Consider the following 144179-nt stretch of genomic DNA (forward strand, 5'->3'; position numbering starts at 1 on the left):
TAGATGTCCCACTTGCCAAGGATAACGGATAACGTGTCAGGCAAGAGGTGACATCCCCAAAGTCGACTTTTTGAGGGAGGGTGGCGGTCGTGTACAGGCCGCCCTACACGACATTATCACAACCACTTGTGATAGGTCCCACGAGATTGGAAGGATGCCACTGGCGGCGCCAATGCTGATTGTCAAAACTGGCAGGGCAGACTTCCTCTTCAATCTGCTGGGAAAGGTCCCCGCAAGGGTTATGCAACATCAAATTGCCAAGCACATTGCATTGAAGCCCGCAGAGCCCCTTTGTGGGTTCAGACAGGGGTGGTCTTTCGTTTGTATCCTTTATTAAATCGGTAGATGAAATAAATCCAGTGAGACACACGAAGCCGCATCGCCTCTGTTGCTTGGGCGTCCTGGGTTACATGAAGAACAATTCAACGACACAGAATATATTTCCTTTAACGTTTTAATTAAGAAATACTGCGTCGATTAAAGTTAACAATACTGCAAATTGACTCGGTACAATGTGAACAAGGCTAATTAAAAATGTTTTTACATCATTGCTGTGGTAACGAAACGTGCACTGGTCAATTTCTATCAGAACATATACTCCAGATATACTGGCGACAAAGACAAAGATCCCCCGTGTAGCCTTACCAGACTGTTGGGGCAAGTGCTGTGGGTGGCCAACACCACGCCCGGCTGCCCCAATACTGAAGTTTACACACCGCACCGGACACTCATTTCAGGCCAACGCGACATCGGGGAGGCCCAGGACTGCTTCGTATATTTCCCACTGTTATTAGCCATGAGTGGAATCGAACTTGGGTCGCTGGGTTCATGGCGCAGTGCACTGAACACACACCGCGCCACTGCTCCCCACAAACAAATGCATGAGCATATGATGCAATTCATCTGGGCAGCCGTCGAGACTCCTCTGGTGCGGGGGCGGCCTGGCTTGGTGGGTGAGTCGAATTGACGTCTCTTTTGTGTTTTAAAGCGATGAATAACTTTGGTCTCATCTGACCACACGTTCTCACACAAACAACACATGAGGCTCACACGCACGCACACCGCTTAAATCTCGATTGCAAACTCATTTCCTTCGAACTGATTTTTGAGTCCAGTTTGTTGTTCTTCCCCAAGCACCTCCGATGAACACGGCTGGCTACGTAGGGTGCGAAATAAATTCAACATACGTACACCTTTAAAGTCTGCGACAACGCGTGAAGATATACAATGGCTATAGCGGCGTGCATTCCCGCTTTTGTATCCCCAGTGCTGATGTGTCCACGGCGCCCTATAGATGCTCATTTGAGACCGAGTGAACCTAGGAGGGGCACATTAGTCAATGGTATCGATGTTGCCGGGATGAGAGTGAACAAGGAGGCACGTGTGATGCCGCCGCCACGAAGCCGTTCGGCAGGCACCAAATCCCCGACCTCGCCACCACCAAGCAACGGAGCCGACCTCACCTCACATGAACACACCCGCACTCATTTCCCCCCCCCATAGAGCTCCGAGGGGAGGTCGCCTGGCCGACCGGTTTTTATCCGAGAGACCCTTATCGGGATTAATTCTCACGGTTTCCGGCGATCAGGGAATTGGATGACCTCCCCCGTGCTACGTGGCACCGCGGCGCTGCGGCCGGCCTTAATATGGTGTGGTCGCGGCGTGGGGCATTCGGCCACCGCGGTTGAGGCGCATTTCCCCCCACACACACTCCCACGGGTCGACGGGGCAAGCAGGGGAGGCACGGGACAGCATGAATAGCGGGGTCACAGGGGCTGTTGCGCATAGTCATGGAGGGTTGGGATAATTGCGCTTGAGCGCGCAGGCCCCATTGTTAGGAAGGTTAAGGGAGTAATTAGAATGTACGCCGCCAACGTCGCTCACTGATTAGCATATCAACAGCGCCCGGGAACCGCCGTGCGCGGGCTTGGGGTGCACGAGCCCATTGTTCAGCGCAGCATCCCCTTTGAGGTAGGGAGGATAAATAGAGGAGCGCAGAGGGGAAATCGCTCTCTTCTCTCCAGTGCCAGGCGACAGGACGCTCTCCAGTCCAGCGACCCGATCGTCCGTGAGACGCATCGAGGTACGCTGCGAGCACGGGATCAACGAACCGCCGTGGGCATCCAGCAGGAAGTAAGTAGGTGAATTAGAATCATAGCAGATAAATCGGGAATAGGTATAAAGGTATCAGCGTAGGCCAGCCTCGTCGACTCACTGATTTAACATTAAATTACCAGGTATCAGATAATAAATCATTAATAGCGAAGCGTGGTCTCGCGTGATATTGTCGTGCAGTGTGAGCGTGTGGGTGCGCGTGTGTACACTGTGGTTCACCACGTGAGTGAGCGCTGCGTAGAGCGGCGCACGAGTGGGTGTCGCGTGTGTGCAGGTGTGTGCGCTCGTAGTGTGGGTGAAGGGGTCGGTGCGTCCGCAGGTCCCCGATCCGTCTGTCGCCGCCGGGACTCGCGCAGTGTGAGGGCAGCGTCGTTCGCCCCCGACCCCCGTTTAATAGCGCGTGATCCGTGGAGAGACAACGCAGCGTCTGCAGGTGAACGAGGGCGTGCGGCGAGCTATGCCTCTCACACGAGCTCGCGGAGGGACGGACCAGGGAGGGGAGCCGTCGGGCGATGAGCCCAGCGACGGCAGCAGCTGCTCGCAGAGCAGCGAGGGGTCGGCGCACGGCGGAGCCCCTGCCATAGGCACGGAGCAGGGAGGGACTCCGGGGACCAGCGGCCCCAACACACGCTCACAATGACTTTATTTGGCAGGAGGTGCTCTACCCAGCCCTGCATTTTTTGCTGCATTCTTCCGAGCACATCTGCGGACGTAATTACCGTCACTTTAATTCCTGAGCGGTCTGCACTAATTGTACTTTGTTCTTCACACTTGACCACCTTACACGTCAGCAGGGCACACAGAAGGCGCCACGGGACGAATTAGGAGGCGTCCTAAAATCGCAGCGCTCTTGAGAGGGTGCGGGACTGTCTTGCGAACAGCGGCTCGCTGATGACACTTTGGCACAGGGCGCCGACACGCAGACACGGGACATCTTGGCTCTCGATGGCTCGCCAAGGAGCATGACTCTGTGCATCGATCGCGTGGGTCTCTGTGAACATCCGGCCGGCTGAAGGAGGAGGAGAAAAAAAAGCAGAGCAGTAATTGTCGAGATCTTCCGAAGAAGAAGAAGAGACGTACTGTGCAGAACACCTGTGCACAATTCTGTCCCCCCGGGCACTGCACGGGCTTGCGTGTTATGTTGTAATAATTACACACACGGTATGTTCTCGAGTGTGCTCGCTGTTGTCAACGCCTAATTCATTCATCTTGCTTTGCTCACCGGCCAGGAATTCCGTTATCTGCGAGTAACAACACTTCATTAGAGTGAGCGGAGTCGAAATTAAAGCCAAAGCAATGTGTTTTGAAATGCACGTCCTGCGTGTGTGTTGGTGCGTGTCGGTACGCGCAGAAGTTAACGTGCATGCCGTCCACCTGGTTCGGATTCCTGGCGATGAACATCTGAACCTGGCTTTCATTTCTCCAAGGTCAGCTCAGTATAAATTTACTACTTGGTACATGATGTCAATATCAGCAACTGTGGAGATAAAAGTAGCCTGGCATTTATGGGGCTGACCAGACCAACGAGCGCCTTGTGTTCCATACCGGCCCTAATAGGTGCTCGCTAATATTACCGTACCCAATAGCCTGCAAGGTCAAATGAATTGGCTGTGACACACGCCACGTGTGCGTTCGAGTGTGTGCATGCATGTGTGTGTGTTGGGGGGGCGGTGGTGCAGTGGTGAGGGCGCTGCGCTATCAATGACGAGTATCTGAACCGGTCCTGGGCCTCCCGTAGGTCGACGTAGCCTCAAATGAGTACCTGGTAAACATTGCAACGAGGGGACAAAGGCGGCCGGGCGTGGTGCTGGCCACACACTCCCTCGCACTTGCCCCAAAAGTCTGTTAAGGCTATACAGGGGATCTTTGTGTTGTGTGTCTATGTGTATAAAGTGTGTGAGACATCTGTGTTTGAATTGGCAAGAGTTTTTTTTTCAGAGGGCAGTTAAAATGTTGGCACGTGCATGATTGGTCAGTGTCACAAATCACACTAACGGCTGCAGAACCGCAAAAGACAAACAGTATAACATGCCTCTACATAAACACTTATAGATCAATCACTGCTCGGATTATTGCCGAGTAACCGGTGTCTTGCTACATTGTGTTCAGGTATTACCAAGTTCCATCATTAAACCACAAAAATATCCCGTGCAGGATTCACGTGCCATTGCGTACGGTTAATTTCTTATTTAAGCGCATTTGTTTTTTAGTTTTGTTTTTGCAATTGGATCCTATCAGCACCAGATTATGTACAATGCATGCTGGATAAGGCTAATTGGTGAGGCAGTGGTGCAGTGTTTTAATGCCGTGCAATGAACACGGTGACCTGAGTTAACTTCAGCGGCGAGTTGAACTATATGTGATTTACGAAGCAGTCCTGTCAACCCAGCCCCACTGCCCCCCACCCACAAACTCTCCGATCACCAGTGTGGTGAGGTAGAGCTCAAACACTGCCATGACTAATATTGCATGGCAGAGCTTTTATCCAGCATTGGGAGGTCAGTAAATTATTATAATTATTGAGACTTATTACACAAAATGCTTAATCAGGAACGTTTATATACAATGTAGCAATATCTCATTGAAAACACCAAATTCACCACATGACTTAGACGTTGCTACTCAAGTGCATGGCTACCGATTGTCTTTTGATTGTTGGCACATGTTGAAATTGTTTTTGCAACTCTTTATCATCGCCTTCATCCACGTTTTTACCTGGGTTACCAATTTCCTTTCACATAAATTAAACTGTCGGAATGTGGGATTTTCACCGTGACTCAAGACCGGCAAAGGAGATGAGCGTCAGCCCAAGGGGCCGTCCATAAATGACGTCAGCCACCTAAGGGGGGGGGGGGGGGTCAGACATTTGTGACGATGTGTGACGAGCGGGGGGGGGGGGGTAGTTGAGAAATGTGACGTCACATCAAAATGCGCAACTTTTAAATAAATATAGACAACACGTTCTGCTTTATTAAATTGACTTTTTAATAAATGTTTTTTCCTATAACATCAGAGTGCAGCGGCACATTAAATACGCACTACAATAACAATAGTTTAAAGCGATTTGAAGCATGTTTTTTTATTTTGGGGGGGGGGGGGCAGAGCTTTGTGACGTCATATTTGAGGGGGGGTCTGACTTTTTGTGACGCCGTGTGACGATGGGGGTTGGGGGGGGTAAAAAATCGTCCAAAATCGCGTGACGTCATTTATGGACGGCCCCCAGGTGCACACCTCTGTCTCTGGGCTTTGTCTTTTGTAAACCACGAAGTGTGCATTGTAATCTTGCTCAAAGATTACATTTTTAAAAATAAATTGGCCACTCACGAAGTTGACCTCGTCTCGCACTAATGCCTCGTGAGTATAATGCACCTGTGGCCTATGACCACATCGCCTGAAATGCCCCGAATCCTGTCAGGATTATGCCTTCATAATGCCTCAATGGGCCACTACTGGACACCAACAAGTTGCCATAAGGCTGTGGAGCTCCAGCGTGGACAGCAGAGCAGGAACATCCAATGTTGTCCTATAGTTCTATGCTTCCAAGACCTTCACCCAACAACCCCCACGACTTCCACACAAGTGGGGGGGGGGGGGGGGGTCCTCATCCAACAGCAGTGGGTTGACTATAAAGGGGTCGCACAATTTCAGTGCAACTGTGATTCAAGCTGTAGGCCACACGGCACAGCGCCGGTGATGCCTCCGAGGCTCTGAAAATAAACACTGCGGCCTCAGCGTTTACAGCGAGGGTTGATCTTGGTGCAGTAAAATGCAAGAGCAAGCGAAAGCCAAGGCGCAGTTTCTCCGCAGCTGTGATGTTCACGGCAACGAATGAAATGCGCGCAAAAAAAATCACAACTTTTATTTTACAAATCCAGGTTGGCAGGGTACTGAGTGGATTTTCTACAGTTTGCTTTGAAAGCTGCTGCTGCTGTTGCTGCAACGTGGAGTGAATTGGTCCTTGTTGGGTGGACAGCGGGCGATGCTGACAGCGGGCAGGGCGGATCGGGCCCTGTGTTGAATTGACTTTGAGCAAACGCACTCTGCTTCTGAACACACGCAGTGCTGCCATACACCGCTTAATAATAATAATACTACAGTACTACACGATGAGAATAATTCTAGATTTGAAGTTTTCGTGACTGCAAGGATCCATACTCTTTGGTTCTTTCGGTAAAGTCACGTAGGTGAAAATAAAAATAAAAAATAGAAATAAAAATAACAAATAAAATAAAAAATGAAAATAACTAAATTGAGAATCATAACGATGTACACATATCCCGTGCCAATCTACCGGTGGATGAACGCATCCTCACACGGTGTCAGTCATGGGCGACTGTGGTACGCGTCGAGGCAGCGAGGGTTGGTGGACCGCCGCACAAACGCCGTGAAACTCCCTTCACCGCTCGCCACGAGAACGCGATACGGTGAACGTATGGGCTCCACCGGTTCCGTCTGTATCGGGCAGTGTTACTCCCTCGCACTCGTGGGCTTTCTCCGGGCGCTCTGGTTTCTTTTCACATGTGAGCACTCAATAATTGGCTGCAAACATGTTTATATATATAGGGGACTGCAGAGCTTGGGAAATTGTTGGCGCCGACTCACCGCCTGGCTGTCTTCCCACTTGTTCCGTGGTTGGACGCGCCTCGGAGTCTGTCCCTCTGTCTTCGGGAGAGAGCGGCGTGTTACAAGTTGAAATGATTGTTACGGGAGGTTATTTTTTAAATCCTTTATATTAAGTTCACTTGCGCGCTTGCTTGCTTGCTTACGACCGTGCAAATCTTTCGGTCGTTTTTTTTAACCCACTTCCCGTGATCCAATCGAGCTGACATTTTCCACACAGACTCGTTGTGCGTGACAATTAATGTTCGTGAAATTTTTTTTCCAACATTTTACACTTTTTAGGACAAAAATATTATATTTAATTACCAATTGCTTAATGGTGCCATGCAATCATCTGACCCATAGGTGGCAGCCATCTCAAGCCAGAGGACGAGAGGACTCTAGCCGCCACGCATATAAAGGATTTATAGTGAAAAACTTAGTTTTTACGGGTTATACTTGTTACAGTACTTCACCACGCCGGTCAAAGCGGGATGGTGACGATGTGGTCCAGGTGCGGTTCAGATACCATGTTGCACCGATGTGAGCCACGGCGAGAATTCAAACTCACGTCACAAGTTTCATGGCGTAGTTCGATAACCACTGCGCCACTCTTTAGCATTGTTGCAGTGTCACTTGGTGGTTTGTTCCACCAAGTCTAAGTGTCTATAATCTCAAACAAGGGATGTGGCGGTGGCATTCATCTTCATTTGTGGCATTGAGCGAGTTGTGGAAATTCAACATTACCATGACAGGAAGCATTCAATGTCGTATTTACTGTTGTGCTTGTCCTTTACGATGTAAACATGCTGAACTGACAAATGGTTCCTGAAGTTTTCAGATTATTTGTGTAAAGTTGAATCATCAACTTAACGACCACCCTTGTTGATGACTTATCGCTTAACGACGGACCTCCATAGACCCCAATGTGTAGTGTATAGTGTAGTGTATAGTAGTGTATAGTGTAGTGTATAGTGTAGTGTATAGTGTAGTGTATAGTAGTGTATAGTGTAGTGTATAGTAGTGTATAGTGTAGTGTATAGTAGTGTATAGTGTAATGTATAGTAGTGTAGTGGTATAGTGTTTAGTAGTGTAGAGTAAAACCCCTCTTAACGACCACCCCTGTTAAGGACTAATCAATTAACGACGGGTCTCCATAGAGCCCAATGTGTAGTGTATAGTGTAGTGTATAGTAGTGTAGTGTATAGTGTAGTGTGCAGTAGTGTATAGTGTAGTGTATAGTGTAGTAGTGTGTAGTGTATAGTGTAGTGTATAGTGTAGTGTATAGTGTAGAGTATAGTGTAGTAGTGTATAGTGTAGTAGTGTATAGTGTAGTAGTGTATAGTGTAGTGTGTAGTAGTGTATAGTGTAGTGTATAGTGTAGTGTATAGTGTAGTAGTGTATAGTGTAGTGTAAAGTGTAGTGTATAGTGTAGTGTATAGTGTAGTGTGTAGTGTAGTGTATAGTGTAGTGTATAGTGTAGTGTATAGTGTAGTGTGTAGTAGTGTATAGTAGTGTATAGTGTAGTGTATAGTGTAGCGTATAGTGTATAGTGTAGTGTATAGTGTAGTGTATAGTGTAGTAGTGTGTAGTGTATAGTGTAGTGTATAGTGTAGTGTATAGTGTAGTGTATAGTGTAGTGTGTAGTGTAGTGTATAGTGTAGTGTATAGTGTAGTGTATAGTGTAGTGTGTAGTAGTGTATAGTAGTGTATAGTGTAGTAGTGTGTAGTGTATAGTGTAGTGTATAGTGTAGTGTATAGTGTAGTAGTGTATAGTGTAGTAGTGTATAGTGTAGTGTGTAGTAGTGTATAGTGTAGTGTATAGTGTAGTGTATAGTGTAGTGTGTAGTGTAGTGTATAGTGTAGTGTATAGTGTAGTGTATAGTGTAGTGTATAGTGTAGTGTATAGTGTAGTGTATAGTGTAGTGTATAGTGTAGTGTGTAGTAGTGTATAGTAGTGTATAGTGTAGTGTATAGTGTAGCGTATAGTGTATAGTGTAGTGTATAGTGTAGTGTATAGTGTAGTAGTGTGTAGTGTATAGTGTAGTGTATAGTGTAGTGTATAGTGTAGTAGTGTATAGTGTAGTGTGTAGTAGTGTATAGTGTAGTGTATAGTGTAGTGTATAGTGTAGTGTGTAGTAGTGTAGTGTATAGTAGTGTAGTGCCTCCATAGAGTCCAATGTGCAGTGTATAGTGTAGTGTATAGTGTAGTGTATAGTAGTGTAGTGCCTCCATAGAGCCCAATGTGTAGTGTATAGTGTAGTGTATAGTGTAGTGTATAGTGTATAGTGTAGTGTATAGTGTAGTGTATAGTGTAGTAGTGTGTAGTGTATAGTGTAGTGTATAGTGTAGTGTATAGTGTAGTGTATAGTGTAGTAGTGTATAGTGTAGTGTGTAGTAGTGTATAGTGTAGTGTATAGTGTAGTGTATAGTGTAGTGTGTAGTAGTGTAGTGTATAGTGTAGTATAGTGTAGTGTATAGTGTAGTGTGTAGTAGTGTAGTGTATAGTGTAGTGTATAGTGTAGTGTATAGTGTAGTGTGTGTGTGTATAGTGTAGTGTATAGTGTAGTGTATAGTGTAGTGTAGTAGTGTAGTGTAGTGTATAGTGTAGTGTATAGTGTAGTGTATAGTGTAGTGTGTAGTAGTGTATAGTGTAGTGTATAGTGTAGTGTAGTGTAGTGTGTAGTAGTGTAGTGTATAGTGTAGTGTATAGTGTAGTGTATAGTGTAGTGTGTAGTAGTGTAGTGTATAGTGTAGTGTGTAGTAGTGTAGTGTATAGTGTAGTGTATAGTGTAGTGTGTAGTAGTGTAGTGTATAGTAGTGTAGTGCCTCCATAGAGCCCAATGTGTTCGCTTACCCACCATTCCCCTGCTAACGATGTTGTGGATACAGTAAATATTAATGAGTGCATTGATTAACCACGTTTCTTTTAATGTTATGTGTTTATGTTGTTAGCATTTTTACGTGTTAATATCCATTGTTTAAATATTATTAATTAAGTGTTTTGGGTGAAAAGGGTTAACTTTCGATGCTATCGGAACGAGATAAGCCTTTAACGTGTATTTCCTATACTTGCTTAATGACCAAATAATTTAACGACCGGTTTCGTGGAACCAATTACCGTCGTTAAGAAGAGTTTTAATGTATTTAAAATAACAATAACAATTCCCTTTCCTGCACCAGAAAAGCTTTAATACGCCTGAAGACCTTCTCGGGAAGGTTATGCATTGCAAAGTATGGTTAATTTCACTTTTTGAGTATTGGGCATTTGAGTCGTACCCGAAGAATCCCACAGAAACCCACGCATATCAGGGGAGAACACTCACATGTCTGCACAGATAGAAATAATTAACCCACTTGCTGTACTGCCACCTCTTGGCTACATGGTGAGCCGGCACCAACAATTCCCCAAGCTTTGTGGTCCTATACATAGTAAAGTGTTATAGCCCAATTAACGAGTGTTTACATGTTGGAGGAAACCAGAGCACCTGGAAAAAAACCCCACGTGTGAAAGGGCGAAACACTCTATCCCATACAGGTGGAACAGGTGGAGTCCACATTTTTCTTGTACCGCCTTCTCCCGGCAAGCCAGCGTATCCGACCTCGAAGCCCAAGGGAAGGGAGCTTTGCAACATTTGTGCGATCCACTAACCCTTGCTTCCACAGTGAGGAATTGCAGGCGTGCATCGCTACCACCACCTGGCCAAAGAAGATAACAACGCATATCAACAGGAACAGGCCATCTCTATTAAATCCTGGCCTCCTTCTCGCTCTCTTAAACTGGTGCAGCACAAATCGTTCATCATTTTAGCCAAAAAAAAAACCTTATGACCGAACTAAGTGCAAAATCAAATTCATCAAACTTAAAAGAAGGGATGTTTTTGTGCATTCATTTGTGACCCGGTTGAGACCACAACATTCCTTACACTTGAGAACCGAGGTTAAACGAGTGAACAACAAACTCTGATAAAGTAGGACATCTGCTCACTGAAAGCACAACCTCCGCTGCTCGTGTATGAACACTGCTTGTAGTAGGGCAGCAGGGTATCACAGTGGTGATACTTGTGCCCCACAGCAAGACGAACCTGGGTTCGATTCCCCACTTGGGCACCTTTCTGTGTGGAGTGGGTATGTTTTTCCCCTTTTCTCCGGATCTCCGCTTTCCTCCCCAAGCTAAAAGACCCCCCCCCCCCCCCATACAATGAAACTGCTATTGGCCAAAATATTTCTCATATTGAAAAATTGCCTGCAAATTATTCTTTTGGGATTACTCGTTGCAAACTTCATCCCTTTACTGTGAGCATTTGGCAGGAAACTTCTGAACAAGAGTCTTGCGATCAAAGAGGATTTCTTGGATAAACAAACGTAAAAAACACCCTCTACCACATATTGTAGGGTCAAACATTGTTTGATGGACTTTTTATTTTATTTATGCTTGCATTTTGTCAAATGGTTCAAGTGTGTCCTTGTTCCTATGAGCATGGAGTGATGCTCATTGGTGTCCAATGGAGAACTTTCACGACTTATATAGCGGGCACAAATAAAATGTAATTTTCTAAAATAAGTTTGGACAGTTTTAATAATAATATTTACAATTATGTACCCTGGAGAGCTTCAGTCATATCCAGTTTCCCTTTCAGGAAGGTCCTGCATTGGAATGTTTTGCCCAATGCTCGTATAAAGTATTTCGCATCTGAGAGTAAACCGCAGTACCCATATAAAACGATTACCCAGAGGAAACACTCACAGTTCCGAACTGATATGATTCAAGAATACATTCCTGTGCAACCATCTCCTGACCACGGCACAGCCCAAGCTCACAACACCTCCGTACGTAGCCAACCGTGCTAATTGCACCTCTGATTAGCACGGTTGGTTATGTACGGTGCGAAAAAAATTCAACATGCATACCTTGGATTCCATGGCAGTCTCCCAACAAAGTAAGAACCAGACTCAAGCCTACTTAGCTTCTGAGATCTAATGAGATTATTTTATTTTTGATTAACTAAAGTCAGTCATTGGTCATACGTTGTTGAAATAGCATAAGTGTATGACTAAGTCGGTGGGTCATCATAGGCTTTTGTGTCTCGAGAGGTATAAGGAAGCAAACCCAAATGCTTCAACACAAGGCAGACGATTGTTTCAGTAACTGTGAGCTATCTTTGGAACTTTCCTCCACATGCTCCACAGACATTAACTGTAAAGTTGGATCATTTCTCAGGAGGCACACTGGCAACGCCAAGATCTTCCTGCTGTGCTCATTCAGTGACCTAATGGAATGACATCGCGGGACGAAGGGTGACTCCGTATTTCTTCAGGTTCAAGAAACAAAGAGACCGACAGAGCGAAGTCACTTGAGAGGAGGCATCTTTTGTGCGTGATGATGATGATCATGATGTCGTGTTACTGGAATTTACCACTGGCAGAATGTCTCTGCAAACCACGTGGAGTTCATCATCCTGGTGCCACTTGCCAAGGCAGCAGTGTTATTGAATTTCCCTTTGAATTTGTTTTAAAACCATGGAATTTGGAGCTATTGCCACATCAATTTTTTCCATTATCAAATCAATTTAAAAAGTCGCAGTGTCCCATTACCAGGTCCGAGTCATTGTTGACCTCCCACAAAGTGGTACTTGTTGTTTTATCAACCCTAAAAGGATGATGACCTCCAGGCTTACAGATATTACTATGGTTCAGTGTTAGCGTCCGAGGTTCAGCGAGCCAGTTGCAAGAGCAACAGAGCCACAGTGGACAATATAATGACATGAAAAATATTCAGAGTCCATATTCACGTCACAGCAAACATGGGGGAGCCCCAGTCCTGAGCCCCTGGCTCCAAAACCCAGCAGGTCGTAATTTTTGTAATGTATCTCGCGGTGGCCTGCCATGCACACATGTAGGTTGTAATTGTGGCAGGGCCAACTGACTCAGCCAAGGGGTTTATTTAGAGTTTTCTCTGGAAAAGGCCACCAGATGCTAACAAAAAAAATACACGGCAAGGTGGGAATAAATTATTCTGTTGACAACCTCTGATTTAGTCTCGTGTTTGACTTAATATTAAAAGGTGCATTTGTATTAAATTAATCAGAATGTTAAGGTATACTGTATTTCTTAAACAGTTGGTGGTCTGCTTCCACAAATAATTTCCTCCACCTCGGTGCGTCTCTATAAACCGCAGCAAGAGTTCTTTATTTGCCTAGAAAAGCCTCTCTTCAGTCTCGGTGCTCGTTTTCATGGTGGCCTTGCTTCGAGACATTTGGCGAAATTTTACTTTTTGAATACACACGTATGTGGCAGGAAACTGGAGTGTGGGGAGAAAACCTACACATACGAAGGGTTAACGCAAATGGCAAACGCACGGCTCAGCAACCCACTTGCTGTTCTACCTTATGCAGGAAACAGGAGGGATGTCATGCACAAGATCTACTGTATTTGTGAACCACCAATTTCCGACCCTTGAGCGAAGCCTATGAATGTGTTCGGTAATTTTCGCTAAACAAACTGGCCCCAGCCTAATAATGTGGACTGAGCACCATTGAATCAAGGAGATGAGCGTTATTTACTAATGGAAATGAGCATCAAACGATGCTCGTTTGAAGCAGGGTGACACCCTGACATGACCTGCCTCTGACCGTGAACTGATGATGACTCAACTCTGCAGCTATTAGAGTGTGGCCACTTTACAGCTGGCACGCTTCAGCAGTTCCCCATAAAAGTTCACGAATCCTACCGCAAATATTTATGACGGTGGCACGGAACCCGCGATTCACGTCACGTGGGCCGAAGCTCTTTGTGATTGTCCACTCGTAGCGGCCCCGCTGGGCCGGCGTGCGTGCGTCGGGAAGTGTGTGGGGGGGGGTGATGCGCTTCCATGATCGGTAACGAGCCGTGTGTCATCCGTGAGTCGATTTCTTCGAATGACGTCCACTTCAGCTGGAAGCGATGTTTATTGCCCACAGAGGGAAATCTGACTTTTCCACTGACGTGCCTGCCCCTGCCGCGCTCAAACAAGAAATAATGGAGCGAATGAACTTTAAAGGTGTCTCTAAAATTTTTATTCTAACGTCTCAGTTTTAAAACAAGCTCCTGGCAAGTGCGGTGGTGGTTCTTAGCAATTGAAGAAAATGCCACTTTACTTTATCTGTGGTTTTTATATTTATATTATTATTTTTTTCTATCAACGTGACTTTACAGAAATAACCAAATAATACGATAATCCACCTTACAATCGAGAGCTGATTTCCTGCATAGGAGCTCTCACAAAGTGGTATGTATTTTATCCACCGTGGAGGGATGATAATGAGCTGAATCTGTCGCTGCGTTGGATTTGTACGCTGTGACTTGACTGTCGGTGAAGCACTCGAACCACGGTGCCATCTGGCTGGATGTAAAATAAAAAGTACTCTTTGTAAAACATTTCAGTGAGCGTAAATATTTCAAAGTTATCCACTAAATGTGTTTACATGGCTTTTTCATGGACGTATTCTTCATTGACGTTGAGCGGCCGAGTCGTGTGGTTGTCAACGTGATCAATTTGCGAGGATTTGACGATTTTATTCCTGCTGCCTCCTGGGGATTAATGTGGGGAGTTCGTGATGCCGTGCCCTCCGCTGGAAGGCAGATGTTATTTTTAACAAGCCCATGACATCATTCACAGGAGCAGGCATCTTTGTATTGCCAATGCCACGCCCCGTAATTTACCATTGAAGATTACCCAAAATTAAATGCTTCGAAAAATAGAATGCACTCGCTTGATACGATGTAGATTATCCAGGGCTCCAATAAAAACAAAACTGTCATTGGGCCTTAACCTGGATGAATGATAGCGAGTCTCAGTTATGATTGGGGCATTTGGATAAATCTCATTGAGTGTACCTGTATGTTGCAAGTTGACTCGGGTGTTTCTGGAGGCAACCCATGCAAATGAAGGGATAACCCGTTTTAAAACTATGCGCAGAATGGAACAACGTACTTGCTGTACTGCCTTACTTCCCGAGTTGCCACCTTGCTTCCTTGGTGAGTGTCTCATATTCACAATGAACCTTGCGCGAATCCATGGACCTCATCTCTAACAGAATGACCCACAGGCTTTTCAATGGCAGTGTTAGTAGCAATCTACGCCTACATTTTCTGAAATGAACTGCAGGGCTCCGTGGCTGAGAAAACTGGGGAATGGTTGCGTCTGCAGATTTGTCTGAACCTCAGCAATATAATCCGCAAAACATTTACCTTTTAAACGCCTTCAGCTTTCCCCCAGTTTCCCATGTTTAAGTCAAATTTCTAAAATAAATAATGAAAAAACTATTAAATTAAAACTCTGCCCTACATGGAAACATTGCATGGTTTTTTTTATGCGACCATTCAACATTTTCATTGGTTTGGGTCCCAGTAAAACACTGCGTGCATACAGGGAGCTATTGCTGGTGGCAAGTTGATGTCTTACTCCTGAATGAACAGCCAAATTGTTTTACTGCAGCCTGGTGCTAAAACAAGGCACTCACAGGTCCAATTGCGTGCGAATAGGAAAGTTCCCACTGCGTGACCAATACCCGCTCAATGGATCGCAATCTGATTATTCAACCTGATATTTTACCCTACCGTCTTTAAAGATGATGGTCTCTCCATTGAAAGGTTTTCGGTGGGGGGTGGCGGAGCAGTGGATAGCGCACTTTGCTATGAGCCCGGCGACACGAGTTCGATTCTCAGCCGCAAATAACATCAGTGGCGAGTGACATGTTGACGAGTGCGGGAAAGTATGGTCAAACAACCCCCATGCCTGACAAAACATGGGGGGGGGGGGAGGCTTTATCCTGCAATAATAGCGAAAGAAAGTTTTCATTATATTGTCATTGTATACGAATGCATGTTGAACTTCTTTCGTACCGTACATAGCCAACCGTGCTAATCGGGGGTCCCAATCTCATCGGATCTCGGAACGCGAAGCAGGTTTGGAGCCTGTTGAGTACTTATTTAACCACAAGGGCTTGCCAGGTGTTGTAGGTGTGTGTTATTCTCTGCTGGTTCGCCAGCTTCCTTTCGCATGCCAAACGCTCACGAACGAAATTAGTCCCACACGACAGTGTATCAGAACCCTGCTAAAACGATGATGATTACATCACTAATAGCCATTCTCCACCCACTGTCGGATGAGACCATGAACACAGCATGTTTCCTTATGCAAGCCTCTTCAGCAAAAATCACAACGTTGTTTTAAAAGGATTAGCAAGGAGCCTACTCAAACTCACTCAACCTCAACCCTTCGTAGACATAATCCACACTTTGCACCAACCATGCAGTGTGCATTAGCGTCACACCACTTAAGCGGTCTCTTTTTTTTCCTTCAACAGTTTACATCCTAATGTGCAATCGGCACCATAAATTAAACTGGAGTGTAAATCTGCATTAGTACTGGAAACGAAAATGAACATAAAGTGCTGCAAATGTCACAATAATAACATCAATAACAATGCACGGTCCTTTTTCCATCCACTACTGGATGAAAGTCGTCCCACACCATGCCGGTCATGGTTTTTTGTTTAACCATACTTCACCACGCTGGCCAGTGTGAGTTGGTGAAGCCGGGGCGTAGAGGGACCGGTTCAAATATTGCCGCCGATGTTAAGCACGGCGAAGAGTTCAATTGAGGTTCTCAGGGTTCATAGCGTAGTGCGCTTATCAATCTGTCAACGTGAATGAATATTACCTTAAAATCCCAACGTCACGCCCACCATCCAGGCTCGGTGTAAACATTTTGAGCCCCCCCCCCCCCCTAACATGAGCGGATGAAGGGGGTGAACTATGTTATCGCTGCCAACAACATAGCCAATTTGACCTCTCAGAAGCAGACCTTCGGGAGGTATTCGGACATTGCCTGCCAATGCCTTTTAAAAATTAAACATTTTCCCACGACAAGCGGAGTGAAAACCTGGCTATGCCTTCCGCTATCACAGACCACCGCCAAGTAACATGTCAAAATAAAAAGGCCCCGTGACGCACAGGCAATGCTCCTATTGGCACATATGACCGCCGAGCAGCGTGGTAAATGTTCAACCGCCGTGGTGAACACTTAAACGTCCTCATATTAGGAGACACTTAGCGGATGGAATGGCTTGTGAAGGAACGGTTCGTAATCTTTTGAGAGAATGCAGACCCGAATGCTTTTGACCAATGGTGGCTGTGAACGAAAGTTATTGCAAAACATTGCCAGAGAGATCTGGGAAATTATGATAATTTCAAGGAGAGTAATACATTTCGCCGAGTATTAGTTTTGAGGGAAGGGAGGCATAACGCAAACCGCGTTATGAACCCCGTAACCTGAATTGGATTCCCCGGGCATGGCTGACATCAGTGGCGAGTGATATTCAAACCAGTTCTGGGTCTCTCTTTCACCAACCTGCACTGACCTGCATGATTAGGTATGGTCAAACTAACCTTATGACTGAATGGTGTGGGGAGGCCTATATCCAGCAGTGGATTGGCAAAGGCCGCAAGCTATTAAGTGCCTGAGTGTGAGAGATTTGGACTAGGACACTGACACAATGGACTGCTTTTATAAATTATATCACAAGGTCTTTTAACATTCACTTTAGGGCTTTGGTAACTCCCTGAAAAAATACCATAACAATGTGTTGACCAATTCTAACAATGTAAATTAATGCTTTTAAATATTCCATTGTCAATTTTAAGGTGTTATGGGAACTATACACATTTATAACTGGTAGAGACAGCTGTCATTTTCCTACACGTCTCGCAATCCTGTACTCCAGGGGACTCAAATTAATCAGATTTTTTACGTAATAATAAAATGGTCAAATATTGTATTTTAGCATTGAAATAATAGTTTCGTGAAATCATGCATTAATAGCAGCACAAATTTAAAAGTTAGAGTTTTTTAAATTACCCGTGTCGCTATTGTCTTCTGAAGTTCTTTCGGCGTTTCAATTCAACTTTTATTTGTTACATCTAAAATCCCATTTAGCCACTTACCCAGTTAGTTTAGGTCGCAACAGCCCGCAGCCACTAACAACGGAGCTGTCGTTAGGGTGGAGAGGAGCCCAGCCAGCAGCCAGCAAGGAGGCTTTAGGTAAATATTATTTTAATAGTACAGGGACTCCTCTATTTACCAACGACTCAGGTTCCAGAGGTCTGTTCTTAAGTCGATTTGTTCGTAAGTCCAACTTTACTCCTGTCGATTCCTAACATGTTGTGTGGCATGTACACTGAACACGGGGAATCGCTTTAAAAGTTGTATAATCTCATGTAGATGGAAATGCCACCGGTTCTTCATATTCTGCAGATGTAGATGTCACTGGTTCTTCATGTTCTGTAAATGTAGATGCCACTGGTTCTTCATGTTCTGCAGATATAGATGTAACTGGTTAGTCATGTTCTGTAGATGTAGATGCCACTGGTTCTTCACGTTCTGTAGATGTAGATGCCACTGGTTCTTCATGTTCTGTAGATGTAAATGTCACTGGTTAGTCATGTTCTGTAGATGTAGATGCCACTGGTTCTTCACGTTCTCTAGATGTAGATGCCACTGGTTCTTCATGTTCTGCAGATGTAGATGGCACTGGTTCGTCATGTTCTGTAGATGTAGATGCCACTGGTTCTTCATGTTCTGCAGATTTAGATGTCACTGGTTCTTCATGTTCTGCAGATGTAGATGCCACTGGTTCTTCATGTTCTGCAAATGTAGATGCCACTGGTTCTTCATGTTCTGTAGATGTAGATGCCACTGGTTCGTCATGTTCTGCAGATGTAGATGCCACTGGTTCTTCATGTTCTGCAGATGTAGATGTCACTGGTTAGTCATGTTCTGTAGATGTAGATGCCACTGGTTCTTCACGTGCTGTAGATGTAGATGCCACTGGTTCTTCATGTTCTGCAGATGTAGATGGCACTGGTTTGTCATGTTCTGTAGATGTAGATGCCACTGGTTCTTCATGTTCTGCAGATGTAGATGTCACTGGTTCTTCATGTTCTGCAGATGTAGATGCCACTGGTTCTTCATGTTCTGCAAATGTAGATGCCACTGGTTCTTCATGTTCTGTAGATGTAGATGCCACTGGTTCGTCATGTTCTGCAGATGTAGATGGCACTTGTTCTTCATGTTCTGCAGATGTAGACGTCACTGGTTCTTCATATTCTGCAGATGTAGATGTCACTGGTTCTTTATGTTCTGTAGATGTAGATGTCACTGGTTCGTCATGTTCTGTAGATGTAGATGCCACTGGTTCGTCATTTTCTGCAGATGTAGATGTCACTGGTTCTTCATGTTCTGCAGATGTCACTGGTTCTTCATGTTCTGCAGATGTAGATGTCACTGGTTCTTTATGTTCTGTAGATGTAGATGTCACTGGTTCGTCATTTTCTGCAGATGTAGATGTCACTGGTTCGTCATGTTCTGTAGATGTAGATGTCACTGGTTCGTCATGTTCTGTAAATGTAGATGTCACTGGTTCTTCATGTTCTGCAGATGTAGATGTCACTGGTTCGTCATGTTCTGTAGATGTAGATGCCACTGGTTCGTCATTTTCTGCAGATGTAGATGTCACTGGTTCTTCATGTTCTGCAGATGTAGATGTCACTCGTTCTTCATGTTCTGCAGATGTAGATGCCACTGGTTCTTCACGTTCTGCAGATGTAGATGCTACCACCGCCATCTATTGCACAGTGGTTGAACTTACGACTCTCAGTCCGAACAGGCAACTGAACATACGGACAGGTTTGTTTGTATCTCCGAAAGTTCGTAAAATCGAATGTTCGTAATTAGAGGAGTCTCTGTAGTACATATATGTAAACCCATTTTACCTGAAAGAGCTTCAACAATCACATTCTATAGGGTTGTGCAATTTGATTGAGTAGCATATGGTAGGAAACCAGAGCATCTGGAGAAAACTCTTACAATTCAATGGGGTAAATCATTAAAGCTGCGCACAGGGTCAGGAAGCCATTATGATAATTCCATATTCTGGACACCTTGCAGTAAACTTTTCTCTCTCACAAAACCTGATCGGGTGGAGCTGTAGTAAAAGGACCGGCTCACAATCACAACGTCGCGACTTCAAATCCCGAGGAGAGTTCCGTCCAGCTCGTCTTCCCCCCGAAGCAATTAAATAAGCATCACTTCGTGCTAAGTCAGCAGCTGGTGACTGCCACAGCAATGTGGGAGTCCCATCGCTGGCTCAGCTCAGGATCGCCTAGGAAGATAAAGCGTCTCGTCGCACTGCTGACCTTAGGGACACTTTGACTTGGCTTGAGCAGTGGACACAACATTGGTTTAGAACTTTACATTTCGAATGTTGCGTTTGTGATTATATTTGGTTATTATTGCTTTTGCACATGAGAGCGGTTCTATGAGAGAATATTTTCCAAATTGCTCGCTGCTACACCCCGCATTGTATCCAGGTGATGGGCTGAGCAGGAATCCTTCATTGTCTGCGAGCTAATGAAGTGCATGCCACGATGTTTTGTCAAGGATAATAGTAAATTCCCTTCTACCCCATGTTGATAACACAGCCGAGGAATCCTTTATTATTAAGCCAAGCCACACATTAGTCACCCACCCACTCTTCTAAGCCTCAGTGGCAGTCACCAACACAGTGCACTGTTTTGATGCGTGATCATTAGGGCTGTAAGAATTCGTCGGTTCTACGCTTCCCCTTGGTCAACTCAGCCTTAAATAAGTACCTGGCGCGGTGTGTGTAACTGTTGCGACTGAGTTGTCCACACTAAAATGAAGAGGATGTAATGAGGTTGGAGATCACAATGACGATGATGATGATGTGGAAAGGATGACCGGGGGTCATGAAGGGGAGATGACTGTGAACAAGGGGAATGATGTGCGGCTGTAACCACGCGGTGCTTCGTGGTGGGTTTCGTGGGCTCGCGGGGTTGGTCAGGGAGCCCTCCCGCAGGCAATGAGCGAGGGGAAAAAGTTGATCGCAGTGGGGAGCACAAAGTGTGAAAAGAAGAATGGGTTTTTACCCTTGCTGACAATTAAACAGGAGACGTTAAGATATTCAAAGACCAAATAGATACCTTTTGCAAAGAATAAAGTCCGCATTCACCACACACACAGTAAACAAAACGTGCTCTATACTCGCATTGTCATTGGAACAGATTGGCCTACACCTAGGATCTGCATCGGTGATTGTTGGCTCTATTTTCGGTGTGAAATAATTTCAACATACAGTACATACGACTGGCCGAGAGTGGGGGGATCTCGGGGGAACCGATCGACATCAATTCGTAATCTGTTGCAATCCCCAGAAATGCCATACGAAAGAAGACGAAGAAGGGGAACCGATGGCTGGAGAGTGAAGCGAGTTGGCGGGCATCGAGAGGCGCGAGCGGTGAGGGATGAGTGTTGTTGATGCTCCTCAAGAGTTGCGACCATCACGGGACTGAGGACCGCAAGCATCTCGAGGAAGAAGGGCCGAGACAATTTGTGGAGGGGCAGTAGCCCCCCCCCTCCTCCTCTCCCCCGAGACGCAAGAGCGTAATGGGAAAATACGGAGGGCCCGAGTGGACATTGAGGTGTGGGCCAGGGTCGCAGAGGCCGAAGTTAGGTGGCAAGCAGGGGCGGTTTCTTCATTAGGGCGATTGGGCGACGCACCACCAATGTCATTCAACCACAGAGTCACGCTCGCCGTCACTGTGCCTCTGGATATAGTCCAATCAGCGTCATGTCACGTTCTGTGGAGTACCACCTCTTTTTGGGCGATTTCACTCCGGCTGAGAATCGCCCCGAGTGGCCCCATAGACTTACATTCAAAGATGTTTTTTTTCGAACGGGGGGCGCTGCAATGCATTCTCTATGGCTTCCGGGAAGGCTCGCACTAACGTGCTTACGTCATCATACGTGCTTACATCATCATACGTAAGCACGTTTCATCCAACAATATAATTTGTCGCCACCTAGTGGAATCTTTAATAAAAGAAACTTGAGTGGATTGTATTAATAGTGAGTATAGAAACAAACAATATGTATTGTAAGAGTCACTTTATTTTTCATTAATATTAAAAAAGTGAAGTTGCCTTTACATGCTTAAGCTGTTAATTTTTCCATTGCATGGGTGGACCTTATCCTTATCAATCATCCAGACATTTGCCCCCCCTGAGAGATTTTGCAGGAGCCGCCACTGGTGGCAAGCGGTGGCAGTGGCACTGGAGCGACTGCGAACTTTGGGGTGGGCGATGCACCGTGCGTGTTTTGAGTACGCTTGTCGCGATTGCCGATTAGTAATCGATAATAATCGAGAAGTCATCGATAGTAATCGATTAGTCATCGATAATCGGTTACTGTTTACGGCGGTACGAGGGTGACCTTAGCGAGTTCGGAAAGGAGTGTATGTGTAGCGACTGACTTGGAGATGTAACTTCTTGGAGGCAATTATTTAATTAAACATCGAGCACACTTTGTAGACTCAATACACACCCTACACCATTACACACTCTCTGTCTCTCGCTTATACGCAACTCTCCACTGGTTGCTAGCCTACACACAACGCTAGCCATCTGACACTGACGGCGCTGAACCGAGACAGCCAACTACGTCTAGCAGCGCAATTATCAAGTGCAGACGACAGCGATGAAGGCACGAGACGACAGCGGCGATGGCGACGATCTTCAGCAGCAACGACGACAACGGGGATCCCACTCCAAACAACAGCCCCGAGCTCCCGCTCGGGGTCCCCTTTTATCCTCCCAGCGTGATCTCGCTCCGCCCTGGCCATGCCCCCTTTCTAGAACCTACTAGCGGGTTCCCGACGTGTCCCTTCTGTAACCTTTCTCCTGGATCCCTCTCGGGTCTATCACGTGGCCTGCTGTCAGTCAGGGCTGCTTCAAGCTGCAGATTCTCTTCCCGGCCAGCAGCCAGTGCTATGCTACTTAGTGACCAATTCTATTTCACTACACATGTATGTTGAACTTGTTCGCACCATACGCACACAACCTTGCTAAACGGAGGTGGATTGAAGTTTGAAGAAGGGTATGTCTATAACCCTAACCAAACTCTCACCAAATTTAATAAATATTTGAGATGCTTTTATTGCATGTGTGTCTGTGTGCCATGTCAGTGGTTGAGGTGGGTTCACCATACTTCACCAGCACGGTCAATGTGGGTTGCTGAAGGAAGGGGGAGGCCCAGGGCTTGTTCAGGAATCGCTCGCCACTTGACGTTAGTCGTGGCCTCGACTCGAACTAAGGACACCGCACCCCCGATTAGCGTGGTTAGCTACGTATGGTGAGAAAAGAGTTCTATGTGCTGGACATGCATACGCCGGATTCGTGCTTCACGACAGGAACCGCTGTCAGTTTAACACGTAGTCGTAGGCTTTTGCGACCAATATTATCCATAATACAGGTTTTTGGGTCAGATCGCGAAAATACAAAACGTGTTGTTAAACTCGTCACCAGCCGACAATTAGTAAGGTTTGTCATGTGGCTATGTCGTGTGTGGCGGGTTTAACAACACATTTACACGATCTATAAACCCAAAAATCTACTATAGTAACCACTGTGCCCCACTCTGTCACTGTTCATACACAGCGCTTATATACGCAGCGTATATGAAGAGGTACATGTGAGTCACTGGCGATTGAAAGTGTTTTCTTAAAAGGACACACTGCCCCCCATTAGCACACACGAAGCACCCCGGATAAATCGCGCGCGCGCACAGCACGGCAACAGAGTCAACAAACAGCGAGGGTCCTTCACGAGTCTCTGCACATTTCCCATCGTTTAGCTGAACGAGTGCGGGCAGGCTCTATCCTCACGCCAAGTGTCGCCGCACCGTAAGTCGAATTCTCAGAATGACAACAACCGCCACAGCAGGAACTAGACCGAGCGCTCTTTGACCGGGAGGAGTCTCGCTCAAGGTAGCCATTCATTAGATCGTGTCCCGTTCCTAGAAGCGAAACAGCCGCTGACCGTGAAGCCTGCACTCTTACTCACACACTTGAGCCCTGTTATCGCTCTCCTAGACACAACATCAGCCCCTTCGTCAGACGGTTCAAGTTTATCTCGACGCACTCTTAAAACAGTTACGCATCGACACACTGTGACATGATCTGAATTCCTGGGAGCACATTATTCAGCGGGGCGGTGAGTAATGTGCACACGCCTGTAATCCAGCACTGTGGAGGCGATGGTTGGTGGATCGCACAAATGTTGTGGAACTCCCTTCCGTTAGTTAGCGAGGTGACATACCATGGTGCAGTCCAGCAAGTGGGCTAATCGCCACCGGTTTCCATCTGTACGGGAATAGTGTTTCCCCCTTGCACACATGGGTTTTCTCCAGGTGCTCTGGTTTCCTGCTACACATATAAACACAACTCATCATTAATTGGCTGAAAATATTTTAACCCTTTCCCGTTCCGAGAGGTCTGCCAGTTGCAGGGTGGGTCCCGTTCACCGCTGAATCTCGAAATGCGCAAGGGGCTCAGCGTAAATTTTATTTTGACAGGCATAGTGCCGCTGTTTTTAAAGACAATGTACTCACCAAAGATAACTGTAGCGACACAACCACACTATTTTAGCTGGTGCCAAATTGTGCCACACGCCTGTACCACATGGCCTTGTGAGAGCCTCGGCCACTTATAAAGCTATTTTACTTTCTTACGATTCCGTTCCGATGATGTACGTGTCCTGATGACGTACACATACATACACGTATATCATTGGAATGGGAAATGATTAAAAATAAAAACCCAACGCAGGACCCTCCTGAAAAGAGTCCCACGACTCAGTGTGGCTCTCCGGGATAAATAAGTAAAAAACACGATTTGAAGCTTTCGTGACTGCAGGAATCCATACTCTTTGGTTCTTTCGGTAAAGTCACGTAGGTAGAAAAATAAAATAAAACAGTCTGCATCAGCAGCAGGCCACGCTTTCCCACCTGATAACGGACGCTTGTGTTGCGCCTGAAACATCGTGATTCATTTTATTTTTATACCTACGTGACTTTACCGAAAGAACCAAAGAGTAAGTAAAAACGTGTTTTAATTATTACATGACAACACGTTATTGAGTGCAGCTCTCCGATGTGTTTTAGGGTGTTTTTAATTATTTAATATTAAGTTCGCTTGCTTGTGTAGGGCTGTTACAGAGGGGCTGTTTGTGTAGGGCTGTATGCATAGGATCTAACGGATAACAAACACAGTGGGCGGGGGCTCCGTCAGTACACGGGGTGGTGCCCGCAACGACGTCCGCACCGGGCGGCGTGGGGGGGTTGTGATCCTCTGGAGGGGTATAAAAGGGGATGAGCCAGAGAGCTCGGGGTTCAGTCTTAGAGTAAATAGGGGAAGACGGAAGATCGACCAGCTAGGCCCTGGACTCCCCTGGGACGCCGCCCTTATCAGGGCCGCGCAGGACCGAGCCAGTGGCGTGGTCCCGTGAACCAGAGTTAGTACTCTGGGACTCCGGGTACCGTAGCCCGACTGACCAGTGTCGGGCCAGATAGCCTCCCCGTTAGTGGAGGACTAGGGATAGGTCAGGGGTAGCTAATAGGATATTCCCAGCTATCCGGGTGAGGGGGCCGATACACCCCTCTAGTGTTGTACGACCATTTGTATAAATAAATACGTGTGCCTTACAACGGTGTCCAAGCGTCCTCAACGGTACTTCATCTGGTGTCAGAAGAACTATGAACATGGACACGCGCCAATCAGCTCGGGCCAAAGTACCACAAATGGAGGACGCCGCCGAAATTGTCGAGTCCGTGACGGCTCAACAAGACATCGTGCAGCCAGGGCCGGACGCGTTCTTACCGGAGCGTCGGCATGAAGAGGGGCCGCAGACAGACGGGCTGAGGCTGGCTCACGAAAGGCTGGCTGAACTGCTTTACGCCGCTGCCGCCACGCTGGAGAACATCACGCTGCTGGGGGCTGGTGGTCCACCACGGGGCGAGGGGAGCCGGCGTCCGGAGCGCCTTCCCGCCATTTCCGAAGATTCAAACTTTGAATTTCCCGCCATCGATGCGGCGGCTGCTAGGGGCGTGGCCAGCCTGAACCTCGGGTCCGACATCGGCCTCGCTGGGGCTGCCGCGTCAGCGCCGGAGGAGGGCGCGTCATCACGGCTGCGACAGGCGATACCATCTGCCGTTCGCGCCGAAACACAGCCGAGTCGTGGAGACAGCAGCCTGCGGGGTTCCACAGCAACCGCTGCGCTGCACCAAAGACTGCCTCCGCTTAAAGAGTTTGTTGGCGCAGAGGGCGACTGGGGCGGCTTCCGGCGACGCTTCCTCGCCCACCCAGAAATGGCTAAATGGTCGGATGCTGAAGCTCTCTGCGCGCTGCCGGCGCTCCTCGACGGCGACGCACTCGCCGCCCTCACATCGGCGCCGAAGGAGAAGCGCTCTACGCTACCGATGGCGCTGCAGCTGCTGGCCGGGGTCTACGGACCTTCAGCAGAATGCAGGCAGCAGTTTTACGACCGACAGCGGGGCGCGAAGGAGTCGCCCCTGGCATACAGAACAAGTCTCCTGGCGTTGGCCAAGACAGCCTTCCCTCGCATGGACGAGGACGGCGTCGACGCCATGGTGACTAAAAAAATCCTCCTGCTGACAGACGACCTGGACATCGCCGTCGTTGCACAGGAGGACACGGAGATGACTTCCCTCCAGGCGGCGCGGCTCCTCCACGCCAACCTGCTGTCACAGCGGCGGAAAGCCAGCAGGGCAGCGGCCGGGCGTGCGGTGGCGGCAGCCACCCTCCCGGCGGAGGAGGTTTTCGCCGTCAACCATTGTCGGCAGCAGGGGATGGGAGCACGGTTGGGCCGGGATGGGTCGAGCCGCTTCGACCGTCCGTCATCGCCGCCGGCGCTCCCGCGTTGCTTCAACTGCGGCGTCCGAGGCCATGTCGCCTCGGGGTGCCGCTCTCCTCGACAGCGCGGGACGACGCCTCGTCAGGACGCCGGCCCTCCTCCTCCTCCCAAGCTCCATCAACATGATCCGGCGAGTCGCGGCACCACACATGTTTGGCCTAAGCACACACCTGTCGCACACTCTCGCACCACAACGAATGGGGGACGACGTTGCATCGCGACGGGTCAGCGCGCACCACTGTGGGGACTCGAATCGAGCCCGGGCAGTGGTCCGTGTTGGCCCATCGCGTTGTGGCCGCGTCGTCGGGGTCGTCGGCCGTCGTGGGACACATTGACGGGGTTGAGGTACGCATCCTGGTCGACACGGGGGCATCAGTGACCATCATTTCCGAACTAATTTACAACATTTTACCTGTCCAAAGCCGTCCCTTACTGCCAGTTAGCGTCCCATTCTATGCTGCTAACGGGGGCTCCCTTGGCATCATTGGACAGATTCGAGCGCAAATTTGTATCGGGGATATCAAATTGTCGGGCCCGATTTTTGTTTCCTCCTCGCTGGCGGTTCCGTGCCTGCTGGGGACGGACTTCTTGGGTAAAATGCCGATTCGTATTTTAATAGACCAGGGATGCATTGAGCTCCCGTCGGGACGGCGCATGGCGTTCCTGCCTTCTCCTACTGTGACTCGGACGGCATTCGTAACTATACCAGCGTCCGTCGTTAAAACGGTTCGTGTGCCGCCGGGAGCTCAAATGTTAGTGCCTCTAAGACTTCGTCGGCCCTTCACTGAGGGCATCGGGGCCCAGGGAATCCTGTTAGGACCGTCTAGGGCCGGGGTTAGTGGACCGCATTTGATTCCGGCCCTGACCGTCGTGAGGGGGGACGGGGACCCTTTCATCGCGGTCCTCAATGTGGGATCGCAAACTGTTGTAGTTCCTCAAGGGACGGTGCTTGCGCACGCGACGCCGGTGCCCTGCGAGGAACCAGTTGCGAATCATGTCGGCACCGCTCCCCGGCCGCACCCACATTCGGACAGCGATGAAGGGTGGCTCGACGCGCTTTGTGCGGGATCGACGGACCTGTCAAATTCTGAACGCCAACAGCTTAGAGCGCTACTGCAGGAATTTTCCGACGTTTTCAGTCGGAACAAATACGATTTGGGTTGCACTCCTCTGCTGCGTCACCATATTGACACGGGTGACAGCGCGCCAATACGCCAGAATCCGTTTCGGTTGAGTCCCGCCGAAAAGGACCATGTCAAATCGGCTATTGATGACATGTTAGCCGCCGACATTATTTCTCCCTCTACCAGCCCTTGGGGAGCGCCGATCGTCCTGGTTAAAAAGCAGGACGGCTCGTTGCGGTTTTGCGTTGATTTCGGCGCCTTAACAAAATTTCGGTTGCCGACGCATACCCGCTCCCACGGATGGACGAATCGCTGGACGCCTTGGCGGGAGCGCGATTCTTCTCCACGCTGGATTTACTTTCGGGATTCTGGCAGCTTCCTCTGGATGATGAATCGAAACCTAAAACTGCTTTCCGTACACCGCACGGCCTGTTCCAATTCAACCGGTTGCCGATGGGCTTACACTCAGCGCCGGCAACCTTCCAGCGTTTGATGGAATTGGTTTTGGCTGGATTGCAATGGGAGTCGTGCCTGATTTATTTGGATGACGTTATCGTCTTCGGTAAAACTTTTGACGAACATCTCCAGAGGTTACGGGCGGTTTTCCTAAAGATGCGGGCTGCTAATTTGAAGTTCAAGCCCCAAAAATGTCATTTGTTACGCGATTCCGTGCGTTATTTGGGCCACATCGTAGGGCGCTCGGGTATTGCTACCGATCCCGCCAAAACGCAGTGTGTCAGCTCCTGGCCGACTCCCACCTCGGTGGGAGAGGTCAGGAGTTTCATCGGCTTCGCGTCGTATTACCGACGGTTCGTCGCTGATTTTGCAACGATTGCCAAACCCCTACACGCCTTAACATCTAAAGGGGTTCGGTTCCACTGGGGTCAGGAGGAGGAGGCTGCTTTTTGCTCCCTTCGGGACGTCCTGGTAAAAGCTCCTCCCTTGATTTACCCCGAATTTTCTAAACCGTTTCTGCTCGACACCGATGCGAGCAACACGGGTATTGGGGGCGTGCTTTCCCAGGTGGTTGACGGCGTCGAACGGGTGGTTGCGTACGGCAGTCGGATGTTGTCTCCAGCGGAGCAAAGATATTGTGTCACCCGCAGGGACGTGTTGGCAATTGCCTATTTCATCCAAAAGTATCGCCCATATCTGTACGGTCGGCATTTCTCCGTCCGCACAGATCATGCGGCACTGCAGTACGCCCTGCGAGTTCAACAGCCATCGGGACAATTGTCCCGATGGTTGGAGATCCTCCAGGATTTTGATTTCGAAACCACCTACCGTAAGGGCGTTCGCCACACCAACGCGGACGCTCTGTCGCGCATACCAACCACCTCAGAATGTGCATGCCTCCTGGGGTCGGGACGTTGCAAGCCAGCAGGGGACATGTCGGTTCCGGTCCTTGCGGCCGCCGCCGACGGCGAGACAGTTGTTCCAAATTCTATTGAACAACAGGGGAAAGATTCCCTGCTGGGTTTGCACATTCAGGAATGGGGGCGCCTCTAGATGGAGGATACCTCCCTCCTCGCGTTGCGTCGTCGCGCCGGGGAGGCGGGGCGGGGGTCGGGTGATGCCGACGCATGGGAAATGCACGCGGGGTTGCTGATGCATTGGGACAGAAAATCCCACCGACACCGGCTGGTGGTCCCTTCTGGGTTACGGGGTAGGGTGGTGTGGGCTGCTCATGAGCGCCTTCTCCACCTGGGTACCCAAAAGACCCTCGCCTTGCTCCAGCGTGATTTCTTTTGGCAAGGCATGACAAGGGATGTCTCAGATCTGTTGGCTTCATGCCCTCGGTGTGCGCAGCGAAAACCACCAGCACGAGAATCAAACCCGCCTTTGCAGTCTATCAGGGTCTCCAGAGTGAACGAACTTGTATTCTGGGCCCATTCCCCGCCACCCCTAGGGGTAATAGATATTTGTTAACCGGGGTCGAGTACTTTACGCGCTGGCCTATGGCCTGGCCCCTGGCCAATCAGTCGGCAGCAGCCATTGTCGACGCCTTTGTCCAAGGTTATGTCATGGACAAAGGTGCTCCGGAGCGGCTGCTGACCGACCAGGGTAAAAATTTTCCGGAAAACTCCTCCAACAGGTCTGTGAGCTCCTGGGAACGAAAAAAATTCGTACCTCCCCCTATCACCCGCAAACTGACGGGATGGTCGAGCGTCTGCATCGCACCATCTCGTCTATGTTATCACAGCAGGTTTCGGACTCACAGACCGATTGGGACTTGCAAATCCAAGGGGTCTTGGCGGCATACAGATTGGCCCCCCATGCTGCAACGGGATTTTCACCCTTCTTCCTCATGTATGGCCGCGATCCTGACCCACCCGTTCGGGCGCAGCTGCAGATCCCCACGCCGCTGGGTTAAACTAAATTAGTTGACCATGTTAAATTCAACCTTGCTAAATTGACTGAGGCACGGGATGCTGCCATGCTAAATTCCGACCAGCGTCAGAAAGCAAATGAGCGCCTCAGACTGGGTCGCGCGCACGTGCTGCAGTGGAAGCCGGGGGACAGGGCATGGCTGCACTGCCCCCAGGTACCACTCGCGACATCCTCTAAACTGGTGCGGCCGTGGAGGGGTCCTGTCGAGGTGGTCGAGGTTTTGCGGCCTCAGTGCGTTCGCATCAAATGGGGGAAGCGCCGGTGGTTTGTGCACCCCTCGAGACTTAAACCATTCGTTGCGGTGCGAGGCCCCACTCCACACACGCGTGGCCAAACATGTGGGGGGTCGGCCGACTCAAAGGGTCCGTCTCTGCTGCTCTCGCCTGACGTGTTGCCGGCTGTCCCGCCCACAGGTGCACCGGGATTGACGGGCTCGCACCCAACCACCGCTACGGGGGATGCCGAGGGTCTCGCGACGTCAAGCGCGGACTCACTGCGGAATGGACAGCTGCCACCGGGCGGTCCGCCATCCGGGGTTGCCCCGTGTGACGGCCCTGTAGCAAGGACGCGCGCAAAAATGCGCAGACTCTTGTGATGCATTAAAAGGAAAATTATTTCTCTCGTGTATGGTTGCGGGGTGCTGCGTCGGTGGGGTGCTCCTGCCACATTGTGTTGTGTTGTGTTGCGTGTGTGCTAGGGGTTCCCTGCTAAAATTGTATATACGTCGCTCTTACGGAATTCGTATTTATTCAGGGGGGGTGCGTCGGGTTGTTTTCCCTTCGGGGTTTGTTGGTTTTTGTTGTTGTTCCCTTCACGTTATGGTTAAAATTGTTTTTGAGGCACACGCGGAGGTCAAGGGGTTAATAAACCTTTATTGAAGTTGTTGCAGCCGGGACGGCTGCGAGCTGTACAGGGGGGGGTGATGTAGGGCTGTTACAGAGGGGCTGTTTGTGTAGGGCTGTATGCATAGGATCTAACGGATAACAAACACAGTGGGCGGGGGCTCCGTCAGTACACGGGGTGGTGCCCGCAACGACGTCCGCACCGGGCGGCGTGGGGGGGTTGTGATCCTCTGGAGGGGTATAAAAGGGGATGAGCCAGAGAGCTCGGGGTTCAGTCTTAGAGTAAATAGGGGAAGACGGAAGATCGACCAGCTAGGCCCTGGACTCCCCTGGGACGCCGCCCTTATCAGGGCCGCGCAGGACCGAGCCAGTGGCGTGGTCCCGTGAACCAGAGTTAGTACTCTGGGACTCCGGGTACCGTAGCCCGACTGACCAGTGTCGGGCCAGATAGCCTCCCCGTTAGTGGAGGACTAGGGATAGGTCAGGGGTAGTTAATAGGATATTCCCAGCTATCCGGGTGAGGGGGCCGATACACCCTCTAGTGTTGTACGACCATTTGTATAAATAAATACGTGTGCCTTACAACGGTGTCCAAGCGTCCTCAACGGTACTTCACTTGCTTAGGACCGTGCAAATCTTTCGGTCGTTTTTTAACCCACTTCCCGTGATCCAATCGAGCTGACATTTTGCACACAGACTCGTTGTGCGAGATAATTAATGTTCGTGCAAATTTTTTTCCAAAATTTTACACTTTTTAGGACAAAAATCTTATATTTTATTACCAATTGCTTAATGGTGCAATGCAATCATCTGACCCATAGGTGGCAGCCATCTCAAGCCAGAGGACGGGAGGACTCGAGCCGCCACGCATATAAAGGATTTATAGTGAAAAACTTTGTTTTTACGGGTTATACTTGTTCAGCGTGATATCCGACATTTCACTCCTCATGCTGGGAGCTCCTTCAGAAACTGAATCGGTTCAACCTGAAAAAACGCTGGAGAGCTATACAGCACAGCTGTAAACATTCTACGCAGTCTTATTCAGTTTGCACAAATTCCCAAGAATCGGGCACACACACTTCATGTTTTATCTCCACGCTTGTTGCACAATGTTGGTAGCGGTGCACACTTGTTGTAGCCTAGCAATTGAGAAGCAAGGTCCAGGGAAACAAGCAACGGGTCAGTGGCCCGGAGATGACTGTACAACAAATGGATTCTTGAAACCATGTCTTTCAGTGTCATCCCCTCTTCGGCACGGACTTTTCTTCCATAGACATAAAACACATTGGAATGATTGATCAAACATTCTAAACTAGGACCGTCCTTCAGAAGAGTCTTAAGACCCAGTGAGGCTTTCCTGACTAATGTTACTTTGCAAGTACAGTCGCAAATATCAAATTGTGAGTAACTCTCATATCGACACAATATACTACTATTGCGTGTCAATATAAGAGGACATCACTCTGCGGTCGTGATTACATGACGCCTCACACTGAGCTATGCCTATGAGTTTATAAGGGTCAACCCAGGCCATCACAATTCCCGGGGCCACCAAAATTACGACCACTTTTTGGGCAGTCAACGGTGGTGGGTCTATTAGAGACACTCGGTGCCTGACGTGGGAATGTGAAATCGGAACTGCTGGGCTTAGAGTCATCGGGAGAGTTGAGCACGAGAAATGCAGCGAGGCACTTTGATTTTAAAGTAGACCTTGGTGCGACACTACAATCAGAAATCAATAAGTCTATCAGACACGCTTTCATCTTAATGACACCTTTTTTTGCCAGTACTGTATTAAAGTATGAAAAATAAGAATCTGTGTGTGCATTGTCCGAGCACGTTTGTTAGCATGTTCACCACAAGTGCTGTGTGTGTGGTTCATGCGGACTTGATTCCGTGCAAAATGTATCTATTTGATGTTTGAACATCTTAATTCCTGTTTCATTGCCGAAAGGATTAAACCTATCCTTATTTATTAAAAGCTTTAATCTTATTTGCCCATTATATACCACAAATGGGGGGTTTGTAATTTTAACAGATGGCCTAGTTTTACAAATGATAAACAAACGCCACTGAACCATGAAGAGCCTAACTGCGTCTGAGGATGCTCAGGCGATGCCTGCATTGGAATGCCAGTTCTATTTGTGAATGCTGGGACATAGCAGGAAAACGGAGTACCCGGAAAAACACCACGAATCCAAGGGGTAACACTCAAATCTTCGCAAGGGGCGGGCTTTTTAAACATCCATTGCTGTATTGCCATCTCCTGGACACCTCGTAGCCGACAACACGTGACATTCCCCGACTCCCAGCCTCACTGCCTCGTTTCTGAGAACAGACGTGATCGGCAACATTCAGGATGATTTGGTGGAATGCAAATTGTCGTCGGTATAAACGGCCGTCACTGCTGCGACTGCTGCTGCTGCTGCTGTTGTTGTTATTGCCACTGCTCCTACTGCTGCTGTTGCTAACAGTAGCAGAAGAGAATCACACTTAAGCTCCTCCTGGATTGCCGCTGTCAAATACGCAGGACGCATTGCCCAGCGCGTGAGTGTCGCAAGTGTGAAATAAACGTGCCCAGGCAGAACAACGTGAAGCAATTTGGGCTGCCTTTGCCACCATACGTACATGCACAGCTCTTTTGAAAATCCACTGCTGGATGAAGGCCACATCCAGCAGGGGGCCCTGTGGGGATTATTTGGCCATACTTCACCGCACTCGTCAGTGTGGATAGACAATGCAGCATGAAGCACACTAGGGCACGTTGCTGCCCTCTGCTACCCACAAGGTGTCCCCGCAGTAGCCTATAGCACCTGCATGCATGGTCATCGCCCGTGCAAGCACCACGCAGATAAAACCCCGCTTAGTTTCCAGTATCCGATGACAATGGGCACCTTCTGGGTGCTTTGGTCACAAGTATCACCTTACGAGGTTTCTGTAAATACATTCTTATCTCCCCTTAGCTAAACTACCGAGTTCCGGCCTGCTGTGCCTATGCACAGGAGTCCAATTGATTCAAGCTGTTGCCAGGTTCGGCCCCTTTCTTAGAAAGAAAAGGGCCTAAGAACTTTACAAGGCACGCACCCATCTTTTTTGTTTAATGCTCTATGGTATTGGGCAAGTGATGGGGAAGCTCTGTGCTGCTGCACTTTAACGTCCCTCTTAGGAGAAGGAAGGCCAGATCGCGGATGAATGGAATGTTTCCATAAATCTCTCGCGGAATGCAACGCTGTTGCCATCAGCAGAGCGAGGCTGCGGGCCGTGAGCAGTGCAGTCTATGCGTGAATAGCGGTCTTCAGACAGACGATATACGTCTGGCTTCAATTATCACGCATGTCTTGCAGGGGTTATATGCACATCAAGAGCCATTGTTGAACCGGTTCCCTGCCATGGGAACTTGGAATTTACACCACTGGCAGGTCAGGACGTCCAATGCAGAAAACCGTTGCCAAAGGCTTGGCGGAGCAGTGAGACGCATCGGCGGTTTTCCTGCGGTCGCGTTTGCACCGATCGGTGTCCATGTGGGCAAGAAGGATTTGGCAAAATGATGCCGCTCGATGCCATTCCTAATTAGCGCCGTTGGATCGCAGCGCACGGCTGGCTCCTGCTGCGCTGGCACACGCACACACGTCGCTGCTGCTGCAGCTGCGTCGCGACATCGGTCTGAGGAGGCCACGCAGGGCTCCGGGTGCCACCTGGTTGGGCCAGGTCAAGCTGGACACCGCGATGGACTTGTGCCTCAGACCGGTAAATGTGGGGCATGGACGCTACGGCAAAGGCTGTACGCGGTTTAGTGCGCGAGTGACAGGGCTAAAGTCAACTGATGTCATGCCGCTCGAACTTTCTGACGGTCAATCTTCCTTCCATGGAGCGTTGTCACATTTGGCAATCCTCGCGCTATCTCTAGGAGTTCGATCTCACACATTGACATACTTTATAAGTGTATATGTTCAACAAGTAATATTTTGGGAAAAATGTCACAGGCACTTTGTTTTTCATCTATCCGCGGCACTTAGCGTGTGGTTGCGTATGCCAAGCCATACGGTATGTGTTTACATGCGAGTTGTGTGTTTACCGTACACTATATATATAGGGCAGTCTGTGTGTTTGTTCAAATGTGAAGACTGTGTCGGCTTCAGAGAGAAGCCGATTAGAAATCCCGGGACTGCCCCGTGCCTCGCGCACACAGCACGGGGATTCATGCCCCTTGACAATTGTGCAAGCCCCGTCGCCCGGCGGGTCTCACCCACACACACAGCGCAGGGAGCCTCTCCCACAAGCGCAACATTGGATCTCAACAGCCGAGGCTCTCCTTACCCACAACATTTACATTCCAGCTTCTTGTGCTGGCCACGTCCAACCCGTGTGCGTGTGTGTTTGTGTTTATCCAGTGGCGTAGCGTACGGTACCAGTGACCTGAGTTCAAATATCAACAATACACAGCATTCGAAGTAAGATGTAATGGATCTGTTCTGGGCCTCCCCTAGGTCAGCTGGACCTTAAGAACGTACTTGGTGTGGTATGTCAACGTATGATATTTTAAAAATCAAAGACGGCTAGCCACAGCGATAGCCACACCACCAGTCTGTGTGTTGCGCAAGTCATATGCTCGCTGACAGTATTTACCCCATGGTGTTATAAGGCTCGAGGCTGGGGAGCTCTCTCCTTGTCTTGATCCTTGTGTTTTGAGTTTATTGCGGCAAAAAAAGTGCATCTGCAATTTCGACGAAGGGTTGGTGGTCCACGCGAAGGTCACGCCTGCAAGACACCCATTCGCTCAGGTACAGGAAGGAGGTTCCCGTGATAAGCTTGAGAGTTATCTGCTCACGTGTAGGAGTTTTGTAATGCTTCCAATACGAAGCGAATACACTCAATGAGGAATTGATCAAATATCTCCGGCTGAAGAGGGACTTTTCCTGCATTAAAAACACGATCATTAATCTTTACATGGGGATACCGTCTGTGGTGTAATTTATAACAAACCGGACTTGCAATCCAGAAGTCGCTGCTTTTTGTCTCCCGGCTCGGCAACTGAAACGATGGTGCAAGTCTCCGTAACCACCCTGCTCTTTGGGGTGCCCCTCCGCACCGACGATTAGCACGGTTGGCTACGTACGGTGCGAAAGAAGTTCAACGTAAATATTCACAGGCCTGGAAGAGTCGCAGCCAAAATCACCTCTGAGGAGGACTCTTCCCTCTAGTGGAGCCCTTCCACCAGCAATGTTGTGAGCAAGCTATTTCAGGGCTGCACCTTTACCAACTTTTATATTTGTGTCTGTAAAAAAAACACGTACTCTCATATTCTTGATTATTTCGATAAAGTCACGTAGAAGGGAAATAATAAAATAATACAAATATACAATTATTTTATAATTGCCCTTCTACGTGACTTTACCGAAAGAACCAAGAATATGAATCCCTGCAGTCACGAAAGCTTTAAATCGAAATTTACATACTCTCATGTTTAGTTGCTGTGTGTTACATTCCATCTGCTTCGCACACACACTGAGCTAAAAGCTTAACCCTATAAATACGTCTTTAACCTGTTGGGTGTCACCGGCAAAGTGCAGATGCCTCCTGACAAATCAAGACAAGAACCCCAATCGCTCAATAAATCAACGTCCTTTATTTAACCCATGCGAGAGCCCAATGGGATTGACGATCACTTTTCGGATAAGTGACCTTGAAATGTGACGCCTTGCTGTGAAGTGGATGCAAGTTACAAACAATGCTGCTCACAATTACACAATTACATATATTATAAGACAAACGGTACATTTTGAATATATTTGGTCTGAGTTCAGGTCAAGTTTCGTTTTTGTCACTGATGAATACAATCAAAGGAGGCAACATTCAATTAATTTTGTTTAGAAACCCAGTGCAACGCCGTTTAAAATTAACACGAATAATCCACTTATCACCGTTATTCACTGTCACAGTGGTATTGATGACTTGTGCTCTGGCTCATGAGTCTGTTATTTAGTTTGGCTGAAACACCTTCCATGTGTGCTTCGCTCTCCGTACGAGCTAATCGGAAAAGCCATACCCAGATATAGACACTACCAAAGGTGACATCCATCGGTTGTTTTGTTAACATTGGCGAAGACTTAAGAAGCTGTAGATTAACGATGTCACCCGTACACCGTCGGAGACAGGACGCACCAAAGGCTTTGCTACAAATGCAGCGCAGAACGCGCCCATTGCTTGTACACGCAGCGCGCCCTCTCGGCCCGTCCGCGTTGCTGGCTCATGCCAAATGGCTCCGGCAGGAACACTCGCAAGGAATGGACGCTGTGAGTTAAGACACTGCCCTCCCTAACGAATAACAGCCACCTCCACCCTCAAAACACCACGACTCCACCTTCATTCAACATGCCCTCCTCTTCCCCTCCCCACACCCACTCCCCTACATCTCCCCAACGCCTCCCCCCCCCCCCATTGGAAGAGCAACATCCAAGAAAAAATAACCAATTCCCTCCCCCTCCACTGATTCACTGCTGTGACATCACCCGCGCCGCCACGCTTATAAGTTGCCGGTGGCCGCACGCTCAAGACATTCGCTCGCCGCAGTAGCAGCAGCAGCAGCTTCATCGCGAGAGGAAACGACAGCATCTGTGCCACGTGAGTGGGAGAGCGATGGTTGTTCACGCGCGCGCGTGTTGCGGGCGTGCGTGGCAGCGCGGGCACGAGGCACGCGCCGCACGAGTCGTCTGTGTGTCACCCTACGTGACACGCTCACGGCGCAACGACATTTGTGCATATGACGTTGAATGATAACGCCGGAACCTATGCATTGTTTGCGTGTATGCTGCAGTACATATTGTTAAATAGGTGTTTGCGAACGGAACATGCCTCCAAAAGTATATACCGAGTTTATTCGTGGATATTTGTCTTATATTTGTGTTGTTGCAGTGTCACTACAAATCTCGTTCACCTGGGTTCAATTCCTGGCCATGGCCGCTGTTGATAATTAATGTATGAATCTGGCCAAAGCCTTCACCTGGGTTAACTCAGCCTAAGCTGATTATTCCTACTGCAATGCGGTGGTGATGAACTTCAGCAATGGGGAAACAAAGGTGGCGAGGTGTGCGTGGTTCTGGCTACACCACCTCTCGGCGTGTGTCATACAAACCTTCACAGTTGCTCTTGAACAGAAGTAGTACAACACTGTAGGGAATATGCACAAATAATGTTCTCAAATAATGTTCTCTTTGTATAGGCGAGGGGGCTAAGCACAATGCACAAGTCACGTCACCTTGTACATTCATGAGTTGAGCTGGTTTTGATGTGCGTGATACATTAGATGTGGCGTGCGCTTGTGTGCGAGTTGAGTTCGTGTGTGAATGATTCTGTCACGTGAATAACATGGACCCCCCAAAAAAAAGTTTCGAAGGTTAAAACGCTCAGATTTTCTCTTTTGGAAGAGTGGAAAACAATAATAATGATAAGTAAAAAGTATTTCTGAAACAAAACTGCACAACTATAGAAAACGTTCGAACTTACTGGGGGGTGGGTAATATTTGGTCTGTAATTGGAATTGCAAATGTCACCAATATATTTTAGTAGCATGTATATTTTGACTAGAAACGTCTGAATAAGGGATCTCATTCTAAAAATAAAAACAGTAATTCTGTATGTACAGTTAATGGGCAGTCAAATAAATATCCTGCAGGATGGCGCTGCAGTTAAGAGCACGCCATGGACTCGCAATCACAAGGTGGTGAGTTCAAATCCCAGGGTAGGGCTTGACTCAGCCCAGGATGTATATGGGATGATAAAATAGATACCACTTTGTAGGAAGTCAACAGCGGTCGTCCCATGGAGACACTGCTCCCCACCACGGGAATGTGGAATTTCCGCAACTGTCTCAGGGCCACCAATCGAGGTGGGTGCTGCCTAAGTGTTCATTTAAAAAGAAACACTCAAGGCTTGTTGATATTCTTTTTTACTTTGAAAAAAGTAAAAACATATTTCAAGGATAACTAAAATTACAGGAAACACGTGAAACAAAACACACAATGAAATGCATCAACATCGTGTGATGCATACCTGCCGACTTTACAAAAAAATGTAGAACGGGTTGGTGGATAACATAGAGGTGAGACGCATGATGATATTATGTTAGACACCAACCCACAGGGCAAATTATGTTGTACTTGCATGAGACAGGACAGTAAGTAGGTTCATGACAAGTCTATCCGTATATGACATTTCAAATGTCATGCTCTCATATTGTGCGTGTGTAGGCTTTGTCCAATCACTCAGTTTCCGAGTTCACACAAACAGTATTCACAAATAAGTTGTACAAACATTCCAAGCAGCATCCGCTCTTGAAAATTATCACTGAGACGAATTGAGGCTTTCCTGGATAGAGCTGTAATGCGAAAACAATGGCAATACGGGCAACGGGTTAGTTTGACCCTTAGAATGCGAGCGATCCGCTCATTTAACAAATAAATAACACATGTTATTCAACACATACCCCGTAGATTATTTATGGATGTAATATTTCAAAATGGAGCGAGAAGCATGGGATATCTGTTTGGTGATATTGGCTCTATGTTTCAAATCTCAATCTGGCATTATTTTAATTTTAGTTTGTTGGACATTGCCCCCAGCGACGTAAGAGAAAAACAAGTTAATACTTTAGTTTTTTTTGGAATGCGTCAAACGCGTGCGGAAAGTTGGGCGCCCAGTGTAGCACTTTGCCGGCAAGCACCGTAGAAGGAAAATAATGGCAATACTGTATTAAAAAAATAAATCAGAGGAGGTCTGGGCCTAATGCTGTTTGACACACGCACACACACATAAGTGCGAAGAAGAAAAAAAATCCACCATATGGCCATACAAGGCGACGGGGCAAATACTGTTACGTGAGACTGACACCCACACCATTCGCAGCCACCTTTGTCTCCCCGGTGCTGATACTCATATGCTGCTCGAGGTACTAATCAAAGGCCGAGTCAACCAAGAGGGAGGGTCTGGGCGCGTTCATATTCCCTGGCATTACGGCAAGAGTTTGAACTCAGATTTGCGGACTTGTAGTGCAGCCTCTGAATAATTAAGACACCACTGTCGACACACGCAAAGACAACGATCACGCGTATACCCTTAACATACTGTAGTAGGGGCTGTTCGTGAGAACGTAGGATGACCGGCATGGCACACGAGGTGGGTGACCAGCACCGCGCCCGGCCGCCTTGGTCTCCCGAGTCAGGACGTTTTGTTGAGACGCACACAAAGACAAAGATCCCCTGTGTAGCCTTAACAAACTTTTGGGGTCTAAGTGATTTTAGCCAGTGGCACCTATGAAGGCGGGACACGAGGGGGGTGGGTGGCCAGCACCACGCTCACGCGCACACACACACTCACACACATGCACACACACACGCACACACACTCACACACGCACACACACTCACACACATGCACACACTCACGCACACACACTCACACACATGCACACACACACGCACACTCACTCACACACGCACACACACTCACACACGCACACTCACTCACACACGCACATACACTCACGCACACACACTCACAAACGCACACACACTCACACACACGCACACACACACGCACATACACTCACACACGCACACACACTCAAACACACTCACACACGCACACACGCACGCACACTCACACACGCACACACACTCTCACACACGCACACACACTCACTCACACACACTCACAAACGCACACACACGCACACACACTCACACACACTCACACACGCACACACACTCACTCACACTCGCACACACTCACACACGCACACACACGGACACACACACGCACACACACGCACACACACTCACACACGCACACACACACTCACACGCTCACACACGCACACACACTCACACTCGCACACACTCACACACTCACACACACGCACGGACACACACTCACACACGCACACACACACTCACACACACACGTACACACACTCACACACGCACTCACACACACACACTCACACACGCACACACTCACACACACACACTCACACACGCACACACACTCACACACGCACACACACTCACACACACTCACACACGCACACACACACACTCACACACGCACACACACTCACACACACACGCACACACACTCACACACACTCACACACGCACACACACTCACACACGCACACCCTTTGCCGTCAGTGTCACAAAGAAACAACTAACCCACCATCGCCATGGCGTGTGAACGGTGCCCAAAAAGCGTCCCCTTAGAGGCGCGCGGCTGTTTAATGCGTAAAAATAAAAAGTCAAAAGTCAACACGCGCGAACACACGCGCACGGGCACGCGGAAAACAATGCGCACATGCATGAAACGGGCCCTGGGCGAACGTTTTCCCACTCAAGTGCAAAAAAAGGAGAGCTGAAGCCAGTCCGTCTCCTTTCGAGTCTGTCGGATGAGCCGCGTGAAAGGAGTCGGCGCAAACGCCCCGGCTGCTGGCAATGCAAAGGGCACACGCTGCTTCACTTAGCGGTGATTAATTGCGTATTATTCTGTCTCTCGCTCTCCTCGGCTCCCCGCTCGCCCTCGTGGAAAACTCGTGACTTTTCAAGACAGTTGTCGGTGTCTCGTGCCAAGTGCAAGACGGCGCCCGGAGTCCGTTTGGCACGAGATTTGTATTTTTTTTTCCGGTTTAAAACAACCCACTGCTATGTATACAATTGTTCCTAGAATATTGACATATGTACTTTATTATGTAATACAATATATATTATTACCTACACATTAATAATTGCATCCGACCAGGTGGCGGTGTGGTTAAAGGGCTCACAGTTGGAGAATCGCCAGTTCAACCCCCAACAGGGGAGGGAGGGGGGGTTAGAATCAGCCCAGCATTGCAAAGGCAGCAGTGGTCATCCAGTGCAGAGACAGGGAGCCCTCCATGGGAATGTGCAATTTCCACCTCTGTCTTGGTGCCACCAATGGATATGAGAAGTGCTTGCCCCATTGTTGTTTTTTTTTACTTGAGCAAAGAGACTTAAACGCACGTGCATATGTACACCACGTGTGTACGCACGGTGCTGTACGCACACACAGGCACACACACAAATGAAAGTTTCCGCTTTACGATTGCAAGAGAAACCACCCGACCAACCTTCCCTTTCTCACAAGCTGGCCGGTCCTGCTTAAGATCAATAAACGTTTGTGTACGTCAATCACGGTCAGGGATATGAAAGGGATTTATGCACGCGAAGTGAGAATGAAAAAAAGCCTCACCTCATTGGCAGATCTGGCACAAATAAACAAAAGCTTGGCGAGTACGCATCAAAGAGTCCATGTGTGTGATCGAATGCATCAAAGCTGCCAATGACTTTCAAATCCAAGCCCTTTGGCTCCTCTCCAGGGTCTCTTCCCTAGACCTTTGTCTCACCGCCCTCACCCGTTTCCTTCTCACTCCTGACCCGTTGCCTGTGCAGTCATTTGAAAAGCATTCCTCGCCCAAGTGGCAGTCATTCGGTCGTAAAGTGTGGCTATTGATTTATTGTTATGATGATTATTATTATTCATGCAGGTCTCTTCCTGCCCGGCCAAGTTGCGGCGGGGGTGGTGGTGGTAGTGGTGGCCTTGTGGGGAGCGGTAGTGTAGCGGTTAGCGCACTGCGCTACGAACCTGGCGGCCCGGGTTCGATTCACCGCTCACGGCCAACACCAGTGACGATTATCTGAACAGGTCCTGGGCCTTCCCTAGGTCGACTCAGCCTGAAATGAGTACCTGGTGCGGTGTGTAAACATCGCCACTGGGGAGACAAAGGCGGTCGGGCGTGGTGCTGGCCACCCACCCCCTCGTGTTCCGTTCCGGCCTTCATAGGTGCTCGCTAACAGCACTTGCCCCTACAGTCTGTTAAGGCTACACAGGGGATCTTTGTCTTTGTTATTCAGACGCTCAACAATCAGTGAGAGGGAAGGTCGCAAGTTTAAATCCCGGTTGGGAGGTTGACGAAGCCAATCATCCCTCCAGGGCTGGTAAAATTAGTACTACCTTGCGGGAAGTAATTAGCGGTTATATTTTAGACAGGAATGTGGAATTACCTGGCTTGGCGCCACTAATGGAGAAGAGCACTGCCCCATTGCTGTTGGAGCAGCCAGACGCCTTGACATGGTTGTAAGCCAACACCAGCCACAATGAAAATATTTCCCACCATATAGTTATGATAATTTTTCGAAATCTGTTTTTCAAATTCTCACTATATTACAAGACCTCAGATTCATCACGTTGTTTTCAACATCTTGAATCTTTTTTTTCAAATTTCTTCCTCGACTCTTGAGAAAAACATTCATTGCTCAAAACACACTCTCACTGCATGTTTTTCAATGTCGAAGGAAGTCTTTTTGAAGGACGACAGTGCGGAGGTACCATATTTTCAGCTTACACTTAGGTATGAATAAAATATACTCTATTTAACCATGGTGAACCCTTGAGATTTGCATTCCAAGGGTTCGTGGCAAGACAGCAGCAGTACTGGTTCCAAATATTTTTTAGCTAAATCCGTAAACGTAGCGTGTTGTTACTGCACACCGGAGTAAGTGACATCCAGAGATCAATGACTGAGGGGAAGACTTCCAGCCAGATGGTGGTGGTAGTGGAGAGACATTGAGGGCCCACCTTACAGGTAGAGTGTCGACTATACGGCAGTTTCAAGTTGTAGCAGAAGGTAGAAAATCAAGGCGAGGTGCAGTGACATCCTCTACAATGGCCAGGATGACCTCTTAGCCCCACTGACCTTGCACCTACCGTAAATCACCAGCAACAGCTTTATTGTTCTTAGTGCCACAGTCATGGTGCTACGAAGGGTGATCAAAAAGTGTGTCACCCTCAGTCTACGGAAGTCGGCCTAAGCCAGGCTGCAGACTTTACGATCACCCCGTTTCTTGTCCAAACGCAAACGTGAACCGTCCGATGTCCCTCTTTCCCTGTGCCGTTTTTCCGTTCAGCCCAACCACGCAGAGCGACGAACCCCGGGTGGTGCCCCTGCCCACGCACGCGAGAAGCAAAACCGACAGCGCAGCGAGCGGTGCCGACCGGCCGGTCAGCATGCAGAGCGCCCTGGCGAGGAGCGTTATGGCGGCAGTGACGATGTCTCTGCTGGCCCTGAGCGGAGCGCCCGGGGCGACGGCCTTCCTGTCCACAAACGACACGCAGCTGAGCGCGCTGCTCTCGCGACATCTGGAGCCGGATGAGCTGGCGGGTCCGGAGGCAGAGGCGGGCCAGCGTCGCGTCCGCCGCGCCATCGACGATGCGGACAAGGCGTCCATCCTGGAGCTCCACAACAAGTTGAGAGGGCAGGTCTACCCAGCCTCCTCCAACATGGAGTACATGGTGCGTGCTCAGAGAGTGTGGGGGGGGGGGGGGGGTGATGCGTGGTTGGGTGAGTGAGTGGAGGAATTAGTGGGTGGGTGGATTGTGAGCAGTGAATAACACGCACAAATTGAAAACAGTCCAACATCAACCCATACCACAAAGCGTCTTGGGACATTGTATGTTTTTTTTTTCGAGTAAACACATTATTACAGTTTTTCTATTAACATAGCAGGCACCGGGCTGGAGCAATGATACATTGGGTGGAGGAGTGGTTAGTATTGGACCTACAGATTAATCGCTCCTTACACATTCAAATTATATTTTTAATTATTAGCGTGCTGCGCTATGAACCTGAAACCTGAGTTCAATTCTCAGCCATGGCTACCATCATTGGCAAGTGATATCAGAACCGGTCATCCACCTCCTTCACCAGCCCGCACTAACTATCGTGGTGATGCATGATATAAAACATACCCATGACTGACACGCAATGGAGAGGCCTTCATCCAATTGTGGATTGAGAATGGCCAGTACTTTTTTATGTACTTATTGCAAACGTTACAGTATTATATATTTAAAAAATGCAATATTCGGCAGATTTCGACAGCGGCTTCGTGTAATTACTTGTAAACGGTTTGACATGGGGCAGGGTGACACAGAGAGGCCATGCACACGTGTGAAATCGTAGTGTGGAGGGGGTAGAACTGCAAATTAATTTACCTTCTGTGGGGAGTTTTGATGAATTTGGCATGCGTGCTGAGGGCTTGCCGCGCGCAATGCTTCACACAGCGGTGAGAGCAGCACAGCTTGCCGTGCCTCAATGCTGGAATTCATAAATCCTGCAGAATTCTCACTTTGGCATATGTAGGTCACCAAAATGTGTGCTTTACAATAAAAGCAACTGTTTGTCACGGGCACCGCAGGAAAAATGTGCACTTCACAATAATAGCAACTGCTTGTCACAATGTGCAACAGCTCTATCCTCACACCAAAGGTGTGACTTTCATGAGGGATGTGAAAAGCACGTAGCTTCATTTCGTGTTTGCAGGGGATAGCCTAAACTTTTTGCTGGCCTTGGAATTCCATAATCGCTTCTTGGCCATTGCGTTTGGTGTGAATCTTATGTTTATGCCCGTGGCCCGCGAATAGAATATAAGAACAAAAATAATTTCAGTGTATCTCTCCTTTACGGTTGTACGTGAAATTGTTTTATTTCTTCTGCACTGGTGGCCGTGATCCAGTGATGGAAATTCCTCATTTCAATAACATGGGTCAGTCTTTACAGAGGACCACTACTGTTGACTTCCCACAATTGCCCCTGGCAATGTGAAGGCCTAAGTCAACTCTTGACTGGGAATTGTACTCACAACCGCCTGATTCTGAGTTGAATGCTCTAACCACCGTGCCACCTGATTGGATATAGATGATAATAATTTTTTGCAAATTTATATTTATTCTGAATAGCAATGGACAATCTTAGTGGATTGAGGCAGCTGTTCTTTATATAACCATAGCTCAGTCTCAAACATCTCTCTCTCTCTCTCACATCCACAAGAGGAGGGTGTTTGCTCTGAGCGCACGAGCAGCCAGACTTCCCCGCGTCTCTGCGCAGGTCTTTTTCTTTTTGTTGTTTTGACAGCTGGAGGTCGGGGCAAGTATGCGTCTCCATCCACTGCACTCTGTCGTGAGGAGGCTAATAGCACAGCCTCTGTGGCCTTGCCCTGGGCAGAGAAAGGACGGCGAAAGAGAGAGAGTGGGAGCTTTGAAGGAACCAGAGAGAGGAAAGGGCAACGAGGGGAGATAGATTAAGGGCCGGGCTCGGGTCTGAGAGCTGAAGGCTGGTCTGGTGAAATATGTGTCACGCGGGATGCAGCCGTCAGTACCTTGCGGTTCCACTAACATCCGCTTGGCCAACACAAGGTCCAGCAAATTTGTGTTCGTTTTGAGCGAAATGTGCATGGCAGTTGCACGACTAGCCAGATGCAGTTCTGAGTTATCCCCACATTTGTATGGGTTTCCCCCCCAACACAATTGCGGATTCTACTCAAGTGCCAAATACATTGCATTAAAGTAAACACGAAAGAAAATACTAAAAAAAAATTACCAAAACAAGACCCTCCTCGATAAACATTGTGCTCTCTCTACGCAAACTTTCCCCGCATGTCCTTTGTTTTTGGTTTTGAAGAAGTTGTTGCATCTATAATCTTTTATAGGACAACTTTTAGCTCCTCAAAAGTTATCCCCAGTGGTTTTGGGCGCACACCCAGATTCGTCGTGGTAATCTTTACAGCAAGTTATTGTGGACACACGTGCTCGTTGCACTCTCAAGGCGAGCCAGTGAGTCACCCCCCCCCCCCCCCCCCCCAGGGGCATTCAGTGTAACTCCCTCTCTCTGTCTCCTCTCGAAGGCAAGACGCATTTGCGCAAAGATAAAAGTGCTTTACGCAAAACTGTTAAAGTTGCCAAGTTACGCGTGGCAAGCTGGGATCCTGGGTAACGTTTGTGGGGGAGGTGGAGCGTGCAAATGTGTCCGCCGCTACGTCAGGAGTGTCCCTCTGAAGAGGGCAATGTTTTTGGAGTTAGCCAAGCAGCATGACTCTGTTTTTTATCTGGATGGTTGCTGCTGAAGTAGGAAAGCCAGTGATGCATCTAAAATGTCAAAAAAGAACGTCATTGCAAAGTCAATCAAGGTTGATCAATTAGATGCAGGTGTTCCCCAATACGAAAATGTCGATGTGCCTTTCTGCTCAAACGAGCAGTGACTGGAGCTCAACTCTGTTGGTGGCCCTGAATCAGAGGAGGAAATTCCACATTCCTATGGCAGTGACCAGTGTATCCATAGGACAACCTGTTAATTTTGCATAGAATGGAAGTGGAATAACCCTGTAGTTACGATAAGTCAAGCTAATGCCTGACTAGGATTTGAATTTGTGAACTTCTGATTGCCACCTGTGCAATTATCTTCAATCATCCTGTACGTTATGCAGTGAAGCCTCACTGAGACTTACATTGCCAGGGTCATGCATTGCGTTACTTAATTCAATCTTTTTTGAGTATTTCATACAGGGGGGAGGAAGATTGAGTCCCAAGAGAGAGAGAGAGTAATTCATGTGAGGAGGCATCGCTTAGAATGACATGTTGGCCAGCAATCTTCTGTGCTTGTGTAATACTCGCAAACACTGTGATCCTCGTCCAGTTTGTGCCTGCAACCTTTTTGGTTACCCTTTGATCGATTTGGCCAGTTTTCAATTGGGAATGTCCCCAATTGCAATTCAACTCGACACTACAGGTTGGTTCCTGTTCGATCATTTTTCCGAGAGATGTAGTGCCCCCTGTTACGTACTGAAGAGACAAATGGATGGACTGGCAGAGCCAATGACGCATACTGCATCAATCAGTTTGTTTGGAAGTGTTAACAAGCATAAGCCGACCTACTTTTGTCCATATTCTTGGTTCTTTCGGTAAAGTCACATAGAAGGGAAATAATTAAATTAAATAAATAAAACAATAAAATTCTCACGTTTCGATTGCAACACAAGCAATCATCATCAGGTGTGAAAAATACAGCAATAAACGTCGTGAGAATTTTATTGTTTAATTTATTATAATTTTATTATTTCCCTTCTACGTGACTTTACCGAAAGAACCAATAATATGAATCTCTGCAGTCACGAAAGGTTTAAATTGAAATCTACTTTTGTCCGTTATCCCCCTTCCCCCCCCCCCCCACACTTATATAATCAGCGACGCTCCCTTCTCGTCGTCTCCACGTGTGTGGGGCAGTGAGCCCAATTTCCTTTTGATCTGTGGATCCAGGAGTATTGAGGCCAGACCTCAGTCAGCGGAGGCAGTAGCTCTCCCCCCCCCTCCTCTCCCACCTCTTGTTTTGGTCCGTGCCTTATACTGGGTTCTTGTTTTGTCGCAAACAAAAAAAAACAAGTATAAAAAAAATCAAGCGTAGGCAGACGACAGCTGTAAGAGCGGCTGGCTGCCCCCTTTGTCGTTCGGAGCAGCGCTGGCGTGGTTTGTGTTGTGCGTGTCGTCTCGCCGCTCACGTGCGCGCGTTTGCTCGGTCGGCGCTGCGGGGCAGACGTGGGACGAGGAGCTGGCGCGCTCGGCCACGTCCTGGGCGGCGCAGTGCAACTGGGACCACGGGCCCAGCCACCTCCTGCCGTCCATCGGGCAGAACCTGGCCGTGCACTGGGGCCGGTGAGACTCGCACGCGACACACGGGGGGAGGGGGGGGGGGACCACGGGGCGAACGGACGACTGGCAGAGGTGCCCAATTCCTATGTGGATATGCAACCCATATAATGACAATAACCGGCACTAAGTGGCGATGATGTCACCACAGTGCTCGTGCCCGGCTAGGTGCACTCTTACGACACTTGACGTGTCGAAGGCTTGCTGGCAGGAGGTCACGTGACAGACCCAGGTGCCATGGGTTGAATGACTGAGATGACCTGCAGATGCACGACCTGTGCTCGCCACTGTGCCAAACTCTCCGCGTTTTAGCCGCCCGGCGCTCCACTTGTTGTGAGCATCACTCATCCACTGTCGCTGGAGGGTGACTGCCTCCTACTGCCCAGTAGCGTCCTTCATGAGCCTCCTCCAGAGCGGCCGATCTTGACACCTTTGGTACCATAACAGTAAAGACATACACAGAATGTTTCCGAGGTGTATTGGTTACCACACTGGACTTGCAATCTAGAGGTCGTTGGTTAGATCTTCTGACGAAGCAATTGGAACAATTAGAATATTTGTTAACTTTCACTCTCCCCCCTCCCCACCACTATCTAGTCAGGGGAATACATGGGTGCACTGAAGTTGCGTGTGGTGGGGTAAAGTGTGGGTACCCCCGCCTCTTCCAAGATGTCCGGGAGCCTATCCCCCAACAGCGTACCTTTATATTTAACTTTTAACGTACAAAAAACGCAAGAGCGTCTGAAAGCTTTTTGGAGGCCCGGGGCAAAAATTCCAGATGAGGCCCTTCGTGAGCTGAGGCCCCTTTAAGACTTGAGGCTTGGGGTAAATTGCCCCACCTGTCCCACCTCTTCCCTCCCACCCCATCTGCTTCCCCTGTGACTCAGCATAACATTTGTGCCAGCCGTGTTGTGGCAAGAAGTGATGACCGATTTTGATGGCATTTTGTTGTTATGCATTCTTTTTGTGTACGGTATCCTTGAAAGTGCAATTAACTTTGTCTGGTCATGTCCCCCGGGGCTTTAATCCCTCAGAGAAACTCTTTGTCTTGCTCCTCAAACCGCCCGTTCACAACGATTGTAGATTTATTGGCACTTGAAGACTTCTGTTGCTGAAAGTGCTTCTTGAAACATGTGGAAAGGATCGTGAACCATCATGCCCTGGGGTGGATTATTTCTAATATTTTTATTTTCTCTCCGAACTTTCTCCAGATTTTTCTTGTGTTTTTTTTTCTTCAGATTTCTTTATTTTCTAGATGACACACACACACACACACCGGATTTCAAACACCTGTGGGGTGGGGGTAAAAAAAGCCGTAGGTCATCTGTTGCTCATGAGTTTTGTCATCCTTCAAAATAATGTAGGTACTGTAAGTACTCTTAAGCCGTCCTCCGTCTGCTGGAGCACCACTCCTTGTTAGGTCACAACATCTTCAATCACCCTTCCCATCGATACAAATCACCCCAAACAAACACCACGCCGGTGACGTGCAGGAGGCCCCAACCAGGTTTAGAAGAAGCAGAAGCAGCAACAGCTGTGGCCCTGGTGCCGTGCATCACGACCACGAGTTGAACCGAGTTCACAGGCGATTGTAATGTAGTGCATGAAACGCTGTGCCACCGCTACACAGATACCATACAGTACACACATTGTACACATTCACACAGCGCCTCCACGTCGGTACACGCACAGCAAATATGCATTGCACCGGGTTGTTTACATTGGGCGATCCTGCTCGCTGTCATGCACGTGTAATCTCACACACATTAACCGGTAAGGACAGTCCACTTCAAGCAGAATTAAACATTGGCTCACGTCCAAAGCCACACATACTTTCGGTGTGAAAGGAACTCACAGTGCTATAATGTGCAGTGACATAATCACCACGTCTCTGTGCGCGAGTGTTCGTGCGTAGCTGTGCGTGTGTGCATGCATGCGTGTGGGCATTGCTGAATAAGAATTTGCATTCACTAAAGCGCAATTGTATATATATACCTTTTAAAATGTTTGCAAGGTAAAGTTTCAAGTTAAGAGTGCATGGTGGAGTAGAAGCGGGAAGGATGCATTGATTCATATTTATTCTTAAACTCACAGTACCTGCCCTGAATGCAGTAACAGTTCCATGCAACGGAGCTGCGTGTGACACCGCTTCCTGTAACCCACGTGCATGGAACGATGCTGCACAGCAGCACCGTCCAACAGCCAATCACAAGCGGAGGACCGAGTCACATGGTCACAGGGTCAAGGCTTTGTATTGGCTAATGATAACTGCATGTAAAATAGACCAGCGGTCTCCAACCTTTTGGGCACCAGGGACCGGTTTCGTGGAAGATAATTTTTTCACGGACCGGGGGGGAGGGGGGTCATCATTGGGTCTTTGCCCCCTTTCAAAGAAGCTCTCCAGCGACGTTTGTTTTTTGCTCATTTTGGCTAGGGTTAGAGCTTGTGGGCTTACCAAAATTGTGACTGAGACAAGTGCTCAGTACGGGAAAGAGACGCGGACGAAGTGGTAAATAAAATAATGGGGGCGGTCCACACCGGTCCGTGGCCCGGGGGTTGGGGGCCCCTGAAATAGACTTCCTTAAACACAGATTTTGTTTAAATTTAAATGAAACTCGGTACAGCATTTGAGAATTTATGGAATTAACAGTTTGCTGATTCTAGGTAGAGCTCTATAGTGCAAATAGTAATAATATTGTTTGAAAAAAAAACAATAGGTTCTACCCTTTCTGGCAATAAAACAGGTGTTAAGATGTTCAAACACCAAATATAAACCTTTTGCAAGGAATCATGTCTACATTGACCACACGTACTTGTGGTGACCATGCAAACACACATGCTCTGATAAAAATAATCTCTGCATTGTCTTTGACATTGATTGGCCTACACCAGAGACAGCTTTCTTTAGGGCCTAGTCTCAACCAGTGTTAGACCAGACAAGCCAAAAGGCGAACAACACAAAGACAACGCACTATCAGAGTATTTACATAAGGTCCTATTTTGTAGATGCTCACCCCGAGTCCAGTAATAACATAACCTAGAATCAAACCGTTTTAAAGATTGAAGAGGAGGAAGTTCTAGATATCACCCTTGAAGAAGTAGACAGAGCCATTTTCTCCTCAACCAGATCGTATAAGTGTGGCTATCATCACCAAAGGTGTTGGAAGAAAATTTGCAGACTTGTTCACTGAACGCTTGCATGCAAAATGAACAATGCAATCATGCAATGGTGCCTCAACCATTGTCCTGCTCACAACGGCTGATAAAAAATACTTTTGAAGAAATACAGAGAACCATTAGCCTCATATTGCACATAGATATAAAGTGTTCACGAAGATCACTCTGAACAGAATAATGGAGAGTACAATGTTAAATACTCTTAGTTCTTTCGGTAAAGTCACGTAGGTAAAAAATTAAATTAAAATTATTTTTTTTTAAATAAAAATAAAATAAAAACAGTGTTAAAGCCGACGAACGAGTGAGTACCGACAAAAGATGTTTATGCCACCGAGCACACAATGCAATAATGTAAATCGGGATTTTGGGAAAGACAAGTAAATATCAAACACGTCATTATGCTGAGCCTGCGTAGACGTGCAAACGACAGCGGGCTCTGTGGAAATGTGATGCGGTCATCTTAGCGCTCACAAATCACGGCACACATGTAAATGCGTGGATTCCAAAAACAACAAACCATTTCAAGCGCGGATCTTGCCAGAGTTTGTCACGAAGTTTTCTCAAAATTGTATTGAACATATGAAGGAATAAAGCATGAAGGGAGATATTAACTGCGGGATATCATTGAATCAGAATTAATTGATCCTGGAGAAATCCGACGAACTGTAAAGCTTTTTTTTTTCACAGATGTACATTAGGCGCGGGTCAGAAAGTTACAACAGCAAACAATGCAAATAAAAAAAACGATAGGAGTGCAAAGATAAGAATGGTGTTGAAGAAGTTAATAAAGAAGGCTGCAAGGTTGGACTTCGTTGTGAGCAGCACAATTGTCATACCAAGTTTGCTATTAAAAACAAACAAGATATTTGTTGGAGGGACACCAACGAGAAATACATCATGTGCTGTACACCCATGGCAATGATTGAAGGTGGATTGGAATCGAAATGATGCAAGACAGAAATTAGGTCAGAGTGTTATTTGGAAAACTGACCATGATCATGAAAAGCAATGAACCATTGTGCCAAAAGAAATTTTCAACCGATGCTCATTATCTGTGCAGACATGTTGATTCGTTTTTGCCAATGTCCATTGGCAAAAACACATGAAGTTGGAAAGTGGACAAATAAGCATAGAGAGTTGCATGTTTGGAATGACACTGAGAGATGGAAGGAGGAACACATGGCATAACGATCACAAATTCTGGACATCATCACGTTGTCTGCTTATAAAAGTAAGTGGGCTTTGCCAGGACAGATCCCTGGAAGGCATCATGGCCGATGTCTGAGACTGATGGCAGAGTATGTATGTAAAATATTTTTCGCACCGTGCTAATCGCAGGTGCGGGGGAAGGACAACAAACTAAACACAAAAAAAGCAGCTCGAAAGAGACAAGTTTTAAATTTAGATTTTAAAAAAGTGGCAACCAATGGCAATGATACACTTCCTAGGCCAACCACATAGGCTAAGGAGTGATAAGCTGAGGTCTTGTACAGATGGATCGTTGCAAGACCGTCATGGCTGCGAGAGGAATTGAGGAGGCCATCATCCAGAAGTGAATTGACCATGGCTATTGAGATGATCTTGCGATCAAGTTCCATGCAACCTTGCTATGTGGATCGTCATTGGTGCAACCCACGATGTGTGCTGCATGCAGTTGCAAGCAACCGCTCTTGCACCGAATGCGTCATGCAGGAAGTGATGTCACCAGGGGCGGTTTCTTCATTAGGGCGATTGGGCGACGCACCACCAATGTCATTCAACCACAGAGTCACGCGAGCCGTCACTGTGCCTCTGGATATAGTCCAATCAGCGTCATGTCACGTTCTGTGGAGTACCGCCTCTTTTTGGGCGATTTCACTCCGGCTGAGAATCGCCCCGAGTGGCCCCATAGACTTACATTCAAAGATGTTTTTTTTTCGACCGGGGGGCGCTGCAATGCATTCTCTATGGCTTCCGGGAGGGCTCGCCCTAACGTGCTTACGTCATCATACGTGCTTACGTCATCATACGTAAGCACGTTTCATCCAACAATATAATTTGTTGCCACCTAGTGGAATCTTTAATAAAATAAACTTGAGTGGTTTGTTTTAATAGTGAGTATAGAAACAAACAAGATGTATTGTAAGAGTCACTTTATTTTTCATTAATATTAAAGAAGTGAAGTTGCCTTTACGTGCTTAAGCTGTTAATTTATCCATTGCATGGGTGGACCTTATCCTTATCAATCATCCAGACATTTGCCCCCCCTGAGAGATTTTGCAGGAGCCGCCACTGGATGTCACTGGCAAAATGTTGCCTGTGGCCATTTTTATGTTGTGCTGCATGGTCTAACAAGGCTTTAAAATCAATGTTTATTGATTAGTATTGTCCGTAATAGCTTCACGTTGCCACTGCAGCTACGAGCGACGCTACTTTAACAAGACACTGAATCATGGCAATTTATTCAATTATCGGGATGGGTGACTCGTTTTACCTGCAACATAGAGTATACATAAAATCAGTGGACAGTTTTGTCTCATTCAAAATACTCGCAGTAATTTTGACATTGATCATCGTTTTATCAAATTAATATATACAGCTGCCAACAAATTGAACCATTGCGATAATCTCTCTTAAAATATAAAAGGTCAAAGTCAATTCCTGCTGAAATGAACATTGAGGCGGTGCTCATCTATTTGAAGCCCTGAGCAAGTGGTGGAAATTCAACATTCCTATGGCAGGGGCAAGTCAATACATACAACAACCTTGTGTTGTCTTCCCCAAAGAGAAGTGCTCATTTGATCGACTCTAGAGGAATGATGCTCTAAAGTCAATTGAACCAACCAGCATGTGAACTCGCAACCTTCTGACCGGGAGCTGCTCGCTCTTATCGCTGACCCACCCAGTCGGCACACAGTAATGCAACCTTAGTTGCTTCGACTCCTTCACAACACGAGACAGTTTGCCGCTGAGGGACCCTGCATACCAGCCAGAGACCACACGAATGGGACCACGGCAGTGAAAACGTTCAGAACCTCTGATTAATTTGATTTTCCGTGGGCGCGTGAGAAAGCCAATGCCTTGGCTGCGACTCTGTCCGGCCCTACATCCATCTGTCCCCAAGTGACAGCGGTGGGCTCTCATTGCTGTGTCACAAATCCGTCGAATCAAAGCGTGCCACCTCTGTTCGCACCACCGCGCAATCTTTCACTCCTCCTGCACGTGGCGCAAGGTGACAAAATAATTGGCGGCTCTTCATAAAAAAAATTATCTCCCTCCCCGCGCTAAAACCAAGCGTGTGGTGGGTTGAAGCACATGTCTATTTGCAGCCCTGAGCAGTTGGACAGCATTTTGCACAGATGCATGGCAGGGTCCAGTATATCCATAGCACATCCACACCCAACCGCGGTTGACTTCCCACAAAGTGGTACTTTCTTTTCATTTTTGGAGAGAGTTAACCCCTAATTAGAAACTCATTTGCATAGCTCATAACGCTGGCAGGGTATTGGGCACAATTGCTTTGAACCAGTCTGGGCTGATGGCTCGTGTACACAGAATGTAAGTGAAATGCCCATCAGCTGGTACATCAGGTGTCCAGAGCAGGCAACACATAAGTAGGCTCACATCGTTTAGGGTAGGCATGGAAGCATTTAATTCCTGTTTTTTTTTTTTATTAAACCACATGAGTGTCTAGTGCTGGCCAGAGACGATTGCTGGCTTCCTGTTGTGCTCTTACACGCGGAATTGTGCGCCTTTAGATTAATCTCACATTGAGCACGGGACCATGGGGAGGAGTAAAGGAGTGGGGTGCATTGCTGAAAGCAGAGTGAACTGGAGAATTTAAGTGTCCCAGAGATACAGCTGACTCACATCAAGAAATATCTCATCTCAAAGTCATTATCTCACTTATTAATGAGCTTTGGGTCGCTATCCACTCGTTAAAGTCCCAAGATGTACTCGGGAAATATTTTTTTATGACAATTGTTGCCAGACATTTACACTTGGCAATGTTTTATTGTAAAAAAAAAAATTGCACCTCCGATTGGTGCAAAAGAAGTTCAACGTACATACATTAAAAGTGTAGTTGCCCAATCCTGGACAAATATGATGTCTGTAACTGCGATGGCAATGTCCAATCAGGTCACGTAACGACCCAAGGCTGTGTGCTTTGTAGGACAATGGTCAAGGTGAAGGCGCAGCCCTGCAATGCCTCGCTCACGTCACTGCTGGCAGAAGTGCCTCTAACTAACTAGCTCTAGAGAGGCCCTCGACTCGAGTAACTTGGCCTCATCTTCCACACCGTAGACCAACAATTGTTCAACAAATACACTCTTCAACAAACTCTGTTTTTAATATCGCGAACAGAATTCCATTTTGCCATTGCTCTACAAAAGCATGCCGTTGCCGTACCAAGCCGCCATAGTTGCTCAGAGTAAATTAATTTTCCGGTAACAAATAGGCAGAGTGCATCATGGCCCTTGTGTGGCCCAATTCTTTGTTTCCGGAGCGGTATCTCAGTGGAACCCTTTGGCTGACTTTCTACAAAGCGGTCGTCGTTTTGTTCACCCCGGAGCGATGACGGGCTAAGTCGAGCACCAGGACGTGATCTTGCAGCATCGTGGCAGGCGAGCGGAGCGCGCAGCTGCGGTCAGCGCTGCCGCAGTCCGTCACGTGCAGTTATTGAGCTACAGCTCAATTCAACTCCACGCGGTTGGTGTACATAGACGGCTTGCACACCGCCCTCCCCACCGCCACCACCTCTGCTAGTGATTTGGTTGTGTGTGCGTCTGCAGGATGGATCGAGGAGGACTGAATGTGTTGTGTTGGCACAGATCAAACAAATGTCACCAGTCTCCTTCCTTAAACACCGCAGTTGTAACAAAGGAGACACAGTAGGCTAACGCAATTGGGACAATGGCTCTTCTTCAGAGCGGACAGAGAGAGCAATCAGACCATTCAAACTGAATTATAGTTTTGAGAGCACATTTTTACAACGCGCGCGGTGTCTGGACAAAACGTGAGGGAGCACCGATGATGCATTGATTGGCGCACTGTCCTGTGAGCCTGCGACCCGAGTTTGATTCCTGTCTGTGGCTAACACCAGCGGCGAGTGACATCTACAGTATTACTATTTACTCCTACTATTTTTTATTTTACCAGGTAAGGCCCACTGAGCTATATCGCCATTTTTCAGGAGCGATCTGGCCACAAACGATAGCTCAACGAAGTGGCTTATCATGTGGACATTTATAGTAGAAATACAACGCATGTTTAGAAAAAAAAACACGGGGAGAACATTCAAACTCCAAATATATAAGTGTCAAGGTCGGGGTTGAAGCCACGCTTTCCTGTCTACCACCGCAGCGCCCTGAATCTGTCCTGAGCACCTCCTCTTCACCAACCGGTAGTGATCAGTCTGGTGAGGTGTGGTCAAACAAGCCCCATCACCAAAAGGCATAGGGAGGCATTCATCAAGCAGTATTGCATTGAATAAACCAGTAAACTGGAGATTGTTAATTACTTTATTTTTTAAGTATTTTATTTAATTCACACTATCTTATAAAACAGATGTTTTATATAGTGGCCCGTCTTCAGAGCAAGAATTAGATGTACCTATTACATTATTTTTGTTATAAGGCAGTGCTAATGATGAATGTGGTACATGACTGCAAAAGCGGTCCCGTTAACATTTCATGAAAGCTATTCACAGAGTTGGCACGAGCTGTTTCTATTAATATCGCGTATTTGGTAACAACACGAATGATTTTAAATTGTGTTAAAAAAAGACACGTTGATTTACGTAAAAAAAAACCAGAATCGATGTGAAACACGATGCTGTGTCAGTGGCCATGGAATGCCAAATAATCCAACTTGAACGACGTGTACATGAGCATCGGGATGTTGCCGCGGCGCGATGGTTCGCACGCGAGCACTTTGCAATCCCGGCTCCACAGTTGAGACAAACGGCACGCAGGCTTCTGAAGCCACCCCCGCCGCTGCGGATTGAATTCGTACGCCGACGGAAGTCGATCAGCAGAGGTCACGTGCGGTGGGGTCACGTGTGAGTAATCCCACCTCTTTCGAGATGTCCGGGCAGCATGGAGGAGTAGGCCGAACACTGCCTAGAGGAACTCTCAAGGGCTCTCTCTCGCGGAGGAGGTCTTTCCACCAGCAGTGGCGCGAGAAATCTGCTGGACGTCTGTGCAAAAGAGCTTCATAGCTCATCGGATTTCCACAGGATAAACAAAGATTGTGATTCTGAATTACAGTCCGCACTCAAATGTTCGTAAAAATACCTGTATTTATGTAATCAATACTTCAACCTGCTTCTCTTAGCGGTTGGTGGCGGTGGTGGGGGGCGATGTAAAATGGTCACTTGTGGAATCTATCAAGGTGCTGATAATGTTGGATGATTTCCTAAGTGGTGCGGCGTATTCACTCGCGACTCTCCACTGTTCGTTTGTTAATGTGGCCTCACATCTTCTTCTTTCGCAGCCACCGGCCACCATCGTTCCACGTGCAGGCTTGGTACGACGAGGCCAAGGACTATCAGTACCCCTACGAGCAGGAGTGCAACCCCTGGTGCCCCTTCCGCTGCAACGGGGCGGTCTGCACGCACTACACGCAGGTCAGTGCACCGCGCTCCCTCCTGCCTCCTCATTGACTCGTCCGTTCGTTCATCGTCCTGAGCCATCTCACACGATTCTGCGAAGTAATAAGCTACCTGGCACTTACACGTGAATTGATTTCATTGCTCCATCTCCTCTGTAGATGTGCTCTCAAAAGCGGTCCAAGCTTTTGGCTGCAACTCCATTTTTCTCGAACCATCGGCCATCATCTCTTACAGCCTTAACATGTCTTGTCCTATCCCACTTACTTTAATTAACGAGTGAGAAATATGTCATACTTTTGTGTATATTCTCTAATGCACGTGTTCCTATTTCTGTCTCTCATTGTAAGTCTAACTGTGCATCTCTTTCTGGAATTGTTCTATATGTTCCGTGAATGACCGTGTTTCTGAACCATACGTGAGATCAGGTAGCACGGATTGAACGGTCATTTAGCCAAAAACACAAAGCAATACTGATCATCCATAATACAGCTTGTTTGGGCTAGATCGCGGAAATATAAATGCGTCGTTAAACCCGCCACCACCCGACACAGCCAATTAGTAAGGTTTGTCACGTAAACAGAACGTGCCAAATCGTTACGAGTACAGTACACCGGTGGTCAGCATAGCAACAATTACATGCAAACTAATTATGCGTAAGCCGTTTGAGACATGACTATTCAAAGGCCCGATTCATATGTCGCCAAATGCACCCCCTCTTCATCCAATGTCATGGAGAGAAATCAAAAGCGCTGATGTCTCGATGGCCAAGGATGGGGAATATCGCCAAGGTGCTGTGGCTTGTCACAGTGCGACTGTAGGTGTGCACCCTGATCTGAACAGTGTGTATTGTTGCAGTTTGAGTTATGTCCAAATATTTCAGCCGAGTGCCATTGTCGTTGTTCGTCAAATGAGCGTGAAATAAACAGGACGCTGTCTCTCTGCTCAAACAAGCATGCGGCAGCACCCACCGCCATCGGGCAGCCCAGAGGCACGAGCAGAAATTCAAACGTCCTATGGTGGGGGTCAGCCTCTCCATGGGACAACTGTAGTCGACCATAATAACGTAATAAACCCCAGAGAACGGCTGGCTGGAGAGATGATAGATAAACCATACCACTTCCATACAATCTGCTCTGATATCTACCCAGAGTGTCACCGACAAAGCAAACCATGCAAAGCCACGATCTGACTTGTGTAATTAGTGCGCATGACTGCTCTTAATAACGCACGGGAACAACAGCATCACGAATGCCATTGCGGGCATCCCTGCCCATCGTGGTTGGAATTTTTTCGCGGTTTCACGTGAATCGTCCGGAAAGCCGTGGTGCTGCGGCTTTGATGCCCGGCCAGCCAGATCGCCCTGCCAGATCTCTCCCGGCGCATGATTGAGAACGTGGTTGGATTTTGTATATCTGTGCGTAATTCAAACCAGCTCGCCATATTCTCGAGCCCAGAATTTTGCCTCAAGGAGGGACTTTCAGCGGGACAAGAGCTCTGGTGTGGACATGAACTCTCGCGCCAATACTTTGAATAGTTTGTTTATAAAAGCGGTTGCCACAAGATTAATTACCCTTTTACACCCGCATTCAATTTAATATTTTTTCCCCCCCTGCAGTGTTGTGTATAATGGGCTCTTGTATTTCAAAGGTTCATGTGTAAGTGCTGCCTGTGAACCTTACATTTCTGGTTCTCCAATAACACCCTCATAATCCTTAACGACCAATGTTCGCAGCTCTATATGCGTATTTTGGGCTGAGTCAACTGTGAGGTGATACACACATCGGGACAGTCTTGATCTAACCCAGAACAAAAGGAAGGAATCACTGCCCTCTGTGGCAATCTCCCCTCCTGCTTTCCATTCTTAAATCTCATCGCCAGAAATGTAATCGGTACTTGCTTGTGGAGTATATATGTACAAGCAGATTCCAGGAAGCTTTCGAAACTTTTAAAGCTTCAAAAAACAATGTTCCAAGAATTCCTATAGGCATGTGATTACGAGATATTTTTAGACCTTTAAATTATTATTTTCATAGGTTTTTTTTTCAAACAAGGGCTCGCTGCAGGGAGGCCAGCGCGTTTCCTGTCGAACGCTGCCAGGTTTGATTCCAGCTTTCTGCGTCTCCTGCGAAAATTGCCGACGCAGCGTTTCCCTCAACAGCGCAAAAGCGGCCTCCAAGGCCTGCTGCTGTCGGCTTGGACGTTGGCCAAACGTAAACACAGGTGTCTCGTATAAACGGTGTCTGCACAATAGCGGGCGCAATATACCAGATGCATTGCCACCTCATGTGATGGCACGATTATTCAAGCCCCCCCCCCCTGTTATTTTTTCTTTTTATTTTTTCATTGTTTTGCTCAATTGAGCTTTGAGGTAGTGCCTATCTCTTCTTTTCAGCCCGAAGACAGTGGTAGACATTCCTATGGCATGGGACATTTGCATCGCACAGCCAACTCTTGATTTTCCTACAAAGTGGTAGTCATTTTATTTACCATGTGGAGATGATGGGTTGAGTCAACCGCCAACCAGCAATTTTAACTCTTAACCTTTCAAATGTGAGCCACCCGGAATGGATAGAGTTTTAAAATGCCCTAAGTAAACGGTGGTTGTCCTATGGAGCGATTAGCTCCCGTCATAGGAATGATGAATTTCCATCAGTGGACCGGGACTTCCAGCGGTGATGAGAACCACGCGACTGTTCGTTTGAGTAGCTAGACACTTTGACCTCAGCTTTAGAGCCAGTCCGGAGAGACGCTTGGCAGCGGTGGCAAATAAAATGCCACCAAGCTGCTTAAAACAACAACAGCAGTATTTATAAAAACGTTTGCTGAAACCAAAAACACAACATGTTGCATAAAAAAACAAAGCAAAACAATGTGCGTTTAAAAAACTTAAATGGAGCATGATGGTTCCAGCATGTTGTTTGAATTAGTCTGGATAAAAACATGGAGCGGCGGGGGTTATCGGTATTTTTTTTCTTTGAATCATCTACCATCTGCTGACTCAAAATACATTTACTGCTGAGTGGAAAAAAAGCTGCTAAATATGTGTAGTGACTGCCTCAGAGACACGAAGAGTAGAAGGCACTCTATTTAATAACGGCCTTAACAGTTCACACAGAGTAAGCTACAGCTCCCAGTCACGACAGCTGACCGACTGCCTGACTGACGACGTCGAGATGGTGAAGACGCAGACAGCGACGAAGACTCCAGCAGCACGACGAGGGGATCCCACTCCAAACGACAGCCCCGAGCCTTTGCTCAGGGGTCCCCTTTTATCCTCCCAGCGTGGCCTCGCTCCACCCCGGCCACGCCCCCTTTCTAGAACCAACTCGCGGCTTCCCTCACGTGCCCCCTCTATCACCTTTCCCCTACATCCCTGTCTCTGGTCTATCACGTGACCTGCTGTCAGTCAGGACTGCTGCAACTGCAGATCCCCTTCTCTGCCAGCAACAAGCGCTTTGCTGCTAAGTGACCGATTCTATGTCACTACATATGGAAGAGGCTCAAACTGATATATTTCAGGCGTGCACGCTGCGATGCGGAATCGGTTGATAGGTGCGATTTAATGGAGCGTGCTGGGTCCCGTGTTAAGTCGAGTATAATCTTCCCTTTAAAAAGTTTTGTCTGGTTTCTGTTTTTCCAAAGGTAGGCCACATGTCTTGATGCAGCTGAACCCATTGATGCAGCTGCAACAGCCAGATTCGCTTTTATAATGTGACGATTTTTTTTTTTACAAACATCCCCACCAGGCAAAATCTGCAACCCCAAACTCGAATTTGTGCGCTAGCGGGCTGGTTTAAGTCTCAGGTTCACGTTTCATCCACAAAAATACTGTCCTTGCCGTTGATATCTTTGCAGTCAAACTCCGTTAACATGAGGTCATGTGGATGCCTCGATGGCCTCGGAAGGATTGAGAGTACTGTATAACTGTGTCGGAGCCTGACAGCCGACGTCTGAATCTCATGCTCTCACTCCGAAAGTTGTCACGCTTCACCATCTAAACATGGTCACCGATGACCGCAACTTTCATTGATGCTGTGTGTCTCTATGACTTGCTTATTTTTAAGATGAAGGAGGAGTTTGAGTTGAACCCGTCTCAACTTCACGTGGGATTGGGCTCGCTACGGTTTAAAGTGAGCTTTGGCTGCGCCTTTTAGCGAGTGAAAATTTAAATCGGTGGCTGTGTAAATATGGTTTTGTGCTATTTGGGCTCTGTACGCACTGTTCCGAAAGTTTCCTAATGGGAAGTTTCAGTGCGTACTTCACAAGGTAAGCATTTTGAAGGCGACTTTAACTGACAGCAAATAAAAAGCACGCTTGAATTACAATATTAGAAACAATAAAAATGTCAGGCACAATTACAACAGCGTAACCGGCAAAAGCCACAAAGGTGAACAATAAGTGTAAAGCGAATACAGCGAATCCACAATTAGTAATACGAGTGGATATTTCTCTGGCCGTGTGACACAAGCGGACACTTGTGCGATTGCGTAATTGCAATTGGGGCAGAGCGTAGCGACAGTCTGGCCGTGTGCGCTCGGCGTTGCACAGGCGGCCGCGCGTGCGAACTGGAATGGGTTCTTGTAAGAGCCCCCTAATTCGGTTTCCGTTCTGTGCCAGGGAGAGAGCAAACCACGGCTGGAAGTTCACGCGAAAAACACAATCCCGCTAGATTCAGCAGCGCTCCACAGCCCGGTGCATGTGCGTGCGCGCGTGGGCGCGTGGGCGCGTGCGTGTTTTCGCTCTCCGCTCGTTCGTTCGTTCATTCATTTTTTTTGGCATCTGGGGAATTTGAGAGCGAAGTTTCGCAGCGTTAAGCTCGCCGAACAACACAACGTGCCCGCGGGGCCTCAGACAGCATTCAGAGTCAGGCTAACATTTGACCAGGCAAAGAAAACTGGGTCAGCAGCAGACGGGTTTGCAAAGAAAACACATGCCCTGTGCTTTTTCTCTCTTCAAATCTTTTATTTGTCTTTTTGCCACATTAACCCTTGAGCTGGAAGCCCACACAACGCACTCTCGTGCAGGCCACGCGTGTTAAAGGCGTACCAATGCACGTGCACATTTACCACGTGTGGTGCACGTGTATGAATGTACGTACGTGTACGTATAATTTAATTATACGTTTAGTATTATATATGTTTACATGTATGTATGTTGAACTTCTTTCGCACCGTACATCGCTAATCGCAATTGCGGAAGAAGGACAACAAAACTCAACACAAAAAGCAGTTTTCTCGTATCCGCGCATTTAATACAATGCCGTAGATTGTGATGTGGGGGCTTACACATTGTGGATAGTCGTATTCGCAATGTTGTATGCGCATGTACAACAAACCGTGGATAATTAATCGCAGATAATAGGAATAATTCCTTCTACCGTATTTGTGTGTAGACCTTCATTCTATCGACTTTAGCGTCACATTCTCCACTCGTGTACTCCTCGCACAGTTTAGTTCTCAAAATCCGAGTTTACATTTTGGATTCTCCACCATTCAAAACCTCCAAATATAAACTTTCATTGGCCTAGGTTCAAAAACAACAACAAAAAGTAAAAGTAAATATTTTCCAAAATATTAGAGGGTCATAAATTTGAGGGTCCAATTTCCAAAATGTTGCTTTTTATTTTATTTTTCTTTCAGCTATAGGCACAGACTCGATTATATCCGTGCCAGATTTCAGTTCTCTTCCAGAAAATCATTCGAATTTGCGTCAGTCACTACATCGTCTGTGCGTATGAGACGTGCGGTTATGAATGAATGCATATGAAATATCTACGTATGTATTGTTGTCTTGAGGAATTCGTGCGTGTTGAATGTATCACTGAATATTCATATCTGCATGCGCATGAATGCATGCATTATTGTGCCTCCATATTCCACGTCTCTTGGTAAGCTACAAAAAGCAAACCAATGCACTTATGCATGCAATTTGTGTACAATACCGATGTTTACATTATAAAGTCTACACGCGTGCATATTATGCAATGTTTCGTGGTGTGTTTGGTGCGTGCAACGTACATTTAATGTTTTAGACAAATAAACTCAAGGGTAATGAAAATACAGCTCTCATTTAAGAGTCGTCAAGTTTCCTGTAATTAAAAGCGACTGCACGTTTTTTTCTTCTTGATTTCCTCCGAGCGTCGCGCTGTTGGTGTTGGGAACAGAGCGTGGTGATTTTAAGATTTCTGTGGTTTTTAGTTCCGAGTTACAAAGGACGGAGGGAGGGATGGGGGAGGGCTCAGAGAAAAGGTTCTGCGCGTTTTCAGACAAATGTCTGCTGCTTGAATCAATTACCGGGTCTGTGCGTTTAAAAGCCGTCAGTTCGTCTTCACCAGGCCAGCTTCGTCTGCCGCCGCTGCAGCCCCGCTGGTGTTGAGTCCTTTTTGCTGGAGCTAAACAAATTAGGCCAGTGCATAAGCATGTAAAAATATACCCATAGATGTGAGATTTGTATAAAATAAGTATGACGTGTGTTGTATGTGCAGTGTTTGTATGTGTGCGTGGCATGTGTGTGTACAAATTTCAACCGCTATGCCACGGCTCCTCACAAATATAAACAAAGGCAAAACTCTCTGCATAGCCTGAACAGATTTGCCGATGAAAGTGCTGTTAGCGAGCACCTACTAAGGCTGGCATAGCGCACAAGTGGGGCAGTGTGGCCAGCATTGCGTTCGGTGCTTATGTTTACACGTGGCAGCAGGTGCTCATCACTCACCACTGATGTTAGTGGTGGCCAGGGATCGAACCAAAATCACACACACACAGCGGTGGGAACGTCATCACGGCACGTGTGCCAGGCTCATGTGAAATAACGAAATGCTCGCTGGCAATGGGACACGGGGTAGAACCAGGCATTGTGGCTTTTTGAGATGGGCTTTCAATCCCTCACAAAGTACTTTGCACACTACAAAGACAAAGATCCCCTGTATAGCCATAACAGACTGTCGGAGAAAGTGCTGTTAGCGAGCGCCTATTGAGACCGGTATGGCACTCGAGGGGGGTGGGTGGCCCATGGACCGGTTCAGATAATCGTCACTGGTGTTGGCCGTGAGCGGGAATTGAACTCGGGTCGCCGGGTTCGTAGCGCAGCGCGCTAACCACTGTGCCACCGCTCCCCAAAATTGCACAATACATACACATACGCAGCGATATGTATACTCGCAAAACATAGACAAAGATCCCCCATATAGCCTTAACAGACTGTTGGGGCAAGTGTTGTTAGCGAGCCCCTATGAAAGCTGGCATGGCGCACAAGGGGGTGGGTGGCCAGCACTACGCCCGGCCGCCTTTGTCTCCTTAGTAGCAATGTTTACACATCGCACCAGGTACTCATTTGAGGCCGAGTTAACCTCGGGGAAGCCTAGGACCGGCTCAGATAATCGTCACTGGTGTTGGCCGTGAGCGGGAATTGAACTCGGGTCGCCGGGTTCGTAGCGCTGCGCGCTAACCACGACACTACCGCTTCCAGAAAAAATTGCACAATATACATACATACGCAGGGATATGTATACACACACACACACCCGTTCATGTTTGTATATCTCCATGAAACTGAGAAGCACTGCTGGATATTTTCTTTGGAGAGAGAGAGAGAGCTCCTGACCATTCCCGACCCCTGTGCAGCTCGTCTGGGCGACGACCAACAGAGTGGGTTGTGCCATCAACACCTGCTACAACATGGACGTGTGGGGCCAGATCTGGGAGAAAGCAGTCTACCTGGTCTGCAATTACTCACCCAAGTGCGTGGCCTCTCGCTCCCACATCGCACGCACAACACGTCCAGGGCGAAATGGGAACAATTATTGCACCGGAAGTTTGTTCGGTATAACCAAAGTGATACTTGTTAATTCGGTTATAAATGCAGAGAGGCAGGCTTGACAAGGACAGGAGTGAATTAAATAAGTTGCTTTCTTGACCTAGAAAAGAAAACCCTCACTGAATACTCATTTCAGAGGGTTCGTGCAGCATTTTGATGTTTGGCATCTCTGGTGAAACCGTAATACCCCGAAAGAAACCTACGCATGTGAGGAAACAACACTCAATCAATCTCCTGGCTACGTCCGTACAACGATGTTTATGACCTACGTGCATTACTTCTATGCACGTGCCACTAAGGAGTGTTTCGCACAATGTTCCTATACGCTTTAGTATATAACTTACAACGTAAGTAGAAATGTCAACGTTTGTAAAGCGGTACCTTGTTGTTATTGTCGTTAATGTTATTCTTTTCCTAATATTGCTTCGGCAGCGCGTGCAAAATAACGCCGCCGCCTTGCTCAGCGTTGGTGAAATCCCGCGTCTTCTTTAAACGATAAGCCTCGGCTTGAACCTTCCACGCGCGTGCGTGCGCGTCGTTTCTCCGCAGGGGAAACTGGATTGGGCTCTCTCCGTACAAGTCCGGCCGAGCCTGCTCCGAGTGCCCCCCCAGCTACGGCGGCAGCTGCCGGGACAACCTCTGCTACAGAGGCAAGTTTACAATTGGCACGGTTGGCTTACGCGCGGTGCGGTAGACGTTCAACGTACACACATATACATACGTAAAGTCCTGGCCTTCCTCATCTTGGCCCCAGCGGCGGGCCTCCCCCTGACCCGGACCCCGGCATAGACTCGGGATGATTACGTTTATAACACGCCTTAACATCAGATATTTCAAAGCATTGTACAAGACGCAGCAGAAACTCGACGTGACAATTGCGAATACTACTGAGACGTACTGTGTGGGAGATGCAGTGTATCTTATCTTATCTTAAATCTATTATCTATTATCCCTTTCGTATTCCGATGACGTGCGTGTATGCCATCAGTTTTTCTTGCGGTTCCGGAATCATACATGTACGTCATCGGAATAGAACTGGAAGAAAAAATGTAATAACTTTAACGGTACCGAGGCTCCCACAAGGCCATGCGTGAGGACGTGTCTCACAGTTGGGCACCAGCTATCGTAGAGTGCGGCGGTCGTGTCGCTACAGTTCTCTGCGGTGAGTACAATGTCTTTAAAAACAACGGCACTATGCCTCTCTAAATAAAATTAACGGAAACCACTTGTGTGTCCTGAGATTCAGCGGTGAACCAGACCCACACTGAAACTTTCAGATGTCTCAGAATGGGAAAGGGTTAAGTGATGATATTCATGATAGCCAAACAGGGCTGCTGAAAGATTTTTGGAGGTCTGGGGCAAAATACCAGATGAGACCTGTTCTGAGGCCTTCCCCAGCCCTTTCTGAGCTTGGGCCCTCTCAGATTTGAGGCCTGAAGCAAACTGCCCCAGCTGCCCCCACCCTCCTACTCCCCACCCCCCCCCCAATGCATGTTATGGTCCTATAGTCAACGTTGCTGTGGTGCGAGTGAGCCAAGGCGGGCCAGCCGAGTGGAGATCACTGCTCAGAAGCTACCCCTCAGTAAAAAGCTTGGGCCCCTTTAGCCACAAGGCTCAATTGACAAGTGCGACTGTTTGTGCTGGATTTAAGCGATGTCTACGTTGGACACAAGTGCGCATAAAACACTGTGCACCTCCTGTCACTTTTTTCTCTCATATTCACATAAGTAATGAAGTTAGACTTCGGCGAGGTCTCTATGTGTTTTTGTTTTACCTTACCGCGTTGAGTCAGGCAAAATGGTCGTAGCTGTACAGTTATTAAATTGCGAAATAATTATGCAAGTGTCAAAACATTGACGGCCGAAACGATTATAGACGTTGGCGAATGTTGGTGGGTGAGTTCGGCTTACCTAATGGTTTTTGGACTGTCAGATACAGTGAACAAGCTGTGCCACAAAAATAAGATTTATATTACAGCAAATATAAAGTAAAAATAATAACTTGTGATTATATTTACTCCATGCCGTCACGAATGCGCAGGTCATGGAGGAGTGACTCCTCCCACACCATCACCACCGCACACACTTCACAGAGCTGTGGATAATGAATCAGTGCAATGGATGTACTCAGTTCCTTTATGCATAATGCAGACTCAGGTGAAGGCAAACTGACGGGCGTTCTCTCCAGCAAAAGTAACGCAAATTGTTCAAACAGATCAACTGAACATTATTGAAACGAATAAAAAAACAACACACCAAGACGATGACAAAACATTTCAAGTATCGTTCGCTCAAGCGATGGCCCGTCTTTCATTAAAAATAAAGTGCAACTTAAAATTTAGGGAAAAACTTGTTTTTTGTCAAGTAAAAACGATTGCTCTTGAGCTCCACACCAAATGAGACATCTTGCTGAGTCTAATTTACAATGTCAGCAGCAAGGCAGCCTCCACCAATATTTGGTGAAAGCTATCCCAGCTCAGTCAGTTTGAAATAACAGCGATGTGGCCGCTTATCCGCCAACTACTTTTGGACAACTGCCCATTCGTCAACGCGTGAGCGCGCCGGAAAGTCCGTGCCCCGCTTCGCGATAACCCGCAACGACGAGCAACAGCGAGCACGTGCTCACGCCGCCCGCCCACCCGCCCGCCCGCTCACCGCTCTGTGCCGGCCGCGCGCTCGCGTTTCTGTTCACAGACGGCAGCTACTCCCCGGAGGAACCCGAGGAGGAGGAGACGAACCGCGTGGACTACGTGCAGAGGCCCGAGCGGCGGAGGCGGCCGCGCCCCCGGCCCACGCGCCCGCCCAGCCGCGGCCGCACGGTCACGAGCCACGACAAGATGTGTGAGTCGCCCAGGGCCCCACGCCAGGGGCAACGTCCCCGCACACGGCCGCCTCAATGTCCACAACGACCCGGAGTGCATAGCGGGTTGATTGGACGTCAGGCCTTTGGGGCGCCGTGGTGGCGAGATGTTAACTACCTCGCCTGGTATGCAGGAGCTCGTGGGTTCGATTCCGACCCTGATGCCTGCTGTTTACTTGGACTTTGCGTGACTCTCTCCCCATGGTCGCGTGGATTTTTATCCGTGTCCTCCGGTTTTTCCCTCCACATTTAGAAACGTGCGTTTAGAGTATTTGGCTGCTATAAATTTCCCCATGATAAGCCAATGTGTTGAGCTATCATTTGTGGCTAGGTCGTTTCTGAAAAAGAGCTACATAGCTTAGTGGGCATTACCTGGTAAAATAAAAAATAGTTTTAGTTTATAGTTTGATCATTAGCTGAGCACATGTAGCAGCATCATTGGACCGTGTTATAATATTGCCTGGTGTAAGGACATTAAATATGATACCAGCGTTGTTAAATAGCTTTGATTGTAACCGTGAGTTAACAAGACCAATCATCCTTCTGGGACTGATCATGTGATGAGCATTTTGTGGGAAGTCGCAATGTGGCCCCAGGATGGGAATCTGGAATTTCCACTGCTGCTCAGGGACCAGCCCTGGAAACTATCATCTGTGCTCAGTGAGGCCTTGAAGCAGCAGACACATTGGCTTTGTCTTTTGGTGGCAATAAACAGTTTCACGTTGCGACTGATTGAAAGCTAACGCCGATGTTGAGTTGGAACGGGCGGAGGGGTAAAGGTGAAGCTGCTCATTGACACCGCACGACCCCCGTGTCTCGTGCAGCCCAGCTCGTGAGCTGCGACGCCAAGTTCCGCGACAAGTGCAAGGGCAGCACGTGCAACCGGTGAGTGCCACCGCTGGCAGGGCGAGCGTCGCGTACGCGCAGAGCTCCTCGCGGCCCCTCTTGCTTCGTGGGGTCGCCCTGACTCGTACGTTTGACCGTGCATCACAACCAACGGCCAAAGTGCTCTGTCGCTGTCGCACACCGCAAGACACTGGGTGGGCTTTAGCTGGTAAAATCAAATAGTTGAGTGTTATGTGGAGATTTTTTGTGTGATTTGCATAACTTTCCTAAAACTCCTTTCGTGTTTTTGTATTTGTTGTAACATTCTTACTCGCGCCTACTGTATATCTCATCAGATTCCTCCGGTATAAATACTTTTTTTCACTCTGATTCAACCGCATCAGAACATCAACAGGCCAATGCGCACATCTCCTTCATCAAATTTTGTTAATTAAAGACAAGCCACAGCGCTGCGACTGTGGCCAGGCAATCCAAACCGTGGACCACACGGTAAGCCACTAAGGTCTGCGCTCCTTCTACGGAGGAGGAGTAAAACTCCAACAACTCCCCCCTAAAGCCCTCTCTCGTGGTGAGCAATTCTTGACATTGGCATTCAGCTCCTGAACATATTGCCAAAGACAAGCGAGACATACATACATGAATATAACAGTTAATGGAAGAAAATCAACTGCCAATAATGCACCTCGTTTAGCACGGTTGGCTGCGTACAGTGCGAAAAAAACTTCAACACACATACACATATACAGGAGGAGCCGCGTCAGATGTTCGAGGCTTTTCTCCAGCACGTCTCGACTGCGGGGTTGTAGTCCACACAAGCGCCATCACAGCCTTCTTGACACAAGCTCTTTTAACCGAAGAAGATTTTGAACGTCAAACACGTCGTAAAGTATTCTCATGAATAAGGGTGGATTCGAAAGGATATTTAAAAGCACGTTCAAAAAGGCCATAATCAGCACACATATAAAGGCACTTTGGAACACTGATGTGAAAGATCCTGGGATACCAAGATGTGGATGGTACAGATGGAAATAGTTATTCGTGTTGTGAATGCCCCCCCCCCACCCGCCCCCATCCCCTCGTGTTTATCGAATGGGCACCGAGTGACCTTGAAAGGCGTTCACCAGAAACTGTGGTGGATTTTTGCCTTTCTGTCACCAGGTACGAATGCCCTCCAAGCTGCCTGCAAGGCAGCGGCAAGGTGTTTGGGACCCTGTTTTACGAGGTGGTAAGTAGTGCGCGTGGTGCACATTTCCAGCCGCTGGCAGCGAAAGTCAACGTTGCCTCCAGCTGAGCTGCTCCAATGCCCTCAGTGCTTTTTTGGTTTTAACAAGAGGCACGTGCATTACGTGGTATGAGTGTTTATATCATTTGGAGTTCGATTTGTTAGCCGTGGCTGACACCGTTGTCAAGCAGGGACCTATTTAAAACTAAAAATCTCACGGCTTGGGCTCAGAACCGTAAAAAAATAACACAACCAAGCATTTGAGATTGTAGTTTTGCATCAGACACCGATGAACGTGAGGATTGTCGCTCAAGACAGAACAGTTTGGTTGAGAAGCATGAAACATATGAGTGTCTGTACATTTACATTTAAGTGTATTTGTTTAACCAGATGATAATTTAATAGACCAGGAAATTATAATTTTCAAGAGTGACTTATGTTTATATATGTTGAACTTCTTTCACACCATATGTAGCCAACCGTGCTAATTAGAGGTTCAGGAATCAGAAGTACATTGTTACACAATGCTGTGTTACACAATGCTGTGTAACAATGCATATTTATCAAACAATAGTACGTGAGCTCAGCCACGTAATGATCTGGCAGAAACTAAACACAACTATCAGTTCTAAACAAATGAGTTTTCAATATAGATTTCAAATTTCATAGCTCCAGTGGCTTATCGGAAGAGTGTTCTAAACGTCCGCAGAATTGCACCTGAAAGCACGCGATGCAGTGACCATCTTTATTAAGGTGTTAACCTGCTAGTCGAGGGCACTGATTGCTGTGCCTAATCCAAGTAGAGGATTTTGCCGGTAATTTTTGAATTTGGCAAATTTGACCTTGCCACTGGCACACAATGGCTTACTTTTTGCAAATTACGTCAGGGGATCTGTAACGTCTACCGTGGAGCAGATGGCGCCTAGTGTGATTATGGTTATTGCTCACTGCAATATTAATCAAGGCGGCCGCTGGGTACGAACCGTGAACATCTGCAGCAAGCGGTGAGCGCGCTACTGTTCCAGGCTCGCTGAAGTGGGGAGACATTTTTTTGTGGGACTGCACTCGTATCCCACCGCAGTGAAGGAAATTCCACATTCCTATGGCATGGGGAGAGTTTATCTTAAGCACAACCACCATTGACTTCCCCACAAGATGGCCCCCGGCCAGACATGTACGGTACAGTACTTATACAGTATGTATAGGATAGACACAGAAAACCACCATTTCCAGAGGCAAAGAAGAACTGTCTTGTCATTGGAGTTTAAAGAGGCCGCTTGAAGAGACGCTTTTTAGAAATTCTGTGGCGTCTAGTTTAGGATTAGTTTCCTCCAAAACAATGACAGGCTTTTGCAATCCATTACGTTTTCATCATTAAATGTCTCTTAATGCCTTGGCTATACCATATATATATACATTATTTAGGCAATGATGAGAGGTGGCGATCCTCCAACACAAACACCAGCCTAGCGGGGAGGCTGCTCCATTTATTGCGTGGCCCCGACTCTTTAACACGTGGCGAGCACAATGGAAAGTTCACAAAGTTGGAAGCGAGTCGACTGCTGTCGATGGCATTTGGACGGGCTGAGATGACGACACAGTTTTCCTATAACGTTTGGAGATGAAATCATGTGTTTGGCAGCACCGCGATCTCACTATTTATATCTCGGGCACAGTTTTCCTTTCATTGCTACAGCCACCGCCCTCCGTAATGCATTAATAGAAGTCCGCTGCAGAAATGGACTCTCGGGCTGACCAGGAAAGCACTGTTGAGCAATTGATTTCATTTACAGTGGGATAGTATTAAATTCTGGACTATGATAACATCGCGCTTGTTTACTCGACGATCTGGCTGGGTGATGCTGTGGTTAGAGGCCTCGTCTCACAGTCGGAGGGTTGTAATTCAAATCCCGGTCGAAAGTTGACTCAGCCCATTATGCCCCCTCCAGGGTCGACTAAATGAGTACCACTTGACATCTGGCAGTGGCGAGATGTTAATTTCCTCGCCTGGTATGCAAGAGGTCGTGAGATTCTATCCCTTACTCTTACACCTGTTTATTTGGAGTTTGCATGTTCTCCCCGTGGTCGCATGGATTTTTCTATGGGTCCTCTGGTTTCTCTCTCTCCACATTTAGAATCAACATGCGTTTAGAGTATTTTGCTGTGATCAATTTCCACGTGATGAGCCACTTTGTTGAGCTTATCATGTGGCCAGGTCGCTTCTGAAAAATAACTATATAGCTCAGTGGGCTCTACCTGGTAAAATAAAAATAGCTGAAGTGGCAGCTTGTTTATTTACTTGAGTGATTTTCTTACCTTTCCTATACTTTGCACTCCTATAGTTTTTTTGGTAGTGTTGTTGTTGCAACTTTGTGACCCGCCCCTACTGGACATCTGTGAAAAAGAGTTTCATAGCTCATTGAATTCCTCCAGAATAAACAAAGATTCTGATGCTGGTTCTGTGTGCGATGCCGACACCTCAGTGAGCGATTTGCTTTGTGCTTGAAATGGCCCTCGTAGAGCTCAAGCATCTGTCGAGCGGCGCTGCACTATGGCATCCTGGACGATGAGGGCGGCTGGGTGGACATCACACGCCAGGGCCGCAAGCCCTTCTTCATCAAGTCCCAGCATAACGGCGTGCAGGCACTCAGGTGGGGGTGGGAGTGAGCGTGAGCTTGAGGGTGAGCATGAGGGTGAGCATGAGGGTGAGTTTGAGTGTTGGGCCTGCGGAGGGTATGTGGCCAGATGTCTCAAAAGGAACTCATGTTGGCAGTGTCATAGCATCGATTAGCATGGTTGGCTACGTATGGTGGAAAAGAAGTTCAACAAAAATACATCACGTTAACAACCTCTGAGAACTTGGGCTCGAATCCACGTTGCAGCCACGTGAGTTTAAATCGGCGTAATATATATTATCTGCACAGATACTTGCACATCCAGGATTGGACTATTCTTCCATTTATGTACTGACCGCTGACTGACTCTTCGACTGTTAGACTGATCTCACAAGTCGCGGCGATGCGAGATTCCTACGTACAGAGTTTGTCTCAGCCGGATGATCAACGACTGCATTGCAAAAAACATCACGGTCACTCATTCATTTGACTGTTGACTTAATTCGGCATGGCCCATCTCTTTAAGCTAAAGTCTACCGATGTACCAGAAGGCTGACACGTGGGGCGCACTCATTGCAATCGTGAAGGAGCGCTGTCTTGTGGGAGAGGCCTAGCTGAAGAGGCTTCAGAAGTGGTTCCATGGCGTCATCTGCCAGGAATTTCCCCCAGGCCCCTATTGTTGGTGGGTCATTCTGGAAGCAGCATTTCTTTACCCCCCTGCTTCAATGTCAAGAATGCTGTTATTCTTGCTAAATATTCAATGCATATCATGAACAAATAATAAGTATAATACAATCTGGACTCCTATTTTACGTGTAAATGCAACCGCATGGTACATTACAATGTTGCTAACTTGTATTTTTGTATTAGTGACAGCTTAGTTTATTTTAGCAAAGGGACCTGAGACCGGATTCACAAAGTGGGTCTTGCAAAAGCAAAACGTGACTTTAAAATGCGTTTTTTTTCTCTTTTCAGCAAACACAAGGCTTCCAACGCATTCTCCTATTCAGCAGTCTCTGGTAAGACCGTAGCTCGGCTGATCGTACATCAATCCAATGTGAGCGGATGTGACGTGGTAGCAAAGTGACCCCTAACAAGGTCAAATAGGTCGACATATGTGCATGTTTCATATGAAGGGTGATGGAAAGATGTGTGGCCTGACAAAGAAAGCAAAGGCTGGCCCTGTTATTTTTGCTGTGCCCAAGCACAATGCACTTGGTTCACAGCTGTTCCAAGGATTTAATCCCCGTCCAGAAGAACTATTTGTCTTGACCTTCATACCACTCTTTCAAAACACACATTGCGTCGCTGTCAATGGGATACATCTTTCCCTGCACGTGATTCTCTAACTGTGGAGGCATTGCCACAGTCTGTAGGAGCCAGCTCTGGGGGAATACGGGTTTATCTCCAGATTACTCTGGTTTTCTCATAATTTTCTGGTTTTCTCCATATCCTTTTGCATATTTAATGAGTCTACAGTTATCAGTCGGTACAGCAACAAGAAGATTTCAAAAAAATTGTAAAAAAATGACAGAGTTAATCAACTGCGACTATGGTTGTTAATCTTTAAAATTAATGAACTTCCAGCTGAACTTTTTCGATTTAAAGCTTTCGTGACTGCAGGGATTCATCTTCTTGGTTCTTTCGGTAAAGTCACGTAGAAGGGAAGTAATAAAATAATAAAAATAAAACATAATAAAATAATTCTCACAGATGGTCGCCACCATGTTGTGGCCGAAACGTCGTGAGAATTATTTTATTATGTTTTATTTTTATTATTTTATTACTTCCCTTCTACGTGACTTTACCGAAAGGACCAAGAAGATGAATTCCAGCTGAACGTTCACCCATTATCGTAGCACCACTCCATCTATCTGAAGCCACGGACTTTTCCATCGCCCTTTGTATTATATTATATTTGCCAATCGCATGACTTCCAGGACAATATAGCAACCATCATACTGTGCATTGTATTTTATTGGTTGTCATTCATTTTATATACCGTGATGTTTTACAGAGGGGATAGGTCAGCAATTCACAGCTGTTGCGTGGTTGTTCTCATCACTCTCGTGTTGCGTGCAGTAAAATCCGTAGATTGTTCGACCACCGTGGCTCAACTCTGCCCTTACAAGAAATCCTCCCCACACTGCCCACGGTAAGCCTATTCCCATCACCACATCGACAGCCATGTTCTATCCACTGCATGATGAAGGCCTCCCCACACTGTTGCCATCCCTCATGAGCCCTTGATGACACCTCCTGCACATGAGGTGGTCTCAGGGCTGCGTCTCTGCAGTGGTTGTCCTCTCTGACTCAAGTCCCTCCTTTGGCTGCTTCTCATTCTGTCACCAGTCCCGTCCATCAGTCACCAACGATCCCAGCAACGTGCTCTGCCCAAACCGGCGTTTCGTGACTGCAGGGATTCATCTTCTTGGTTCTTTCGGTAAAGTCACGTAGAAGGGAAATAATAAAATAATAAAAATAAAACATAATAAAATAATTCTCACGACGTTTCGGCCACAACGCAAGCAGCCGTCCTCAGGTGAAGAACAGGTCTGTCGGGAAGACAGAGTCTGAATTCAGACGCTGTCTTCACCTGAGGACGGCTGCTTGCGTTGTGGCCGAAACGTCGTGAGAATTATTTTATTATGTTTTATTTTTATTATTTTATTATTTTATTATTTCCCTTCTACGTGACTTTACCGAAAGAACCAAGAAGATGGTCGCCACCATCTTTCTGATGTGTTTCCCCTCTGTTACAATTGTTCTTCTTCTTCCTATCTCTCATTGTAAATCCCATCATGCTTTATTCTGTTCTTTGCAGCTTCTATTGTGTTTTTGTCAGTGTTAATGTGTAGTGAGTCACTCAGAGACACTCATCGTAGGAGGCACTATATTTATTATAGCCTTCACAGGTACTATGAATCTAGATTAGAAGTTTTAATCTACACTATGGTCAGGACAGCTAACAGGCTGCCTGACCAACAACGCCGAGGAGGTGAAGACGGTGACGAAGACTCCAGCAGCACGACGGTTCCACTCCAACAACAGCCCCGATCCCTCGCTCGGGGTTCCCCTTTTATTCATCCAGCGTGGCTTAGCTCCGCCTTCGGCCCCGCCCCCCTTCTAGAAGCCACTAGAAGGTTCCCGGGCTTTACCACACGTACCCCCCCCCCCCTGTCCCCCTTGCCTCACGTCCTTCTCTCTGGCTCATCACATCCTGCTGGCAGACAGGGCTGCTACAACTGTCGATCACCTTCTCTGCCAGCAACCAGTGCTACACGCCACAGTGGCACATTCCATGTCACTTCAAATGTATCAAATCCATGGTCTCAATCTGACATCTGAGAAAAATATTTTTTTAGCTCATTGGATTCCTCCAGTATAAATCCATATTCTAATTCTGGTTTTCAAGTAATGTGCACAGATTGGAAGATTTCCTCTATAGGCATGTTAAGGGTGCTGCTTTTCGTTATCGAAATAAAGTTTTGCGAAACACTCCGAACTCAATGTATAACGAAACGACACTAATGGCTGCTGCTCGTGTCTGCTGGCCGGGTCACTCTGGGCAAAGAGCTGTGGGGCTCATCGAGCCTCACTCGGGAACACACACTTCTGTTTCTGATTCTTCCAATTCTCTCGCTCGCCTCTTTAATTCACTATGCCCATCGTTGCATGTAAAAAAAACACTTCGATTGTCAGTGACATCACATACCTGAGTAATTTTTCGTTGTGCCATCAAGAGAGCTCATTTGGACAGGGACCACGAACGTATGGTATTCATGGTGAACTATGTAGGACCTTTATAACCTTTGACCTAGGTCAAGAAAACCACAGACATGTTTTAACAATGCCACTTCCTACATTGGGCTGTATTTTGCCCAATGTAGGAAGAGGCTGGGTGCTGGAGGACCAAATCCATTTAGCCCTCAGGTCTCACATGCTGTGCAGTTAAGTTAATGATTGTGGTTCAGAAAAACAATCACCACATTCATGGGGCAGCCTGATACAAAGACAAAAATCTCCATCTATAGCTGGGGTGGGGAACGTCCAGCCTGTGGGCCGTATGAGGCCCGCGAAATCATTTGGTGTGGCCCTGCCAAGGCAACCGCAGGCGGGACTCGAAATTCAATACATCTAGGAGCAAACCTGGAAAAGCAGTTGCGAGTAGCAGCAACATCATCAATACCAGCTAACATCATCACACGCCTCACCAAAGAGAAGCAGTTCCAGCCATCAAATTAGGGGTGAGTTGATAAAATGTTTGACCAAATATAACAGGCAAATTTTTAAGTTACTAATTATGTATGGCCCGCGAATGATGTTATAAATATCCAAATGGCCCTTTGCAGAAAAAAGTTTCCCCACCCCTGATCTATAGCCTTAACAGACTGTTGGGGCAAGTGCTGTTAGCGGGCGCCTATGATGAAGGCTGGCACGGCACGCGAGAGGGTGACCGTTGCGTGCAACCCCTCTGCCTGGCAGGATGTACTGCCGGCCCGGCTGCGTGAACGCGGAGAGCGATGTCTACGGCTCCAAGGTCTACGCTGACGTGAGTCGCGCGCGGACACCCGGGGCACGCGACGCCGGCCTGGGGGGTTTCAACTGCTGTGGGCCAACGAATAAAAACTCCGGAGTTCCCATTCTGCGGGAAGTTCGTATGGACGGGGTTCCGTGGACTGTGAATATGGATTTTAATATGGGTTTCAGCCACCTGTGATTTAACTGAATTCTTGAGTTGCTGTGTTTGGTCTCAACCATTTAGCTCAGTTGTCCACGCTCCATGAAAAGTCAAATGTTTTATTTCTCCATTCATTTAATCAGCCGCCGGAGTTGTGGTGTGGTTCGAGTGCTCAGCTCACAGTGGGAGGTTTGTGAGTTCAGCTCCTGGTGAGCAGTCAAACCAATAACCCCTCCCAGTTAGATCAAACGAGTACCACTGTGCACTCAGGGGCACACGTGCCTCGAGGGTGATAATAACACTGTGTAACACGATTTTTGTTCCTGGGTAGTAAGTTGTTATTTTCTAATTGCGTATGCCTCAAAAGTATAGAAAATGGCTATTATTCCCCATAAACTTTGCTTTTGTGACCAGGACTTTATGTGAAGGAATGACAGAAATGCACACGTTTTCTCAATGAAAATAGATACATTTCAAAATATCACTGTCCTGGTCACAAAGCAAAGTTTGTGGTGAATAATAGCCGTTTTCTGAAGTTTTGAGGCAGAAGCAATAATGGATTTCCACCACTGGCTACGGGCCGCGAATGAAGACGAGCACCGGCCCGGCACTTATTTGAGCAAAGAGGAAAACGTTGACTCGACCGACCGTTGACTTAACTCAACAAAACACGTTTACGGGAGGACTCTCTCACTCGGCGAAATGTGGCCGCTGGCGGAGCGTTGTGTGCCCCGTGCAGCCTGGCTTAATGAGGCCCCTTGCGATTTCTCCACTTTTCCGTGGCTCGCCGAAAGAAAGCACGCTTCTGCGACGTACCGCCATCGCAAGGCTGCCCCCTCGTTACAGTAATTAGCGTAACTCGAGCACCAAGGGAGGCTGCGGCGATACTGAGAAGAAGGCCTGTGGGTCATGCAGCTCGGATGAAAGTACAAACGCACGGAAGTGATTCTGAGGGCTATCGGCACGGACGGTCCTGTTTCTCAGCTGGAATGAGGAGCCTGTTTTGTGCGTGTGGGGGTCTGAGCCCTTATTTTCCGAGTCCAAGAGCCTTATCGCGCGAGTATTTGTTTACGTTCAATTAAGGGATTGTTAAAATGGGGTGAGTTTTTAATACACCGCTACCTTTGTTGGGAAACATCTCTCCGCGAGTTTGCCCCGGGTAGAGTTAGAGTCTGCCCGGGGTAGAGTTACGCGTAATGCTGAAGGCCGGGCGAGGGCAAGAGCCTTTCATGACTGTGCAGCAGCAGCAAGCCTTTTGGAACAAGCCTCAGCTTTCTGTTGTGTCACTTTCACCACTGCATGAAGGCCATGTGATTGCTCGGTTTGCCTTGTTGTGGCCAGGTATGGTATTCTTAGGTTTTTTCGTTAAAGTCACGTAGGTAAAAAATAAAAAAATAAAATTAATAAAAGTATGTTATGTAGACTAGCCGTAGTCTCAAGCCGCACCTTAGCATAATAATAAAAAGGGGGCCTGTCCTGGCCCATCTCCCCCTCTCAACCAATATATATACGGGGTAGTATCTCTTGGAATCTCTCATTTACTTGATACAGCAAGCGTGCTGTGACGGTTCCACCTGAAGACGGAAGTTTGTGTTGCCTCCGAAACGTCGTGATTTTTATTTTATTTTACTTTTATTAATTTAAATTTTTTACCTACGTGACTTTACCGAAAAAACCTAAGAATATGAATCCTTGCAGTCACGAAAGCTTCAAATCTAGGCCAGGTATGGCTTTAACCTGGGAGGAACAATTAGGTGATCTGGTGGCTCAGCGGCATAAGAATAGGGGTTATAACGATGCCTAAAACTAATCGATTAAAACCGAGTATAACACTTATGACACATATATATCGAATCGTGCGTACGAACTTCATGGCTGGATTTGGATTCCCAGGCACAGCTGATTCAACGAGTGGTTATTAGAACCAGTTCTTGCCCCAGCCGCTTGCCTATACCAATCCAGTTACCAACGGAGTGAAATATGGTCAAATAACCCCATTGGTTGCCACAGCGTGGGATTTGATGCATGCTGTTAAATATATTGCATGTAACGTAATATCGGTCACAGTACCACTGCAGCCACTACAAATATTGTTTTAATTTCATCTCCTTTCCCCGCACCTCCGATTAGCACGGTTGGCTATGTACTGTGCGAAAGAAGTTCAACTTACACAAAACCCAAATTGTCACAATTCCTAGAATCATGAAGGCGATTTTTTTTTAGACCCAGCTACGAACCATATCAGAGTAACGAGCTGGCACAGCTGCGATGTTGTGCTCAATTTCTGGTTTGAAGAATCCATGATTAAGCCGAGCTCTTGAGTGAGTGTTGCAACACGAATAAAATATATATGCATCTTCACAGAATTCAAGCATTTGCCGAGCGGCCATCCACGCCGGGGTCATCACCAACTCGCAGGGCGGCTATGTGGACGTGATGCCCGTCGATAAGAAGAATCACTACGGCAGCACCCACCAGAACGGCATCCTCTCCAAGAGGTGGGTGGGCACGTGGGCGGGTGACACCAGTGGTGTGGACATTTTAGTTCAGACCACGATAAAATCCAGGAAGCAATTTCTCATCGAATGTGTTTTGTCGGATCACTGATGGACTGGAGCAGGCAAGTAACTGGTAGCCGCAGCCGTAACGAAGAGATGTTCTGGATGTGGTAGACTGGGTGCAAAATATTTTCCAATGTCACCAACCAGGACAGACCCCAGGTGAAATTAAGCCTTGGTCAAACCACCCCAATTTGCTCGATTTCGTGGGATCTCAGAAGTTACACGTGGTGGTATGTACATACGTTGAACTTCATTGGCACCCGTACATAGCTAACCGTGCTAATCAGAGGTTCCGGGGAAAGGTCAACCAAACACAAAAAGCAGTTATAATGAAATTAAATTAAAATTTTGGTGCAGCTTGGATGGGTGACAGCCTAGGCTTGCCAAGTGTTGTAAAGCAAGGGGCTGCAAGGTGGCCAGGAGATGGCAGTGTGGAGGTTTTCCACTCGTATGACCATTGGGAAAAATACTCGAGACTCGGTGAGGCTTTCCTGGGTAAATAAGGGCACTATTGTATTCTTACTAACATGAATATGGTAAAGTGATGCTATGCTTAGATCGCCTGACTCACAAGCAGAAAATCTAATTCAAGTTGGCATTCGACTGTTCAGCGTACCCCTGGGGGTCAATAAAATGATTACCACTTTTTGAAAATTCAGCAGTGGCTGAGACACCTCTCTGCGAAAGGAATGTGGAATTTCCACCACTGGTTCAGCAAAGCCGAGGGCGTTGAGCAGTGCCCAAACCTCATTGGAGCAGGAATGCACGTTGACTTTTTGACTTTTGACTTTGTTTATGAATATGAAATCCAAAACGGCGCTACATTTAAAAAAAATTTAAGAGTAGAGTTCCTCAGCGCTGCATACGGCTCAATTGCAGGAAAGCCTTGTTAGCTTTTTCATGTGAAATGTGGCAATTGTGTGCAACGTTCAAGGAAAAGTTGATGAATGCACTTTATTCGTAAAGTTAAACAGAAGACCTACCATGCTTTACAGGCATTACAGTAATCCATTCATTTGACCATTTAAAAAGTAGCTTAACTTGAAACTCGTTTGTATTAAAGAGCAGTTTTGTTTCAGGGAATATGACCCATCCTTTGGGAGTGGCAAATGCGGCAGTGACATTGCAAACTAGAGTCTAACATCACACAGAAGAGTGTGAATATTATACAGTGGCTAGCATAGCCCAGTGGCTAGCATGCTCTGCTTACAACCAAGCCAGTTTGAATGAAGTCTACTAAGGCTTTATTCCCACAGCCGGTTTTTATTTTCAATTCGGAATTAACGTACCATGTCGTTTCATTTGCTCTAAAGCAGATGCTCAGGAAAGTAAGACACTTGCCCACACAGCCAGTCGGAACGTACCAAGTTTATCTCCTGGTCCCGGATCAGTGCAGCACTTCAAATCGAACAAAAATTAGTTTCACGTTATAAATGTCACTTCATGGCAGTGTAAACGTCACTATATGGGAAGGCAGCAGTGGTTTTCCTATGAAGGCACTCATCCCCGCCATGGGGACATGGAATTTACACTATTGGTTTCGGACTGTAAATCGAGACGGGCTCACCACTCTACACCTGTTTGCGTGGGAAACAATTTTTGGCTCTTTGGCTACATCACTGCGCTCCTCCGAGGTCGTTTTTGAAAAGGGAAATGAATCTGACTGCCTGCCACTCCTCGATGCACGAACGGTGGCAGTGTGAACGGGGCAGCCCTCGAGTTGCCACGGCACTGCAGGCAGACGAGGCTCGACTAGAGGCTGCTCGAGGCCTACTCCGCCACGCTAGCCCAACACCTTCAAATAGGTGGGAGTATCCCACACTTGACCCCACCACATGTGTACCACTGAGTTGGACGGTAACATTCTCTTGCACCATCCTTTCAAATGCAATTCTAGCGGAGCTGGCGACCTCTGTCTTGGAAGTGCAGCACGGTGACCAGTGCACCATGGCAGCATTCCCAATGCACAAAGAATGGTCAATAATCACAGACAGTGACTTGCAGTCTCAGCCAAGCAATGCCTTGATTGGGCACATTCGGCTGTGCAGACACCACCCAGCCTCCCCCACCGCACGCGCAGTGTTTACACCAAGTTGCCCTGTGCTGCATATGTCCTCGATTGTCGTGCTGGAGTCCTGCAACGGGACGCTAAGTAAAGCACGCGTCCCTCTGTGCGGTAAACTGTGACGTATGCAGCCCACAAAGTTTATCTACAACATCCTCTGAAGAGCACAGCAAGATCAATATTCCTAACCAAAAGCTCTTAAACGTGGCCCAAACACCAGAAATGTGTTTACTCTTTCACAGCAGGAGAGGTTGATGAAGGAAAGCCCCTGGTCTAGGGGCCTATGCTGGGCGGGGCGTGACTCTCTTGCAATGCAAAATCTGTGCGGAAATGTTGCGTTCAGAAATCGTGGTTAGCCATCATGAGAGCTCTAATGCGTGTGTGATGCCAAACGAAGACAGCGCCATATTTATTATTTTAATGACCATAGGGTGGCACTCATCTCTACTCATGGCCCTCAGCCAGTGGTGGAAACTCCACATTTCAATGGCAAAGGCTGTTCTCCACACAGGACGATTTCTGTGGACTTTCCACAATGTGATACTCACCAGGAGTGATGATGGCTGGAGCTGTGGCGCAGTGGGTAGCCCTTTGTACGATGAGCCCAGCAACCGGAGTTTGATTCCCGGGCATGGGCTAGCATCAGTGGCGAGTGGTATCCGAACCGGTCTTGTTCCCTCTCAGCCCCTCCTTCACCAACCTGCACTGACCAGAGTGGTGAAGTATGGTCAAACAACCCCCATGGTCGACATGGGAGGGCGAGCAATGATAGGCTGAGTTGGCCACCTTCTGGAATTGAACTTGCAATCTTAAGATTGCAAGTCAGACACTCTAACCACTGCACCAATTAGTTGGATATGAACATGAATAGACAAGCATAAAATAAGTAGTTTTGCCAAAAAACATCTAAAATCAAATTCAATAAATTCATCAATAAGTTTGCAAACAATGAAAGAGTATGCAGATTGATCATTAAGTACATTAGCAAGTGAATAACTAACCCAGAAAGTGAATCTACAACAAGTTTATGACAATAGTTTACGATTGCAACGTGGACGCATGTTTATTAAACACCATAAATCCATTTTCCTGCATAGCCTGAAATTGTCTCGAAAATAAGTGTCAAATTGTTTGCACTTTATAATGTTTTGGGTTTGAGGGATTATTATTATTAAGATGTTGTACTACCAGGCCACACAACCATAACTCATTGCTGACCTAAAGAGCGATCATTCCGTGGGGAAGGGAAATACATTCTGTACATGAAATCGACTCATTTCCACGTGTCCTTCCATTCCAGGACACGGAACCCTGCGGGAGGCAAGGCATTCCGTGTATTTGTGGTCGGATGAGAGCTCAGGGGGAGGTGCAATTCCAAATCATCGGCTGCCTCCAAACCGCTGAGGGTACGACGAAGAGAGCGCCTAAAGTTTCCTGTGACCCGGGGCCTCGACGTCAAGCCAGACAACAGCGTGCCGCTGTCACACACCTGCACAGACATCCAGCCTCCTGCCACACATTTACCCACCCACGCAACAATATAGCTACCCAGCCATACAGCTGCCAAACTACCTATCTGCACAACAGCAATCATTCAGCCACACGGACACATAGCCACACAGATAACAAACCGTGTAGATACACAACCACGTCGTCACACACACAGCAACTTAGCCATAGCTATATTAAACTGCATAGCTATACAACCACATACCGACTCATTTAACCAAACAGACACAGCCATACAGTTACCGAATCACATAGCTACACAAACACCCAGTCGTACAGCCACACGCACAACCACTCAGCCACATGGCTACCAAGCCACATGGCTCTACAGTCACACAGTCAAGCACTCATTCATCTGTGGTCCAGCACATGAACAGCGTTGTTGACAAAATACCCTTAACATTCATGAACTCGTTTAATAGAATGCTCTTCTCTTCCCACCACGAACCCTGTGGTCTTGCTGCAATATGGTTTACCTTCAAGCTACACAGGGACATCTGAGTGTCCAACATCATTTGTTTGTATTTAAACGCTTTTAATTTTGCCACCGGGCTATCCGGCCATAACATTTAATCATGCTATTAAATTCCATGGCCGAATAGCCCTGGTGGTGACGTCTAGCTGCCGCGTATTTTTGAAGCCCTGCGTGTTGATTCTCATGCAAGGTTTGTGTTGACCGCTCCCGTATGAACCCCACGTCGACAGCCGAGTTGTGTACTGATGCTCGTGGTTGGTTGCACTGCGGTGGCAAGCGCAGTTCCTTTATGTGCACGGTAATCGCTGTGTGGCACACCCCGTGCCCGACACTTCCCGTCTATTGTCCGAGGCCCACCGTCGGTGTTCGGATTAAACCACGATAGCCGCAGCGCGTGTGCCGCCTGTGCCGCTTTGCGCTGCTACACGAGGCTCTGGTGTGACCCCCCCCCCCACCACGACTCCGCACTTCGGCGCGCCATGGACTGAGTCCAAATGTTAGGGATGGACAGAGTTGGAAGAGCCTGGATCGGAGCGAGCCTGTGCGTGCAGCATTCTCAAGCAGTTTTTTGTTTAATGTAAACATTAGGTTTAAATGTTCCCGAAGCAGCATCTGCTTGTAAAACAGCCTGCAGAGTCCACACGTGTAGTCCTCTTTTTTGTTGATACCATGGCTTGCTTTGCCTTGTTCAAAGGTATTTTTATAAAGACACCCTGTAAAATGATAATACATTATCATGGTCCGAGTACCTTTTAGAAACATTTTGTAAAATTATATGTAAAGTGCCCACGTTGGATGACTGTACAGTGGTTGTGTTTTAAATGCCGATGTTGGTAGCATGAGCTTAACAAGTGACGTGTTTTATACTTTGTATTTTATACTTTATGCTCGCGCGTGTGAATCATATTTATGCTGAAACAGAATGTACATGACTATATCACTTACAGCTGTGCTGGGTTAAGCTCTTTAATGCAATATTTCTGCTATTGTGATGAATTCTCAAGACGTATTTGACTTGGCTTTCGCTTCGTTTTTTAGCGTAGAACTTTTGTCGAGTGTACAGTTACATCGTCTGACCACATTTCTCCACCCGAATGTTTTTTGTTTGTTTCTGTTGTAAGTTTGTAATATATAAACCGTGGACCGCCACGACATTTGATTTACTGGTAAGCATCTGTCTCAAGTAAACCATTGGAATTAACAAACCGTGCATATATATTAATGATATTTTTGAAAAATAAAGGAATACAAATTTTAGAATTGAAAAAGAAATGGAAAGTGTTTTTGTTGTTGTATCACTGATCCCATCAATGGCAACTTTAGGGTGCAAAGATCACGTCAGTGTTGGGATTATTAATAAGCAATAAGCAACTCTTATAACAACTCTGGCTGTCGCCTGATGATGCTGATTGTATTTACTGGCGAAACGTCACGGAACTCGAATTGGCATGTTTTGTTTAAGTGACAAACCTCACTAATAAGTTGTGTCAGGTGGTGGCGGGTTTAATGACACATTCATGTTTACGTGATCTCACCCAAAAACCTCTATTTTAGATATTGGTCGTGAAAGCCTACTATGTGTTCAACATTAATAAGCAAGTCTGTAAAACATTGGCCAATTCGCATTCTAGGAGACCACCAATCACCCTCGTGATAAATGCATTCAGATTGAAATTGCTGTGTGTCTTCACAGCTTATTTCATCTTGATATGCTGTAGTTTATTTTTAAGTGATGATTGCTTCTGGCTATGTAAACCGTATTTATTTAAAATGCAATATCACCTTCACTCCAGGGGGTATCAAAACATTGTACACTAAAATAAAATGCAAAAACAATACAATTATGTTGAAGTAAGAGCCATGAGAAATAATGTTTAAGTAAAAGCCATGAGAAAATCGTGAGTCTTCCACTCTCCTAAACACACTGAGGCTCGCAGGGTGCCGGATCACTGCCGGCCAGGCATTTCAGATCTTTGGGGCAACACTCGAGAAGGTCAGACCCCCCCCTCCCCCCCCCCCCCCAGCGTCGAGCGCAAGAGCCGAGGCTGGGAGAGTGGTAGGACCTGCCATGAAGAGCGTGGCGTGTAAACCCCAGTCGTGTGAGAGATCAGTCGGGCCCGCCGCAGGTACATCGGTCCAAGACTATGCAGAGCTTAATAGACCAGAATATATAATGTATACAGCCCTGCGCTCATCGGTGAAATAATCATCATCTGCAATTATCAATCCACTGTTGGATGAAGCCGCCACCTTGCACGTTCCTGCGATGCAACGATCCATCCAGGACCACCACGCGAGCCGATCTCGTCGCTCCATCTCCTCCGCGAACGTCCTCGTGGATGTGTTCCATGTGCCTTTGCTGCCGTTGCGTGATTATTTTTGATCGTTTGGCCATCATCGCTTAACGTGATGAAGTACCGAGGTTGAAGACACCATTCATGATTGTATAGTGTACATTATAGTAACTAAATTAAATAACGTAGAAGGGAAATAATAAAAATAAAACATCATTTTAAAATGTATGTTGTTATGTTTTAATTTTATTATTTCCCTTCTACGTGACTTTACCGAAAGAAACAAGAACATGAATCCCTGCAATCACGAAAGCTTTAAATCGAAATAAATTAAATAAATACATTTACTAATTGCTTCAATTTAGAATTCAAGAGGAGGCATTTTGATGTTGAGACCAACTAGCCTTCTGCTAGGACATTACAGTTTGGACTGAGAGTATAACATTTTGCATGTGGAATGGTGTGTAAGGAACTTGTTAATGTCAAGTTTAAGTGGCTCATTTCTATTGGTGGCCCTGAGCAAGTGGTGGAAATTCCACATTCCTATGACGGGGGGAGGGGATCTATCCACCAGACCAGGATTTAAACTCTCCTCCGAGTGTTCTAACCACAGCGCACTGCACATAATTTAACATTTGGCTTTGATTAAACATTAATTCATGTTTGCAATATTTTTTCGATTTTTGTTCCGATTGCTTTACTTCATTGCTCTACTTGCCTGTTTTGATTGTTTTCAGTTCGGTGTCCCAGCTCAATCTTGCAAAATGGGACTCTATCATTGGTGTCAAGAGTTCTCACCTGGTTAAACAAAATAAACTCGATGAAAATTCTGTCATTCTCACAGCCCTAAATGAGAATATTTTAACAGCAAGTAAGGCGTGCCATCAGTCAGCGATAATGAACAACATTAAGATAACGGCTAGAAAACAATAATTATTTTGCGGGCACATGCGTCGATCACAGCTGCGCTCAGCCAAACAAAAGAACGCTGCACGGTCTTGCCATAAACGGGGGGGGGGGGGGCTCAACGTGAGTAGGAAATGTCCGTGAACCGCAGCTGCCACTCACCCCGAGAAAGATGATGACATTTTGCTCCATGGGATCACGCGATCACTTTTCCAGAATCAGTGGCCCAAGACACTTGCTTGCGCGCTTACGACCGTGCAAATCTTTCGGTCGTTTTTTAACCCACTTCCCGTGATCCATTTTGCACACAGACTCGTTGTGCGTGACAATTCATTTTCGTGAAAAAACTTTCCAAAATGTTACACTTTTTAGGAAAAAAAAATTATATTTAACTACCAATTGCTTAATGGTGGCAGGCAATCATCTGACCCATAGGTGGCAGTCATCTCAAGCCAGAGGACGAGATGACTCTAGCCGCCACGCATATAAAGGATTTATAGTGAAAAACTTTGTTTTTACGGGTTAATTTTTTTTCTTCTTCTCCAGATTAACTGCCACTTATTATTATTATTGATGGTGTCAACGGGAGACTTGTGCAACGTTCAGACCTTTTGGGATATTTGTTTAGCATTTTTATAAACGCGTGGATGTTATTTCAGGATGTGTTTGCCGAGCTTTTAAAATATTCGTATCTGAAATACAATGTGGATTACACTATGTAACACAATATTTGTTCCTGGGTACTAAGTGTTATTTTTTTAATGTTTATGCCTAAAAAGTATTTAAAAAAATGGCTATTATTCCCCACAAACGTTGCTTTTGTGACCAGGACTTTATGTGAATGAAAGACGCAAATGCACAAGTTATCTCATTGAAAATAGGTAGTTTTCAAAATATCACTGTTCTGGCCACAAAACAAAGTTTGTGAGGAATATAGCCATTTTCTGTACTTTTGAGGCATTTGGCAATTAGGAAATAAAACTTACTACCCAGGAACAACATTTTTTAGTTACAGTGTTATTTAACTTCACAATGCCAATGAAATCCAATTTCCTTTATATAACCAAGCAATAATGGCCCAATTGAGATTCATAATCTCTCCAGAGGGGAAACTTGGTTTACCAACGTGACATATGGGAAATTATTTCTGCAATTTATTATTTTGCAACTTAAATGTAGGAAACGAAAGTTAAAGTGTGTATCAGCCTCAACGGTCCCCAATCAAGGCCATCTACGATGCACAGCCCATGGTGATCCTCTTGCTGTTAGCCGCACAGCGCAAACCTTGGCCAGCGATGCGGCCAGCGCCATTCCACAGTGGCCTCCGGCCCCAAGACCGGGACCCAGTCACCGGCAGCAGATGTTCGGGATTCATCCTCGAGTCTGAGCCAGTTTTGCGATCGGCTTAAAACGGCGTTGTTATTCCCGAAGAGCTTCCTCTGTTGTGTGCGATCAGCTTTCAGAATCAGAATCAGAAACGGTTTATATCGCCATGTAAGTTTGCACAAACAAGGAATTCACTATGGCGGGACGGTGCATACATTGAACAAGTAGGAATCTTAACTTATATAAAAGGTATGCACTCTAACTATACTAACGTTACAAAGTATAAGTAATACCAAAAGGCTAAAATCTTTAAAATTATGAATAAGTAGACCTTATAAAATGCGAATGTAAAATGTTAATTAGCCGTATTAAACAATCTTAAAATACAAAAATACAAATAAGATTACACGTTGTAAGTATGGAAAGGTGTAATTATGTAGATACAATGTTATAGTAAGTGTAACAGTCATTTTAAGTGTAAAAGTCATTTTAAGCCCTTGGCCTTGTTAAGGAGGCCAACAGCAGATGGGAAAAAACTGTTTTTATGACGTGAGGTTTTGGCCTTGATGGACCGCAGCCTTCTGCCGGAGGGGAGTAGCTGGAACAGAGAGTATCCAGGGTGCGAGGAATCGTCCGCAATCTTCCTCGCTCACTTCAGGGTCCTCAAAGTGTGCAGGTCCTCAAGGGTTGGTAGATTACAGCCAATCACCTTCTCAGCAGTGCGGATGATACGCTGCAGTCTGCTCTTGTCCTTGGCAGTTGCAGCAGCGTACCAGACGGTGATGGAGGAGGTGAGGATGGACTGAATGATAGCTGTATAGAAGCACACTATCATTGTCTTTGGCAGATTAAATTTCTTCAGCTGCCGTAGGAAGTACATTCTCTGTTGAGCTATCTTGATAAGGGAGCTGATGTTCAGTTCCCACTTGAGGTCCTGGGAAAGAATAGTGCCCAGGAAACGGAAGGACTCAACATTGGTGACTGGGGAGTCGCACAGGATGATGGGGGTGAGTGGGGCTGTATTCTTCCTGAAGTCCACAACCATCTCCACGGTCTTAAGAGTATTAAGCTCCAGGTTGTTCTGGCTACACCAGGTCACCAGGTTGTCAGCTTCCCTCCTATAGTCAGACGCATCCCCATCAGAGATTAGCCCAATGAGGGTGGTGTCGTCCGCAAACTTCAAGAGTTTGACAGACTGGTGACTGGAGGTGCAGCTGTTGGTGTACAGGGTGAATAGCAGAGGGGAAAGGACGCAGCCCTGAGGAGATCCGGTGCTGATTGACCTGGTGGCAGAAACTTGTGATCCCAGTTTGACACACTGCTTCCTGTCAGACAGGAAGTCTGTGATCCATCTGCAGGTGGAGTCTGGCACGTTCAGCAGGGAGAGCTTGTCCTGAAGCAGGCTAGGAATGATGGTGTTAAAAGCCGAGCTAAAGTGATGGACTGGACTCATAAGAGTGTGCGACAACTCATGTTTAGACTTACTTATTTACTTACTAAAGCATCCTGTGTTTTGATTGACCGGGCATACACGTGACCTGGACCAAGTGACGTGTTTTCATTGGAAATACAGCATTATTAAAATAACAATTACACCAAAATAACTTACAACATTTTTAGAACTTGAAAACAACAAGTTGCATTTGCACAAAGGGTTTTCAGCACGTTCATGTGTTTCAATAATGTGCCCCAGTTTGAGATTAAACAACATAGCGCAGTGATGAATGGCACTTTAGAGACATTTTTGCAATGTCAGATCCACGTGCTGAAGCTCTGGTTGGCCGCCATCTTGAGCGTGCGCTCTTAGCGTCGGCGCCTTCAGTGGAAAGGGCAGCTGTGGGCAACTGCCGGTTAAACTTGCACTTGCTCTGAGCTTAGCTTTGAGGTTGACCTCGGATTGTGCCTACCACACGCAAATGTATCAAATAACGTCACACGTTCTGTGCGTGTGCATGTTGCTGTGATGTTCAAAGGAGCTCGCTACTCAAACATGCCACATTGGTTGGAGGTTAATCCACGGGGCAAGTTGCTTAATCTTTAACACAAACTGGGGGGGTTTCTGACTTACGCGAAATGCAACTATAACTCCACCATCCCAGATGTAATTCGGGGATGGTTACAGATTTTTGGCCAAGTTAATTTGCATCTTTTGGTGTCACAATGGATTGTGACTGCACGTGTCCATGGGCAAAGGTGTTTAACCAAGAAAGAGTACAAGTCTCTAGTATTAATGAACCTTGACCTATGCGAACCTTAATACCTGGGTATGATGTTGAGCTGCATCTGGTGATGGTGTCGTCTATCAAACACTGTTGGAGTAGGCAAGGGGAAGCCTCTTCAACCGTTCTTTTTTGCACATAGCTCAATAACTCTAATGTTGACTGTGCTGCTGTACGCATGTTGAACTTCCTACGCACCGTACGTAGCTAACCGTGCTTATCGGAGGTACGGGGGGAAAGACAACTAAACACAATTCAGTTCTAAAGAAATTAGTTTTCAATCTCGATGATTTAAAAGTGCATAGCTCCCAATGGCTTCCTAATATCGAAAGGAAGGGCGTTCCAGACGGCCGGGGTTGTGATGATGGTATAAATTACTACCCTGGTATGTCGAGCGAGGCAGGGGTTGTGATGATGGCAATCATAGTGATGCTAGTCAGGAATATAATAATTAACTTAAACTCCCTTCCCGCCCCCACCGCTGCCACCAACCAGCGATTCAATGAATTGTCACAATTCTGAGTTCGGTCTTCAACAATGTTGCGAGGTGAAGAAAGGGAGTGGGATCAGATGGTGTGGAGGGATCTTGAGCTATGGACCTGCTCTTGGGCAGAGAACTTGAGAGTGGAATCAATGCGAATCTCATACCTAGCTATTGACTTGACATTATACCCCTAAAGGTCATGTAAAATACCAAAGATAAGTCGACACATTCAAAGTGCTTACGTTTGAATGTGTTGGTGGCCCTGAGCTAGTGATGGGAATTTCACATTCCAATGACAGGAGCCAGTCCGTCAATATGATATACCGCTGTTGATTTAAATAGCAAGAAAAACATTTATATAAACTACGAAGGGAATTTGAATTGGCGAACTTCCTTTTGTGAGTAGATGAGTATGCTACTAACGGCATTGCCAGGCCGATTAAATAATAAACAGAGTGTCATATTCAAAGAAGCATTTTTCACGTCTTCCACCCAGCAGTGAAAATAACATTTTTTTTGTTGTCCATGCCGAAGATTACTTTTTGCAAATGAAATGCAATGAGCATACGCTGCGATGCATCACATGTTTTGAAGTATTGGCTTAGGGATGGTTGAGTCATTTATCAGCGAGGAGTCGCTCCTATTGCTCACGCTGCAGGGAAGGCGAGGTCAGTGAGGCCTACGGCTCGCGAGAGGGGTGAATCGGTGAGCACATGCTGGTGAGGTATCACGGAACAAGCAACAGGAGGGATTTACGTGCTTGGAGTTAGTCCTGGGCTCTCCGTGTGGGCTCCATGCAGCCCAACGCAATGGGTCGGAGGAGATTTCTCATTGAAAAAAAAAGGCACATCTAACCCAGGATGACTTTATAACTTGGGAGGAGTGGTGACAGAGTGGTTAGCACACCACAATATGAACCCATTGACCCGAGGTTTATATCTGGCAGCCAGGTATCGCTGCAGGGTTTTGGTAGTACATGTTGTTTATGTCATTTATTGTGAAAATTCCGTCACAGTTCCTATGATCCACTGTTTCATTGTTTTCATGGCTTTATTTTGGTGATTTCGAAAAGTGTATTGGTTTAGCCATGTTTGTTTGTTGTAGTACAGAGTTAGACTGATGGCCTTAATCTAAGTTGTCTTGTTGTTGTTGTTTGACTTGCATCCCACTGGGATTTTTGCACACAGCGTTGGTGTACGGTGTTTTTTCTGCAATATTTTGCTGTCTTTTCTTGGATTTTTTGTTTGCACTCAGTCACATATTCACTTTAAGATGTTTTTTTGTTCATGTTTTTGTTTTTTGTTTGTTGCGGTTGCACCCGTTTTAAGAGCCGAATGGCTCACAGGGCTCTACCTAATAAATGAACTTGAACTTGAGCTTATTCATAGCCTTCACCAATCGGCACTGACCAGCATGGTGATGTCTGGTCAAACTACCCCCTTGACAGACGCAGCGAGGGAGGCCTGCATCCAGCAGTGTGTGTTTAAAGGAGCTGAATAATTTTCCATTCAATGAATTAGACTCTAAAGAAGGGAACAGCTCTTACTGAGCTAGCACAATTTCAGCATGGGTGTATGTTGGGTGTACTTTTACAAATAATAACCTGGGGCTTTAAGGTATTAACCATTATTATTATTATGTCAAATATGCAATGTTCTCCCTGCTACGCATGGTCTTTTAGCAAGCACAAGGTTGAACCAGATAGAGTTTTAATGGAATTCATCGTTGTTGAGCTAAACTAGACACACAGAACTGGCTTGGGACCATCCCGTTAAAAGGACAATTGGCGTAAAGAGAACAAAAGCAGAACAGCATGGATTGGATCAGAAACAACTTGAAAAATTATAATTTCCTAATGATATGTCCTGCGTAAGCCAAAGTTTCTTAAATGTCAGGTCTAATTTTCTTTTCTTTCTGTCTCCGAATCCAATTCAAAGAAATAAAATTAAAATAAATTAAAGTACTGATAGAAATAAAATAAGAAATAATGATTTATTATTTTATTTTATTTCTATTATTACTTTTAGTAATTTTAATTTAATTTTTTTACCTACGTGACTTTACCGAAAAACCCTAAGAGTATGAATCCTTGCAGTCACGAAAGCTTCAAATCTAGAATCAATCCAAACAAGTATTTCTCTATTCTTTGTGCACTTTTCAGCTGTTGATCCGTTTTCCTTGTTTAGTCATGACATAAGCGGAATAAAGCACTTTTGTGAATCTAAACTTCACGTTTGCAATCGGTAGACACTGCGATCTGTGACAATGCAATAATATGTACAACAATATATTGCTCTATTCTTGGTTATTTCGGTAAAGTCACGTAGAAGGGAAATAATAAAATAATACAAAGAAAACAAGTAAATTCTCACGACGTTTGTGAGAATTTTATCGTTTCATTTTTATTATTTTATTATTTCCCTTCTACATGACTTCACCGAACGAACCAATAATATGAATCCCTGCAGTCACGAAAGCTTTAAATCGAGAAATATATTGCTCTCTCTGTATGTAGAGAAGCCTTATCGATTTGCAAGACTCAATTTCAACAGTGCCCTGTTTTGGAATGTTTGTCCAATCATTATTTAAAAATACGCGGAAGAATCCTGGAGTAGCGAGAGCAGAGGTCGGCAACCTCGGGCTCCGGAGTCGCACGCGGCTCTTTAAGGACTGCTGCTTCGTGAGAGGTTATTCATTAAGGGCCACCGTCTCATATTCACGTGCATAATGGATCTTGAAACACATTCCTGCGGAGGGAGCTGGTAGGAACATTGGGTTGCTCGGTCAATGGCCAGGGTCAATGGCGGCGTGGTGTATTCCGCAAATATGCCCGACTGTGAGGGCGGGCACAAGCCGGCGTGAGTAGGTTAAACGTTGAGTTTTATAAGGGCACCATGGGGTGACCAGCCCCTCCCCACCCAGCCCCACCCCCCACCCTCCCCACCCAGCCCCTCCCCACCCTCCCCACCCTCCCTACCCTCCCCACCCAGCCCCTCCCCACCCCACCCTCCCCTCCCCACCCAGCCCCTCCCCCCCACCCTCCCCTCCCCACCCAGACCCTCCCTCCCCACCCAGCCCCTCCCTGCATGACGGACACAATAATCCCCTGTGGGCTGGTGTAACCAGGAGGTTCCTACCAGTAATATTGATATTTTTTTAACCAAAGTTCCAACAAAAGATTACTCTTCTTGTTATTTTGGCTGCCAACCCCTGAGCTAGACAACATCCAGGCTTATGGGGAGAGAAAACCGAAACTTTCGCAAATTGATTTGACATATACATTCTCTACTGCCTCATTACCTACCAGTGGGTATCTCGTACACTTGATTGCTCCATCTTTGTGTGATACACCAACCCCCTCCTGCACCACTACCACGCCCACAAATTCAGACAGGGGCAGGACCCACGTCTGATGAAGCGGTGGCATCAGGGAATGCATAGAAGCAAAGTGGATCAGGGCAGCACAAGTTGTGGAGGAACGGGCAATTGTCCGTCTCGCAGTTGATTAACATCATCTGCTGTCAGTAAGAACAATGTATGTACGATGAACTTTTTTTGCACCGTACGTAGCCAACTGTGCTAATCTGAGGTGCAGGAAGCGGAGGTGCATTGTTACACAATGCTGTGTCAGAATGTTGTGTAACAATGCATATTTATCAAACAATATTACGTGAGCTAGGCCACGTAATATCTGGTCAAACGACACATTTATATATTTACGCGATATAACCCCAAAAACCTGTATTATAAGCTACGAGTGGTTGATACATTTGTAATGCGGGCGTAAATGGGCGGGGCGGATATGACGATCCGAGAGGGAGGAGTCAGGGTGACGTGGGGGAGAAGTTATAGCGGGGAGACAGGAAGCTATCTGGGTCAGTCGGGGGAGTGAAGGGTGGTGAACACGTTGGGTGGTCGCCGTGCCTCAGCCTGGTGGCTGAGGGGCTCATGACGGCGCCAGCCAGCGGGGTGGAAGAGAGAGTGGAGGATTGAGGTAGGAAGTGGCGAGATAGCCACAGAGGCCACGAAGGGCTGAGGTAGGAAATGGCGAGATAGCCACAGAGGCCACGAAGGGCTGAGGTAGGAAATGGCGAGATAGCCATAGAGGCCACGAAGGGCTGACATTGGGAGGTGGCGAGATCGCCACGCACGGAGGAACAGGGAGCAGAGATGGAGCTGCTGGGGGAGCAGCCAGAGGGCTGTACCAAGAGCCTGCAGCGGAGCTGCAGGAGCGTGGAAGGCTACGGGAGCGAAGGCAGATGTGGGGCTGCCAGGGAGAGAGTCTCAGGAGGAGTGCCGTGTGGGAAGGAGAACGCGAACCCCAAATAAAGGACACGGAGTCAGCAAGAAGTGTCTGAGTCCTTTTATTACACTGGAGTCAGAAGTGAAACGGCATCTCAAAACAACTGAGAGAAAGAAAAAAAAAAAGAATATTCCTGCTACATCATCCGACGACGACGACCTTCCTCAGACGGTGGACCTGCCTGCGATGGAAGAGGAGATCCGTTCTGGAACGAGTACGGGTCCGGGTGAGCAAGGTGTCGCCGCGTCGGTGGACCTGTCTGTGCCGGAGGACGCCAATTTACGATGGAGACAGATGGCGATGCAGATGGGGACCTTGAAAATCGTGCTGGCGCAACTGTGTGAGTTCACCACGCCGAGGACGACGTCGGGGAGGCCCGGTGGTGATCCGCAGGCCTCTGCCTTTCCTGCGCTGCCAGCGCCATTGCCACGTGGCACGAAGACGCCATCTTGGGCGTGGCAGGGGAGAAACGGCGGGAAGCCGCCATCTTGTCTTCACCGCGGCGGGAGGACGCCGCCATCTTCAACATCGCGGCGGAGAGGCAGCCTTGCGCTGCCATCTGGAGGTGCCGCGGGGTGAGCAGCCTGCTGTGAGCTGCTGTTTTTCGAGGGGGTGCTTCGAGGAGAAGACGCCGATGCTGCAGCTGCTGGGGCGGGAGCTTCCCGTCCTGGCTCGGGTGCGTGACAACGGAGCCCTCAAGTCGCCGAACGAGTTCTGCGAGGCGTCTCAAGTTGCCACCCTGCCGTCCTCTTCTTGCTGCAGCCCGGGCGAGTCATAACGATACGCACCCGGCCTTAACACACACCTCACTCATCTTTCGAGGGCCGGGGGGCTATTTTGGTTTTCTCTTATGACTCGATTGTGCGGAGCGCGGTTCGGACTGTGTGTATGTGTGTGTAATAACGATGAACGCGCTATCTGCTTGTTGCTTGGTGTCAATGTAAGTGTGTGCGTGTGTTGAGAATGGACGGAGAGTCTGCTGTATTTGCTGAGTGTCAAATCGTGTGTGTGCGCTGCTGCGTGGAGTTGTTATCTTGATGGTGAAGTTAATTATTAACTTGGGAGCGTCGGGTATCTTGCGCTGTATTATTTGTGGGTTACCTTGTGCGATGGGCTTAATTGAAAAAATATATATATTTTTTTTTTTTGGTGTATTGTGCTGCGAGGTGCTGTGTGCGATGCGATTGTTGCAAGAGAGAGAATAATTGTGTTGTTGCTGCAAAGTTACGACAGGATTAATGGTGTGTTGGTTGCCTGCAGATCTGCTTGCTATTGTGCTTAAATGTACGCGTGTGATCGCGATATGCTGATTGTATGTGCTGTTACACTGTTCTGTACGGTTATGGGGTGCAATGCATTGGTTGACTATTGGGGTTTGGCATTGTTATTATTTGTGCGTACCTGTTTGGAAATTGGTAACAAATTCGAGGGGAACCCAAAAATTTGGTTGTATGGTTGTTGTGCACACGAGATTGCGTGTATATTATAGAGGGGGACCCAAAAATTTGGTTGTATGGGTGTTGTGCACACGAGATTGCGTGTATATTATAGGGGTAATTGAGCTTTTTGAAAATGAGGGTGCGCGATGACGCCGTTGTGGGTGGCTTAGATGTTAATGCTAATGGGATCGTAAATGGGCGCCAAGTGGCGTCGTGTATTGGTTGATTGCATGCAGCCACGAGTTGCTTTGCGAGTTGGGTTGTGTAACTAATGTGGTTGGTAAAAAAATTGGTTAAAAATTCCCCGATATGACTGCTGCGTCTATCGTTGTTGGGGTTGTTACAATAAGACGGGGGATGCATTTTGTGACCCCCAGCATAGGGAAGCTGGGGTGCACGAATGGAGAAAACTGGCCACGTGTTCGCACGTTGGGCCGCCATTTTCTGGCCACGTGTTCGCACGTTGGGCCGCCATTTTGCGCGCACGCGGGGTATGGCGACGATGCGCTTTGCGGACAGGGCCGCCATTTTGAGTGCGCGCGAGAGATTGCGCGAACGCGCTTGGCGAAGGCGGCCGCCATTTTGAGCGCGCGGGAAAAACCTCGGTGGGGCAAATATTCCATCTGTTATGCCTGCCATTGTTGATTGGGTGATGCACGAGTTGTGGTCACATCGGCCTATGGCTGATGGCTGACCTGACAGCCCGGAGGCGAAACCTCCGTGGTATGTCTTAACCTAATGGGCCATGTGCTCATATGGCTCGGGGAGTCATGGTTCAGTTGTGCGGTGGCAGACTGAACCTGGTGTGCCGGGGGCTCACGGGATCTGGGTTAGGGTGTTATTGTCTCTATAAGAGAACATTGCCCCGTGGGGGGAGTACATGGGGTCTGGCATTGCTGGGGGATGAACCTTCCCTGGGCTATAAAGCATCGGACTATACGAGGCTGGTGTGTGTCCATCTCTGATGGGATAGTAAGGGAGGAGCGTGGCCGAGTTGCTGCTCATCCCCGAAATTGCACTAGCTGAGAGTATGGTCAGTGGATGTTGCTGTGGGTTGACGACCACGGTGGGGGTTAGGGCGAGTTAAACGTTACCGCTGGGGAGCGTGGCTCTCTCCACGCGAGGGTGTGCGATTAGGTGTTTTGTTGGGTTGCTGAGAGTGACCGTGGGTACATGCTGTGTACGTGCGATGTCTGTGCTGGTCCTCAAGGGAGGACTGCTGGTGGGCAAGAGCAGGAAATTTTGTTGTTGTTGTTGTCACGTGTAAATAATATTGTTGTTAAAATGTAAATACTGGGGCATCCATTGCGTTATTTTGGGTATTTATGGGGAGTTTTTTTAAGCGGGCTGGATTTACATCATCTCCACTACCCTGAGGCCGGGTGGCTGTCGTGTACGACATGCGGATGTGCGTTGTTGTGCTGTGCCTCAGGGGATTGGATTCTCCATCTCGTCACAGATTCTTCAGCTCCCGTCGCACTGGGTGTTACCTGGTGTGCTAGCTGGATGAGGACTTGAAGGAGCAATTGAGCGCCGTTCGTCGTTCTGCTCTACCACTTGCTCTTTGACGTTGGACTTGAGCCGAGCGGATGGAACTGCAACATGGACACGCACTAAAACATCACATTTCTGGGTTGTGCGCGTTGGCCGTTCTTGCGTGTCAGTTGCCGTTTTTGTTCATTGTGCCATTCTTATTCTTGTTGATGTTGCGCGGAGGACAGGCCGGTGTTCTGTTCCAGTTCCTGATACCTCCCCTTTCGTTGCTTGTGTTGTTGTTGTTATAATCTCCGTTGTGTCTGGGGGACTCCTGATTGTGATGCCTTCGCCCGCATTATTTTGTTCTGTTTCAGCCGAGGACGGCTGGGATTTTCTCTACGGGGGAGGGTAGTGTAATGCGGGCGTAAATGGGCGGGGCGGATATGACGATCCGAGAGGGAGGAGTCAGGGTGACGTGGGGGAGAAGTTATAGCGGGGAGACAGGAAGCTATCTGGGTCAGTCGGGGGAGTGAAGGGTGGTGAACACGTTGGGTGGTCGCCGTGCCTCAGCCTGGTGGCTGAGGGGCTCATGACGGCGCCAGCCAGCGGGGTGGAAGAGAGAGTGGAGGATTGAGGTAGGAAGTGGCGAGATAGCCACAGAGGCCACGAAGGGCTGAGGTAGGAAATGGCGAGATAGCCACAGAGGCCACGAAGGGCTGAGGTAGGAAATGGCGAGATAGCCATAGAGGCCACGAAGGGCTGACATTGGGAGGTGGCGAGATCGCCACGCACGGAGGAACAGGGAGCAGAGATGGAGCTGCTGGGGGAGCAGCCAGAGGGCTGTACCAAGAGCCTGCAGCGGAGCTGCAGGAGCGTGGAAGGCTACGGGAGCGAAGGCAGATGTGGGGCTGCCAGGGAGAGAGTCTCAGGAGGAGTGCCGTGTGGGAAGGAGAACGCGAACCCCAAATAAAGGACACGGAGTCAGCAAGAAGTGTCTGAGTCCTTTTATTACACATTTAACTCAACTTTTTTTTTCAACCCAATAGCTTCTTTAATCGAATTGTGGCACTGAATTGTGACGATTAATGGAACTGCTGATTTAATCGGCCCCGTAATGAGATTCTACATAAACACCATCAGGAATTGTAACTGTGCCTTCACACGCCACTCTCTCCAATGGGGCTTGGCCACTCGATGCCAGTGCCCGTGGCCCAGAATCACCATCTGGGAGATGTAAGGCACCTCGAGCGGAACACTAAAAATTGGAGTGCTTACCAGCAGAACACACACCGCTGCATTGCCAAGAATGTATGAATTGTGAGTTCTTAAACAAACAGAACCCCCGTTGTTGCATCCAAGAAGCGCGGTGTATTCACAGCATATTAGAACGTGTTCATTTAAAATGATATGGCGTAGATATCTCACACAACCATAATTTACAGACATGTGTCAATCGACTTCTGAATTAAGGCCTTCCCATGACGACGTTGTCAATCATGAGGGTTTTGTGACAACACCACGCTGGTCAGTAGGGAATGGTGAAGGCTTCTCAGATTTCACCAGTCACTGATGTTAGCTGTTGCCAGGGTTTCAGAGTGCAGTGCGCAAACCATTGTACCACTAATGCAGTGGTTCTTAACCTTTCCTGCAGCCTAGCACCGTTTTGATTCTCAATCGTTAAACATTGTAGAATGTTAATACATAAATAGGTTTGATGAACCAAAGTAGTTGTACCTACTTGCCCGTGCTCAATTTGTGTTTCGATGATTTAACTTCTAAAAAATCTGGCCATGTATCGCACCGCCAGAAAGGGCATCTCGCACCCCCAGGGAGTGCGTGCACCCCAGGTTGATAAACACTGCACAAATGGGACACTTTTTTCCAGTAACAATATGATAAAAAAAAAAGGATATGCTTTAGCTTTTCCGGCAAGAATACAAGTGTTTAAACATGTTTTTGCTTAAATTTTTACTTAAAACTTTCGTGACTGCAGGAATTCATATTCTTTGGTTCTTTCGGTAAAGTCACGTAGATAGAAGAAAAATACTGAAAGAACCAGAATAAGTCGACATCATAGCCTGCCAGTACGCTCACTCAGTTTAATAACCATTGCTATAGTCTACATCATAGACTGCCAGTACACTCACCCAGCTTAATAACCAATGCTACAGTCTACATTAGTGTTTATTTTATTTTAATTCACTTTATATTTCTTATTATTTTTCTATCTACTTGACTTCACCGAAAGAACCGAAGAATATGCTTTTGCTTGTGGTATACTGTAATATATTAAAGCATTTTTTTTTACCACAAGCATGTGTGGCTAAATGCAGACTCGATGCCTTGTGAAGGGTGTCTATGGGGTGTTTGAACATCTTAACACCACACCTAGAGCATTCTTACCAGAAAGGGTAAAGGCCATTCTTTATTTTTATTTAATCAACATTCCCAGTGGCCCCACAGTAGTGATCGTTTGGGTTTAGTCGTAGGTGGTGCCACATTGACTCGGGATTCAGAACGCTGGGGCCATCGCCTCTCTTGATCCTGGGTTTGAAATCCTAGTTTCAATCGCCCATATTTACACCAGGTTCCCTTCACGTGGTCTCTGCCCAGTCAGCCACGACTGCAAACACATATCATCTCACTAAATGTGGTTTGAGCGCTTAATTTGGCTCAAGATTCCAGTGGTGAGAATTAAAAATGTCGGTTTAGACTGTCACGCAACACAAATTTTGCTCAGCGAGTCATGTGGAAAAGTGATCTGTGGCACGACAGAACGAATCCGTTAAGTAAGGAGGGATTATGCATGCATGGTGGGGTATGTGTGTGTGAAGGGTTACAGCATGCCTCATTACCAACCAGTGGGCCTGTCCCGTGTCGACACTTCTTAACATGGCCATAAAGTGCACGTAGCCTGGCACAAGCGCCGTGGTGACGTCACAGCTACTTAGTGGCGAATGGCGGTTGTTGTTGCTGCATGAGTTATAGCATGGGTTGTGTTGTGTGAAAGAGTGTGATAGCATGTGGTGTGTGAGAGCATGGGGTACACAGCATGGGTTGTGTTGTGTGAAAGAGTGTGATAGCATGTGGTGTGTGAGAGCATGGGGTACACAACATGGGGTGTGTTGTGTGAAAGAGTGTGATAGCATGTGGTGTGTGAGAGCATGGGGTACACAGCATGGAGTGTGTTGTGTGAAAGAGTGTGATAGCATGTGGTGTGTGAGAGCATGGGGTACACAACATGGGGTGTGTTGTGTGAAAGAGTGTGATAGCATGTGGTGTGTGAGAGCATGGGGTACACAGCATGGAGTGTGTTGTGTGAAAGAGTGTGATAGCATGTGGTGTGTGAGAGCATGGGGTACACAGCATGGGTTGTGTTGTGTGAAAGAGTGTGATAGCATGTGGTGTGTGAGAGCATGGGGTACACAGCATGGGTTGTGTTGTGTGAAAGAGTGTGATAGCATGTGGTGTGTGAGAGCATGGGGTACACAGCATGGGGTGTGTTGTGTGAAAGAGTGTGATAGCATGTGGTGTGTGAGAGCATGGGGTACACAGCATGGAGTGTGTTGTGTGAAAGAGTGTGATAGCATGTGGTGTGTGAGAGCATGGGGTACACAGCATGGAGTGTGTTGTGTGAAAGAGTGTGATAGCATGTGGTGTGTGAGAGCATGGGGTACACAGCATGGGGTGTGTTGTGCGTGAGTTGGAGCATGGCTTACGGCACGAGTTATATATGTGGAGGATAAGATGGAGCGTGGAGTCGAACTCGCTATTATTTATGTCGATTCCAGTTCCGTAACTCACAATATGGGCATCCGCATGACCAGGGTAACCTTATTTGGACATGACAACCCTATCTTCTTGGTTCTTTCGGTAAAGTCACGTAGAAGGGAAATAATAAAACAATAAAAATAAAACATAATAAAATAATTCTCACGACGTTTCGGCCACAACGCAAGCAGCCGTCTTCAGGTGAAGATAAGGTCTGTCGGAAAGACAGCGTCTGAATTTTTTTATTGTTTTATTATTTCCCTTCTACGTGACTTTACCGAAAGAACCAAGAAGATGAATCCCTGCAGTCACGAAAGCTTTAAATCGAAATGACAACCCTACTTCACATTATCATAATTTATCGCTCCATAATAATATTTTTTGGGGTTAGATCGCGTAAATATGTGTCGTTAAACCCGCTACCACCCGACACAGCCAATTAGTAAGGTTTTTCACGTAAACAAAACACGGCAGTTACGAGTTATCGCTCCATATTTCACTGGATTAATTGTATCCACTTTACAGCCTTCCCTCGTGTGTGGATATCAAAGGTCCCCATGGAGGGATCTCGGAAGAGATTCTGTGACACTTATGAATAGACCACATGGCATGCTGCTGCTGAGTCTAAAGAGAAATGAATCGAGGGAATTTTTTGTTAAAGAGTATGTTTACCTTCCACCATTGGCTCTGGGCCACCGACTGAGATTGCCACATGCATAGGCATGGGACAATTTGACTTTTGATTGTTAAATTACCATGTACCTCGTCGTAAATGATGCAGCTGCTGATGCTCATGGTGATAGTCAAAATTACAGCAGTGCTTGCGATTGTTAGGGGCATAAAGGTGCATCAACGCATTGATGAACATCAATTCGTAAGCCCATCAACCCATTGATTAGCAAAAATTCGCAAGCCCCATGATACACGTATCCAAATACGCTCGAGTAAGTCTGTGTTTTACGATTGATTTATTTGAGCATAAGTCAGATCTGAAACACGGCAGGACTAATTCCTCCGCCGTTACTGATCATTTCTACAACGCTGTGGGCTCTCGTGATATTGTTTTTTCCGAGACCAAGGTGCTCTGCAAGCCGTCTGGCTACCATCAAAGATTTGTTCATGAAGCCATCCAGATATATAAACATAGACGTAACTTCAACCGAGAAGATGGATACAAGTTGAGCAATCATTGGAAGGATGTTATTATTATAATTGCGTTATGTTGTTGCTTGATGACGGGCGCTTGTGTTGCGCTCGAAACGTCGTGATTTTATTTATAATTTTTTTCACATACGCGACTTTACCGAAAGAGCCAAAGAGTAGGAAGTAGACTAACTTTTGATTACAAAAAAGAAATGCTTCGTGAATTAAATCAAATCGTAGATTACTGAGCCTGTGAATTGTTATACCCCACGTGGTTGTATTGGTGGTGATGATGATTATTATAGTTTTTATAATTACTACCTATTTATCCAGGAAAGCCAACACTAATCCTGAAGACCCTTTTTCGGGAGGGAACAGCATTGAGATGTTTAGCAACACCAATAACATCGTCTTAAGTTATGAGGCGGATTCCCAGAGAGCCTGGAGGAATCCCACGCAGAATAGGGGGAGAACGAACAAACCCCACAAAAAAAGGTCGGAGTCAGAAATCGATCCCAGGCCCTCTTGCCGTGAGTGGCGCCGCAGTGGCGAGATGTTCACTCCTTCGCCTGGTCGTGGGTTCCATCTCGACTCTGACACCTGTCTATTTGGAGTTTGCGTGTTCTCCCCGTGGTCGCGTGGATTTTACCTCCATGTCCTCCGGTTTTCCCCTCGACATTTAGAAAGATGACTTTAAAGGATTTATCTGCTAAAATGTCCACATGATAAGCCACTTCGTTGAGCTATCATTTGTGGTCAGGTCGCTTCTGAAAAAGAGCTACATAGCTCCGTGGGCTTTACCTGGTAAAATAAAAAAAGTTTCGTTTAGAGGCACAGGTGTTATCAATACGCTACCACCTTGCTGCCGTTACCATTGATACTATTGATGATAATGCCAAATATGCTGCTGTGAGCTACTGCTGCTCTTGCTGCTAATAATCGTCATATTACAGTATTTCCATGTTGCACGTTAGACAATTGCAAATAATTTATTTTGTTGGTGTAGTAAGGATTTTAAAAACAATTTCACCAGAGAGCAGGCCGACCTCTGTGGCTGAACATAAACAAAAAAAAGATAGGAAATAAAACAAGAGCCTTGGCATTCGAACATTCTGGCTTAAGCGTAGAATGTTTGTTCTCTAGAACTCGTCTCGCCTCTTTAGAAACATTGTAGAGATACACAGATGGCACCCTCACGTGACCTTGAAAACCACGTGACTCCTTCTTGACTTTCTCCATAAAAGACAACATATTTGGGCGCGCACGTGGCAGAGATCATGAGCATGTGTGTTGAGACTCATAACTCCGAGGGAAAAGCATCAGCCATACAAACCAACACGGACGAAAAAGACTCATGGTCTTTACAGACACTTAATCTCCTTGTGCAATGTGTAATTAATTCATACAATGTAAAACATAAAATCGTCACATACTACAAAGTATAACTATTTGATAGACGTCCTCATAGGTTGAGCTCATTGGAGAATTTGAGTTCAGGACCGTGCGTTCAGGTGCACCACCTGGATATGGTAATGAACGACTGTGCCCGTCATGGGAATGTGGGATTCTAAACGACCAGCTCAAAACGAATATTTGAAGGTCAGCACCACTCCGTGCATGTTTGAACACAACACCACTTTGATGCGTTTTTAGGAGCTTAGTAAATCTCAGTGGTAAACAAGGGGCCAATGTCCTTGCAAAATGCATTCGTTACCTTTGTAATAATGCGGACCAGATTCACGTCTTGGCAAACGTTCATGTTTTTGGCCAATTTATGGTGAAAATGTCACAGTGTATCACTTGCCAATAATGAGAACTGTCACGGTGATTAACGTGTTGGCTGTTTTTAGTCAAGATGTGAACGAGGCCCCACAGCGCCCTCCCACAGGAATCCTCCCATCAGAGTTAGTGTCCAGTTTATTGACACGAATGAGCACGAGTTTCATTTCCATTTGGAGCATGACCTTCCCGCATACTACAACATTATACCGGTGTCTCAAAGCTGTATGATTTAACACACAATGTTGTTATATTTAAGACTGAAACAGGAGTTCTCCACAACTCTATGGCTATCGCCTGATGATGCTAGTTGTAATTACTGGCAAAACGTTGTACTCGAATTGTAAATATTGTGGGTTTACTCTCCAACACACCGGTGTGCTGAACTAGTAACGAATTGGCATGTTTTGTTTACGTGACAACCCTTACTAATTGGCTGTGTCGGGTGGTGGCAGGTTTAACGACACATTTATATTTACGCGATCTCACCCAAAAACCTCTATTATGGATACAGTTGTATGGCATCACCTTGGCCCTAACAACACGACCATCACCTCAAGTGATGTCATCACAACTGCGCCATCTCCACCCGCTGATTTAATTCAATTAAGACAATAACAATCATAATAATAATGCTGCCTGCCGTGTGTCGGGAGCAACGGAGGCTCTGCAAGAGTTGTCATCTTGCACAGACCACTCCAGCTTCGCAATATTATCCAGCAACTAATTTGAGAATCCATCGTGGTTTTCTCAGGATAGTTTCGTCTTTTTGAGGTAGCTGTTCTGGGAAATATGTAAGTCTTTCAGGGACATTGATAGTCCAGATTGTTTTGTTCTGTTGCGTTATGGTACCTCCGATGAACCCGGTTGGCTATGTATGGTGCGAAAGAAGTTCTCAACATGCATAGTTCTCTCATCTTTTGGCTTTATGATCTTCTCCCCAAGATATAGCCCAGTTTTTTTGTAATCTCAGAAGTGGAAACCCTAAACCCGAGTGAGTTCTGTGATGCTGTACCACAGGACGCGTCTTCCATGAAGGAGGACACATTTAGAGTGGGGTTTGGGTGGGGGGGGGCAAATATGTGCTTGAAGCATCTCTAGGCGGACAATGATGAATGTGCTCTTTGTTCGAGCAAATGCCCACCTGGGTGCAGAAACCGATGAAGCCAGCGTGTGCGCTCTGACATTAAAGGAACATAAAATTAAGGGCCAGATTAAATTCCTGGCGGTGCCCAGAAAGACACGCTGTGGCATTGGATGAAGGCAATCGTGATGCCTGGCAAACTTCTGGAAGAAACCATTCTTTTGGATGTCGCCAATTGTTGCTTGTTTGTTCTGGATAAGCGTGACGTGGATTCAAGCCAAATGTCAAATTCAACTCCCCCCATCCCCGCTCAAATGAGCATTGGGGCAGTACTCATCTCCACCCACATCCTTGGCCAAATGGAGGAAATCCTACATTCTCATGGCAGGGCTCAATTTCGTCTGATGGGACCATTATTGTTGACTGGCCACAAGGGAAGGTGGTGGATCCCATATTTGGGGTGGAACATTTTCAAAATTAAATTGACCCCCCCGCCCCTGTATAAAATGGCCGGTGACCAAACCACCCGGAATGTAACTCAATCTCGTCCGATCTCGGAAGCCGAGCAATGTTGAGCCTGCATCACCTGGAACGCTGCGTAGTTCCACGGCCTTCGCTTTTTTACAGGTGTGCGAAGCGTGTTGTTGTACGCTGTTCACGAGTGGAGGCCATTGTGAGCACTTGCTATGTTATGGGCTCGTTCCCACCGGCAGTACATTTACTTTATAATCACATTACATTTGTGTCTTTTTATTTCTACAACATAGCGCAGGCCCGTAGCCGCATATACATATACTTTCTGGTATAAAAAAAATCGTCCAAATAAAAATACACAAATGTAATGTGATTATAAACTTAAATGAAGTAAATTTACTGCCGGTGGGAACGAGCCCATATACCGTAACAAGGGCTCAAAATGGCCGATACTTGTGAACAGCATACAACGGCTTACGCTTTGCACACCTGGCAAAAAGCGAAGGCCGTGGAACTACGAAGCGCCACGGGTGAGCGACTAAAACAGCCAACAGCACGAAGCTAAAGCATTGCCATGCCTATTTATGTGACTCCTTGCCGAAAAGGAACTTCTTAAAAATCACTGCAACCCTCACTACTGCTCAGGATTGTAGCCACATTTGTTGATTATTTGTATGCTGGTTCCTATAAAATAGGCCACGTGTGTATATGAATCGCTTGCCTTTATGAATCATTCCTGTCAAACATTTCCAACCTTGTGAGGCCACCTTTATTCGGTAGGGACGAACAGTAGGCCACTTCTAACATGCCGTCTCATGCAAATAAAACATACCTCGTGAAATGCCCGCAAAATTACCAAACAAAATGTAGCGCGGCTGATCATTAAGCCTTTATATAACACTTAAAAACCCTACATGCAAATCCCATGTGCAAAATTCAGTAAATATTTGACTCTCAGTATAAATGCACACACATGCCACCTGTATGAAATTGTTATAATTAGAGATTTGTATGCATGCGTAGCAATACAAAAAATGGCAACAAAATATCATACTGATGTTAGAAATATCTCCAGGAAGTCGTCCATATGCGTGTTAATCAGGCACGAGGTGGTTTTGGCGTGAGTGTAGTTTCTACTCCATTACAATCAGACTGAGCCGAGCCCTTTCTCTCAGCAAGGGCAACGTGTCTTTAGCTGCTCTGTGCACATTGTGCAGTATATGGATTTCAGGATAGTTAATTAATTCCAAGCCAGCGTGGTCATTTGATGGGAGGATCAGTCGCTTGAGCTGCCAGTGAGAGCTGTGTGGGGGCCGACGACCACCCCACCGAACTTGCCGGGCAGGTGGGCTGAGACGTCCGCCTTCCACTCTCTCCTCCACCGTGTCGGTCGGCTCCCGCCGGGCAGCGCTAGCGCCCTCTCTGCTGGCTTACAGCCGCACGAAGTTACTCCACACACGCCCGCGTACACCACCACTAATGCTAACGCGGCAGCGAGAACGCGCGCCCACCTGCAGGCGATTATACCCTAAAACGCTCACACACCACAGCTAACGCTAGCGTGGCGGCACTAACGTGCGTGTTTCCCCACACAGTCGTTCCACACACAAATCACAGACACGACACCGATGCCCTGTGCTAACTTTTATTTACGGCGCAAACCCTGCACTACCCGGAGGGTATTTTCTGCGAGCAGAGCCTAGCCTACTGCTATCCAAGTCCACAAATACTCACACGCCCTATCACGTACCTCGCAGCTGTACTCACGACGTCGCACGGATGCTGTGAGAGTCGGAGGCAGAATGACAAAAAAACCTCGCCTATCACCGCCTCATAGCAGCACTCGCTGGCATCACATGGATGCTGCAAGCGGCTCGAAGAGGCAGGACGGCAGGGGCAGGGTCTTGGCGACCAAGCTGTTAAAGAAGAGTTCTCCCTTGAATGCCCCGGGTTCCACTTTTAATCCCCCTCACTTCAAAAACCCGGGGTCGCGTGACCCCGCATGGCCAATCGTGTGCGTACCTGTGATTCTCGCTCGTTTCCCCTCCCTTACACGGAGAATTGCGACGGTTACTTTGCAACCTATCTATATATTTTTCTTATTTTGGGATCTTTCGGTAAAAGTCATGTTGAAGGGAAATAAAAAAATAAAAAATAAAAAAATTTGTGGGTTTGTGTGTGGTCGCACACTTGGCTCTCCAGCGGTGGGGTTTACGTGAAAAAAAAATCCAGGCACCACACCGTAAGCCCCATGGTCAGCAAGCGCTATTCCTTTTTCACATCCGTCAACTTTAAATTAGTTTAATTAGCGATTTACTGCGATTTTTGCGTGCTTTGCTTTTATTTCTTTATTTAGGACGCGTGCACGACCATACCAACTCACGCACCTTTGGTGGGGGGCGCCCATACCAAGTCGCAACTCCTTTGGTGGGAGTGAGGGGGATTAAAATAGCCAGGTACCACGTCGTAAGCCCGCTGTGAGCAAGCACTATTCCTTTTCACATCCGTCAATTTTAAATTAGTTTAATTAGCGATTTACTGTGATTTTGGTGTGCTTCGTTTATATTTATTTATTCATGATGGCTTTGGTGGGGAGGATGGCCCATGCCAAGTCACACGCCTTCGGTGGAAGTGAGGGTCGCGTTAAAAATCCTATAAAAATACACTAAACGCTCAGGTAAATTATTCACTGTCTCATGTCCCCCCCACCACGATGCATGCAGTTATTACTACTATACAGTCGGTAGATGCGACCACTATAGGCCGTAGATATTACTGCAGAGCGGCCGGAGACATCGTGCCTGGGGGAGGGGGGGGGGGCAGCGGTAGCAGCCCAGCCCCAGACTGCCAAGGTGCCACCTCGGCCGGCTGGACAATCTAGGCGAGGCCGAAGGCTCTGCATGGGACTAGACCTCACTACGTCACTCTGTCAGGTGAGTACTTTGTGCTGTAGAGTCGATAAATACTGCTATAGAGTCAGCATGAACTACTGTAGTGATAGCAGGTACCACCACAGTCGGTATGCACTGCTGTAATCATAGCAGGTACCACCACAGTATGTACTGCTGTCATCATAGCAGGTACCACCACAGTCAGTACGCACTGCTGTTACATTTTTATGAGTAGTTTTGAAATATTTTTTAAGACCCGGGCAACGCCGGGTACTTCCTGCTGGTTGTCTATTATTTCTGATGCAACCTGTTTAATCTGGAAGGGCGTCCGGCTGGCGAATACCACACCCTGCTAGTGTGTACTTGGTCTGGGGGAGGTCGCGGCACTGGGATCCCATGACCTCATAGTCTGCCCTGCTTGCTTAATATTTCACCCCAGCCCCCTCCCCGATGTCGTGCATGATTCCTTGCGGCTGGCTCGGTGAACCTTTGTGCGCCCATACAATTTTAAGGCAATTTAGGGGCAACATAATGTGGCTTGTCCTGTGAGGGTCGGCCAATCTCCTGGCACCGGGGAACCGCGGGACTTTCCTCTTAGGGACCCTTCGGATGAACACCCGTTGTGCCAGGCGATCCCCCACCAAGACACTACGTGTGTGCGCTGCGTGTGTGTGTGTGCTCAGGGTAGGGGCCAGGGGGGAGTCGCGGTACTTGTGGAGTTGCTCCGTGGCCGTGGCACCACAGCTGTTATCCTCTAAAAAGTCCGATGCATGACACAACGTTGAATCATCAAACAAAGGCCTTTATGCTCCAGTGCCTACCTGGCGTGTAAAGATTTCCATAGATCAAGTCCAGCGAATATGTAAGATGTAATGAATGCAGCTCTTTACAAAAAAGTGCATGTTTCCTATTATATTCCAATCGTACATCGTGTCAGGGGACGTGGTAAGAACTGTGAAATGTTGCCGAGCAACATGCTAGGAAACGGCCCACGGAAGTCGATTTTAACAGAACATCTTGTGAGATCCGTTGAAGTGAACGTTTCAAATCCCTCCACTCGCGGAGCACCTTCCCACACCCCACTCGTGCAAAGAGAAATGTTTGTTGCAAGGCAGGAAAACTGATGTTCTTAATTCTATGAGCTGGAATTTTGGGGGTTTTTGTGCAGGAATTGTTGACCACATTAAGACCAGCAACTCACGAGATAATCGCAGTTGGCTCTGATTCCAGAGGCACTTGACCCCATAGTATTTCCTGTTATAAACTGGCAAATTTGTTGTTTAATTTGACTGCATTTTAACGTTTATTTTTCAGACCTTTGTCTATACTGACAGATTGAGTAACAGCTGACCTATTGAATTCAGTTTAACACGTAGGCTTTCGCGACCAGTATTATTCACAATAAAGGTTTTTGGGATAGATCGCGTTATTATAAATGTCGCAACCCTCCTGAAGAAGTAACTAATTGGCGTTTTGTTAACGTGACACATTTTTTACTGATTAGCCGTATACGGTGGTGGAGGTTTGCGACATATGTATAATAACTCGATCTATCCTAAAAACCTTTATTATTAAATTCAAATTGGACTCAAGTATTTGGGAGAAGGAAAAAACCCTACACATTCTCGAACCTTACAGATTAACATATGTCAGGAATGTTAGTCACAAATGTTTACCACTTTCAGTTGGACTAAATAAAATGAAGCATCTGCCATTCGGTTGGAGGGTTGCTTGTATAGGATAAAATGGAACCAATTGGTCAAGCAGAACATCTTAAGGGGAAGGCCGGAAGTCAGATGGGGTATTATTGGAAGAGAGGACATTAGCCATCGGTTGTCGACTGTGCAACAGCTGAGGGATACAGCAGGGAGTGACGATGAAGTATGAAGACGTCCATGACATTATCCATGATGACCCCTTTGACGTTGAAACGTGGTTTCAGACTGTGTATATTTTCCACTTTCCTGACATTGTTGGCTCTTTATTCTTTGGTGGAAGCACGCACGCCAGCGATGCTGCCCTCTGAACAAAGTCCAGAGGCCGAGGAGAGGACCATGATTTATAAGTCGTGACATTTATAGCGACACTTCTGTCTGCTGTGCAGAGTTATTATGTTCTTAAGGATGCGTTTGCCTCCAAAATATCCAGTATTGTAAAAATGTGCAAAAAATATGCAGGTTATTACATAAGAAGGTCTAATAACAGATTTATACCACATACAGAGTGATACAATTTAAGTAAAACAAAACACTTTTTTAAATACAACTCCTTCAGATTATATAAGAGTATTTTCTTCATGTGTAATACTTCACAGTATTTTAAAAGCTGCTATATTAAAGCAAGACTTTATTGTTGTCAATGAGTCATTCCAGTCAGATAGCATTATGGAAAATTACAACTCACAAGTAGAAAGTTGCGTGTTCAATCCAGGTCAGGCGCCTATTCAGCCCATAATAATCACCACCATGAACCATCATGATGATCATCCACATGGGGTGGATAAAATGAGAACAACTTCAAGGACAGTCAACAGCGACCATCCTATCAGTAGGTCTCCATCAACTGGTCTACAACAAAGGACAATACGATTTCCACCACTGCCTCAAGGCCACCAAGATTAGTACCTCCGATTAGCACGGCTGGCCATGTGCTGTGCGAAAGAAGTTCAATATACGTACATACAAGAGCATGGACACACTTTTTCTTAATTTTTTGTCATTTTCCTCCAATAACTGTGCTGTTGCAATCACATAATGAGACAAAGTCGCCATTCAATCTCTTACAGAGAGCAGTGCCGTCGTGTTAGAGAATGGACCGCAGAAGCAGATATCCGAGAGCTACCTCTGGGTTCCCTTCAAATCACATCTGGCCCACACTGCAGAAGAAAGCACTTTCCCATCCGTTTAATGTAGGAGAGTAACGTTCATCGTGTGACAGTCAACTAATAGCTAAGCTGGAATTTAGCCAACTTAATTCCAGAATCAAATGTATTGTAATGGTTTTTGTGTGGAGTCACTGGTGACCAGGTTGAGACCAGCAACTCACTACACTTGAGTACCCGGCTTAATCACATGTCGAGGTCTGAATTCTAACGAAACATCTCAGCGGTTCTAGCCCAGAGTTCTAATCTCTGAGCCACGTCGACCACCTCCGTTACAGATGTAAGGTTAAACGCAACACTGACTCAGTGCTTGCGAGCTAAACCCCATCGTCTGCCGGTGTGATGCATGAGCAGCGCTGGCTGCTACCCCTGCCCATTTGGCCGCATGCTCTCTCCAAAGTATTCACTAAAGAATAAAAACCCCGGAGCGAATCGACCAGCCTCTCCTGTCGATGCTGTGCCCAGCCTAGCCCAGCGTGCGCTGCCCGCTGCTGCTATCCTTGACACTGCCAGCAATGAAGGGGAAAGAGCAAGTCTTTAATTTCCTTTGTTTTTTTTCTCCTCCAGAACATTCAATGCCCCCTGGTTAGGTTTGGCAGCAAGAGTGATTCTTTGTTTCTTTCGGTTAAGTCACGTCTAAAGATAAAATAATAAATTAAAATAATAGCATATTACGACGTTTCGATTGCAACACAAGCAATCATCATCAGGCATAAAAGAAATAGCAACAAAAATCTAACTAGAAAACTATAGACAGTCTATAGTTTTCTAGTTAGATTTTTGTTGCTATTTCTTTTATGCCTGATGATGATTGCTTGTGTTGCAATCGAAACGTCGTAATATGCTATTATTTTAATTTATTATTTTATCTTTAGACGTGACTTAACCGAAAGAAACAAAGAATAATTCCTGCAGTCACGAAAGCTCCAAAATTAAGACAGCAAGAGTGACTTCATGGGTGGTTATGGGTCACTGATAGCGCTTGATATTGTTGTTGTTGGGGTTTTATCTTTCTATTTTAAACAACTATAGACAGTTCTTTCGGTAAAGTCACGTAGAATGGAAATAATAAAATAATATAAATATAAAACAATAACAATATTATTTACCAATATAGATTTTCTTTTATTAGTTCCCTTCTACGTGACTTTACCGAAAGAACCAATAATATGAATCCCTGCAGTCACGAAAGCTTTAAATCAACACTATAGACAGTTTATATATTTTTTCTCATTGTATAACATTATCAGTTATTACGTTTGAGTTTAATGTGACGGCACTTTGAGAGGAGTGCCAGAAAGGTTCCCACGTGTGTGAGAGAAAATAACATTGACTTGACTCAGTGTAAATCCAAGAAGCTTCTTTTTCCTATTGTGTTGCAGTTTTGTTTATCAAATTTTTTTTGCCAATATTATAATGTATTTTTTGGCGAACCATCGAACAAAGACGGTCACTGCATCGCACGCTTTTTGATGCGCTTCTGCGGCCGTCTGGAATGCTCTTCCTTCCGATATTAGGAAGCCACTGGAGCTATGCACTCTTAAATTTAAATTGAAAACTTATTTCTTTAGAACTACTCTTTGTGTTTAGCTTGTTGTCCTTCCACCGCACCTCTGATTAGCATGGTTGGCTACGTAGGGTGTGAAATAAGTTCAACATTCAGTACATACATAGAGAACCACAGACTCAAACATTTTTCAGTTTTCATTTTATTATTTTTAATTTTCAGTTTGATTTATTTGGTATAGCCCTGTGAGCCATTCGGCTCTTTAATCGAGTGCAACCACAACAAACAAGAAAAACATCTTAAAGTGACTATGTGACTATGTGCAAACAGAAAATCCAAAAAATATTGCAGAAAAAGCACCATACACCAACGCTGTGCGCAAAAATCCCAGTGGGATGCAAGTCAAACAACAACAACCACAAGTCAACTTATATTAAGGCCATCAACATACACTTAGTCTCACACAGAGACCCATAGACTCCACACACAGAGACCCATAGATTCCACACAGAAACCCATAGACTCACACAGAGACCCACATGCTCACATAGAAAGCCACAGACTCATGTCGATTTCAAACTCATTCCTTTATAACTGCTTGTTGTGTTTAGTTTGTTGTCCTTCCCTCGCACCTCCAATTAGCATGGTTGGCTACGTACGGTGCAAAAGATATCACTATGTAACACAATTTTTGTTCCTGGGTAGTAAGCGTTACTTCGAAATTGCTTATGCCTAAAAAGTATAGAAAATGGCTATTATTCCCCACAAACTTGGCTTTTGTGACCAGGACAGTGATCTTTATTTGAAGCTTTCGTGACGGCAGGAATCCATACTCTTTTGTTCTTTCGGTAAAGTCACGTAGGTATAAAATAAAATAAATCACGACGTTTTTGGCGCACACACAAGCGTCCACCATCAGGTAGGAAAGCTTGGTCTGCTGCTGAGGCAGGTGCTTTCCCACCTGATAATGGACGCTTGTGTTGCGCCTGAAACGTCGTGATTTATTTTATACCTACGTGACTTTACCGAAAGAACCAAAGAGCAGGACAGTGATATTTAGAAATTTACCTATTTTCAATGAGAAAACGGGAGATTTTGTGTCTTTTCGTTCACATAAAGTCAGAAAAAAACCATATAAATCTAAATTAACATGTATTTATACTAAAGTAATACAAAAATGACTACAAAAGATTTAGCAGTGAGAATTTTTTTGAGATTTACGATCATCCTGGAAATCACGTTCACGATTCAGCCCCCAAATGTAGTCTCCCATCATGTTCTCGTTATACTGTCCTTGGTAGCGGCATTCAAAGTCCAGTATATCCTGGTGGAAGCACTCGCCTTGTTCCTCCGAGTACGCTTCCATGTTCTTCTTGAATTTATCAAGATGAGCATCAAGGATATGGACTTTGAGGGACATCCTACAGCGCACTGTGCCGTAGTTCTTCACCAGAGTCGCAACCAGCTCCACATAGTTTTCAACCTTGTGATTTCCCAGGAAGCCACGAACTACTGAAACAAAGCTGTTCCAAGCCGCTTTATCCTTACTAGTGAAATAAGGTACTTGAAAGCTGCCGACTCCTTATCTACAGCTCTGACAAATTGTTTCATAAGGCCCAATTTGATGTGCAGTGGAGGCATCAACACCATCCGGCGGTCCACCAGTGGCTCCCACTTGACGTTGTTCCTCCCCACAGAGAACTCGGTCCGCTGTGGCCAGTCCCGCCTGTAGTAGTGCGCCATGGTGTCCTTGTTGTCCCAAAGGCAAAGATAGCAGGAAAACTTGGTAAAACCGCCTTGGAGACCAATCAGGAATTCCACTATTTTGAAGTATCCGATGACCTCCCAGCCATACTCATCATACTTCAAGGCGTTAATCAAGGTCTTGATACTGTTGTCTCCTCCCCTGAGCCAGGGGAAGAGACGGGTACTTGTTACCATTATGGAGCAGCACGGCTTTCAGGCTCCTGGATGAGCTGTCAATGAAGAGGCGCCACTCATTCTGGTTACAGGCGATTCTGATTGCCTCGAACAGACTGGTCACATTGTGGCAGAAGCAGAGCCCATTTTGACGGGTGAAGAAGCTGCAAAAAGGTTGGTGACGCTTCCTCTGATCTGCGACTTACACACTTTCATCCACAAAGTTCCACTGCTTGAGCCTAGACGTCAAAAGCTCGGCATTGGACTTGGTGAGACCAAAATCTCTGATCAAGTCGTTGAGGTCTTTTTGGTTGGGGTAGTATGGGTTTCTCTCCTCAGCTCCACCTATGAAATTGTCATCTGGATCTATAACGTCTTCCTCACTCTCTGACTTGCTGCTCTCTTAATGATGGCTGCTCTCCGGAGGAGTGGGTACGGGGAGCTCTTGGCAGTGTGGCACCGGGGCGATGGATGAAGGAAGATCCGGATACGTGATAGCAGGTGCATTCTTGCCAGTCCGATGTTTGGACAGGTCCACCTTGCAGAAGCAGCAGTTGCTTGAGTGGTCAGTGAGTTCTCGCCAAATTCTTGGGATAGCGATCTTCATGGCTCTCTTTCCCCCTCTGTACCATCCTACAAAAATACATTTATTTCACCCATGACTAATGTGTAAAAGATTCTCGCAACAATTTTCATATTTGATATTTTTTTCAATAACATTGAGAATTGTAAAACATTTTCAAATAAAAAAACTTATACAATTTTAAAAATTGTACAAATTTTATAACGTAAAATTCCGAGCAACAATTGTCCATCTTACCTTCCAGAGTTTTTTTGCATTGATCGCAGGTGAAATGAGGTGCCCAGGGTTTGGCTTGATCCCCGACAGGCATGCCGGAATATGCCTTGTAGGCCTCACACATCTTAGCAGATGCTTCCATAGAGTACTTTTTCGCTCTTGTCTTGATAAATTGGCCGCAGACATAGCAAAATGCATCTGCCGGATGCTTGCAGCCTCTTGATGACATCTCAGAAAAATGCACATATGTATTCACGTAGGCAGCTGGAACTAAACTGAACTGGTGGGCTTACGGCCCCTGTATTTATACTACTATTTATATTACTGGAAAGTTCTAGAATATTCTAGAAGTTACTCCAAGTTTACTCAGCATTGAATCTATCTGGAATGTTCTGGAAAATAGGTAAATTTCAAAATATCATTGTCCTGGTCACAAAAGCAAAGTGTCTGGGGAATAATAGCCATTTTCTGTACTTTTTAGGCAGAAACAATTAGGAAATAACACTTACTACCCAGGAACAAAAACAAATTGTTACACAGTGTATGTTCAACATTCAGTACTTACATGCACTGATTGAAGGCAAAAAGGTGTGCTCTGATCAAGGCTATTCTCAACACAATTGCAAGATATTTTATAAAGATCAAAGTGGAGAAAATAAAGGTGTACACATACATTGAGGAAGTATTATACATCTCACATTTGCTGACAACGTAGTCATTATAACACTAAATTAAATATGAACTCCACAAAGTGATGGAAGAACTTAACAACAAAGATGTAATTTTGGGCTCTAGAAAAAAAATGAGCAAAACAGAAGTCATTCATAACATGTTTACTAAACAAAATATATATAATTGTAGAAGACACACGTGGAACACACGTGAGATATTGAAGTGTTTAATTAATTACTCTTGATGAAAATCAATTATTGCCTTCTAATCACTCAGGAGTGTGAAAAGACAAGATGCTTGTCACTTCGGATGTGCATATAATAGTGATAATATGGAGAATGAGATCACATAAAAAAAACTTCCAAAATAAGCTTATTTTAATACGAATAAACTACTTTCAACAGATACAGGTATATGGTTATCTTGAATGTCTAATTTTATTCCCATATTTACAACGGCATTTTTATTTATAGTGGGGTTTCCACTTGAAAGGGCTTGGGGGATTTGTCCATCTCTTGTTTATAGCCGTCAGCTGGTGGTGGAAAATCCAAAATGCTTGTGGTTGGGGCAAATCACGCCACAGGGCAATCACATACTCTGTGTAACCACGCTTAAGTATTAACATGTGTGTGTGTACATACAATTACATAAAGACATGCGGGGTTCCTGACTGGTCACTCTTCCTATGAAATGCTGGTAAAACCGAAAATATATGTGGCAGAGATTCAGTCGACTAGACCGAAGACTCATACAACTTTGATCCCAAAATGCAGCAGTTACTTCTGGCTACCAACTCCTGCTTCCACCTGTGAATCGCATTGGGCACAAATAAACGTCAATCGTTATTTCATCAAACTTTCATCAAACAGCAAGAACTCGATGATGTCAACATTGTGGCCAACACACATCAATGTCCTCAAAGGTCCACCTTCCAACATTTAGTGCAAATTTGGCAAATAAACTGTAAATCCTTGCCTTCGATCTCACGCATACACAACACATGCCTTCACTTTACCTGTTAACATATCGGGCAATCTGTACTTTGAATTTCTATTGTCATTAAACAACAGGAATCCAACACAGTCCAGAAATTTGTATAGAAATTGAACGAACGCACAACAATTCAGCTTGATGTTCTCTCACCGAATGGTCCGAATTGTCTCTGTAGACAATGTTACGAGAATCACGCTTGGCTTTGTTGATATTTTTTTTATGTCTGCTGTACTGGCATGGTGTTTGGTCCATGCCATTCTGCATTCCTGTTCCAATTACCCTGGTCCTATTCCAGCCTCTGTAACCAGACCCATCAAAGTGAGTTGAATAGATAATAGCAAAGGATGGACCAGGTGTGATAGGCTGCAGCCAAGGCCTGTGTACAGATGCCTCGAATATATGAGTAGTGTTTGTGCCTGGCTAATGGCAGAATGGTCTGAATTAGTTAGCGGGGCTGAACCATCAATCTCCATAGATTTTCCTTGAAAAGATGATAGCAAAGAATGGACCAGGTGTGATAAGCTGCAGTCAAGGCCTGTGTACAGATGCCTCAAATCTACACATCGACTTTGTTGCTGACTAAAGGTAGGATGGTCAGGATTAGTTAGCGGGGCTGGCCCATCCATCTCCATAGATGTTTCTAAGTGGTCCTGGGTCTCAAACTGTGAACAAACAATGGTCCCCGTCCAATGTGCATGCAATCCAGTGTGAGCTTGCCAGTTACACCTTTTGCCAAGAAAATTCAGGAAGAATGATCGTGCATATCCATGGATTGTGTAACTCTTTCAGACATGTCTTCATCCTTAGAAGTATCTCATTAGCGATTAAATAAAAACAGCAAGTGCTCGTGCCAGGCGTGCAGAGGGGGGGGGGGGCTGTATGATCGTAGGCCACGATGAGAATGGCGGGCCTCGGGCTCGTATGCCCTGTCTCAGCTGAAGGGCTGAGACGCTGCTGTTGGGGCCTTTTTAGAGCTGGTTTTCTGCCTCCGAGTTTTGGGAAACCCTTTGATTACGTTGGCCTGCATTCAATAGGGTACATTCCGAATATGAGCACAAATTAACAACACATTTTCGTTCATATTGGATCGTATTCAATGACAGACAGCAATTACAGGACTGTAATCCTTTTTTGTTGACGTTGTGGTGAACGTCGTGGTCACTCGTGGCTGCAGGAGTGACGTGAATTTGTTACACGCCACATATTAACTGAAAAACAAACAATTCTATGAATGTATCATGAGCATAACGATTAATTGCCATCAATTAATCTCTCATAAGTGCTGTTGATTGGCCATCTGAAATCAATTAATGAATGTGATGCTACAACCCCTAGTTTTAAATGCATACTGCACGTTACCATTATCTATTCAACCATTGAACCAACTCGGTCCCATCCCAATCTCCTAGATTTCTTCTCGAAAACATTTACTTTATTCAGGCTGGTTATTATATATATATTTTGGTTTTCAAATCAGTCGCAAAAATATTTTTGAGAAGAAGCCCAATTCCCAGTGGAACCGCGGCTATAGCGACAGACTTAAATCTGGTCGTAAGTCAATTTAGACCATCATCATCTGAGGCTATTAAAACGAGAGGTGAACTGTTGTTTACCTATGGATAGACTGGGTCCCCATCACATCGAGTTCAGGTCCACCTAACGAAATAAGCACCATCCCAGGGAGACACTCGGATTTTGACTTGTGAATATTCACGGTAAGTTCATCTTTAAAGGCCACACAGTTCCTGCTGCTCATCAGCATCCAGTGACATCTACCCTGCTGCTGCTGCTGCTGGGAAAAATTTGGACTGCATTGGGTTATTTGAGGATGCTCAGGTTACATGGTGTTGGGTTGTTCTGTGGTTTCAGGAAACCGGCCTGAATTGTTCATCTGAAAAACACGAAATCTCTGCCAAGCGGAAATTTATTCCCATTTTTCCAATGGTATTATTTTCCCAGCTGTTTTCAAGAAATTGGCAGTGCCCCCACCCCCACATGTTTACATTATGGGGTTCTTTTGCTAAAGAGATATTGATATTGGTGGTTACCTGCATTTCAATGAAAACAGCACTCAATTTTAATAAATCTGGCCCCCATCCACAGGAGTGTGGATATTTTTTATACTTTTTTATGACCGCCAACGGAAATGAGCAATGCTCCACACTCATTGGAGCAGGTAAACACTTTTGCTGACTTTGACAACCTTTCACAAACATCCCTCCCATTTTTTTCACCCCTCTCCCATTCCACATCCATCTTCATCTGCCTTGCCTCTAGGCTTCTCCCGCTTGGTTCTTCACACAGCTAACAGCAACAGTCTGTAAGGGGCCATCTATAAATGACGTCACGTACCTGGGGGGGGGATCAGACATTTGTGACGATGTGTGACGAGGGGGGGGGGTTGAGAAATGTGATGTCACGTAAAAATGCGCAACTTTAAATATAGACAACACGTTCTACTTAATTAAATATATTTTTTTAATAAATGTTTTCTCCTACAACATCAGTGCAGCGGCACATTAAATACGCACTACAATGACAATAGTTTAAAGCGATTTAAAGCATGTTTTATTTGGGGGGGGGGCAGAGCTTTGTGACGTCATATTTGAGAGGGGGTCTGACTTTTTGTGACGCCGTCTGACGAGGGGGGGGGGGGGTAAAAAATCGTCCAAAATCGCGTGACGTCATTTATGGACGGCCCCTAACTCACCTGAGTCCTCCCCGTAAACGTACCAAAAGTACACAGGCAGACAAAAAGAATGCCTTTGAAGACCAAAATACGTACGTCGTTTTCTTGTAAAATGGGCGATTATTTATTTATGAGTGTTCCCGAAAATCTGCGTCACTGCGTTATCTGATGGGGAGTCTCCAGCGGCGAAAAATGCAAAGAAAAATACAACGCATTTAGAGGTGCGGTTTACTGAAATCTCCCAGCGCCAGTAGATGGCAAAGATTGTGCCAATGAGAAAATGTACGTCACAAGTGCACCCTGTAGCTTCACGCGTACTGGATCTTATTTTATATTCTTAGTCTCAGCGGGGATCTAACACGTGGCCGCTTTTAAAGAGAAAATTACAGTTTCAATGACTGCGTGTGCAGGTTTGTGGCTTCTACTTTAGCCGTGGCCACGGTTGATTGGCTCAGTGCTTGGGCAATAGTGCGAGTGGGCCCTTCTGTGTGTCCGTGTCACCTCGTAAAGAGCGCCAACGCAGCCGTCACGCCACCTCATGGCCTCCACGCTGCCTGTCTACGCACTTTGGCCGCCTGGGACGCGTCCGTCTGCGTAAGGCAGTCAGCGGGGGGTTTCATTTCGCTGCGGATGCGGCGGCGGCGGTGGTGGTGGCGGCGCATGCCTTGCTGTTCGGGGCTTTTTCAGGCAGCGTGAGTGGATCGTGCGGATTTATGATAAGTAAAATATTATTGTTTATTTACCCGGAAAAAGTCTCACTGATTCTCAAAACTCATTTCGCAATGAGATGTTTGGCCAACTAGTTTTTATCTGTATGTTTATGTTTTGCATGTGTATCCAGATGGAACATATTTGTAAGAGGTGATCATCAATTATATGTCTGCAGGGTCACGCCATGATCACACTTGCCGTACTTCCATCTTCACATCATCTTATTGCTCGGTGTCTTGGGAGTCACACAGCATAAGATGGTCTCGGCACGAACGACCAACTCTGCACCACAAAAGTGCATCACCACGTCATTGGAGCTCACTTCCTATCCTACACGGCTCGATGGCAGTACAGCAAAAAAAGGATGCCCGCTCACATGTCCACGTTGTTAATTATTCCGCAGCAGCAGGCACTGGTTTTCTCTAGGAAACACATGCAAAACACTTTATTGTTATTTCGTTTTGTGATTGCACCCATGCTAGGACCCATATTTTAAAAATAAGATATTTGTCTCCATTACATCTGGCAGTTCGCCATTATTGATTCTAGCAAGCCGGACCCTACTGACAAGACATCGTACGTCGAAACCAGAGTTGGCTTGCGCTGAATCGCTTAATGCTGAAATTATGCACTGCTACAAGGCCGTGCGGCCGACGGGTTATGTAAAAAACATCCTTTAATTTTTTGTCAATGTGGAGACGTTTATAAAGAATACATTGTTTATGTATGTTATTAAAAAAACTGGTCAAACATCCAAATTGCCGGGTTGTCCTGAAAAAGAATTTTGAGATCAATTATGCTTTCCTAGGGAAGTAAACAACACTCATTGCCACATTTCGATCAAAATTCTGAATAAACACAAGATCCAGGTCCGATTCAACACAGTACATACAATCCCTGATCTGGTCCCGTCTGTAAAAGATGTGGTAGCAGTTACATTGGAGAAACCAAACGACATGTCTCGAACCGAATCCGTGAACATAAAGCAGACCTGAAACACGGTAGGACGAACACCTCAGCCGTGGCAGATCACTGTTATAATTCAGTGGGCTCACATGACATTGACTTCTCCAAGACGGAGGTTCTCTGCAAGCCATCCGGCTACCATGAGAGATTCGTTCACGAGGCAATCCACATATACAAACACAGAGACAATTTCAACCGAGAAGAAGAATTCTGGCACAGCAATCATTGGAAGGACGTGATAAACCATTTCGGGTCTTGATTGATTTGGTTTTACGGTGACTTTCAGACTGCAGTCCATTCGCTAGCATTGCCTCTTCGTACCTTTCACGCGACGGTCAATGGTATGGTTTATAGCAGATTGTATAATAATAAATAGTATAACAGTGTAATGTTTAATATAATTAATGAGGTAATATATAGTATCGTAATTGCATAGGGAATATACAGCAGTGTGGTATACAGTAGGGTTGGTAGAATAATACATAGTGTAATATTACAAGTCTAATATTATTATAGTCTATAGTAACGCAGTGTATAATTCAATGCTGTGGTCTGTCTATGGCAGTTTATAATACGGGGTATAGTCATGTGATGTAAAAAAAAAGATTAGATGGAGGCATATTATAATAATTTTTGCGACATTGAAGTGTAATGTATAATGACTTATTGTTAGTAGCTCAGCTTATTGGAGAGTATATTGAGTATATTGATGATATTGATGTAGTCTATATTTTAGTTTTTATCGTTTCACTATATGATAGTCATTATATATTGTGTATTGTATACCCAGTTACTTAATGTCAATAGCTCAGCTTATTGGAGAATATATTGAGTACATTGATTATATTGATGTAGTTTATATTTAGTTCATTCACATCGGTTTATTGTATGATAGTGGGTGGTTGCAGTTCTTTAGCGTCAATATACTAAATGCCTCTGTTGATATGTGAACTCTGACTTTAACATAGCCACTTCCGTGACCAGTTACATGATAATTCCTCACATTAACATCATGCTAATCTCCCAGTTACATGCTAATTTCTGACTTTAACATCCTGCTAATTCTCTCACATTAACACAGCTTATTCAATGCTAAATTCTTCTGTTGATATGAAAACTCCTTTGGCAAGGCGCTATTCTCCTCCCACCCAGCTTAAAATACGCTACCAAGCTTAGCAGTGTTCATTGGAGCGCTGTCTGTCAGACAGTTCTGTCTTCACCTGAGGACGGCTGCTTGTGTTGTGGCCGAAACGTGAGAATTTTATTTTATTATGTTTAATTTGTATTCTTTTATCATTTCCCTTCTACATGACTTTACCGAAAGAACCAAGAAGATGAATCATTGCCACACTTCACTTGAATATTGCACGTGATTTGAAACTCGATATCAACGCCATCGCCATCTCTATTTGGTCAACAAACCCTGCCTCGAAGTCGCTTCGTGATTCACCAACACATGCAGGTCAGATGGCTTACAATAACACCTTGAGAATTCGTGAGAATGTTTCAGATAACGCGTATGGAAAAACGCGCGCAGCCACGAAGGAAACACCCCCGGTACCACAGCGGATAGCGAGATGCTTGCGGGTATTTGCGAGTGGCGCCGTGGTGGAGTGGGTTTGCGCTCTGGACTCCGATGCCTGCATCCGGAATTCTGATTTATGGCAATGCGTTACATTGGAGGAAAAAGCGATATCCCAAGCTTTCATTGACCTCCCCTTGGTCTAATCAGGGGAACAGATCCTTGTTAATTTTGTTATTTGTTTGGGGAGTTTGTGCGGTGGGGTGGTATATGTATGCGTGTTTAAATCATGCATGAGCATGCGTGCTTATATTATAGTTTAGAATTGTATGAGTTATTTGCTTTTAGCTCTGTGCAGCGCCTTGCGACCTCTGGGTGAAACGCGCTTTATGAGTGTAGTGAGTCCAAATGAGTCGCAGACACTAACTGGTACAAAAACTGATGTGAATGTGAGAAATTATCATGTAATTGTAAGATAGGAAAGCGGCCTCCTCGACGAGGTCACGGAAGTGGCTATGTTAATGTGAGAAATTAGCATGTAGCTATAATATAAGAGGAGAGCGGCCTCCTCGACGAGGGAGTGCAACCCAACAGGTGCAATCCAAAGGACATGTGAGTATGAGAGTGGATTGCACTCTCATACTCACATGCCCTTTGGATTGCACCCATGCCCTCGTCGAAGAGGCCGCTCTCCTCCTATATAACAATTACATGACCCTTGGGCTACACCCATTTCAAACCTTTTAAAACAGTCTGCCTCAGCAGCAGACCATGCTTTCCCACCTGATGACGGACGCTTGTGTTGCGCCCAAAACGTCGTGATATATTTTATTTTACACCTATGTGACTTTACAGAAAAAGCCAAAGAGTACACAACCATTTTATTTTAGCACTATCTTGCCTCAAAGACAAAAATAAAATAAAATAACCATTGCTCAGCTTGTAGATAATTGAAAACAATGGTTGTCAAGTGTTTGTAAGTTATGAATGAAAATGCTATATATTATTGCCTGAAGCCAATAATGATGTGATTTAAATTGCATTTGAAGATAGCACACTGTAACGATTTAAATAATGCACGCCGACGATTTCCAGACTTGCGAATACATTATTGCTCACGTAATTAAAGTTGAGGTTTTTTTTAAGAAACAAAGAAAAATCTGAAAAGGTCGGTGCTTAACTCCTAAATAAAACTTGCAGTCGGCTCGGTTGAGCAGAGTCAGTCCGTGAGAGGCCTCAAGGCTGTAGCTAGGAAGCAAGTTTTATTTAGGAGTTAAGTTAAATAAGTTAAATAAAACTTGCTTCCTAGCTACAGCCTTGAGGCCTCTCACGGACTGACTCTGCTCAACCGAGCCGACTGCTCACGAGCGCTGCCTGCAACCTTTGATTGTCAAGCAGCTGGACCGCGGTGGAGGCACGAGAGCGGCAGAAAGTGAACCCTGCTGTGCCGACTAGACCTCCAGCGTCAACCCACCTCGCTGATCTCGTCAACCAAGGAGCATAAACCCTCATCGCGCGAGCTATGGTCATCCTTGTGTAATGCGAGCAAGGATTGAGGGGGGCTAAGTCTGGGTCACGTGAGGAGAGGGAGGAGTTAGGGTCACGTGGGGCAGAGGATTTAAGGAGAGAACCGGAAGGGGATCGGGAAGTTAAGACGGAGTGAAAACGAGAGGAGGCCACGCTGGGCAGTACTGGGAGGGTGGCGCAATCGCCACGTGTTGGGAGACCTCGGCACCGTCGGCCATCGGTGTCCGGGCGCAGGGGGCTAGCGGGCTGTGGAAGGCTGGCTGCAGAGCGGAGCAGCAGTGTGGCTGCAGAGCGGAGCAGCAGGGTGGCTGTGCAGAGCTCGACGGAGGAGACGCGGGCCTGAGCGAAGACGCCGTGGGAGCGAGATTTAGACGAACCCAAATAAAGGACAACGGAGATCGACACTGTGGAAGAGTCCTTTATTACACTTGCATCAGCAGTGGTGGCGGCTTTTGACTGGCCATCGAACAAAGATGGTGGTCACCGCATCGCGTGGCGCTTTTGGATGCGCTTCTACGGCCGTCTGGAACGCTCTTCCTTCCGATATTAGGAAGCCGCTGGAGCTATGCACTTTTAAATCCTCTAGATTGAAAAGTAATTTCTTTAGAACTGATTTTTTTGTTCAGGTTGTTGTCCTTCCTCCGCGCCTCCGATGAGCACGGTTGGCAAAAGAAGTTCAACATACCTACATACAATATGTCGCACAGATTTAATAGTAATAATGCAATTTATAACGCGCGCAAATTTGCGGGCGTAACGGCTGCAACTCAGAGGCACGGATCCAAGCTCAGAGTCGCTCGAAAGCGTGGTTATAGAGGTGAGTTTTTAAGTGTCTCTTGAAGGAGGCGATTGAGGTGATGCTGCGAATGTGCAGAGGGATAGCGTTCCAGACTGTTGGGGCTGCCACCGAGAAGCGGCGCATAGACATGACCATCCTGGATCTTGGTATCAAGAGGAGGTCGTAAGTCGCACTGCGAAGGCATCTGCCGTGTGCTGAGCTGCAAGTCGTCAGTAATTAAGAAAGGTACAGCAGGCAGGCAGATGTGTAGGCATGGTGGCAGAGGCAGGCGATATTGTATATGACCCTGCTGGCAATGGGTAGCCAGTTGAGGGCACGGAGACAGGCAAGTGAGTCGAGACGGGGATGAGTGTGGCCAATGACGATGCGTGCTAGGTTGTTTTGTAATTTTTGAAGTTTTTTTAGGTTGCCAGTGGAGGTCCGGACTAGGATGGAGTTGCAATAGTTAAGGCGAGACCCAACTATGCAACATGCCAATGTGTTGGCAATTTCAGTGGAAATGAGAGGACGTAGGTGTCTGAGAGCATTCAGGTGAAAGTTACATGAACTGATGGTATGATTGGTTTGACGGTCGAAGGATAAAGTTGAATCTAGGATGACACCGAGGTAGTGATCGGTGAACCTGATGCTGTGACCAAAGATGTGTATGTGTGTTTGGAGTGATGATGAGTTGAGACGTTGCTTGGTACTTAACAAGATGGCCACTGCCTTTTTCGGATTAAGGGCTCGGTTGTGTGCAGTGAACCACTGTTGCAAGGCGGTGGTACATTCCGAGAGCCTCTCGAATCCAGATGCATTGCTAGAATCGATGGCGGTGAATAGAATAGTGTCATCCGCGTATGAGTGGTGCTTAACACCGAAGCTTATGATAAGCCGGCCGATCGGGAAAGTGTAGGCTGTGAAGAGCAGGGGGACCTAGGACGGAGCCCTGGGTAACCCCGCATAATGCTTTTGTTTCAAGCGATGTGGACGTGCCCACCCTGACTGAAGACAGTGATGAGCACCATCCAGTGTTTGCTCTTTAGTATCAGAACCATTTTCATTGTGGATGATATTCCTGCAAATGATTACAAAGGAATGATGGCGTGTTGTAACGGTCAGCACAGTCGACTTGCAATCCAGAGGTCGCCAGTTTGATCTTCAAGTGAGGCAGTTTAAACCATTGAACTCAACTATAAACTAAACAATTTTTTAATTCAAACAGGTAAGGCCCACTGAGCTATATATAACATTTTTTTATTAACGACCTGTCCACAAATGATAGCTCAACGAGGTGGCTTATCACGTGGAAATTTATAGCAGCCAAAAAGCTCGAAATGCTTGTTTCTAAATGTGGAGGAAAAAACTGGAAGACCCGGAGAAAAATCCACGCGACCACGGGGAGAGCATGCAGACTCCAAACATACAGGCTCCAGGGTCGGGATCGAACCCATGCCCTCCAGGCGAGGTAGTGAACATCTCGCCACCGTGGCACCCCGTAGTGGTGAGATGTCACTGTGGTAATTGACCAATTTTTTGTATACTCTGGCATATATCCACCCTAGCGGTATTCATGGGTACACTGCACCTCGGCGATCAGCAGGTCACGTGGGGTGAGGTAAAGTATCCATGTTTAACTTCTTTCGCGCCATACATAACCAACCGCGCTAATAGGAGGTGCAAAAGCGTGGGTGCTTCTACCGCTGACCTCAGGACGTCTGCCAAGTGAGGAAGAGTAGACCATATTATTGTTCATGTGGGCTTTCTAGAGCTCACTCTGGTGGTAGGCCCTTTGGTCAGAAATGATGTGAGCAAGAAACTACCACGCTGCACCTGTATTTTTTCCTCTTGTCCACCCCCCCCCCCCCCCCCCCCCATATTTGTTACAGAACTTGCGGCGAGTGTGGCGAGCACATGGGTGGCAGTGCAGGCCGTGGCGTAGCACGTGCCGGGTGGTGGTAGTGGCCCCCATACTGCCGCTTGTCCCGAGCCGCCCGTGCACACATGGTCAACACGTGGCACAGCTGCTGTTACACAACGCGCCTGATGGATAGTCTGTGACGTCACTTCGACCAATTCCACCCCCCCCCCCTACCGTTTCCGAGCCAGTGTTTTGCTTGGCAGCCAAAGAGTTGACAGGGCAGGGCACGCTCCGTGACATTGACGATGATGTGGTGCCACGGCCACGGAGCAACTCCGCAAGCATCGCGACTCCCCTCTGGCCCGCACACTGAGCACACACACACACGCAGCGCACGCACATAGTGTCCTTGCGGGGGATTGCCTGGCACAACGGGTTTTATTCCGAAGGGCCCCTAGAGGGAAAGTCCCACGGTTTCCCGGTGCTAGGAGATTGGCCGACCCTCACAGGACAGGTTACATTGCGATGCCCCTAAAATTGGCTTAAAATTGTATGGGCGCAGCAGCAAAAGGTTTACTGGGCCAACCGCCATGAGTTACCCACAACATTGGGGGGAGGACTGAGAATGGAATATTGAGCAAGAAAAGCATAAGATCAGGAGAATTGCCACACCACTGCCGCCCCCCATCTCGGCCCCCATACCGAATACACACTCGCAGGGTATGTGTTCGCCAGCCACGTGCCCTTCCAGACAATGGGCAACGAGGGACAATGGGTGGCCGACGACCGCCGCCACGGCACTCGACGGAGGACACGGTAACAGGGGGGCGGGAACCACGGGTAGGTGCACGATTGGCCGCGCGGGACAAACGCCATCCCGGCCCTTTGAAGTGAGGGGATTAGAGCATGAAACAAACGACAGTGCAGGTAAGCGCACAATTGGCCGCACGCAGCGACGTCACCCTGGGCCTTTGAAGTTTAGGGGATGAAAAGAGGAGCTCGGGACGATGTTCGCTCTCTTGTCTTCAACCTCTGGGCCGTCAAGACCCACTCCCTGCCGTCCTGCCTACTCGAGCCGCTCGCAGCATCTGTGTGATGCCAGCGAGTGCTGCTACGAGGTAGTGATAGGTAAAGTTCTCTCTCGTCCTTCTCCCTCCGACTCTCACAGTACAGCTTAGAGGTACGTGGTAGGACGTTTGAGCGACTGGGTACGTAGACAGAGTTAGGCGAGGCTCTTCTCGCGAAATATTCCCCCAGGTTGTATTTGCACCGCGAATAAAACGCTAGTACAGAACATCGGTGTGGTGTCTGTGACTTGTGTGTGTGGAGCGATGCGTTGCGAGAGGAGTGAATGCGGAGCCGCAGCGTGTGCGCGCGTGTTAGGACATAATCGCCCGTAGGTGCGCACGCGCTCGCGCTGCCGCATTAGCGTTAGCTGTGGTGTGTGCGCGTGTTAAGAGTAAATCGCTCGCAGGTGTGGGTGAAGTCGTGCAGCTAGCTGTGCGCCACGTTGGCGTGAGTGCTGGTGTACACGGGCGAGTGTGGGTTAACCCAGTGCGGCGGTGATCCAGCTATTGAGCCATGTCCCTCAGAGAGGGCGCTAGCGCGGGTGGGCCGATCACCCGGTCGACAGGGGCCTGGTGGGAGCCGATCGACACGGTGGAGGAGGGAGCGGAGGGGCGGACGTTGCGCCCCACCTTCCCAAGCGAGGGCGGTGGGGTGGATGTCGGCCCTCACAATGACAATTGCGCAGTCCCGGTGGGGAAAAACATTTTTATTTTGAATCAAATCAATGTGGGTGCTAATTGGCGAGCCAGTTAAATACATTCAAGTTATTGAAACTATGAGAATAGGTTTTTTCCTCTTTTTTCTGGCAACAAAACAGCATTTTCCATGAATATGCTAAATCCCTCTTCACATGCACATTCTTTTTGTTAAGGCGCTCTTCAACCCCCAATGCAGCTTATATATAAGCTCCTAGTTTGGTAGTGTCTCATTCTTCACCTGAAGACGGCTGCTTGCGTTGTAGCCGAAACGTCGTGAGAATTGTTTTATTATGTTTTATTTTTATTATTTTATTACTTCCCTTCTACGTGACTTTACCGAAAGAAACAAGAAGATGAATCCCTGCAGTGACGAAAGCTTTAAATCGAAACAAAACAGGTGTTAAGTTGTTAAAACACCAAACTGAAACCTTTTACAAGGAATCATGTTTGCATTAACCACAATGTTTGTGATCAGAATGCAAACAAAAACACACTCTGATAATATCTGCATTGTCCTTGAAACTGATTGGTCCACACCAGAGACAGCTTTCTTTTCAGCCTTGTCTCAAACGGTGTGAGAACAGAGGACGCCAAAAGGTTTCAGTTGGTGTTTTAACAACTTAACACCTGTTTTGTTGCCAGAAAAAAGGGGAAACCCTATTCCCATATTTTGTACTGGCAAAGGTCCCATGATGTTATTGAAACTAAAAAAAAAATATTTTACCAGGTAAGGCCCACTGAGCTATACGGCTCTTTTTCAGAAGCGACTTGACCACAAATGATAGCTCAATGAAGTGGCTTATCATGTGGAAATGTATAGCTGCCAAATACTTTAAACGCATGTTCATTTTAAATTTGGAGGGAAAAAACCAGAGGACCTGGAGAAAAAGCCACTTATGCCCGTTATTCAAACTGTCTGAAAGTCCATTGAAACCGAAAGTATATTCCTTAAAAGAGAACTGGGTTTTAAATAAAACACATTAATTTGGTGATGCTGCGTTGGTAATGGTGCACAAACACAAGTAACAAAAACAACTCCACAGATTTGTCAATAACACTGCAGCCTTCTAATAAGGCACATTCGAAACACTTATTTTAATTACAGTATGATTTGATGGATGTGTTGCGTTGATTTAAGTTTTTTTTATATATACAGCAAACAGATTGAGGCCATGCAATCACAAAAGGCGTGTTTTTACCAATCAAGCTAAAGGACATTAAACAAAACATCTTAAATGTCAACCACAGGGCAACTTCATCGGGCATAAAATCACCAATATTTAGAAATCTTTCTATTTTATTTAATGAACGTTATATTTTTACAGGACTCATAGAATTGGTCGCATTCCAAATAAACGTATAAACCGCACACCCAAAAACATAAGATTTCTTTACTTTATATTTGCATATACGATTACACTGTGTAACAAAAAAAATTGTTCCTGCTTAGTAAGTGTTATTTTCTAATTTCTTATGCCTCAAAAGTATAGAAAATCGCTATTATTCCCCACAAACTTTGCTTTTGTGACCAGGACAGTGATATTTTGAAATTTACCTATTTTCAATGAGAAAACGTGTGCATTTGTGTAATTCCTTCACATAAAGTCCTGGTCACAAAAGCAAAGTTTGTTGGGCAAAATAGCCATTTTCTATACTTTTGAGGCATAAGCAACTAGAAATAACACTTACTACCCAAGAACAAAAATCGTGTAACGCGGTGTTATCGATTATTCTTGAATAATGCAAACATTGTACGGGCTCTGTGCTGTTCATTGTATTTTAAATACATCTATAAAATGTATTTGTATAATGATTTATCATGCAGGTGCAATTAAAGTGTTATTACTCGGAAATTTCCATCTTATTAATTTGACATTGTGCAGAGTAGGTGACTGTAATATTGCCCATATTTGTTTAATAAGGAAACCACATTCCGGGAAAACATGAAACTTGGGTTTTTTTTTTGGCTCAGAATAAGAAATACAAACAAAAGGAACAATAATAAAGTTTCTGTTTATAGTTACGAAGGGAAAAGAAAATAAAAAGACAGTAAAATAGTTTGCACTTTAAATATCTCAAGACCATCAGGATGAAAAAAAAGAGCAGGAAATTATTTTTTTACGTCCTTTTTATAGAAACGATTTCAAATAGAACCTCTGTATGGATATGCTCTTGAATACGGTGGTTCGTAAGTGGGATTGCACATATGAACCTTATTGCGGTACCCCCGGGCACCATAGTACCCTGGCTCTCGCATAATGTCCGTGATGCAGTCATGTTTAGTCTGCTGATGGTCGGCGATGCGGCAATCGACTCATCTCGACAAGCTGTACACGATGCGCCACCACGGTGCATACGAGCGTTCAGGGTTTCAGCGCAATCGTCCTCGCTGCGTTTCGACATCGCAGAGTAGCACCGATTTCGGATTGATTGGTACCCCAGTCGCGGAGTTAAGTTCACCCCTGGAAAAAATAGTGTCCCAGAAATAAAATATTTAATTGCCTCGGACATTTTGTATTATTTGGTACCCCGAGGTACCGCCATAAGGATCAATTAAATAATGCAATGCACGTCATAACCAGAACACTGAAACCGACACCAATCCCCTGGCTCTTTGTAATGGCGACATTGGCTCCTAAACGTGTCGACATCATACGCAAGAATCAAATATTAAGTGGAATTTAAATTGACATTTATTTATTTCAAAAAAATTGACGTCAAGCACGCACATGTGCATGCTTGACGTCAATTGTTTTCCTTTTATAGTTTGTACATCCCGTTGGCGTGTCAGTTGCGACACTCTTCACAATGGAATGATTGTTATTTTGTTGTTTTGGAACTATTTTTTTTTCTGTACCGCGTTTTCGTAAGCACGTTCCCTTGTTTCTATACCTTGTTCGTATCTACCCAAGCCACGGTTAGTCGGTTGGCAGGTGGTGTGTGATGGGGTAAAGTGTGGGTACTCACACCTTATCCTAGATGTCAGGCCAGCACGGAAGAGGAGGCCAAATGCCCTCTAAAGGGGCTCTCTAGAGCGACCTCTAGTGGAGGCCCTTCCGACAGCAGTGGTGTGAGCAAACATTTTCAGGGCCTTATCCAAGCCAGGTCTCTCTTGCAGAATGGCCGGTCTATAACTAGTAAATTAAGAACAGTAACTTTTACAAACTCCGATTGGCTACGTACGGTGAGAAAGAATTTCAACAGATATACAATTATATCACAATTGGCGTAAAAATAGGTTCGCAGACAAAATGTTGTCAGATGTTCATATTAACATACTGAATATTACTTGCTATGTATGCATGTTTAACTTCTTTCGCACGGTACGTAGCCAGCCGTGCGAATCGAATGTGCTATGACATGGATTAGAAACATGGACACGTACAAAAATTTTTGAATAAAAGCTGAAACGTACACAAAGAAGCGTGGAGAGATGTATCCTAGGAATTACACCGAGAGACAGACAGAGGGACACGTGGATCAGGGAACAAATGCGAATTATAGATATGAGAGGGCTTGAGCAAGACACGTCGCTAGAAGGGTGGATGGCTAAAAGACGTGACCTGTGATAAAATGGAAGCCATATAAGGATTATAACAGCAATAATAATACTTCTACTACGTACAAAGCGCCTTTCACCAATGATCTCAAAGCATTGTACAATGCATGACAGCAGACACTCAGCACGATAATAACTAATGAAACGAAAAGCTAAGGCATGGCAAAATTATTAAATAAATACTCAAAGCCATTTGCTGAATTAGCGAAAAATTTAATAATCCGGAGTGTAAAGATGAGATTGAAGACGAGCTTCAAAAATGTTCAGAGACTCGGAGATCATCCTGATATCGCATGGGAGAAAGTTCCAGAGTTTGGGGTCATGTGGGAAAAAGCTTGGATCTCGCCAAGAGGACTTGTTGACTTTTTAATTTGTGCTACATGAACCATGTGACAGCTCCGAATTGGATTCAAGCAACAAGTGCTAATTAATTCAAAGCGGATATGTTCATCGGTTGACGCTGTAAAGTTTGCAAACATAAAGAGAATGGTCTGAATATTTGGCAAATGTTAGAATCGGAAACGGTTTTTTGGGAACGAGTTTTCCACTTGAGTTCTGCTGAACTAATTTAAGTCCATGTTCTCCTGTTTATTAACATTTGTCATGCAGTGAATCCAATGCTAACAAAATGTAAATGCTATTACCTGCTCTATATGTTCGTTTGAGTCGATAAGCAGACGTGGAAAGATTTGGACATTCCTGGCGTCTGAGACTGGAAATGAGAAATACATTGCAACCTGTGTAACCTACACATTGCTTACACCAGGACAGCTTTTTAACATTAATTAATACAGCACATGAATTGCAATTCTAGAATAAAAGATAATATTAACACACACACAGCACACATTCACTGCACATGAACCGAATGCTTGAGAACAAGCCGTCGGGCTACAGAAGCCGGCAATAAAAATTGTCCACTCATCGTGCTCAAATGCACGCACCCCGTTTTGGTATTTTCACCGCTGGGGCAGCCGATCCTGGGTTCAAGGGTGGGTCTGCAAATGGGGCCAGTGGGGAGCACATTGCGCACTGACTGACTAGGCGTAAGAACGGAAAGCACAGCAGCCCACGGTCACCTCTGACTCCCATCGGTGGGTGACCATCTGCATTCTCGTTTGTGTCTAAAAAGGCGTGGCCGCACAAACAAACGAGACGCAACCGAATTCTGCATGACGTGTGTGACGAAGTTGCATTTTTATCGCGTTGTTATTTTTCCCCTCCGCCTCCAAATGAAATGTCATTGTGCAACGAACGCCACCGTGTTGTCGTCACCCGGCAAAGAAGAAACGAACGCGCAGAACTCTCACGGCGAGAAGCAGCAGCAGCATGATATTTTAAACTCGCATCAAGGAACGACCCCGCACGACGTTAGTGTCACAACCGCTTCTGGAATGACTTCAACGCAGAGCCCTGCGACGTTTACATGCCCTGAAAAGAGTTACCGTCCGGCACCTGCAAAACACGAATTGCGTGAGCAGCCCTCACAACCGGAGTATGCCAAATTAAGTGACGGTGTTTGATAGAACTCTTAACAAAAAAGTTTTGCAACCGTTGGTGACTAAGCAATATAACATCAACTCCATTACACTTAACAATCAAACGTAACCATGGGTGGCTGTAACCAAAATTTCAAACGCAGGACCTCACCAGTGCTAGTTCAGTGTCCTGGAATGACGCTTACCAACCCCGTAAGTCACCCGGGCATTTCGAATACGGGTGTCGTGATCCAATCCCCGCGTGATCTTAAGTATCGTTGCAATTGAAGGTCGCAATTCCATTGAAGTATTTTTTTCGTGGAAAAAGTGGCGCCTATTCTGAGCCGCACAGAGGGCGACTGAACCATATATAGGTGCCTGACGCTGTGCACGCATTCCGTTCATGCATGTCATTTGGTGTATATCTCGAACTTTGGCGGCAAAGGTTGGTAGATCGCCATGGAATAAGGGTTGATGTAGGTTGGTGGATTTGCAGCTGGTGGATCACCATCAGCAGCATCAGCATCACTGTTGTCATTACCGTCATTTGCCATCATAATCGTAATAAATGTCACGGTTTTCATTTCCCATCGCCGTCATAATGATCATTATATTTACGTATCATCGTCATTGTAATTTATCATGGGCGGCAGGGTGGCTCAGTGCAAACGATTGTGCCTCAGCAAGAAGTGGGTTCGATTCCCAACTTGGACACCTTCCTTTGTGAAGTTCCGATGTTCTCCCCCAGTTCTCCGGTTTTCCTTCCATAGCTAACACACAAAAACCTCCATACAATGTAACTGGTGTTGTCCAAACATTCCCGACGCTGGGAAATGACCTGGAAATTAACCCAATCGGCATTACACGGAATAACAGGTCCCCTCAATAGTTGTCGCTGGCTCACTGCACGACGGCTTTCCCAATGCTCTGCGGTTCCTCGTGTCCCTGCGCTGCTGTCTCGCATTCAAGAGGGAGCGGACACTCTGTTGAGTATTGTAAGTTCGAACGCACCGCGGCTTTTTGCAATATAAAAAAACACAGGAAGCACAAAAAGTTCGCTTGCATTAACTTTGCTCAACAATGCAACGCGGGACGCGTTGTTTCTGGATGGTTTTCTGCCCTCGACTCGACAGCCTTGAACCGCTCACGCGCGTAACAGTCTCGCCACTGGCGAGGCCAACTTCGCCTGCAACATTGGCTGACACGACGATCCCATGTTGCGCTGCAGATGCATGTCCCGCCTGCGACTGCCCTCCCCCCCCCCCAATCCGCTTCCCTCCGCCACCCTCCCCGGCACTCGTAAACATTTGCAATGGATCTCAGCCCGGGACACTGGTCCCAGCCGCTGGCCCTGCCACAAGACTCTCCGAGCTCCAGAGCTCGCATGATCAGCCAGGCACGAAGCGGGTGCCAAGCTGTCATTGGCCCTGTCCCAAGCCAAGCGGTAAACATTATTTTAAAAAGAAAGCTTGAAGGTAAAATTCATCACGAGCGCTGCGGGTACCGCGTGAAGAAAAATAGTGAAAATCGCTCGCACGTGAAAACGCGACGGCTTTAAGCACAGGATCGATATGATCCGTTTAAATTACAAATCATATTTTAGCCAATCAACACACACGTGTGTCATCTTGATTATTAACAGCCAATCCCAGGAACCTAATAGAATATCAAAAATTATTTTTTTAAGCAGACTTAATATTTGTGTTACTGTTCCGGTCAGAGAGCTGCAACTAGAAAATAAACTCCTGGTATTGGAGTACAGGTTCACGCAGGCGACGTTACGAATTCCATGGCAGAACTGGCTAAGTAACTTGGAAGTTCGCAATCGAGCGTGGCAGGAAGGCATTTAATTTACCCCCCCCCCCCCGGCAGCATAACAAAAGGCTGCTTAATCTTAGCTTTCTTATCTACTTCCACCCCCTGCATCACAAAGCTTCAGTTTGGACTCCATGCGTTGCCTCCCAGCGCCCTCCCGTGCTTCACAACGTTGCCTCCCAGTCCACAGCCCGCCCACACACTCACCATGGCCCCTCCCCTCCCTCCATCCCCCGCGACTATATAATTCCTCGTCACAGCCATCTCTTAGACACACTTAAGCGGTTGTGCTTTCGCTACGTTGTCCCCACCTGAAGAAGGACGCTTGTGTTGCGCCCGAAACGTCGTGATTTAATTTAGTTGTTTTCATTTATTTAATTTTTTACCTACGTAACTTTACCGAAAAAAACAAAGAGTAGGAAGGCATAGTAGATGCAGCGAGAAAGACAAGGTTGTGATGGCACCTAAGTAGAATTTGAGGAGTGCAGGTTACAGAGAGAGGCATTGATGTGGCACACGGAAGAGTAAGATAGAAGCCAGCTGATGGTGATGGTGCGTTTGTAAAAGCAGTCCTTTGAAGACTGTGTGGAATTTATAACATCGGTAAGAAGTCTGATGAGGAGTGTAAGATTGGTACTTGGAGGTGGAAGTACGAATTTGATGACAGTTGCGGATATTTTATAAGATAGTACTGGCGAGTTGTGGTGGCATGCACGGCGTTGGCTTTGATGAACCGTGCAGATTGAACTCTAGTCAGCTCTGAATTCACCATCTAGCTGTGGAATATTCAAAGTTGCAGAAAACACCAATGATATCAGGGTCTGGATCCTTCCTGTTAATTAATCGCAAGAATGGGCCAGCTAAAGAAGGGTTCACATGGGAATGGATGCCACGGACATATTGCGGGTGCTACCGGTGCAGAATCCAAAGGTCAAAGTCTACTTTGATTTGATGTTGTGTTTGTTTTTTTGTAGATAACTAGCTGTACTACCCGGCTTCGCCCGGGACTTGTATCTACCACGGCCGGCCGCCTTTGTCTCCCCAGTGGCGATGTTAATACGCTACAGTAGTTAAGTTACTCGTTTGAGGCAGAGTCGACCTAGGGGAGGTTCAAATAATCGTCACCGGTGGTGGCCGTGAGCGGGAATCGAACTGGGTTTGCCGGGTTGGTAGCGCAGCGTAGCGTTAAGCACTACACCCACCGCTCCTCACACACCACACACGCACAGACACACACACAGACACACACACAGACACACGCAGACACACACAGACAGAAACACACACACAGACAGCACGCTAACCACTACACTACCGCTCCCCACACACCACACACGCACACACACAGACACACACACAGACACACACACAGACACACAGACACACACACACAGGCAGCACGCTAAGCACTACACTACCGTTCCCCCTACACAACACACGCGCGCGCGTCCATAGGTACACATACACGCGCTTGCTGCAGACACACACGACTTTCAGGGTGCATACGGCAGTAAACGACTGAAATAATAAAGCGGCAATGCTGTGTAAGGAACGCCTTAGACCCGCATTATACATTTGTGTAATGCGAGCGTAAACACACAAACACACACAAACACATACACAATACACACACACATACATGCAGACACACAGACAGACACATAACACACATACATACACACACATACAAACACAGAAACACATACACACACATACATAGACACACACATACATACACACGAACACATCCACAGACGTACATACACACATACATACAGGCACGCAGACATACACATAAACACATACAAAAAAACCCACATACATACACACACACATACATACACACAAACACATGCACACACATACATACACACATGCATACAGACACACAGACATACACATAAACACATACACACATACACATGACCCGGCTTCGCCCGGGACTTTGATCCACCACGGCGGCAAAACCGACATACATACACACACAGACATACACACAAACACATACACACACATACATACACACATGCATACAGACACACAGACATACACATAAACACATACACATGACCCGGCTTCGCCCGGGACTTGGATCCACCACGGCGGCAAAACCGACATACATACACACACAGACATACACACAAACACATACACACACATACAAACACACATGCATACAGACACACAGACATACACATAAACACATACACATGACCCGGCTTCGCCCGGGACTTGGATCTACCACGCCCAGCCGCCTTTGTCTCCCAAGTGCCGATGTTAATACGCCACACCAGTTACTCGTTTGAGGCTGAGTGGACCTAGGGGAGGTTCAAATAATCGTCACCGGTGGTGGCCGTGAGCGGGAATGGAACTGGGTTCGCCGGGTTGGTAGCGCAGCGTAGCGTTAAGCACTACACCCACCGCTCCTCACACACCACACACGCACAGACACACACACAGACACACGCAGACACACACAGACAGACACAGACAGACACACACACACACAGACAGCACGCTAAGCACTACACTACCGCTCCCCACACACCACACACGCACACACACAGACACACACACAGACACACGCAGACACACACAGACAGACACAGACAGACACACACACACACAGACACAGACAGCACGCTAAGCACTACACTACCGTTCCCCCTACACAACACACGCGCGCGCGTCCATAGGTACACATACACGCGCTTGCTGCAGACACACACGACTTTCAGGGTGCGTAAGGCAGTAAACGACTGAAATAATAAAGCGGCAATGCTGTGCGAGGAACGCCTTAGAGCAGCAACACATTTGTGTAATGCGAGCGTAAACACACAAACACATACAAACACATACACACACATACATACACACACATACACACAAACACATACACACAGACATACACATACACGCAAACACACACATACATGCACATAAACACATACACAATACACACACACATACATGCAGACACAGACAGACACATAACACACATACATACACACACATACATACACAGAAACACATACACACACATACATAGACACACACATACATACACACAAACACATGCACACACGTACATACACACATACATAGAGACACGCAGACATACACATAAAGACATAAAAAAAACCCACATACATACACACACACATACACACAAACACATACATACACATACATACACACATACATAGAGACACACAGACATACACATAAACACAAACACACACACACATGACCCGGCTTTGCCGGGGACTTGGATCCACGATGCCCCGCCGCCTTTGTCTCCCCAGTGACGATGTTCACACACGACAGCAGTTACGCTTTTGAGGCTGAGTGGACCTAGGGGAGGGCCAGGTCCGTTTCAAATAATCGTCAGCGGTGGTGGGCGTGAGTTGGAATCGAACTGGGGTCGCTCAAGCAGCTTAATGACTGTTTGTACAAAGAACATATAAAGAATCGATTATAATAAGCAGGCAAGAGTCCACATTATAGACTGCCAGTACACGCACTCAGCTTCATAAGCAGGCTAGAGTGTACATGATAGAGTGGCAGTACGCTCACCGAGCTTAATAAGCAGGCTACAGTGTACATGATAGACTGGCAGTACGCTCACCCAGCTTAATGAGTATTTGTACAGTGAACATTAAAGTGATCGATTGTTGGCGCGTTGGGTTTAAAAGTAATATTAATAGCACACATTGTGGTGGGGGTGTAGTGAAGAGTAGGAAAAACTTTGATGAATTTACCTCAGAGTGGCGTGGTGGGTGTCGAGGCCTAGTAGCGTGCAAAGCCTGCGGCCTCGCCTAAAATTGTGGGCTTGGAAGAGGCAGGGTACGGGTGGCGTTCCTTCCCCCCCCCCTAGCGCTCCAACAATACTGTGTAATGGCTAATATTTAATTAAATACGGAGCTTATGAAAGTGGCGAAGGCGTGGCTAGCCGTTGGCAGGGGCAACCGCCGTCCAATGAAACTGCAGCCCTTGGCGAAGGCGTGGCTAGCCGTTGCCAGGTCCAATGAAAGCTGCGAAGGCGTGGCTAGCCGTTGCCAGGGGCAACCGCCGTCCAATGAAAGTGCAGTCCACACACACACACACAGACACACAGACATGAACGATTTTATATATATAGATTGTATTTGTTCAGCACACGTGGAATAAATCAGGATAAAATGAGGAAACAAGGAAAGAACACATGTTATTGATTGTCATTAAAACATTTTATGAACGTTAATGAAATTATCCAGACTGTTTAACAATGTTAATTAAAAAAACACAAATGCTGTTGAAATTATTTTTTATATATAGAAAGAGCCTTGCCATGACATAGCGATTATGATTACATCAGTGACGCCACATCCTCTATTTGTGTTTCACCAATAAAATAAAATGGTAAATAAAACGCTCAACCATTTTTGCCGTCGCGGGGCAAGGAACGCGCAAGCGTGAAAGTCGAGAGCGCGAATCGCTTTTTCTTCATTTATTGCAACTCGACATGAGCCCTGGGGTACAGAGCGCAGCCCGTGACCACACAAGGAGGACTGCCACAGAAAATCCGCGGACAAATGCCCCAGGGGTTTAGGGAAGGGAGGAGGGAATACTAATTTGGGCTCGCTGTCCCCACCTAGGTGAGGACTGCGAGCAGGGAGCATGAGCGTTGATATGGCGAGGGAAGGATGGGGTGGGGGATGACAAAAGTAAGGGGATAAAGGGAACGGGGAGGTGGGAGGGAGGAGGGAAGTCGAGTGTGAAATTAAACTCTCTTGATCCACAATCATCGTAATCACCGGGGGATGTGACTTGTTTCATTGCTCCTGGCCATGGACAATGGACAATTAATAGAAAAAAATTTTTTGAACAAAACAGAAAAACTAAAATTGTAGACAAAAATCGTTGGCTGATCTATCTGCTCTTTGTACCCCCAGGGATGTGGATCGCGTGTGGGGTGGCTGCGCTTTTGTTCCAAAATGAAGAGGAATTTAATCGTCCCCAGAGCTCCGATTCTGCCAGTTCCATCAACAAATGGGAATGTTGGTGGATAAATCATGCGCGTATTATCCCATTTTTGCAAGATGATACGAACTATGCACTCATTCTCTCTCCTCTGTGTGGCACATTAGGAATGGACCACTCTTTTAATTATTTCCTCGTGCAGCAAGGGAGGAGTAAAGTGTGGTTTGTGAAAGTCCTTATGTGCTGTGCAGTACATCAATGCACGTGTGTACACCAGCATGCCATAACTGAGTTGGGCCTGTGGGTGGCTGGCAGGCTTATTGATTAACTGGACTTGTACTCCAGTCACGTGGTTAATGGCGACTCGGTTGAGGATTGCTGTGTGTGACACGTGCTATTGCATTTTACAAATTTACCACAATAAATGTGTTTGCCCTCGATTTGGAGCACCTGCCCACATCCTTCATTTCGAGTGTGCAACATATTTTGGCGAGCCTGGCAGGAAAGTTTCCCAGAGTTCACTGACGGGGATCAACTCTTCCAACGAGACGGACCAATCAATTATACAGGCAGCATATGTAAAGACAGTCGTGCAATGATCCGAACGGTCTTCACATCATGGCACTGGAACAGCTACAGGACAAGGCCAGTCCTGCTTTGAATCAGCTGCAGAGAGCCCAGCTCATGGAAACATGCAGATATTTAAAGTGTTTCCATGATGATGAGACTGGTGAAGAAAAAAGCAGACGGGCTTTGATTCGTATGGCAGAAAGAGTACTCGATGAAGTTGAAGGCCAAGAAGAAGATGATGAGGCCTGTGCATATGTTCAAAACCTGCTGTCTTTCATTGAAACAATACAGCAGAAAGACAAAGACAGCAAGGGAACAGGTCAAACACTGCCACCATCAAAACTATCTGGAGATATGGATGGTGAAATACAAGAGTCACAAGAAGAATCCAGAAAAACCCTTGAGGAAAAGAAAACCGCAATTGAAAGTGGAAGAAAAACCGCAGCAGCATTGAATCCCGTACGAATGGCCAGACTAGGAAATGTGCCGGAAGTCACAATACGAATTTAATTTAGGATCTGCGGGCAGATTGGTGAAATTTGATGCACCAGATCGACACAGGAACCCGTAAGGGCCATGCTGAGTCTGACATCATTGAGGCAGTAGTCAGAGCAATCAGTCCTGGTCTAAATTTAAGGGACATGCTAGAAATAAAAACGGATTTGACTATTGACAAATTAAAAACCATTTTGAAGGGACACTATAGAGAAGAAAGCACATCTGATCTCTATCAGAAGTTGATGAACATCTCCCAG

General features: G+C 46.5%; 1 protein-coding gene across 1 annotated transcript; it reads left to right on the top strand.

Moving 5' to 3' along the window:
• Window positions 1-37383: 37383 nt before the first annotated feature.
• On the top strand, window positions 37384-86137 carry LOC133350823 (cysteine-rich secretory protein LCCL domain-containing 1-like). The gene is made up of 15 exons (XM_061565584.1): window positions 37384-37519; window positions 43873-44257; window positions 48330-48448; window positions 58094-58226; window positions 65834-65949; window positions 66576-66676; window positions 68720-68866; window positions 69710-69770; window positions 70890-70956; window positions 73474-73604; window positions 74544-74587; window positions 75651-75723; window positions 78054-78120; window positions 80614-80747; window positions 84176-86137. The coding sequence occupies exons 2-15, from the start codon at window positions 43973-43975 to the stop codon at window positions 84225-84227; spliced, it is 1530 nt and encodes a 509-aa protein (XP_061421568.1). The 5' UTR covers window positions 37384-37519; window positions 43873-43972; the 3' UTR covers window positions 84228-86137.
• The last annotated feature ends 58042 nt before the right edge of the window (window positions 86138-144179 follow it).

Source organism: Lethenteron reissneri, chromosome 35, assembly GCF_015708825.2.
Source record: "Lethenteron reissneri isolate LAM-NWPU_2019-01 chromosome 35, ASM1570882v1, whole genome shotgun sequence".
Classification (NCBI taxonomy): Eukaryota; Metazoa; Chordata; class Hyperoartia; order Petromyzontiformes; family Petromyzontidae; genus Lethenteron; species Lethenteron reissneri.

Coding starts and splice junctions, on each gene's coding strand:
- LOC133350823 (XM_061565584.1), top strand. CDS start 43,973: ATGCAGAGCGCCCTGGCGAGGAGCGTTATGGCGGCAGTGACGATGTCT. Junction 44,258..48,329: donor CCTCCAACATGGAGTACATG/GTGCGTGCTCAG, acceptor GCTGCGGGGCAG/ACGTGGGACGAGGAGCTGGC. Junction 70,957..73,473: donor GGACCCTGTTTTACGAGGTG/GTAAGTAGTGCG, acceptor TGGCCCTCGTAG/AGCTCAAGCATCTGTCGAGC.